The sequence below is a fragment of the Haliotis rubra genome, unplaced genomic scaffold, assembly GCF_003918875.1.
Source record: "Haliotis rubra isolate DU_JTF1 unplaced genomic scaffold, ASM391887v1 Scf1344, whole genome shotgun sequence".
Taxonomy (NCBI): Eukaryota; Metazoa; Mollusca; class Gastropoda; order Lepetellida; family Haliotidae; genus Haliotis; species Haliotis rubra.
The window spans coordinates 1,502-145,680 of record NW_025765275.1 but is presented as its reverse complement, the minus strand read 5'-3'; the positions used below and the strand labels follow the sequence as shown (position 1 = coordinate 145,680).

Sequence of the window (144,179 nt, the reverse complement as noted above, 5' to 3'; positions counted from 1 at the left end):
GGTGCGCCCTGATTAAACAGTGCAAGTGCGCAGGTGAGAACTGTTTGGTTTGGGGCTAAGAAAAATTGGACAATGTTTTTCGTGTTCACCAAAGCATGTTTGAAAATCCCTAGTAGAAAATTCAATATACTGATCTTTCGTTTCCGAAACTGCCACATAATCAGGTGAATTCATAACCTGAGTGACATGTGAACTTGACTGATTAATTGGTAAGCCAAATTAATTAATTCGATATACATCGAGGAGAGTTGAATGAGTTTGGATAGGGACAATGAGCGAAATTAAACTTGAATCTCCAGTTCTAGAAAAAATGAAGAGTGCGTTCCCGATAATAATAGCCTGGATCCTTATGAGCAACGTGAAACAACGGATATTCTGTGTTGAGCCGTTTTTGAATCATATGCAGAGCTTTCTTTACTTCCGTGACTGGGAGCAAAGATGGACTTAAAAGCTGGTTAACTAATTGCTGTATTCCCAGATACATTTAATCAATTTCCTGTCGAATAGTCGTTAAAAATGTCAGACGATCTAGCAGAATTTTCATAGAAATGAAAATACTTTTTTCTACATCTTGTACCTGTTCGGTAACCTGAGAAATGTCCCTATGATTCGTTTCAAAACCTGTAAGAGCGGAAGAAATACGGTCATTGGCTTTAGCTATAAATGACGACATCAGACGAACTTGCACTTGAACACTACGAGACGTATTGGTCACATGCAATGATAATTGTTTGACATACTGCGCCAGTCGTTCTACATCTTCGACTGTAGCAGTACCAAAAAGTGAACGACTAATGGATCCGATAAATGGAAGAATTGCCCGTCTCGTGCGTGAATCCTGTTGAAAAACGTTAATATGCGGAATTAAAATTTAATGTCTTAACTGACATTCGTCCAATACTCGAGCAATTCTTGATATATATATATATTCTTTATATAACCATCTATAGCATTCACAGAATAACAATGTAACGCATGCGATTTACAAAACTGTTGGTTATCTGGTCTATTGCCCATTTCAGACAAATCTGGCAATTTAAACTTGAATACATGGATCCATATATTCTGTGAAATGTCGATACGTGACGTATGGATAAATACAACTCCCCATGGAAGTCGTAATTCTGTATGGACAGAATTGACTTGATTCGGGATGCTGACAAGCGCCATCAGCGTGAACAAGACCCAAACTGGTCGAAGGAGACTCCTGGATTCTAAAATTCAAAGATCATGATTTATGAACATAAATAGAAACTTGAAATGAAATCATATACATCATCAATATTCTAATGAAAGGTTTCCATCACTGTGAAACTGCATTCATATGGAGTCTTCTCCTGTAAGTTGAATCTGACTGTATTAAAATATGATAACAATTGTCACATGTAGGTAATGGCAGTTTCACACTAGTATTCGCGCGAATAAACAACATTCAACAACAGTAGTAAATTCTCATCGACCTGTTTCATCAGAAGGGTTCTCATCACGGAACATATTTGTATCGGTACGGTATAACCATTGAACACTGAATTCTCTTGACTGCCTTTCGAGTCATGTACTTGTAGTTCATTATGCATCATCGTGTCTCACTGAACATCATCGACTTTAACTGTATTCCAATGAACATCACTGTATTTGTAAGTATATCGTATCACCCTGTGATGTATTGTCAGATCCCTTAGATCGTAGATCATTTCATTTTCTCGTATATACACGTGTAGCAAAACGCTTTGTAATGGTCAGCGAAATATGTACAACGTCCCTTATGGACAGCGCGACCTGTAACCCTCCCGTAGAAGTACATGTAGTAGGAATATGTACAACCTGAACCAAACATTTTGGTCAGTAACCCGGAAATGTATTCTTCCAGTTTTAGTACGAAACGTGACCCAAACCTTCGGAGCGTTTGGTCATTAACCAGTGAATATGAATATTGTCTTCAATATCAACAAATACGTGACTGTATGTAGTCGAAGTATTCTGAATATGCACAACTGGAAATTTGACAATACACATTTCAACATATATGCACGATTCTACATTCTTGTAACCTTGTGACAATTGAATCATGTAACATTGTAAAGAATGATCTATAGCATGGGTGATAATGCTGAAATACAACACATGCAAAAATCTATATTAGACGTCTCCAACATGAAATCTGCAGTGCCTGAACTGAAAAGGAAACGAAATATAACAATTAGGATAACCAACTGTAAAACCTAAGTGAAAATAGACTAAGATCATTAACGTTTGCGCCTTTTCTTTTTGTTTAATGACTTCTGAATCATGTAATTTCGAATCAACCCTTGAGAGATATTCGATTCGGGTTCCCATGTAGCTTCTTGTACAGTGAAATTTTCCCAATGAATTTTGTAATATTTCTCTCCATTGACGATTTTATGCGCCAGAATTCGTTGCACTATGAAAACGTCATCATCTTCCAAGTCAAACGTAGGCTGTTGTGCCTGTGAGGGGGTTAACTGCTGGGACGCCTGGGTAGTCTCTAGTTCGTCCGTATCAGACACCTCCTGCTGCGACATAACAACTGGTGTGCCGTCCCGCCAGCTGGACTAGGATCAGTTAAGTTATCATTGGGGTTCACAACTTTTTAAGTCTGTTTTCGTGGACCGGCACTTTAAGTAGTTTGTGAGTATCACAACGACGTAACTGGTAGGTAAAATGGGGCAATTCATCAGTAATGTAAAAAGGTCCTTGGAAAACTTGGCCTAGCTTTTTACATTTACCCACAAGCCAAACCTTTATCTCCGAGTTGAAAGATTGGGTTTGAAGTCTTTTGGTCATAATAATACTTCGCTTTCTCATGCACTTGTTGTAAGTTAGCACGTGCCACCTGTCTGGTTACCTCGATATGATGAATGATTACATCAAGACGTTGCTTTATTGTGTGTGGAAGAGGTTGAAATGACTGTAGTTCAACATCAATGGGTACCGAACATTCTTGTCCAAACAGGAGAAAATAGGGAGAAAATCCAGTACTTTGCGTTGCCGGGCTAGTATTATATGCAAACATAACACTAGGGAGAAGATCATCCCAATTGTCTTGGTTCTCATTGATAAACATACGTAATGTCTACCACATAAATGAATTGAGTCTTTCACAAGCTCCATTGGTTTGTTGGTGATAACTGCTCGTTTTCAGTGCCTTGATCCCCAATATAAAACATACCGCATTAAAAAGTTTGCTGGTAAATGAACTACCGTTATCAGTCAATAACACTCTGGGAATTCCATAAACACATATATACTTGGAGTAAAATGTCTTGGCTACCTCTGCAGCGTCCAACGAAGAAATAGGAATAGCCACAATCCATCGTGAAAATGCACAAGTTAACAAAAACACATACCGATGACCTGCTTTGGTGATTGGCAATGGTCCTAAGAAATCACCATGAACACAGTCAAAAAATTTCCCTGGAACTGGTAATGGTTGCAAAGGGGCTGGTCTCTTGTGAAAATCACGTTTATTGATTTGACAAGCAGTACATGACAGAATATACTGTTTTATGTCAGTCAGCATATGATTCCAATAGTATTTCTGTCGAACAGCATTGAATGTTCTGTCAATACCGACATGCCCTGCTAATAAACTGTCATGGTATGATTGTAACACCTGTTTTACTAATGACTTGGGTATCACTAATTGACGAATAAGCCTGTCTTTCCTGTGCCCAGATCCTGGTGGTGCATACAGATGATACAATATGCCATTGTCAAGAATGAAATCCTGGCTTTGTAACAATAGTAATCTTGTGGTCTTGTCGTCAGTTGCAAATGTTGGGAATTTTAAACAATCAATCAACGGCTGTAGTTCAGGGTCGGCATATTGTTTCTCTGCTATGGAGCAATCTCCTACAGGGTCGGAATTGACACGGAGAGGGTCAACAAGTGAGTCATCCTCATACAAAGTAGGCGTTATCTCAGGGACAGTCACAATCGATGAGTGGCTCTCATCGCCCGATTGAGTGATATCATTGTCTGTACAAGTCACATCAGTAGCGAACAAATAGAGTACATCAGAGAGTGGGTCATCCATCCCTTCTGGGCATTCCGGGTACGGCAATCGTGACAAGAAATCCGCATTACCCAAGTTTTTACCTGGTCGGTACTGAACTTTGAAAGTGAAATCACTCAACAAATCGAGCAGAGCGGTCCTTTTTGTCCTTCAAATATTGTAGAGCTCTGTGATCCGTTTTTACTGTAAACCGAGCGTGCGTCAAATACACTTTGAAATGTTTGATGCCTGACACAACTGCTAAACATTCTTTTTCAGTGATTCCATAGTTTTCTCCGCTTTAGACAGAGCATGACCACTGTAAGCAATTACTACATCTCTGTCATCCTTTTGACCAAGTAAATATCCTAGCGCCTCATCACTAGCATCTGTGTATAATAATAATAATAATAATAATAATATTCTCCATATTCTCCGGAAAGTTCTTGGTGGGTTCGACTAGGCAGCGTTTCCTGGGAGAAGTCCCATTCGCTGTCTGGGCTGCGTGTAGAGGGAGCAAGGGCCCTGAGCTGATGATGAGCCTTACCAGCCTGACTGTGCCAGGATCACCCGAACCCTCTCTGCTGCATACAATTTTTAATCTGTAAAACATAATAATAAAACCTGATCTTGTCCTTTTTGATAAAGCCAATGAATTTATTTATATCATTGAATTTTCTGTCCCTTTTGACACCAATGTGATTGGCAAAATTCAGGAAAAGCATGACAAATATGCGGACCACGCCTTTGAAATGTCTCGCTTGCATCCCAAGTACACTGTCCCCATTGTTCTCGGTGCCCTTGGTTTGGTACCTCCTGATCTCTTGGCGCAGATCAGGAGAGTGCCCGGGTTCTCCACCGGGAGTACAGCCCTTCTGACACTCTGGGTAATGCAGAAGGCTGCAGTGTTGGGGAGCCTTCATATTCTCCGGAAAGTTCTTGGTGGGTTCGACTAGGCAGCGTTTCCTGGGAGAAGTCCCATTCGCTGTCTGGGCTGCGTGTAGAGGGGGCAAGGGCCCTGAGCTGATGATGAGCCTTACCAGCCTGATTGTGCCAGGATCACCCGAACCCTCTCTGCTGCATATTATCTTTAATCTGTAAAACAATAATAATAATATGGGTACTTATATTGCGCAATACTCCAAACCACGAAGGGGCATGCTCAAAGCACGCACAAATGTTTAAAAACAAACACATCAAAAAGTCAAAAAGTATTGTAGTATATATGAGCTTGGAGAGAGTTACTGTGTATATCGACTTAAAAGGTGTGTTTTGAGGTTACGCTTGAACACTTGAAGGGATGGAGCTGTACGTAATTTAAGTGGAAGTGAGTTCCATAGTGCGGTTGCAAAAGAAGCAAAAGAACGGGCACCAAATAGAATAAATGGTTTGTCAAAATCTGGAAATGCTAAAATTGGTGGTTTGAGTAGAGCCGAATTGAGAGTTTGAAATGAATGTTCGTGTGCATCCCTCCAAACAAATTTAGTATCCATTTGCAGCAATGAATGTAAGGGAGATGCTATCTTGGAAAAATCTTGAATGAAGCGGCGGTAAAACCCTGCCATTCCCAAGAAACTTTTAACTTCTTTGGACTTTGTAGGTGTTGGAAAAGATGCTATCACGCTAGTTTTCTCAGGGTCGAGTTGGACACCCTTATTTGAAAAGATGTGCCCCAAATAGGAAACTGACTGTTTAGCAAACTGGCATTTTAATGGTTTTGCTTTCAAGTTTGCTGTGCGTAAACACAGAAATACTTCTTCCAGATCAACTAAATGAGTCTCAAAGTCTGGCACCATTACAACTGGAGAGGCTCACGGGCTATCATGGTCTGGTTCACATATACCTAGGTCCACTTACTCTTGAACTTGACGATCTATCTCTGCACGCATAGCAGGATTAGTACTGTAAAAACGTTGCCTAACCGGGGAAGCATCTCCTGTATCAATATCATGCTGGATAGTATCATTTAGTCCAATTTCTGACAGATCAACAGCGAAACAATCACGATACTCTGTTAACAGGTGCCCTAGCCTAACTAGTTGCTCCTGTGACAGAGTGGTTGCAGATATATCAATATTCAAGTCACGTAATCTCGCGTCTAATTCTGACTGGGAGAGGGGTGATTCTGAATCGTATGAGGGTTGTGACTGCATAATTTCATCTGATAATACAAAAGTGAAATTAGCAACTTCGTGGCCTTTTGGAATGTCCACAGCATGATCGTTAGTGTTAATGATTTGTTACACCGTTTTCCCTGGATTTGCTGACAAAACTTGATGTGTTTTTGCCAATAGGGGATTTGGTTCACAGATGCCTATCTGGTCAGACGGGGAACAACTCATGGAAACGGGGAAAATAATTTCAGACTGTGGGGGAATTGTAATATCTACCAACGAGTGAAGCGGAATATATTCTGGTTGTGTTGACATTATTTGATAAGGGGGTTCGCTGCTATTTGCCCATACAGGAACTACTGTTAACGTGTTCTGAAGGGTTAAAGTGCACGATTGAAAATTCAAGAAAATTCATTTTTTTTGTATAAAAAATCAATTCCTAAAAACATAGGTGATACTAAATCTGCAACTACTTGGAAACATTGTGTCATCAGAAAATCACCAATAGTTATAGGAAGTTCCACTTGTCCTATCACTGGCACTATGGTTGAGCCAATGCCCTGAAGAGATGACACATCGGATTTCTGAATAGGGAACTCTTTCCACAGACCTGAGTCATTGAACACCCCAAGAGTTAAAACACTAATAGCAGCACCCGAATCTACTATTGAAGAAACTACCTGATCTCCCAAAAGGACATGAATTCTATGCCTATTGTCATTGTTAGGAGTGACGTGTAAAACAGGAGCTTGAGGCTGGTTATAACCTGATAAAATAGGAATTGGCGACTCCTGCGAGTGCAAATATGGGAGGTCAAAAATTTGCTGTAGACAGTGAGAATATTGCTTGTGCGGTCGTGAATTTAATTGCTATCCACGCTGTGATATCCCTGCCTGGGCTCGAGCATTACAGACACGTTGGAAATGTCCTACCTTCTGACAATAGTAACACTTTGAATTTCGTGCTGGACACCAATCAGAATGAGATAAGTCATACTCACCTCCACAGAGATAACACTGGCGGGCCCGTGTCATGGTTCTTCCTGGGGTGTAGTCTGGCCGGTTAGACTGGGGTGGACGTCGGTGCTAATTGTGTTGGTCCGGATACTACTGTTGCTGAAGCTGAGGTTGTGGCGGCTGCCACAGACGAGCTGTTTGTCTTATAGGCTGTCTAGGGAATTGAGAGCTGATTCTTGCGATACTGAAAAGTACTGACTGGAAATGTTGGTTGAGCGAGTTTCCCCGCGAGCGAAGCAATTTGCTCTCTCAAAGTATCTATTGACAGCTTCATATTCGTACTTTCTGCAGACTGTGGAATGACTGACCTGGTAGTGTTATGCCAAGGCGGGCCGGATTAGTAAAAATGTTAGAAGTGATGGGACGAGATTGGACCGGACTGTCGTATGACGGAGATGTATCTGAATCGTGTGTACGAGGCATTACAAGTCCAAATAGCTTGAGGGAAAACTACAGATAACATATCCCCGCTGAGAAAAAGGGAACCAACGGTCAAACGTCAACGCAATGGAATACAAGTGTAGGATCGACCATAAGAAAAACAGCGAAAGGGATCGTCTTAAACATTTTGTTCAAGAAAACCCCGCAGACTCCACCATGTCGTAACTGGCGTTTGGGTGTTAGTAAACCCTACCGCAGTTACCTATTGCTTATGGTCGTTCCACATTGTCAGGGGAGATGTAAGCTCCAGCTTGGCACTCGCTTGGTCCATGGGGAATGCTCAGTCAAGGAGTGAGGCGTCGGGTGACCGTGACTCCTAACTAACTACATAACATTCATGTCCTGGCCTGCATACATTCAAGGATAAACGCAACACCAAGTTCTATACTCACATGGGTTTACTGTCTCTCAGTCCATATCTCTCCAAGTACAACTCCAACACAAGACAGAGCAGGCTCGTATCCTACGGGGAACTTAGTAAAGTGAATTGGCTTCTGAAATGTTAAGTTAGTACTCTCTGCACTCTCTGCACTCTCTCTCTCTTAGAGCCCAAACATGCCTTTTTAAATGAGACGAGCCTGACCTGATCTTGATCACCTATTTCAATATATTGTTTTGATTCGTTAATAACTGTATCTGTCCTTTCACTCATTTGTATTATAATTAGAGGGGTCTCGGACAGCAACGTTCAGTGACTCCCCTTTTCAGTGATTTGCTACTTTCGTCTCCGCCCTTTAACTCATGTATTTCGTAACCTTTCGCCTCACGAAAAGTTTTAGCCCCATTTTAATATCTCAATGTTTATCTTTCTCTTATTCCCGACTTTCTGTCTCCACTATGTGTTTAACCGTTCTTAGTCATGAGCCAAAGGTTATCAGTTCTGAGTCATATTGGTAATCGAAATACGGAATCTGCTGTAATTCTCATACTGTTTTAGGGATGCATTTTCACCTTATAACAATAGCGAGAGATTATATCTGAAGTATATAATACATCTCCGTAACAGAGGTATAACAAGGTACATTTCGAGGTGATATACAATATATCTCGAAAACCAAAAATATCTTACGAGTGAAATATTTGTTTTGATTTGGTTGGGTGTTTGTTTTCAAGACATTGTCATTTTATCAATATTAGACATTATTTTTGGTGTATGTGTAATCACAAGTGAGTCAATTATTATGGTACAGAGTGTGCTGAATTTTTCCCATCCTGTCATTTACCTCAAGGAGGACCATTATAACCGCGTTGTCCTTGGCACAGTTAAATCCCAACTAGCCTTGTGGTTCAAGAGTTCGCTCGTCACGTCAAAGACCGATTCCTCACAAGGGAAGAATGTGTGAAGCCCATGTCTTTTGTCTCCCCCGTGATATAGCTGGAATGTTGCTAACAGTGGCGTAAGACCATGTTCACACTTTCACTTACACACGTACGCACTTCTGAAGCAGTTTATTAATAGCATATAACATGCAAAGGGGAAATATATATGGCACATGTTATACTGTCAACAGGAAGAGAAACATACATCATAATTCATGTGTCATACATTTCTTCAGGACAACTGTAGCAGATACGTTTATCGGCCCTTAAAAATCTGTATATTTCCTATATTTGCATGTGGATCAAATAACGCATGTGATTTGGTTGAGAAAAAAACCCACACACCCAAAAAAACAAAAACAAAACAACAAAAAATTAACAGTCAGCAATTTAACAGCTCCTTGTAAATAATCCAGTCCGGACCTGGCTCCTTGTAAATAATCCAGTCTGGACCTGGATCCTTGTAAATAATCCAGTCCGGACCTGACTCCTTGTAAATAATCCAGCCCGGACCTGGCTCTTTGTAAATAATCCAGTCCGGACCTGGCTCCTTGTAAATAATCCAGTCCGGACCTGGCTCCTTGTAAATAATCCAGTCCGGACCTGGCTCCTTGTAAATAATCCAGTCCGGGCCTGGCGCCTTGTAAATATCCAGTCCGGGCCTGGCGCCTTGTAAATAATCCAGTCCGCACCTGGCTCCTTGTAAATAACCCAGTTCGGACCTGGTTCCTTGTAAATAATCAAGTCGGCACCTGGCTCCTTGTAAATAATCCAGTCCGGACCTGGCTCCTTGTAAATAATCCAGTCCGGACCTGGCTCCTTGTAAATAATCCAGTCCGCACCTGGCTCCTTGTAAATAATCCAGTCCGGACCTGGCTCCTTGTAAATAATCCAGTCCGGACCTGGTTCCTTGTAAATAATCCAGTCCGGACCTGGCTCCTTGTAAATATCCAGTCTGGACCGAGCTCCTTGTAAATATCCAGTCTGGACCTGGCTCCTTGTAAATATCCATTCCGGACCTGGCTCCTTGTAAATATCCATTCCGGACCTGGTTCCTTGTAAATAATCCAGTCCGGACCTGGCTCCTTGTAAATAATCCAGTCCGCACCTGGCTCCTTGTAAATAATCCAGTCCGCACCTGGCTCCTTGTAAATAATCCAGTCCGGACCTGGCTCCTTGTAAATAATCCAGTCCGGACCTGGCTCCTTGTAAATAATCCAGTCCGGACCTGGCTCCTTGTAAATATCCAGTCTGGACCTGGTTCTTTGTAAATATCCAGTCCGGACCTGGCTCCTTGTAAATATCCAGTCTGGACCTGGCTCCTTGTAAATAATCCAGTCTGGACCTGGCTCCTTGTAAATAATCCAGTCCGGACCTAGCTCCTTGTAAAATCCAGTCCGGACCTGGCTCCTTGTAAATAACCCAGTCCGGACCTGGCTCCTTACAACTTACAATTATGTTTTAACTTTAATCGTCAAAACGTTTAAATCCACCATTCATCAAACACATTCTGTATTGTGTAATTGACTTTATGTTTAATTTGTGAAAGTTATATTACCTTAATGTTATATTATGGGGCCCATATTGTAAATATTTTAACCTTTTTAAGCATGTAGATATATTCCTTCAGTACTGACTAAGCACCACAACAGTTAAGTTTCTATATATGAAAATGCTAGCTATTTTATATCGAAAATCAAACAATCAAGCTAGATCTGTATTGTTGTTTTTTGTCACTGAATTGATCAACAGATTCAGATTGGATCAAGTGGAACAATATTTGTGCCTGATATGCTGTCACCTTCAGAAAGAACCACGCGGCCATACATAATTAAAATGAATAGAGATTATTAACTGAGTGTGTCTCCGTAGCACTAATATATATCATATATAAGGAATAACATTGTATTATGCAAGCCTTGGATATGATAAAAGATTGAATCGGTTAGCGACCTAAACTGTTGGGCAAATAAAGTATATACGGTTGTTTGACGGTGGTTAGATATGACACAAAGGTCTGTTGTGATAGATTTGAGATACAGTATCACAGCTGTGTTCTGGGCCTTAGGTTTGTATTCTATTATTATTAATAACTAGTGCATGCTCAAGACGCTGGTATTTTTCCCTCGATTAATGGATGTCAATCTCAACTCCCTGGGGAGTATACAAATCTTGCAGCCACCATGCGCACCGAGTACCAGTTCACAGCTGGGTGGACTGGGACACATAGCCACAGTACTTTGTCCACGTTCACTGCACGTTGCTGTACCCGCAATTAGGTGTTTGCACGTATTCATGTGGCCACCATCTGGTCATATACCAACGGATTCGTGGGTTCTTTAAGTGCACAGGGTTGTGTACTGTACACTAGGGGCTGTGACAACACTGAAAGAGTCTGCACAAAGGTTTTTACACCCGGTCACAGGTGGGCTCGATCCCGACACCTCAACCTCGCTGGATCACTAGCCTGGCGTCTTAGCCAGCTCGCCCACCGCGCCCTTCTATCCTAGTAACGTTTTGATAACGTCTATTTCAGGGTTAGTCCAAAATGTAATCCACAATTTAAGTCATCCGAGCCTTCAAAGCTCGGTAGAGAAAGCATATACTCAAGTCATTGTTATCAAGACTTGAGGACAGTGAAAATGTCGGTGAACTGTGCAAGACTGTGACTGTGTTGGATTAATATTGCCTGGCTTGAGACGACACATTCAACAGTTCTAAAGGGCTTTCATGTGCTAAATGTGGATTTCCCACTGCCCAAGAAACTGAAGACGACGATGAAGAAGACGATCTCCCGTTAGCAAAGTTGATCCCTGCAATCACACCCAATGTCAGCGAAAGTGAATTTGTGTCGTTTGACCCTGACATTCCCAAAAGAAAATCCATGTGACAAAGAGTGGGAAAGTGAGCTGCTATCATCTATCAAGAACACAGACACAGATGAAGTATCGGATGAAGAGGTCGAAGTTGAAGGTTAACAAGTTCTATCTGATTTGTCTCATGTGAAAGTCTTGAAATGTTGACATTAGGCAATTTGTAGAGAGTACTGGTTCCGATATCCTCCCCCATGTTCTCAATTTGGAAGACATGACTGAAAACATTTAATTGTATTACATGGAAATTTACTATGGCAGAAGCACGTTAGCAGACGTTTTCCAGTGAAATTATAAATAATATATTGAGTACATGTATAAATAAAACAAAAAGAAATATTCAATTTGTTGGTTGTCCTTAACAAATGGAGGTAACTCATCGTGGTAGTGTCTACGGTAACGGACAAAAGTTTTCTAATCCGGACAAATGAGTCGGTCCCAGGCCAGTCCGTAATAGACAGATTCCACTGTATTTGGGTTTTTTTCCCGGACAAGGAAATATACACAGTAATTATTACTAATTAACATACACTTTGTTTAAATACAAATATGTGGGCCTTGATACTTTGCCAGGCGCGTAGCAAGCCATTTTTTCGTGTAAGTCCGAGAGGTTGCAAAGTTTATTGTTAGATAGTATTGAGGACTTGCCCAAAGTTTTGAACAAAAGTCATGTGTAAGCCCGGGCTCTTTTTAAAAAGGTAGCTACGCCCATGTTTGCACTGATTTATTACATGTTACATGACACAGGGATTGGTTATTTTAGTACATTGATATATAGGAAGGGCACACCTGAATTTCGATAAACTAAAACACACCATTATCCTCGGGGAGTTCATAGATGCAGACACATCAGAGCAACGACCGAACACAGGGATGTGTAGCACCAAGCATCGTTATGGCGGTCAATATGTGTGGGTCCGGGCAATTACGGCATTGTCTGTTTGTTGAGTAAAGTCGCACTATTCCAGCTGTATGTAATTAATCGAATCCGGACCAGACAATCCTGTGATTGATACTGTAAGCGATGACGTAGGCCACCGGGACATGGTCAACACAGCCAACCACGATGCTGACCCCAACGTCATCGTCGTCCCATCTAAATGCAAATATCTGATCTGTTCTAGATTTGTGACCCGAAGTTGTGAAGTGTTGCCCCTTCCCATGATATTTTCAATCTGTAGATGTGGATTTCTTTGTCAACACGCCCTTACAAAGATCGGCTTGATCCAGGTGTTGTTGGTGTTTATACAACCGAGTAACAGTAGGGGCTTGTATTACTGCTACCACACAATGTACCCACCAGTCTTTGTCTGGTGACGGCGAGAGTTGATGTGAAGACATATCCTCTTTCTGTATGTGCTATATCAGTTTAATCAATACCCATTTATCTGCGGACTTAATGTACCACGCTTTTAAAAAAATCGTAAACAAACACACGAATCATTTGTACAGGAATAATAACGTCACGAAATGATGCGAATCACCAGATCAAGTTTAAGTTGGTCTTCAGCATGTCATCCTTGTCGTAAGAGCCATCTGACGAGATAGGGTGGTCAGGTAAGTTTCCAACTGCTTAATCCATGGTTATGATGTCAGTCACAGACATGTCCCAGACCGCGGCGTCGTATAGCTGGAATACTGCTGAGTGCGACGTTAAGCAAGAAACACAATCTTTCAGTCCGAAATAATGAAACATCAAAGCATATCTGAGAGGTCATGAACTTGAATGTCATGTTGTTTGTAAATAACTGTTGTCTAATCTTAGCCGTGTTTGATAGTGGGGATGTATATGCTGAATAAATGGGGTGGCGATTAAAGCGTTCGCTTGTCACACCGAAGACCCGGGTTCGATTCACCACATGTGTGAAGCCCATTTCTGATGTTCCCCGCAATGCTACTGCTGGAATATTGCTAAAAGCGGCGTAAAACCATACTCACTCTTCACTATACTGAATAAATGAAGTTTGTTGTTCAAAGATAGTTGATGACGTGAAAGCCATCGTTTCTATTTCTAGGTATCCTCACCTGTGTAGGAAAGGTTTACAAAACCTTTAACATTTATGACTAGTTGATGCTACAAGTTACACATTTAGTAGCCCCCAAGCGGGGACGAGGGTGGCACCGTCGCCTAAGCCGCTGTCAAGACGTGGAGTTTCGTCCTGCTGTCATGCTAGGATGCTAGGTCGTTAGTTCGAATTCCAGATTCGCCTTAATGGCGACAATGGTAAAACCAGCTGTACATACACTAAACGACAAAAAACCGTTACCCTACAAACTTTATGAATTACTTAATAACTCTAATAGATATGTTAGAACGTATTAGGTTACAAGGAAGCTTAATAACACAGCTTTATGCAAATCACGAAAACAAATTCTCAAACGCATTCATATTTAGGTGAAATGCATTTTTTTCAGAAGAGTTAAATTGTCCTATTTTCGAACATGCCGAAATAAACCAATAACACTGATTTAGATGTCCAAAAGAAAGGTTGAAAAACAATTTTGCTTTGAGACAAAGATAAAACATTGAACTCATCATTTTTCAACTATTAAAACAAGAAACAACTGTTGTAGAGTGTGTAAAATTGTAAAAGAATCATTCCTATGATTTCAGTCTTTTAAAATACATAGCAATATCAGTTCCCAAAACGTAACAATATTCAAGCAGTATTTGCATCAAATTCACCTGTACAATGGGGGTATAAAGAAAGACTAGAATGCATGATATGATACACAAGTACGAGAAATATGTCACGATTATCAGCTGAAGAGAGAGAAAGAGTCATTGGGATGGTGCAGATGGAGTCGACATACAATGCTGTTGCCAACGCCCTCGGATGCCACCGTATCACGGTTATAAGACTACAGCGCTACAGACAGACTGGGGTCACCGTAGACAGACCAAGAAGTGGACGTCCACGCATCACAACGCCAGCTGAAGATGGGTACCTCAGTCATTGAGGGAGGAGGGTAACGTTTCTTTTGGCGTTTAGTGTATGCACGTCACTATACATATAAGGTCAATATTTTCGCCCGCATTCATAACATAAGACAACAAAACGAAACATAAAACACCCATACCGGTTCTTGCGTTGAATATTTATTTATTTGAGATAGTGACACGCAATTTTAGATGTTGACCGTGTTACAGTAATTCGACGTGAGAGTTTTTAGCGAGTATATGTGGTCTTCAAATAATAACGACACATGCTTTCGTTTCGAACAGTGTCTGTTTTCCAGTTGGATTTTATTTTAGTTTCCAGACTTTAACAGAGTCTATCTTAAGGGCGGCGTCCTCCCCTCCCCTCACGTCGGGGTTCCATGTGGGGTACCACAGATCCTTGGCCTGCCAGAACTGTTTAGCAACCGCATCCGTCCATGGCTTTGGGTAGGCGGTGTTGTTGTAGTCGTTGAAGTAGTTGAAACCGCCGACAGCGACGTTCAAGACAATGTAGAACTAAAACAGACAATTGTACAATGTGCTGCACAGGGTCACTTAACATCACGAATGGGTGCAGTGTTGTAGGGCTGAGGTAATGTCAGTTAAGATGTGGAAGTCAAAACCCAATGAAATCCCAGTCAACACTGGTGCTGACTGGTAATATCTACATAATTTCACAGTATGAACGAGTCACTGCCAAAAGATTGAGGTAAAATATTTAAGCTAGTTTTGCGCCAGTTCTAGTATATAGTATGTAGAATTTATGTGATACTTTTCACATGATTTCTAAAGTGTGACATCGAGTAACGTAAAATAGTGACACGTTATGAAAGGGACGCAACTCTTCAAATAAGCGGTTGAGTGGTAGATCACCAATCCGCATTTATCTGGCTGAGATGAGTGTGTATGGTTTTACGCCGCTTTAAGCAATATTCCAGCAATGTCACGGTGGAGACACCAGAAATGGGGTTTACACAATGCATCCATGTGGGAAATCGAACCCGGGTCTTCGGCGTGATGAGTGAACACCTTAACCACTAGACTACCCCACCGTCCCCTGGCGGACATGAAAGTGTGTTGTTAAGATACATTGACGATAGACGTTAGCGTTTAGTCCAGGGTAGTAGAACTGGTTTACAATAGCTCAAGTAAACATGTTTATCTTAATTGAATGTCATTTCATAAAGGTTAAGAAACATTATTTGTGAACGTAAATGTCTATTTTTTCTTACCTCCTTGTCGAAAGGAGCGATCTTAGGGGCGCTTCTCCATGGGTTTTCGAAGACCGTCTGGTTGAATTCCCCGAACCCCCAGAAGCCGCCCTCGCCAGGGTCCACACGCAGCGTCTCTCTCCCGTCAAACGTGAAGCTGAAATATGATGGGGCATCATAAATTATCAGATGTTTTTGAAAGGCTTGAATACATAAGACGTAACGCTGTTATACATATGTTCCTCCAACACTTGATGATGTATTCTGTCTAACCGCAATGTTAATCCCAACTCCTCGGGACAGGAAAATATATTCGATATATCCAGGGTTCGACACGTCATATTACCGTCTGTCAAATGACCATTGTAGTTGTACACTCTCCAGCGTATAAGCCAACATGGTGTAGTATATAACCCAACATGGTGTAGTATATAACCCAACATGGTGTAGTATATAGCACAACATGGTGTAGCATATAACCCAACATGGTATAGTATATAACCCAGCATGGTGTAGTATATAACCTAACATGGTACAGCATATAACCCAACATGGTGTAGTATATAACCCAACATGGTATAGTATATAACCCAACATGGTGTAGTATATAACCTAACATGGCACAGCATATAACCCAACATGGTGTAGTATATAACCCAACATGATGTAGTATATAACCCAACATGGTGTAGCATATAACCCAACATGGTGTAGCATATAACCCAACATGGTGTAGTATATAACCCAACATGGTGTAGTGTATAACCCAACATGGTGTAGTATATAACCCAACATGGTGTAGTATATAACCCAACATGGTGTAGTATATAACCCAACATGGTGTAGTATATAACCAAACATGGTGTAGCATATAACCCAACATGGTGTAGTATATAACCCAACATGGTGTAGTATATAACCCAACATGGTGTAGTATATAACCAAACATGGTGTAGTATATAACCCAACATCATGGTGTAGTATATAACAAACATGGTGTAGTATATAACCCAACATGGTGTAGTATATAACATATAACCCAACATGGTGTAGTATATAACCCAACATGGTGTAGTATATAACCCAACATGGTGTAGTATATAACCCAACATGGTGTAGTATATAACCCAACATGGTGTAGCATATAGCCAAACATGGTGTAGTATCTAACCCAACGTGGTGTAGTATATAACCCAACATGGTGTAGTATATAACCCAACATGGTGTAGTATATAACCCAACATGGTGTAGTATATAACCCAACATGATGTAGTATATAACCCAACATGATGTAGTATATAACCCAACATGGTGTAGTATATAACCCAACATGGTGTAGTATATAACCCAACATGGTGTAGTATATAACCCAACATGATGTAGTATATAACCCAACATGGTGTAGTATCTAACCCAACGTGGTGTAGTATATAACCCAACATGGTGTAGCATATAGCCCAACATGGTGTAGTATATAACCCAACATGGTGTAGCATATAGCCAAACATGGTGTAGTATATAACCCAACGTGGTGTAGTATATAACCCAACATGGTGTAGTATATAACCCAACATGATGTAGTATATAACCCAACATGGTGTAGTATATAACCCAACATGATGTAGTATATAACCCAACATGGTGTAGTATATAACCAAACATGGTGTAGCATATAACCCAACATGGTGTAGTATATAACCCAACATGGTGTAGTATATAACCCAACATGGTGTAGTATATAACCCAACATGGTGTAGTATATAACCCAACATGGTGTAGTATATAACCCAACATGATGTAGTATATAACCCAACATGGTGTAGTATATAACCCAACATGGTGTAGTATATAACATGGTGTAGTATATAACCAACATGATGTAGTATATAACCCAGCATGGTGTAGCATATAACACAACATGGTGTAGTATATAACCCAACATGGTGTAGTATATAACCCAACATGGTGTAGCATATAGCCCAACATGGTGTAGTATATAACCCAACATGGTGTAGTATATAACCCAACATGGTGTTGTATATAACCCAACATGATGTAGTATATAACCCAACATGGTGTAGCATATAACCCAACATGGTGTAGTATATAACCCAACACGGTGTAGTATAAAACACAACATCACACATTGGGCAGATAAAAACAACGTTGAACGCAATCCAATACAACCTGGCCCATTCCAGATGACGTCGATTGACCTCACAATTTTTATGGCTAGCGTCATCTACATGCACGGAAATCTAAACGTTACGTACGTTATGGCGTCTTCATCCCATATGACTCCGTACGTATGGAACTCATCTCCGTAAGTTCCGGTCTCTTTGACCCTGCAAACAAAAACGGATTGTCAACGTAATCGCAGACTGGCTGTCTTAAGATATTGCGCGTCAGGCGGCACTCTGGCGATGAGCTATACATGTAACAGTTACTGCATAGTCAGTGAAGGCAATAACATCAGGTGATAGTTCACATTCACAAATATTCGACACAGCACTGTATCGCAACAGCGTCATCAGTCGTACCGACCAGTACGACAAAATCAAAATAATTTATACAATGTCATTGGCTTATCGGGTATTGTCCTTTAGAATTCATGGAGAAAATATGATTATCCGTCTTACCCCCCAGGTACCTGTTTAGCACTTCAGATAGTAAACTAGCAGAACCTACCAAGACTGGTGGGCACGTGACCAGCCGTTGTTGAAGTAGTCGTGTCCGAAGTGGAGTGTACTGCCGTAGGAGTCAACACCAACAGAACGACCATTGGCGTCGTAGTACTGTCGGTTACCTGTGCAGATGAAAAATTAAACATCCTTGTCCATTTGGGTGCGGAGATTTCATAATTTAATTTGTCAGTATTTGTTTTTAAAATGCAAGAGCAGCCCGTAATGACCCCTATATAGATGGCCGTGAGTATTGTTGTGGGGTTTGTTCGGCGTTATCACGACTAGGGGCACCTGGAGGGGACTGGAACAACATCCCCTTGACACAGCGTGTAGGAACAAATATGGCTATGCCTACCTGGCCGTTTATTTCAGAAGTCCATTAATACACACTAACATTTCAGCGTGTAGGCCTATAGAGACATTTAAGATGTGAGCTCTCAATGTAATGAAACCGATCGCAATGTATTCACTTCACAGCCAATTTACGACCAACACTACATTAAATAAGTATACTTTGTTGTATTTTTTTTTCTTGTTTCATATTTCCTTTATTGTTGTTTTTTTTCCTTATTTTAAAAAAAAGTTAGGTTGGTGGTGTGGCAGAAAGTATTGAATTCAGTATGGTGATATTTGCCTCTGCTCTCCATGATGTCAATCTCGCCGGACGCCGGCCATCGGCCATACTCCGTGTAGGTGGGCAGCATCCATATGGCTGAAACAGGAGAATATCAGGTATGTCGACATCATAGTGTAGAAGGAAGAAATGATAAATTATTTCATTATGTTTTCATTTCGTAGTAGGTTATTATGTTTCAGAAAGATTTGGGTCAGCAAAACCCACACAATCAAATCACCAAATCACACAGTTCACTATTTGTTACGAGGGATGAGTGCAGAGAAAGGGACAGCCAGGTGTTATAGAAGCAAGTGCACAAGTGCCGACAAAGTTAATAATTCCTTAACCTGTCCTGTGCCCTCTCCATCCTTTCTCGCACACCTGGCTGTCCCTTTCTCTGCACTCCTCCCTCGTGCAAAATAGTGAACTGTGTCAATATTTTAGTGATAGTTTGTTAAACAACTTTTTCAATTTTAGGACATAAATTCTGCAAACAAATCACAGAGTTGGTCTGATGTTTTGATTATGATCAGCGTTTCATTGAGTGTTATATGTTTCTTAGTTTTCGAGTTAGATTGCAATTCATCGGTCCGCTTTTGAGCCAAACGCACTATAGTATTACTCAGTACATGGAAGTTGTTTTATTGTTATAAGCAGGGTGAAGATGGTCCACGATGTTGAGCCGCTATCTTCCCATAAGACAGACCTCCCAAAAGACAGACCCTTAAAGCAACACATTTTATGGTTGGTTGCATAAGGCTTAATTAAGCTGTACCCTTGATAATAATGGTAAGTGCCCAGATAAAAAAAGACAACATTAGATAATAACTGTAGTTTTAGCAATTCATGTAATGAGTTCTGATTTTTGAATTAGGACATATTGCATCAACATATATGCACATCAACATATATTCGCCAGATCACATTTACTTGTGAATATTATCAAAAACAATAATTTATATACATGTACCTATCAAACATACGAGACCAAGCACCATATTATTTTACATCACATCATATGACAGGGGTGGACAGCATGGCTCGGCTAATTAGTGTCCTCATTGAGTCTGTCTTATGGGTGGTCTGTCTTTGGGTAGATCTGTCTTTTGGGAGTGAACCGTTGAGCCGGTAATTTAATACAAATATCAGGTAAATGAAGGATCTAAGGAACTCAGTTGATCAAAACCAGTTCCCCACACAAAGGCAGGAGAATGAATTTATTGGAAAATCATGAGCAGAAGTGCACGCCCAACTACATTTTATGCGTGTTGCTGTTGCGTCAGAGGTAACGTTTACTTTGACCAGCAGTGTACAGTCCGTTTGAGTCAGAAACGGACTGATGAATTGCAAATTTGATCATTGTACAAAATTGCCACAGAAATATAAATAGTACACATGTTTATCATTTACTAATACCCAACAGCTTTCTTATATATGAAAATTTTCCGGACTCCACCAAAAAAGTTGTTTAACAAACTATCATTAAAATTTTGACACAGTTCACTATGTGTTACGAGGGAGGAATGCAGAGAAAGGGACAGCCAGGTGTTCGAGAAGCACGTGCACAAGTGCCGACAAAGTTATTGATTAATTAACCTGTGCTGTGCCGTCTCCATCCTTTCTCGCACACCTGGCTGTCCCTTTCTTTGCACTCCTTCCTCGTAACAAATAGTGAACTGTGTCAAAATTTTAATAATAGTTTGTTAAACAACTTTTTTATTTTTAGGACATAAATTCTGCAAATAAATCACATTGTTGGTCTGATGTTTTGATTATGATCAGCGTTTCATTAAGTATTATCTGTTTATTATTTTTCGAGTTAGATTGCAATTCATGGGTCCGTTTTAAGCCAAACGGACTGTACAATCAACAGTGTATTGTAGGTATGTTACTTACCTGGCCACAACCAGTCTCCCTTGGGGAGCTGAGCCCTAATTTCCACCTTGCCATATCTGAAGTTTAGACCCTTGGAACTCCTGAGTCGGGCGGACTGAATGGGGTTGATGATGTAAACATCGTTGCCGACACGTTCACAGCCGTAGAAGGCGTTGCCGGTGCAGGTGTCGTGAGGGCCACCGCCTGGAATGAGCGTTACTCTGATTGTAGCATTGTTCTTATCACCTCATGGTTTGTTTACACGCAGAAACGGCTGAATCGTTTGCCTAAACATGTGTTCGAATCTCTAAATGGTTAGAATGTGTACAGGCTATTTCTGATGTCCCAATCCGGGAAACATTGATTCACCGGATTGTGTACTCTCAGCAGCACGGGGTATGGATGGACCCAGTCGTCTGCGGTGCCGGAAATCGTGCTGCAGAATTCTTGGGCTCGCCCGATATTTGTAGTCATTTATTCGAATCCCGGACAAAATTAACCTCGAGCTTTTCTCCCAAAGTGTATGACTCACTCACTCACTCAACTACCCACCTACTCACTCACTCACTCAACAACCCACTCACTCACTCACTGCCAGGTTTAGCTGCTTGTTTCTTTCAACTACTGGTTTGTCCAGTTCAAAATCCATATGTTCCCGAGGACGGTGTTCAACCACAAACTTACAAATATGCAAGATTAGTTAAACAGACAGTTACCCCACAGTTCAAGTTTCCCGGATGTGAGGAAGGCCTCCCCAAACTGATCCGCCGTCAATGTCTGCAACGAACACAACACATTCTATGTAACACTCAGGAACATTGTGGGAGAAATATTACCCCAAGTTTTAGAAAATCTTTTAACTGGATGTCCAGATCAGATGAATCGTTGATATTAAATTGTGTGTCTCCACGATTCAGAGAAAACATTTTATGTCATAATAAATAAGTAAAAAAGTTGCCCCAAAATATACTACCTCAAATCTCCCCATCACCCACGGAACATTACTGAAGAGAATCTACGTGTCGTCGACTTACGGGTTTTATGTAAAGGACGCCGTCACGGACGTAGCTGTTTGTGCGGTTATTGGTATAGAACTGAAACTCCCAATTCTGAAAAACGAGAAAAATATAATTAACCCTTTAGGCCTACAGTAGACGTGCTGGGTTTCAATGCCGCTTTGAAGAGAGGCTACGGTGCTGTCAAATTTAAACCAGGGTACATAATCGGAGGACCAGATAATTCGAAACCCCGTTCAGCAGATCCTGGCGTGGCTACAATCTCATAAACAAGAGGCCGACCGCTTCACAAAGATCGGGCGACATAACTTTATAGGTTACGTGAGAACGTCATTTCGCGAAACTTTGACCATCCAATGAAGCGACTTACAAGAAGTCAACAGTATCCAATCAGAATGCAGCTACCTCGACCTTCCCAGCAATTGCTCTAAATATTGGACTTCCGTTCAGGACTACACTTCGGAAAATATTTACTCTATGGATATTTTGAAATGTCTAATAACCGGTATTGTATGACAAAAATTATCAATGGCTATCCATTTCAAATGTATTTCCAGTTGAAACGATACAATCAATTTAAGAACTAACGTTTTGCAAGTAGCATGATTGAAAAATAAAACTTTCACGGACTTTCACGTTCTCAAAACTGATTGGTCGGGTATATGATCACTTTAATGTGACAACCACGGGCATGCCAACAGATCTATGGGAAGTGACAGGGAGCACTTAAGCCTGATTTTAAACGAGAGCAGGGGAACACATTCCTATAAAGCGAGATACAGGGTCTACGTGCCACCAGCACAGGTCGCCCGTGAAACAGTTAAAGTTAAAATATTGGAACTCAGATATTCGACCTACCCCGCCACCTCCAGCCGTGAGCTCGTGCTCCCACACTTTAAAGTCGAGTGTATTAAAGTTGTCCTCGAACATGAGACAAGGGAACTGGGTGCACTGCGGTGTTGTAGTTGTTGCTGTCGGCGTTGTCGTCGACGCGCAAGGCTTGTGGCAGATGTCCGTCTTCATCCTGGAATTTTATGAAATCCGGCTGCAGTAATATTGTAGTGCTCTTACTGAGAACAAGCTGTGTGTAAAATCCATGTTATACACTGTCTGCTACAGGGTGGGTACAAATCATACAGTATACAGAACGACTATTGGTTGTCATACACTGTTTGCTTCATGGAATGTAAATATTATGATACACTCTTCACAAAAAGAAACGCATACGTAATTCTGAGAATATTGGACTCATGTAGCTGCGGCAAGAACAATTCAAATGCATTGTATACTATTTCTGTCCAAAACGTCATCTTTGTGTGATTGTAAACATCTTCAGCGCCAATTTTAACTTTTCCCCATATTTCAGAAGCGTTTGAAGAATACATGCAAAGCAAAATGCACGTGCAAGTAAGCGGAAACGCAGGCGATATCAATCACTATGAAAAAGCAAACGTTGTGTTTAATTCTGTTATTCGGTTTGCCTGGAAAAGAGGAAATCATCATACCACGAGTGAGTGCCGTCAATCGATATATCTCCATAGGCCGCCTTAAAGCTGGGGAGTCGCAGTCTGCAGTTGCCCGACATTTCAACCAGCCAGGCCCAGGACGGCTACATTCCGGGCTGCTCACTTGCGTCATCGTCTACTACACAACGCATCCCTGGTTTGGGAAGAATTTCCGACCAAACTGTCAGGAATCGATTGCTTGAAGTGGGGGATTCAACCTAGGAGGCCTGCTTTGAGAGACTTCCATCGGCGCAATCGCTTGCGGTGGGGTCGTAGAATCCGGAACTGGAACCTTAGAAACTGGAGGCGAGTCTGGTTTAGTGATGAATCTCGATTTCTTCTTCTTCTCCGGCGAGATGAAAGACAGCGTGCTTACCGTCGGAGAAATGAACGTTTTGCCCTAATTGCATTCGACAGGTCGTCCGATTCGGTGGGGACAGGGTCATGGTGTGGGTTGCGATATCCAGCGCACGTAAATCTCATTTAGTGGTGGTTCAGGGGAATTTGACAGCAAATCGGTACATCAACGAAGTCCTTACATGTCAAATGCTTCCGATTACGGACCGACAGAGGGTGTTGTTCCAGCATGACAACTCTACTTCACATACAGCACGCGTCACGGTTCGCTACCTCGCCAATTCTAACGTCAACGTCTTGCCATGGCCTTCCCAATCACCAGATCTAAACCCGATAGAACAGCTATCGGGTGAACGCCAAAACACGCATCAGACACTACCACAACTGGTCATCGCATTGCAGGAAGAGTGGGGAAGAATTCCGCAAGACTTATCGTCTGTGCCGAGACGGTGCCGAGACGGTGCCGAGCAGTAATTGCTGCCAATGGTGGTACACAGTACTAACTTTGACGCCATCTTGTGGACTCAAGTAAACAGAAACAAAACAATAAAGACTGCTGTTGTGTTGGCGAATTCTTTGTTTATAGACCTTTTTACCATTGAAAGTACATGAAATACTTGCTCTTTAACTAACGCAATAAATTCTTCTAACATGGCTTATGCGTTTCTTTTTTAAAGAGTGTATACCTACTGATGGGTGTCTTGTAAACGTAATATATGTTCAATACATATGGTATTGGTGTAAAGTACCTTTTACCTTCTATGAACATGTCATACATTATTTGCTACAAGGTATTACATGTCATACGATATCTGCTACATGGTATTACATGTCATACATTATTTGCTACAAGGTATAACATGTCATACGATATCTGCTACATGGTATTACATGTCATACATTATCTGCTACAAGGTATTACATGTCATACGATATCTGCTACATGGTATTACATGTCATACATTATCTGCTACATGGTATTACATGTCATACATTATCTGCAACAAAGTATTACATGTCATACGATATCTGCTACATGGTATTACATGTCATACATTATCTGCTACATGGTATTACATGTCATACGATATCTGCTACATGGTATTACATGTCATACGATATCTGCTACATGGTATTACATGTCATACATTATCTGCTACAAGGTATTACATGTCATACATTATCTGCTACATTGTATTACATGTCATACGGTATCTGCTACATGGTATGAACATGTCATACAGTTTGTGCTACATGGTTCCATGGGTATGTCCCTTTCAGTTATAGTTACCTATACTTGGAGCATCTGGACCAGTTCATCCAACCACATCCCTCGGTATACCCCTCCTTCATCTGGCAGACGTATGGGCAGTCACTGAAGAACAGAGTGAGTGAGTGAGTTGGTGAGCGGGTTGGGTTTGATGCAACTTTAAACACTTTTCCATTAGCTCAGTTTGGGAGTATTAATGTTGTCTCTTATGATACAGTGAATTCAAAAAGGTAATAAATATTCTGTTACAAAGATATCGAAGAACACCCGATACTGTCATATTGTTAATACAGTTAATGTGCCCTGTCATATATTCCATGTATCTATACAATGGTGAAACTAACTCCATGTCAAACCTGATTCAACACACCAATGGCTGAGATACATTTATCAAGGCATATGTGGTCCTGTTCCTCCCGAGAACCATCTTGGCGTCAGGGTGATTATTTCACGACGCCGCGGGATTCCAACAATGTCGTGGCAAAGAAATCAGAAATGTGCGCCACGCATGCTGGAAATCGAAGGCCAATCTTGGTCGCGGTTCAGATGTGTATATGTGTGTATTATAAGTGTACGTAAATCACTGATGTGGATATTGGTGAACTGTGTGTCAAGCCGGCCCTGGAGATATGTATATTTATCTGACTATATATTTTCAAATTCGAATGCGTATTTATGGAAAACATGTACTTTTGACTGGAGGCCTTGGAAAAAAACTTGACTGAAAAGGCACCAAACGCTCTCTTAAAGAAGGACCAGTGTGATGACGGATCCTTAACGCATTTGAATGTTGTTATGGGAAACATTGCCATGTTACGAAACGTTATGGGAAACATTGCCATGTTACGAAACGTTATGGGAAACATTGCCATGTTACGAAACGTTATGGGAAACATTGCCATGCTACGAAACGTTATAGGAAACCTTGCCATGTTACGAAACGTTGTGGGAAACATTGACATGTTACGAAACGTTATGGGAAACATAATACGAAACGAAATACCAGTATCGATTATCCTAGCAAAGGATTCTTGTAACAGATAACTTAACAACGCAAATGAAATTTAAACAATGAATGTTAGTTTAAATTAAACGGAGATTCTGTTAATGTAAAATGTTTAATGTTAGTTTAATGACACATCGCTACTTTAGATACGACGGAAACTCATTAGTGCGGTATATTACTGAATGAATTCGCCCGAATTTACGAATCAATGACAGGCAGTTCGACTATTTGCTATTAAAAGTGTGAGCTTAAATAGCAGTTTTTGGAAAACAAACAATGTGTCCTTAGTTGTAGGCAGTCACACATTTCTAACAGTCTGAAGCATCATTGTCTGTTTGAAGTAATGTTATTTGTTCTGATATTCCAACAGGAGTGTTAATAAGGTTTTCCAGATTAACGATGTCCGCATTAAGAAGGTTTTAACTTACTTTTGTGCTGTGTCGCCGCTCTGTGCCAAGACAGATGTCGCCACACAGATGAAGACAGCAGCTGCCGTCACAAACCCCGCCATGTCTGATGTCCTGCTAGCTGAGACTGTCCTGATAAAGGTTTATTCACGGGTACTGGCAGACTCCCAGATCGTGACGTAGGGTGCACGGGTAGCCACAGGCGAAGGGGGCGAGTCCAAAGGGCGGGGGATATGTTTACTGTAAGAATAAGGTTGCAGTGAGAAGGGGCTGGCGAGGTATGGCGTGTGAGTAATACGTGCAAGACGACGCAGAGCTTTGAGGTTTAATATCACGTTGGTGAGACCAACAAGCACGGGAATGTTTGGACAGACCACGGAAAATTTGTACTGGAACCCATGAGCATAAGACCCTTGTACAGTAAAGGAACGGAACTCAGAGCTCCTTGAGCACCTTACCATCTGAAGCATTCATGCCCCGTTTGGTGGTTTCACGGTTCGATTGGTAAATACAAAAACGTAAATCAAGTATAGTATAATATTTTATTATATACCCGTGTAAGCATAGGATAGTAATACATGAGTGCAACACGGATGACGAGGTCAAATTCCGTATTGCACCACAGATTCCGTATTGAACCCCTGCCGGTTTTACTTTCTTATTATATTAAGTAACAGATTAATGCAAGATAAGAGGGTATATCATAAATATAGAAGATGAAGATGTACAAGATAAACAAGAAGATGTCATGGGAGCAGAGGAACATCTTCGAACTCGTTGACATCTTCTCGTTCAATACAAAACATCCAAATGCACTAGTATGACGTTCTATATATAGATACCATTTGGAGAGAGGCGTCTCATTATATATGCAAGCTGTGTATGTTTTGGTGAAATGGTTAGAGCGCAGAGGGTTGGTGTTTTAATCTGCGGTTGTGTCAAACCGAAAGACTTCACTATGTAATGTGTTCTAACCTTGCCTTGTGCTTGGCATCGTAGGGTTACATTAAGGTCTCGACTCAGACAGTGTTGCTTATTGGCAGTGCGGTTACTATTTATGGACATGAGACATGCATTTGCAAATATCTGGTTGCATAAGTGTTGACCTGGCTACTTTACAAATAAACAGTTTTAGCACACACAGAAGTAGGGTAGTTCATGGCGTCAGCCCCGCCCGTCTCCAGATCTCGGTCATGGCTGTATGTCCCTGACCCCTTGTGTGGAAGCTGTAACACAATACTACCCGTGTTGACATGTCAGCTAAGGTTGCTAGGCATACAAGACGCTTGTTGAGTTCTGTTGACAAATACATCCACATTTCTTGAGATGGAAAAATACTTCGAAGTCACGGGTCAGATTCGAGGGATAAGGTTGGAGTGAACATCCTAGAGGATTCATGTCAATAACCCGTCACACAGGATCCGATATTACGGGTTCAAATCCCATACTCAACCCGATTATGACTTTTGGTATTGTTAGTTTACCCATTTGGCATGGTCTGTGCACGTGACATATCTACGAATACAGACAGCTCTGTCATATTTCTGTTTTACGTATTCCAACGTTTTCTACATCTGCATGTATACACATGAAAAATATTATCGCAACACCCGTGATGTGTAAAGACTTTCGATGATCTAATATCGTTCAATAACCATCGAAAAGCCAATTGCCTTCCATTGATTTACCCACCTGAGCTTGAAATTAAGGAAGCAACTGAGGCCGTCTCAACCGTTTTATATTCAGATCAACGCATAAAGATTCAGAGTGACAAAAAACTCTCCAGTAGTCTACTTTCCAATAGTCAACATCCCTTCCATGTCGAGCAATATTCCAACTTATCCAGCCTTTGGTGTTCACAACGTTTGAGATACAATCGAGCGTGTTCTTGTTACCAAGATTTCAAAGAGCGTCGTACCAATCTTGCTCAGAAGTTCTTTGATCAAGGTTACAACATTCAAGGCCTCAGTAAAGCTTTCAAGAAGAGTTATGGTAGACATGTGAAGGAAATGTCAAAATTTGATGCATCAGTGACAAAAATGATGTCCGATGCAATTCCCTATTTTCACCTATACCGAATTATTTCAGGTGAACAAATGACTAGACTAGATTTTAGATATGCACGTGTTACGATCAAAGATGAGTATCACGTGCAATACATGTACCCAGCATTAAGCAAATATCAAGTTTCAGTAAACTTTTTCTGCTTGATAACTTGGAAAATCTTATATTTTAATAGTTGTTAATAAGCAAGTATGTTACACAAGTGACAACTGCTCAAAGATAGCTAATTATTGGTATGCGTAATTGTGGCATGTTATTAATTGGAAGAGATGTTGGTTATCATCCATCGAATATCCACTGATTGTTCAGAAAACATCAGCAAACTAACGACGTCAATATAGCCCCCAATATACGGATTCTGCAGTAGGGGTTGTCATTGTCGGTAACGTTGTTGTAGATGTTGGAAGTTCTAGGTTTGACAACACAAGTCCACAACGTTTTATTGTGAGGTGTTTACAAGGAACTTAGTGCTCAGTTCCCAGTTTCTAACTGCCTGATCGCGCTGGTTCACGGGGATGTAACCAGGAGACCATGTGGTACTTCGTCCACAACCCACATGCGTCTACAGCTGCAGTCTTGCCTCCTGCACCCATCGCCAGGTCACCGTCCAAACAGCTGACAAGTGCACGTATGACCTGTGACCCCGTTACATCACTCTATGAGGTGTTTGCCAAGGGGAGAGGGGGTGGCTATGTGTGACTTGGCACATGACCACACTGCGCGTGCCAAACTGTATACTGCACGTGATACAATGTTAGGTCACGTCGTGATTTCAAAAGTCAGAATCTTCAAAGTGGCAGCTCTTGTTAACGTCATACGACCATAGTTATTGGCACTACAAAATGAGTTCGGTGGAAAAGTGCCCGAGTGACGTGTTTTTATTATTGTTATAGGATATTTATATAGTGCACAAATCCACGCAGCTAGTGCATGCTTAAGGCGCTGGTAGTTTTTACCTCGATCATTAGATGTCAATCTCAACGGCACATTGCATTATCAATCTCAACTCCCTGGGGACACTAGGCGCACCGAGTTATTGTGGCTTTCACATCCTAACGATGTACCCATTCACAGCTGGGTGGACTGGGACACATAGTCACAGTACTTTGTCCATGCTCACTGCACGTTGCTGTACCCGCAACTAGGTGTTTGCACGTATTCATGTGGCTACAATCTGGTCATATACCAACGGATTCGTGGGTTCTTTTAAGTGCACAGGGTTGTGTACTGTACTCTAGGGGTTGTGACAACACTGAAAGAGTCTGCACACAAAGTTGACTCCAAGGTTTCTACACATAGGTACAACATGGTTCTCCCATCAGCTCCGCTGCAGCATATCAGGCTGGAAATGACGTAGCAGCCCACGTTGTTGCGTCAAAACAACATCTCTGACAGACATCTATGGGACAAAGGTGTGGTCCCACTGTCGTCACTGCTGATGTGAAGGATGATGTTGTACACTGTTGCCTCTGATATTGTAACTCGAAGATATCCTGTATTTGAGCTGGACCTGACCTGGGTCCCACATTATGTCTTGGTTGCGTGGTTACAGGATGATTCCAAGCAATTTATGATTTAAACAAGTGTCACAATATTCATTTCCAGATAAAGTCGAATAACGTCTGTCCTTCCATTTATATGCAAGTCAAAATCATCGATGTGTTTCGTTTGTTGAAGCATAAATCACGAACGTTGGATTTAAAAATTTACTGAAATATTGCTATCTGTCTACACAACGTATATGTATTAATTATGCACGGCTTTTTGTATTACTGATCCGCACACATTTCCAGAAGCAGGTTAATCCGTGAAGTTCGACTTTGCCCAGCAAACAATCCAGTTTCCATGGGACAGCTTGTGTAAGCAGCATGCTATTTATAGGTCATCGACTGGTGCTCCAGTTCGACTGAACTCACTGTTCCAGATAGACCATCGTCCTCCAGAAAGGTCTGAATACCTCATCGGTGGAGAAAACTGACACTGGTCTTGTACAATGATGTATTTTAATGATACTGAGAAAAAAGACAGGACGATGTATAGAATATGGCCGCCTGCTGCATTGTTTCTTTTGTGTTTTGGGTACACTGTGCGAAGCCCATTTCTGGTGACCCCCGCCGTATTATTGCTGGAATATTGCTAAAAGTGGCGTAAAATAAACTCACTCACTCACTCACTCTTTTGTGTTTGATGAAATGATGAGATTGTCAGTCACTTCTATACTATTTAAACTAGTGGTCATCAAGAGAAAGGTGTCCCAATTATTGATATGTTATACCTGTAATGAGATACATTAGTTCAACAATATACCAGGGACATCTGACTGAGGTCTTCATTAGTCGTTGAGCGATAGATGATCATGTCTTTTGTTAGAGGACCGGCCAAAGCCCCCCCACTGTCTATTACGTCATTTACCATGAAAAGCGAAACCCATTAATATCGCATGATGCTCTTAAAGACAATCCCGGATTCGACGTGGCACACTCCTAGTCCAATGTTAGTCTGATCATTCCATCCCATTCTAGATTGTTTTAAGGCACGTGCTGTCCATGATAAGGTAGTAAGATCTCCTGTTGGAGGTACTCAGAAACAACACACACCCTGTGTGGGCCATGATAGAAGGTACTACAGGATACTGTAGAAGGTACATTGTGTGTACTACACAATACTACAACCCAATGGACCTTAACAATATAGTCTGACCCAGGGAGTTTGGGAATCTTCTGGAGTCTGTTTCGTAGGTAAATGTTTACTAGAGGAGCTAACTCTTGCCTCGCATCCTGTGATATAGATCTGCAGGAAGTTACAAGAAGAGTGAGTGAGTGAGTTAAAATTTAAAGTCACATCGGCAATATTTCAGCCATACCGTGACTAAAACTAGTTCTAAATTCATATAATATATAAAACCCTGTCAACGAAGGACAGTAAAATTACTAGATTATCACAAAATGAGTTAAAACTAGCTAGTATATATCTTTAAAAGTAGAAAACTATTTTGGACAATACAACGTAATAATGGGCTAGTAATCGCCAACAACTGAAGGTAGATCACCATACTAGGGACTATGGGGACTTACAGTGCCTTTGCTACCTGCATGGACCCTAGCTGGATTTACACCATCCCTTCAGCCATTGACGTTTATGCTGAGATTTAGCCATACATTAAAATGACAAAAATACTACGATTAAAAATCTGGTATACTTAAATTTACTTGAAATGTTTTGGGACTTACGAACCCTCTCAGGAGGACAGTTACAAGAAGACAATTGTGGCTGGATCACTCTTACTCTGCATAATCAGTCTAATTTGAAAAGTCGACCGTTCTTGCAGTGAGGTTGTATTACTGTAATTACTGCTATTGTGTTATAACGTCTTTGAGTTTGTCATACCACTCTATTTTGTACTGTAACTCTATTTAGTTTGCAATGTTTTATCCTAACTTGTAAACTAAGTTAAGTTTAGAATGCAACTGTTATTCACATCATACCGCTTCGTTCTGTGTTGGTTTCACAAGCAGTTCTTACACGGATTGATTCATGATGAACTAGATGATTCCAAACCCGTGAAGATCCGAGTTAGAATTGATCTTCAGTAACCCATGTTTGTCATAAGATTCGACTAACGGGACCGGGTGGACAGGCTCGCTGACACATGTCATCGTATCACATTTGCATAGATTGATGCTCATGCTGTTGATCACTGCATTGTCTGGTCCAGACTCGATTATTTACAGCCCGCCGCCATATGGCTGGGATATTGCTGGGTGCGGCGTAAAACAACAAACCAACCAACTAAGAAGATTCCAACACATTCGTGATTTCAACAATTGATAATCATATAACAATTGATAATCATAACAATTGATAATCATATAACAATTGATAATCATAACAATTGATAATCATATAACAATTGATAATCATAACAATTGATAATCATATAACAAATGCATGGTACATAAAACAACAAGACAATACCCTACCTCGTCACTGTTCCCATGTATAAAGCATAATTTCTATGTATACACTGCTATTACTTTACATTCTATACATTTATAAATACGCCTCTGTACATTTCTAATTCAATCAACAATTTTGTATAAGTATCTGCACAGTTCTAAATTGATCCATTAATTTTGCAGTAATGACATCTTATATATTCATAATAACATGTATTCTATTAGCCATGTCATCTGTATCTATTGACCACCACATGTATTGCGTCGTCATAGCATTGTGACGTCATAAGCATTGTGACGTCACGGCCAGAGTTAACAGTTACTCTTCAGTTTACCTGATGATGGGGCCAGAACAAGCCCTGAAACGTTGTACTTGAGAATAAAAAGAAGATGTAACCCAGAAAAATCTCTATGTTCATCAAATATCATCTTCTAAAATGCCAATCAAGCATCCATATAACAATTGACTACAGATAAACTCCTTATATGTCTTACCATTAATATACAAATCAATATCACCAATGTTTAAAGTGTGCGTGTTGTATTCCCAACTTGAGCGAGCCTGTATCATGTGTCTACCCAAAGCAGATGGATTCCTTGTACATGTCATTTCACAATACTGATCCGTGCACCTGTCCACAATCAGGTTAACCTATGGAGCGTCCCCAATTTGCAGAGCGTTGTCGGCCTACAAACAATCCAGTTTCTGAGGTGTGGCTTGCATAAGCATCTTGCTGCTTTTATAGGTCACTGGCTGGCGCATGAGTACAACAGAACGGAACGGGTTCACGCAGACTAAAGCGCCAAAGGGCTTGGAAACCCGATCGGCGCAGAAAAAGTACATATTCAGTTCTCATACGATTGTTGGAAACCGAACAAACATTGGTCGTGTCTCTTCATCGTCTATTACGTAGGTTTACCGTAGATACTGCGTAGAAAAGGAAAATATAAACCAAAACTGGCCGATTGAGAACGATAACATCGTAGGTGACGAATCGGCACTAGTCGGGGTAGTCTTGATAGGTCGTAGCCCAGTGAAATGGGGGTCAAGCTTTGGACCCTATCGGGATTACACGAAAAATTGGCTTGCTTCGCGCCTGAAATCGAACCTCGGTTTACGGTCAAGGACCAGATAACCACTGGGTTCATTGCGGGGTTTGACTGGGTATATTTACATTCCATTTACCACACATACCCAACAAAAGGTTAAAAATCATGAACATCTCCATCAGCTATGAAATTGTGTGCTCAGTTTCTACAAAAAAAACATCCCCAATTCATGATGCGTGATTTTTGTTACATTCATGAGCGTCCCTTTTCCTTAAAAAGTCACAACAATTAAACATTCTGCCTCTCTTCACCATCTTTACATCTGTCATTTAACCAACACTATGTGTCATTCAAATTATAAATTTGGGATGCAAATGTTTGTAATTCCGATAAATAGAATGAATCGTGAAATCTCTGCCGAAGACCACCCCATGCCCGTTGCTTCTTGTAAAAGTAAGGTCATCAGTTTCATTACAGAAACGACTATCTCATAATTCCATCAAACTCCCTCATGCTGTTGGTGCCCTCGATGGAAAACACAGCATTCGTAATTTTTAAGCCACTTGGTAGAAGAAGCCTCTACCACAACAACAAGGGTTTCTTCCCCATTGTCCTGTTGACCCTTGTAGATGCTAATTACAAATTTCTATGGGTGGACGTCGGAGGACTGGGTCATATGTCAGATGCACAAGGCCTCAATGCCTCAGAGATGAAGGAGTGTATAGAAGATGGCAACATATGCTTGCCCGAACCTGAACCATTGCCAAATGATGATCTGGATATGCCTTACTTTATGCTTGCAGATGATGCATTTGCCCTTCGTCAATATCTAATGAAACCCTACTCAAGAAGACGTCTGTCAGAAGCTGACCTGATTGCCAACTACAGGATCTCCAGAGTGATGAGAGTCGTGGAGAATGCCTTTGGTATTCTTGCAAACCGATGGCAATGTCTTCTCAAAACTTCACAACAGGGTGGTGGGGTGGGGTGGGGTGGGGTGGGGTGGGTGATCTCAACCTCTTCCTGTTGGCTGTACTCTTGTTCTCAGTTTACAAGTTACAATTCAGATTTGAATTATACACATGCAACAGGCACATCTCCCATGGTACTGGGAAATGAAAGCTAAATAAACAATATTGTCTGGTGAAAGCTAAATGAACAATTTTGTCTGGTGACAGTATGTTAACAACAAATATGGATATATATAGTATATATAGTCTTTATTCATGTGAATGTAAGGATATGTGGTTAGCAACTTGGTTATTTTGCAAAGACTGTTTTGCACTTACGTTTACGAACTATAGCCCTACAAATGTGTATGTAATCGGATGTTGGTACAGATTACAAGTCAACATAATGGCAGCGAATGCAATAATATTATAGGCAATTGTTGCCTGGTGACAGTATATTGAAAACAGGAAATATCTACTTTTTCTTAGCAAACATTTCATAATTATCTCTTTCTTTAAGGATATGATAGACAAACTTAGCTAACTTAAGAATATTATTATCAGACTTACTTTTCACAAATTGTACAAACTTGTACATACTCAGATTTTGGTACAAACTCTTATCTAACTACAACTGTCTATATTTTACATACTTTGGACAAACCATTACAACATGATACTCATCTTCCAGACAACTGGTACAAAAAGGACATACTCTATTCGATATATCTAACTTACTCCACCGTCCTTTTTCTATTAATAACATGTGAGAACTTAATCGAAATCGCGTTAACGCTATTCTATATTTAGCTATTTCTATCTTACTTAGGTAACGTTCAAATTCAAATGTTTCCTTAATTTGTAGATACAATCTAGTGTCACTAAGAGATCAAAGCTGATTTCTCCACATTTGGATTTGGATATCATTTACTCTTTGTCTAAATTCATTTAAAAAGCTAGTCTTACAAGATACAGTTTGCGACAACCAGACATAGCCAAACCCGTATTGACATAATACATCTCTCAGATAGTCACATATTTTTAGAAAAGTTTGTTTATAAGGAGTTAATATTAGCAATTATGAAATTCATCATTCAGATTATTTTGATAAAGAACTCAAAATGAACATGTATATACTTGTGGAGTTTACATACTCCAAATGCCCTCTCAATGGTGTTACAGGCACTAGTGTGAGCCCTGTTATTTGATAAACAAATGCTATATCATCTCGTGGTGGTAATCACCGGAATGTCTGGTCCGGATTCAAATAATTGGAGACCGCTGTCATACAGCTGTAATATTTCTGAGTGTGGATTCAAGCAAACAAACAAACACACAACCACATGGTCATAGCATAGTCTGAATACGAAACACTGACTCTGCTTTTAGTACAGATTTCTTGTAGTCAGTTTTGTCGCTTTTCTTTGCACAGATAATGTTGAACCAATATATAAGGAAAACGATTGCTTGATGAGAAGCGTTTAAGTTTGAAAGTACATGCTAGACTCTTATTTCGATATAGACAATTCATGTTGTAGATGTTTGTTTGTTTTGCAGTTCCTTGTATCACTAAGCACCTAGCACTCTACTTTCTTCCTCAAACACCCTTCAGTATGGAGCCACCATACTTCAGGGCACAAGGCACATTTGTTGTATATGTGGTGTGTGGCTTTGGACCAGGCGGCAAGATTGTTGACACTGGACAAGAATTTAGAGAATTTAACTTCAGATAGTCATACTACGATTGATCAATCCGGCTTTAAAGGCTCACTTATAGCAAAGCATTACAAAGTACACAACACGTGGACGGTGGTAGACAATGAGCGCGATCGCTTAACCAAGAGAACTTTTGTAGCTCTATTATCACATTCTCGACATACTGGAACTCGATATCGTGAAGTCAATATCAGCTGAACTTCTTTCCTTAGTACTTTCGTATGATATCTAAGACGCGCACGTGTCGTTTTGCTGGTTTAAAGTGGGTGGTCGTAACTACTTGTGAAGAGCTGTTCCCAATTTAGGGTGATGTTTCGACGTAACGTACGCTCAGGGAGGTTTATGAAGGCCTTAAAACTTCTGATATGAGTCAATTGCAACAGAAATGTTTGGTCCGAAACATTAAAACCAAGCACCACTGTGTTGTAATTTCCAAATCTATAGTAGCTGTGAGCAGCGGAATCTCTACATTTATACACAGTAGTCGTACCTGGATTGTCAGCTTCATCGATCACTTGATTGTCTGGTTCGTTTACAAATCGCCGTTACAGGAGTATTGATGTGTGGCGTCGAGCAGTAAACACTTACCTGACCTTTTTATTGTGCAATTGGTGCTACCGGCAGGGCAGGACATGCTTACTATTTTCACAAACACCTGATGTTAACATCCATTTTCAGTGGTTCATTCAAATAATATTCACAGCTACCTTGCCCTTTACCCCAAACGGGATGTGGGTGTCCTGTTGAGGTTATCTATATATCTATAGGTCCTAGCAGTAAGAGGCTTTCGTGAACCGGCATTGGGATGGGGACACCGGGGATGGGATGTTCATGATAAGGGCAATATTTTTATTTCTTGTGTTTCTCATGGTCCGACCGACCCTACTAATTTTATTGCCGACACCCCCACCCCCCAAAAGAAACAAAACAACAACAAAAAACAATAAAAAACCCCCAAAAACCAAAACAAAAACAAAAAAACAAAAACAAACCAAAAACAAAATCACTATTAATTTTTTATTATTAATATTATTTTTTTATTTATTTTTTTTCCCGACCGACCGACCCGTGTACAGAATTTGGTGGCTACGTGAAATAAAAAAAATTGATGCCCTAACTTGTAACCGCTGTAATGCTGGAAGAACGACAAGGTGCCCGGGGCTATGTCGATTGAGTACATCGATGATATATGATATGTGGAGTGATCTCCCAGTCTTATATAAACACTCATTTATGAAGCTACAACATACTTTCTCTGTCCTGTTGCAAAAACAAATCTTTGTGCTCAACCTGATAAAATATTTCTACCTACAGCGTCCCCATCCCAACTCTACCACAACCCCACCCCTCCCCTTCTTCACCTCACCTGTCTAGAGACAATCTCTTGTCTTGAAGCGCAGGCAAATTGTAGCGCAAATAGGGTTGCGCAACAAAGAGAAAATGACCAGTCTTCCCATATGTGAGCGAAGCGAGTAAGGTTGGCAACGTGCTTCCCTCGCTTCGGTTCGAAAAATATATTTAATGTCAAAATAAAATATCGCCATCATCAAAGGTTGACACCCATGTCCTCACAGAAGTGCTCTCAGATTTCCAAACTCATATTTAATAATTACTCATGTACAATATATTTAATTCAACATTTTAAGTGCCACTCGTGACATCTCAAATCGTTCTTCGCCTCCATTACCCCTGCCAGCTTCCGGTTCAACGGGGTGAAGGAACAGGGGAGTTCAATTTAAATATGCTTTCATTTAGGAGATAAACGTACTGTGTTTAGAAATTAGATGAATGTTAGACCGAATGTAGACAGTATGTTTATCTCCATTCTACCATAACCGATTTAACATCGAACTTCCTCGTCCTGCGGAAGACACTGCGTAATCCCGGCATGGGACGAGAGGCGAATTGAACTCGTTTGTGAAGGGAGTGGTAGGTTCCGTTCGTATTTTTTTAACATTGCCACATAAAAAAATATTCTGTCCAAACAATACAAACTACTGTTTATTCAATGCAATAATGTAGCACCTAAGAGCTTGGTTTTTAAAATCATAACTCCACACGACCGAAACCAGCCTATTGTTTTGTGTGCCGTACTGTACCCCCCTTGGCCACACTATAATGGAATCGTCTGACCTACTGATTTTCTTGGCTGTAGACAGTTACGCAACAGTTTGAAATGGCGGACGAGCCAGTGTTTACATTTTGCGAAAGGTTGAAATTCGAAGTGACAGTGGAAAATACTTGACTGACTGTCGAACCTAAATCCTGCAGAATCGAAGAATAGATCCTTTTCTGATCGACCTATATATGACCTGTAACTCAGCAAAGACTGTTGATTTTTATGACCGGCGAGTGTCGATCATGATTTCACGTACGTGCCTCCACCCCGGCATGCAACGAAAGAGTGACAGTGCTGCTTTGTATACATGCGACTAACTTGGGATTCCTTGGAACATTGTTTTCATCATTTGGGACTGGATTGTGGCCAAGCATTTCAAAGCGTACGAACATAGCAGTGTCAGCCTTGCGGGGAAGGTGGCAGAGGGCGGAATTCTCATGGTTCAATTTTTGACATTTTGAACCATGCAACGGGACATGATGGAGTATGAGTGGCAAATGTTGTGTTTCGACTGACCGTTTTCTTGGAAATTTCCCATTCTAAACGGAAACAAATATACCATTTACCAGGTAGGTAAATGTTTACGAACGTTTTGCCGCACAAACAGGGATAGGTAGGGATGTATTTTTACAAGGTTTTCTGATTTATATGTTAGATATTGTTTGTTTATGTTTGGGGCTGTGTATATTGTTATTGAGTTTGAACACTTTTATAATAGAAGGTAATAATTATGATAGTGAGGTTCCCTAATAATTGTGGAGGAGAAATCGTATAATTGTATTTTTCGAGTTTTAAGAAATGTTTCATCAGCATTTCCTTCACGTCTGTTGTGTTGATATTAGTCATGTTGGTTGCCAAGCTGAAGTAGTGCGACAGTGTTGTATACGTGCGCAGAGAAGCGCCGTGAAATCAGACGCATTTTCAATCCAAATTGATACCGTCTGATTTTAATTCGAGCATTTCACGTAGCCATGGTAGAATTGTGTTTAATTTCTGCTTATTCTTGTTCCTTCACTCCGTTGAACCGGAAGCTGGCAGTGGTAATTGAGGCGAAGAACGATTTGACAGGCCACAATTTGCGCTTTAAATGTTGAATTAAATATATTGTACGTGGGCAATTATCAAATATGGGATTGGAAATCCGAGAGCACAACTCTGTGAGGAAATGGGTGTCTACCTTTGATGCTGGCGATAATATATTTTGATATTAAAAATATTTTTCGAACCGAAGCGAGGGAAGCACGTTGCCAACCTTTGCTCGTTTCGCTCGCATATGGTAAGACTGGTTATTTTCTCTTTGTTGCGCAACCCTATTTGCGCTACAATTTGCCTGTGCTTGAAGCTTTAACTAAACGATTAATTCAGCGTGAAGCCTATCCCCCTCCCCCCCCTTTAACCCTAACTCACCCCACGACGTTTACTGAACGACCGTAATTAGTCACCGAAGTATAACTGATTACATTGAAACACAGACATGTCTGTTCTGATGAAACTTCCAAGGTCACGCCTGTCTCCCACGGTTTTCTCATACATAACACGGTTTTCCTGTAATCACTGTGATACATCCAGTTAACCTCGACCATCCGTGAGTAGCTGCACAATAACCTTTACTGATTGTTTTCTGGATCAATGTAATACAGTGACACATCAATACAACTAACATACATATTTCATACAGAATCGACACATCGGCACTCATTATCACTATTCAATTTCCAAAGAGAAAATATTGACGTTCTTTCCTGGACACTTCATTCCTCTGTGAAAATATTGTAGATACTTGTTTAGGTACGAATACGTTCCACAAAACGTTTTTACTTCACAAATATCACCTATGTATTTTCGCCTCGGTCCACTGGATCTGGTGTTGGGCTTGGGTTAGCTGTAGTTTGCTGCATGGGTGATGGTTGGGTTTGATGGTGGTACAATTTGCTAAGGGGTGTGGGTTAATGTTGGTGGTTGTCGATGATGGTGGTGGTGAGTGAGTGAGTGGGTGTAGTTTTACGCCGCACTCAGCAATATTCCAGCTATATGGCGGCGGTCTGTAAATAATCTAGTCTGGACCACACAATCCAGTGATCAACAGCCTTAGCATCAATCTATTTAATTGGGATACGGTGACATGTTCAAGCTCGTGCTTTGAACCCTGCCCCTTTGTTTGTTTATGTACAGTAAATTTACAGTTTGCACCATTCTCACGGTTAATCTCAATCTGGATACTTGTCACCAACGTCCTCATACCGGGGTAGAATAGGTCTTCTGCAACCCATGCTTGCCACAAAAGGCGACTATGCTTGTACTAAGAGGCGACTAAAGGGATCGGGTGGTCAGGCTCGCTGACTTGGGTGGCACATGACTGTCATCGGTTCCCAATTGCGCAGATCGATGCTCATGCTGTTGATTACTGGATCGTCTGGTCCAGACTCGATTATTTACAGACTGCCGTCATATAGCTGGAATATTGCTGAGTGCGGCGTGAAACTAAACTCACTCACTCACTCACCTTGTTTGTTGTCAGTAACCTGGACATTCTGTGGCTAGTTCCAAGGCGACAAGATTTTCTGGAGGGTGGAAGGTGTCATACTGATTTTGTGGCTGACACTTTTACTGCTGCTGAGAGATTCTACACGATAGGCCCTGTTATTACTTTGGGCCAAGGATGAAGTTTGTAGCGTGTCCCACTGATGGGGCTGGGTGACCTCAACTTTGTTAATTGCTGAACATTAGAGATAAAAAGACTGTGGCGATTTATTACGGTTCAACCACATGAGCCTCAAGAAAAGCGACACAAACATTACACAAATTGTATGTCTGATGTTTTGGAGTTACATAACCTAGCTCACATGATAAATAGCAAAAGGTTGAGAGGTAGCCAAGGCCGTTTAATATAAGATAGTGATTGTGTAGGTATGTTTACGATACGTGTCATGTTAACCTAGCCGTCTCGGACGTCATAAATGACGAGATAAAATAGACTGCATTTCTAACCGGAACTATTGTGGCGATCCATTACGGTTCAGCCTCATGAGCAACAAGAAAAGCGACACAAACATTACCCAAATTTTTTATGTACATCCCCACCCGGGACCTCTTATTCATACTGACCTGAAAATAATTCATCTGAATGTTAGAAGTTTGAGAGAAAAAGTAGATATATTAGAAATTTAGTTGGGCACCTATGATGTAGTATGTCTGACCGAAACATGGTTACATTCGGAGATAGATAACAAAGAAATTAATATTCCGGGTTTTCATGAGCCATGTCGTAAAGATAGAGAAAGCCGAGGCGGCGGGGTTGCGGTGAATGTTAAAGATAATATATGTGCGATGCAAATGGATGAATTGGATACAGCTGGGCTCGAGGCAATATGGATAAAACTTAAATGTAAGAAACAAACATATCTAATAGGTACATTCTATAGAGCAGACAGAAGTGAAGTAGATTGGGATCTTATTGACAACAGCATTGCAAATGCCGTGGATTTAAATAATGTATACTATCATTGTAGGGATTTAAGTTAGATCTATTGAGCGAAAATACGCAAAATACTAATTACTTATAAGCTGCATACGTACTCAAGCAATTAATATCTGAACCCACGCGGATCACTTCTCATTCTCGTACATTTATTGATTTGATATTTGTCACATGTTTGGATAAAGTACAGAATTCGGGAGTGCTAGATCCGATATGTAGTGACCATTGTCCGGTGTATGTTAACATCGAATCAGATATACAGAAAGAAATGTGCTACAAGCGGAACACCTATGATTACTCTCGAGCGAATATTGAACGCACGAAACAAGACATAACTGCTGTTGGTAATAAGCTAATGGAAACTGAAAAAATCGATCTGATAGCATCCCAACTAACCGACGATTTACTCAACGTTTGCGACGCGAACATACCAAACAAAACCGTGCCGATTAGGCCAAGAGACCCGTTATAATGAAATATGCTCACTTATTAGAAAACGTAATAGGCAACACAAAATCGCTAGGAGAACTAACCGTCCGCTAGAATGGCAGAAATTCAGACCCGTTAGAAATAAGGTAATATCGTCTGTACGTAAAGCTGAAAAGCAGCACACAAGCAAAATTGATATGGCAATAGGTGAATCAACTGGAACAAAAAGTTGGTGGAAACTAGTTAAGAATTATTTGCAAAATACATCGGCAAGAATTATTTGTCATACAATAATTGATGATGATGTTAATACGATGATTTAAACGATATTACAGAAATTATGAATATCTATTTCACCAATTAATCTGAAGTTATAGACCCTGATGACGACCCCCCCTCCTCTTGATGAGCGTTGTGATAGTACTTTGACAGATATAATATTGGAGATTGGGGGAGTTAACAATATATTGCTGTCTGTAGATAACATGTCCACGGGTGTACAAACCTTGGAGTCAACTTTGTGTGCAGACTCTTTCAATGTTGTCACAACCCCTAGTGTACAGCACACAGCCCTGTGCACTTAGAAGAACCCACGAATCCGTTGGTATATGACCAGATGGTGGCCACATGAATACGTGCAAACACCTAGTTGCGGGTACAGCAACGTGCAGTGAACTTGGACAAAGTACTGTGACTATGTGTCCCAGTCAACCCAGCTGTGAATGGGTACCTCGTTAGGATGAGAAAGCCATAATAACTCGGTGCGCCAAGTGGCTGCAAGAGTTTTATACTCCCCAGGGAGTTGAGATTGATAATACGATGTGCCGTTGAGATTGACACCCAATGATCGAGGGAAAATATACCAACGCCTTGAGCATGCACGAGTTGCGTGGATATGTGTGCTATATAAATATCCTAATAATAATAATTAGCAGGCGTCCCTCAAGGATCAGTCTTAGGACCCCTAATGTCCATAATATATATTAATGATATTGTAGATGATATTGCTAGTAATATTAGACTTTTTGCAGAGACGACACGTCTCTATATGTTAAAATTGATGATCCTGGCATAGCTGCAGACTGTTTAAATAATGACTTATTAAGAATTTCAAATTGGGCCAAAGAATGGAAGGTTTCATTCAATCCTAACAAAACAAAATCAATACAGCTCAGTAGAAAACTAAATAGAAGCATTAAATCTGATCTTACAATGAACGATGTGATAATTCAAGACGTAGATAATCATCTAGGCTTGCCCCTTCAAAATAACTGTTACTGGGATATTCACATAAACTTTATGATTAAGAAAGTTAGCACACCGATTTACTGCTTAAGAAGTTTGAAATATCGATTATCGCGTAAAGGTTTAGACATTATCTACAAATCTTTCATCTTACCGAATTTTGATAATTGCGGCCACATTTGAGACAACTGTACCCGGGAACAGTCCATTTTACATGAAAAATTGAATCTAGACGCGTTGCGATCAATAAGTGGCGCAGTTCGAGGAACATGCCACAACATGATATATGAAGAAACCAACCAAAAACCGTTGAAGGAACGTAGACGTACCTCTAAGCTGACAACATTTTATAAAATGAAGAATAATCTCTCGCCTCAATATCTCTGTAACCTCTCACCTACAATATCTAATACTAATGACTATAACCTCAGGGGAAATCTATCAGCGCGACCAGTTAAATGTAGAACGATGACATATGCCAGATCATTTCTACCTGATACAATAAAACTATGGAATTCCCTAAGTTCTGAAATTCAAAATATTGATACTTTATCCCGATTCAAAAACTCGATATAAAAACCAAATAACAAAACTATTATCTTTGACCTAAACTATGGACCAAGAATGTGCCAAATTATCCATTCTCGTCTCACGATCCGTTGTAGTGATTTGAATGCTGTTTGGTTTGATAAACACATCATCGACAGCCCCTCGTGCTCTATGGTCATCCAGTCGAAAATGCTGTGCATTATTTCTTCACATGCAATAAATTCACGGAATTGAGACAAAAATCAGATTTCTATTTAAAGGGGTTTAGTATCAACACTGTACTATGGTGATGTACATCCCTCACTATCAATGATCTACACAAATTATCAAAATCTATTCATGATTACATAATAAGATCTGGGCCCGGTTGTTCAAAACTCGGTTATCTTTTAACCAGCCGTTAACTAATAGTGAGTGAGTGAGTTAATATTTAACGTCACATCGGCAATATTTCAGCCATATCGTGACGAGAACATTTGACATTTAAATAGAATATATATACAGATATTAGAAAAACCTGCCGACGAAGAACAGTAAAACTACTAGTGTATCACAGATATCCATTTAAAACTAGCAATGAAATCTAAAATATTGGAACTAGAAATGACAATACAATATAAAAACAGGCTGTAGATTGCTAACGACTGAAGGTAGATCACCATACTAGGGACCATGGGGACTTACAGTACATTTGCTTCCTGCATGGACCCTAGCTGGATTTACACCATCCCTTCAGCCGTCAGCAAGTTTAGACAAATTAGCCATAAGTTAAAATAACACATATTCTACGATTAAAACTAATGGTATGTTTAAATTTAGTTTGAATGTTTTGGGACTTACGTACCCCCTCAGGAGGACAATACTTTTACAGTGCTTCAACCCCCTGTGAGGATACAGCCACTAACAATCCCAGCTGCTGAATTAAACTACCAATCATAAAATATTTAGCTATTTACAATTCATTCAACAAATCTAATTCTTTTAAAAATGCAATAACTAAATGAGAACTGATATTATTAAAAAGATCCTTCAGAGTTTTGGATTTGAAATAGATATCCCTTGTGATGGAATATTCAATGCAGTCAAGCAAGACATGCTTGACTGTGATCCTTTCATCACAAGGGATACAAAACGGAGGATCTTCGCCTTTCAATAAATATTCATGAGTATATCTGGTATGGCCAATGCGACATCGTCGCATAATGACCTCTTTAAATCTGGACTGACAACCCAAGTAGGTGTAACCAATGTAGGGTTTTATTGCATGTAATTTATTAATACCTACTTGGGTGTCCCACTTCTTTTGCATTAGATCGCGGATATATGTTCTAATGCTGGCTTTATAATCAGAGTATGGGATAAGAAGTGGTGTCACAGATTTGTTGAGGGCTGCCTTAGCAGCAATATCAGCCATTGTGTTCCCAGAAATGCCAACGTGGCTGGGTAACCAACAAAAGACGATGTCGCATTGGCCAGTAGCAAGTTCATTGTACAATTCAAGAATTTCTAATAAAAGTGGATGTTTGCAAGAAAGATTTCTAATCGCCTGAAGGCAAGAAAGAGAGTCAGAAAAGATGATATATTGTTGATATTTACGGTGTGAGTTAATATATTTTAAAGCTGTTAATATGGCGTTAGCTTCCGCCGTGAAAATAGAGCTGTTATCAGGCAATCGAGATGATATTGTTCTGGACCCAATGACAGTGGCACAAGCTACAGCGCCACCATCCTTGGATCCATCTGTATATAAGGATTTATATGTAGTATATTTATTTCTTAACTGACTAAATTCTTGTTTATACTGTAACTCATTAGTTTCTGATTTTTTAAATGTGGTCAAAGTTAGGTCAACTTGGGGCCTAACCAGTTGCCAAGGAGGAGAAGAAAGAAGACGGGAAGGAGCTATCTTTTCAAGCTCAATGCCGGCAGCAGACAGGAAGGGCTTAATTCTGTGCCCAAGAGGCGGAACAAGAGAAGGTTTTTTGTTGTAGAAATCCTCATAGAGGGGGATGAAAGACACAGTTATATGCAGGGTTAGACTCATTAGAAAATAGTTTAGTAATATATTGTAAAGATAATTTGATACGGCGTTGTGCAAGAGATGGCTCATCTGCCTCGACGTAGAGACTGTCAACAGGAGAAGTTCGAAAGGACCCAAGACAAAGTCTCAGACCTTGGTGGTGGACAGAATCTAAAAGTTGTAGGTTGCTTTTGCAGGCTCCACCATATATGATGGAGCCATAATCAAGTTTGGAACGTACCAATGATCGATACAGATGTAAGAGGGTAGCTTGATCCCCTCCCCACTTAGAATTGGAAACGACTTTCATCAAGTCAAGTGCCTTCAGGCATTTAGTTTTTAGGGATTTAATATGCGGCAGAAATGTTAAATGAGAGTCAAAAATTAGACCCAAGAACTTGGCCTCCTTAACAACTTTGATCGGAGTGCCATTTAAAGATAGTTCTGGGTCGTTATGGGGTTTGTATTTACGGCAGAAATGAATACAATTAGTTTTGGATTTAGAGAATTTAAATCCGTTTTCCAGACACCATTTATGTATTTTGTTTAAACACAACTGCAGTTGCCGTTCAATAGTATGCATATTTTTCCCACGACAAGAAATATTAAAATCATCCACAAATAATGATCCATCGATTGAATCAGTTAAAACCTTGGATAAACTGTTGATTTTAATACTAAACAGGGTGACAGACAAAATACTGCCTTGTGGGACACCCTGATCCTGATTATAATGATCAGACAGGGTTGAACCCACTCGGACTTGAAATTGTCTATCATTTAAAAAGTTGGATATAAATAGAGGCAAACGGCCTCGTAATCCCGAATCATGTAAATCTCTTAAAATGCCATATTTCCACGTTGTGTCATATGCCTTCTCAAGATCAAAAAAGATAGACACAGCGTGTTGTTTATTAATTAGAGCGTTTTTAACAAACGATTCCAAACGCACTAAGTGATCGACAGTACTTCTGTTTTTACGGAAACCACATTGTATATCTGTTATGAGGTTATTTGTTTCCAAGTACCAAACAAGTCGATTATTGATCATTCGTTCCATGGTTTTGCAAACACAGCTAGTTAGTGAAATAGGTCGATAATTGGATGGATCAGTATGATCACGTCCAGGTTTAGGTATTGGTACTACTATAGCGTCACGCCATGAGGGAGGAAATTTACCTAATGTCCAAATTTCATCAAAAATATTTAAAAGAGTTTCTAGGCAGGGTTCTGGTAAGTGCTTCAGGAGTTGATAATGTATGTTATCAGCACCTGTAGCAGTATCATGAGCTTGCTCAAGAGCAGTATGGAGTTCATAAATAGAAAATGTTTCATTATAATCTTCCCCATTATCTGAATTGAAGTTAATAGTTTTCTTTTCTTGTTGTTTTTGATATTGTTGGAATTTGGGCACATAATTAGAAGAGGAAGAGTGTTTAGCGAGAGTTTCACCAAGTTTATTCGCAATATCTGATTTATTGGTAAGTAATTGATCTCCATTTTTTAAGATGATGGACACTAGATTTAGTACCTTTACCTTTAATTTTCTGGACCATGTTCCATACTTTGGACATGGGAGTTCGAGAATTTATTTTTGAGACATAATTTTGCCAAGATTGGCGTTTATTCTGTTTAAAGACACGCCGCGCTTTAGCATTTAAAATTTTAAATTTATTCAAATTATGCACCATAGGGTGGCGACGGAAATAATGTTCTGCTTTTTTCCGTGCCTTCCGAGCTTGTTTGCACTCATCATTGAACCATGGTTTTCGAATGTGTGGAATTGCAGAGGACTTTGGAATACACTCCTCAGCTATGGTAGTCAGTTCATCAGAAAAACATGTGATAGCATCAGGAACATCAATAAAACATTCAGGTTTAAGTTTGTCAGCACACAACGTTTCATATAAAGGCCAGTTAGCTTTATTAAAATTCCATCTTGAGGATGGAGGAGCATCAGATGGGGTTACACGTTTGAGTATAATAGGAAAATGGTCACTTCCACAAAGGTCATCGTGGACTGACCATTCAAATTCATTTAGTAAGTTGGAGTCAGTTATTGACAAATCAAGGGCTGAATATGTTCCTGTACCAGGATGTAAATATGTATCTGTACCATCATTATATATACATAAATTATTATTTGAAATAAATTCCTCCAGAATTTTACCTTTAGTGTTTGCGGTCGCACTGCCCCAGAGTGGGTTGTGGCCATTCAAATCACCCATGAGTACACATGGTTTGGGAAGATCATCATAAAGTGTTTGAAGATCAGCCTGCAGAAGAGTTGATGATGGCGGAATGTACAATGAACACAGAGTAAGTGCAACGTTCAAGGTAATTCGCACTGCAACTGCTTGGAGATTTGTTTTGAGTGTCACGGGGCTGTGGATAACACCATGTCTTACAAGAATGGATGATCCTCCAGTGGCCCTATCACCTGTAGGAGAATAATAATGATATGTGTTGAAATGACGAAAATTTAAAGAATCTGTCTGCTTCAAATACGTTTCTTGTAAGCAGATCGCTGACGGTTGAAACTCCTGGTCCAATAGATGTAGTTCATGTAGATTAGTTTTAAGGCCTCTACAATTCCACTGAATAATGTTCGAAGAAACTATTTCTTCGGGGGGTTTATTGGGGATCTACCCCTTGCCTTTCTAGAGGGCGACACGCTGTGTGTCCTATTTGGGATGTTTTCGGACACATCCATGTCCTCCAACGATCCATATTTATTGAAAAGCTGAATTTTGTTTGTAGATCCTTTTGGGGCTCTGCCACTTTGACATTTTTGTGAAGATTCACTTCTTGATTTCACTTTGGGATGTGCGATTTCTTTGACATTTGTTTGAGAATCAGATATGGATTTAGATTGAGTTGACTTACATAAAGATGCATCCTGAACACGGGTTGACTCCGGAAGAACTTCTGCAGTTTGAGTGGATATTTCAGGTGAGAGAGTCTGAGGGGAATCAGTTTTAAGCCATGTCAAATTGGTTTGACAGCTTGCAGATGTTGTAGTTACATTGACTGTATCAGAAGGAGGTCTAGATTTGGAAGCATAAGTTTCAGGTAGTTCAGATGTTTGTACTAGTTTTTTGGCTTCTGCAAAACTAATGTCTTGCGTAAATTTAATTTTATTGATTGCCATTTGCTGTTTCCAAATGGGACAGTCTTTGAGAAAGAGGAGTGATTTCCTTGGCAGTTGGTGCATTTTTTGAAATTGCTATTACAGTCATCTGTCGTGTGAGTTTTCTCACCACAGTGAGCACACGTAACAGATAATTTGCATGTATTGACACCATGGCCGTATCTTTGGCATTTAAAGCATCTTAAAGGATTTGGGATGTAAGTAGCCACACTGATGTTACAGTAGCCAGCCTTTATTGATTTTGGAGCAGTAGGACGGGAAAAGGAAAACAGGTACGTGTTTGTTTGAAGGGTTTCATTGTTTCTACGAGTTGTGAATCGCTTAACATAAGTGACACCTTGATCCTTCATCTCTGACACAATATCGAATTCTGTCATGTCAGCAAACAAGTGATCACGGTCTCGCACTATTCCTTTACTGGTGTTAAGGGTTCTGTGTGCTGAGACCGACACAGGAATGTTAACAAACGAGTCAGTCGCCATCAGGTTCGCGGCTTGGTGTTTTTTACTACATTCAACAAGTAGAGCACCCGAACGCAAGCGTTTGATGTTTTTGACTTCGCCCGCAATTCCTTGTATTCCCTTAGATACCGCAAAAGGGTTTAATTTCAGTGGCGTCTTATCCAGCGTCTCAATGACGACAAAGCGTGGCCAGTAATCAATCGATTTGGTAGATCTGTGGTCTGTTTCATCAGGATCAATGTCAAGTGGACGTTTTGTTTTTTTGTTGGGGGTTTGGTAATCCATGGTTAATGTTTATATGGTTCATCATCCGAGCTCCCCACCCACCATGGAGTATCACAAGGACAATGCTAAAACAAGCGGGTCTCCGACTTGCAGCACCAAGGATACTCGGATGATATACTCCAGCAGAAAAATTAAAAGATTAATAGTTCCACCAGATTGGCCCATGAGCCACCGCCTTCTGGGTATAGTACTCTAGGCAAATTACAAATGTGAAATATTTTCAAATTCAAAAACATAAACATATAAGCCAAGTCATTTCAGAAAACATGTTCCAAAGTGTTTAAAACGTGTGTATTAAAATATACATACACAGGGCTTGGCATGACCAGCCGATTGATAGAACCGGGCCAGTTCTACCACCCGTCTAGGTGAAGTAAGGGCCGAAGTGGTGTGTTGGGCAAAGGAACACTGTTCCTGGACCCAGTGCCCTCAACCACCAGAATCCCGTCCTCCACCGACACAGGGGCGCAACCCACGGCAAACGGGTTGGTGGACCAAATATCCCCCCGGGTCCACAACGGGGGTCGAAGGGCGCTTGGCGTGACCCAGCACCCACCACGAGGAGGTGGCCCTTCATGGGTGCCCCGTTAACTAATAACAGAGGGTTATCTTGTTGTTCAAAACTCTGTTAACTTTAAACAGGTTGTTAACGTGACGTAAAGTTAACACGCCTAAGGACCGCCGCTAACTTTTTAACAGTGTGGTTAACTCGCAAATGACGTTCATGGCTAACTGCTTTTATGAGGCCAGTTCAGCAAAGAAAGGATAGCGTGTATCGTGGACTGGACTTCGATATTGGAAATTATTCTGACGAAGAGTTACATACGAAACTGTAACTATGCACTTCATAGGAACTAAAATACATGTTGTACAAGAACATGATGCCTACGTTTCATCTTTTAACACTTGTGTAAAGCTTTATATGTTTTACTACACTAAATGTGTGAATTTCTTCTGTAAATATTATTCAAACAAACACTTTCAAAGAATCAAACACGTACACCCTATACCCACGTATGATATGATATTGAACAAGACTAAATGTAGATAATTAAATTATAGTTTCATGAAAAAATATCCGAATGATTACATTATAGTGTAATCGGCGGGATATGGTGAATGTGTATACTCTTATTCTACCGACCTTCACCTCAGAGAAATTGCCAAATATGTACAACAATGTTGACGTATGACATCACTACCGTTGAGATTTCTTAAAAAATGGCGGCAGACATGGGTTTTCGGGGACCCTTCCCTTGATTCAGGGATCGTTTGTACATAAATATGAGATGTAAGTAATCAGAATGATTCTGACTATCTGTGTATTGTTACATGATTTATCGTTTTCGTTTTAAGAAAGAGAAGAAGCGGCCAGAAATGCCGATTATTACCGTTGTCGTTCTGCGTGATTTTGCGTCAGTCACTCTGCACAGAAACTTGACAGTTTCGTATAAACACATCACATTCCTGTATTGCATCTATTTTTAATATCCTATTTCTTGCTACTTTGCTCTTTCCATGCAAATGGGTGTCTGAAAATTGAGAAAATGCTACACAGTATAAAGTCTGAAATTTTCTTTGTTTACATTTCAAACAGGTGTTGTCTTTCGAGCACAGCATTTGTTTCCACCTCCAATATCTTTCGTTTCAGTTTATCTAGACACTTGGTATAGGTGACAAAGACCAGTTTTAATTAGATTCTAAAATGTATGAGGAACTCAGTAGGGCTGGGACGAGTAGGAAAAAAGGGAATCGATATCGAGTACCCGGAAATGTAAGAAATACAATATTCGGGTCAACCTCTGAATATTCAATCACGATTTGACAGAGACTATTATAGAAAACTTGAAAAAGTGGTAATAAGACATTAAAACTGACCTCAAGCTATTTAATTTACGTCTGTTTAACCAATATAGACAGTAACACCATTACTTACACTCCTCGTTATAACAACGAACGTTTCGTTCCTGTTGCTACTGTAACTTAACTACTCACTGCTCATGCACAGATAAATTACAGTCATTAAAACCATGCTCCATTAATCGGACAATACCAATGATGTAAAAACCCGTGAATTCCCGGGTTAGAATATTGATCTTCAGTAACCCATGCTTGTCGTAAGAGGCGACTAACGGGATCGGGTGGTCAGACTCGCTGACTTGGTTGACACATGTCATCGTATCCCAATTGCACACATCGATGCTCCAGTGTTGTTGATCACTGGGTTGTCTCGGCCAGACTCGATTATTTACAGAGCGCCGCCATATAGCTGGAATACTGCTGAGTGCGGCGTAAAGCTAAACTCACTCACTCACTCACTCAATGATGTAAATGTGTGTTACGTCAAAAACGAAAAAGACAAGCTATTGTCTGCCCTTGTCATTACAGAGCTCTCTCCTTTTCCGGGTACCCGATTCCTGGAAATAGGACTCGATTCCAGCTGTACCCGACCCGGATTCGAGTACCGTCCCCGTCCCAGCCTTAGAATTCAGTGATGCATTTGTCGCCGCTGAATATGAAATATATGTGATGTAATTGGCGTCTCAATACCGGCCTTCGCGAAACGTTGTGAGCTGTGAGTGATATGCAGGCCTACTTCGTAGTCACTTTGATTAAATTTTATATTTGAATATCGAAACCCTTTTTGTCATAGCGAACACAACACTATCTCTTGCCATTTTACACGATAATGTTTGGAATTTTAAACTTATTTTATAACAATATCTGAATGGTAATGTTATACACTGATGTATTTTATATAAGGAATACAATGGCACAATAGTATTTCTCTGCCGAATCGTTGCAGCGTTCTATAATACACTTATGAAATGTAATACATGTTTTCCGTCCTTGAAGAAATTGAAAAGAACTATCTATGCATTTTCTGTAGTCACTTGTGAATTGAACTAAATGGAGGTTCATCTGATTAATGAGTATCGAGGAAATTATGTTCATCTATAAATTAGACGCAGCTTCATGTTTTTCAAGACATCTTTCCGGAATATGCGTCTGTGAAGGCGTTCAGATAATGACGATATTGCTCAGTTTTATTCATGAGATTCCTGTCAACAGTAAGGTCGAGTAATAGATCGATTAAATTCAGCAGTGTTGGCCCTGAGGCCTATAGTGCAATTACGGTTTGATTACTTGCACGTGGTGCTAGTAACATATTAAGTTTCTATTGGCATTGAATGCATATTTCAGATAAAAGCTAATGTATAATGGTATTATTGTCACAACATCTATATTGTTTGATGTTAAAAGATTTGGCAATGTGTGTTCATACATTACAATTTTTGAAAGACTTGGCAAATAATTAATAAATGATATTAATAGCATATTAATAACTTGGCTATACAGTCATGACAATTTAAGGAGTGAAAAGTGAGCGATAGGTCTTGTGGGAATTCAAAGATTCATTAAGACTGTAGCCGTCTAAGCGTAACTCCTGTTTGTAATATTTCATTGTAAATATTCTATCCACTGAAAATATGCTTCTACTATAAATATTACATGTATTTTCATGGATTCATCATATTTTATCTATAGCTGTGCTATAGTTTCTCATTAAAATGTCTTTTCTGTTGTCGGAATTGAAGTAAGTCCACCACAGAGCTGGGATCATGTCTTTGAAATATATATGCAAACGTCTGGAACCATGTGTTCCAATACAAGCGTTCGTAGCGCTACGACATTCGCATGACTATGATAACCTATAGAGTTGGTCTCAACACTTGACTGGATTACATTCTCATCGTCAGCAGAGAAATTTCGACTTCTCTTTTACCTTGGGATGCAGGCGACATTTCGCGATTCCATTTTTGGTAATCCGGATGTAAACAGAAGACGGAATTCTGGGATATATGGAAGCTAACCAGTTACGTTAACCACACTGTTAAACTTTGACGGCGACGTTAGCTAACGGCATGACTAACCATGTTTTGAACAACGCATATTTAACGTTAAGGATTTAACCGGCCGTTAGGAGTTAACCGGCGGTTAAGATAACCGAGTATTGAACAACCGGGCCCTGATCGATTTGATGTTTCATAAATACTTTGATTTTGACTGCTAAACAAACGAATCGATATTCATGCATTATCCTTATCTTGATTGCTGGAAAGACTTGTAACAATGTGTCATCATACCTGCATTTACTTACATGTATTTGTTTATGGGAGCGGCCTTCAAATAGCTCCTGGGAGCTTGTTGAACAATCCATTCATAATTTCATGAATAAAAATGTTAAAACCAAGAATAAACGTACTTTTCAAAGTGTAAACAAACAATATCCTGTTATTTTTGGATATGCCATGAAGAACTTCAAAATGTAATTAACATTAAAATATTGAAAGCTGTTTAAAAAAATATAAAATATTTCCTTTCGTCAACAGTGAACATAACTCCATAATGAAAAACAATTAACTTTAATATTCAAAATAAACACAAATAATCTCTGGTAGTTTAAAGACGTGTCACAAATAATTTCACAGCTGGTAGAATTAACATGAAATTATAGAAACCAATAGCTAACAAAATTATGAAAATCCGTGATGTAAAGATCTTTGTCACAAACACAGCTATTACTCCGCCACATGTCGATATCTGAATATCGCAGTAATCATCTGCGTGACGCTGCAAATTACCTAAAGGTTACCGAAACTGTCATCGGATGCCTTGATACAAAAAGCGAACAAATTCCATCCATTAGTTTGGGGGATATCGCAAGAATACTCGCTGTGACCTTGAAAATTATCCGAAGATCACTGAATTCGACTGGCGTTAGACACACTTTCCCGACATACATTTAAGCAGAATATATTAATTCTTTCTGGTGTTTTCGCACTAAAAAGTTAGACATGTGCAAACAAAACAATTTTTGCTGTAAACTCAAAATGAGCACAAGTTCCCCAATCAACTGGTGTAGGGGGAATCCCGCCAATACACCTTGATATAAAATTGGATCAAAATCTATTAATTCTTTCTTGATTTATCGCGCTAACAATGTTTATATTGGAAAAACCCTCAGATTTTTGTCATGACCTTACACATTTTCTCAAGGTCACTAAATTCAATTGGTGACGGTGAATCTCTCCACGACACCTTGGTATCAAATTTGAACAAAATCCACCATTTCTTTCTTCAGCTAACGCACCAACAATCTTTATATTGGCAAATCCCTCAGATTTTTGCTGTGACCTTGCAAAATATATCAAGGTCACAAAATTCAACTGCAGTCGGTGAATCTCGCCACGACACCTTGGTACCAAATTTGAACAAAATCCATCACTTCTTTCTTGAGTTAAGGCACTAACAATCTTTATGTTGGCAAATCCCTCAGATTTTTGCTGTGACCTTGCAAATTATCTCAAGGTCACTCAATTCAACTGGTGTCTATGAATCTCGCTACGACACCTTGGTACCAAATTTAAACAAAATCCATCACTTCTTTCTTGAGTTATCGCCCTAACAATCTTTATATTGGCTAATCCCTCAGATTTTTGCTGTGACCTTGCAAATTATCTCGAGGTCACTCAATTCAACTGGTGTCTGTGAATCTCGCTACGACACCTTGGTACCAAATTTAAACAGAATCAATCATTTCTTTCTTGAGTTATCGCCCTAACAAGCTTATACGATGAAATGCAATGAAAAACGAACACACGCGTATTTACGAACGATTAAAACTGTTATTACAATGTACGTAAATATTTATTTCATTTTACCGCAACTAAAATCATTACAATTTACGTCAATTTTTATTACAATTTGCGTATTACAATTTACGTCAATTTTTATTACAATTTACGTCAATTTTTATTACAATTTACGTTTTTATTACAATTTACGTCAAGGGTTATTACAATTTGCTGCAAGTATTACAATTTACGTTTTTATTACAATTTACGTCTTAACAATCTATTTAGCATATACTGCTACCCATAATGTCCAAAACATACTGTGTGGGATTTAGATCTGTAGTCCTGGCAGGCCAAGGTAGAGCACGATATGGCCTAGCATTGTTGTCCATGAAGACAGGCTCTGTGTTCAGAGGTTGGTCATCGATATGTGCTACAGCAATCCTGTCTCAGATGTTAATAATATGCGCATGTATTCAATAGACCGTGGTCTATTCAGTTGACTTTCTGAGTTAGTGAATGAGTGAGTTTAGTTTTACGCCGCACCTAGCAATATTCCAGCTATATGGCGGCGGTCTGTAAATAATCGAGTCTGGACCAGACAATCGTTGACTGTCTGAGGTCAAGTTTACAGTCATGTGACAGACACATTAATCTGGACCAAAATAAATGGACTTTCTTCGGACCAGTGGACCCTTCCCCATGACCCCAAATTCCAGTGACTTCGATTTTGACACCATACTGCTTGGTGCTCTGTCGACAACTGTGGATGTTCGATGTCTGGCTTTATACCCGACCGCTGTACGCGGTTTCGGACCGTTCTGTGGGACAAACGACGATGTGGAAGCCACTCTGTTTTCAGTATGCCACTTGACATGAACAGATGGAGTCTAAGAAGAGCTGTACCCTTGTCACTCGTGGTCGACCTGACGTTTCTTAACGTCATTAGTTTGCTGACGTTTTCTGGCCAGTCGGCTGACAGTCGATGGATAACAATCAGCATCTCGCAATGTCCGTCAATGACATGACATTCAATAACCAGCCATCTTTTAGCAGTTGTTAGTTGCGGAGGCCCCATGCGTGCTTATTAACATCGTAATCAATTGGTGTTCCAAGTTACCGAGCTGGAGGAACAGCTTACTGAAACTTGATACTTGCTTAATAACGGTTACACGTATTGCAAGAGATGATCGCCTTTGATGTATATAGAAACACAAGGTATGGTGTGGTCGAAGGGCCAAAATGGACATACAAACATAAACATGATATTAATATACATGGCTATATAGGGGTTAAAAATCATATGTCAAGCCGAAGACCCGGGTTCGAATCCCCACATGGGTATAATGTGTGAAGCGCATTTCTGGTGTCCCCCGCCGTGATATTGCTGGAATATTGCTATAAAAGCGGCGTAAAACTAAAATCAGTCAGTCAGTCAGTAACAATCATATGTGCCGCGATGTTTTTCCACGTGTTTATATCAGATATATGTTCTCAACGGCATCCATCCGAAAATGCTGTCACTCCACCTTAGGTTTTAGCCTGGTGGCACCTGATCTAAATCAATCATTACCTGTGATCTGGTTAGTTATGTTTCTAGCTGATGTGGGTAAGCAAGTCAAAGGTAATTTACTATTTGACCGTTATTCAATATATCCTCTCTAAGATGTTTTTGAGACGCAACGCGTATGCATGTCATATATACGTGATATAGCAACAACTGACAATCAGTATTCTGCTTCTTTGAAGACAAGCACGTATATATGCATGTATTATCATGGACAATGAATACAGTTATGTACAGTCTTGGGGGCCCTGGCACTTACTAAATGTTTTAGGCGGTAACTTTGAGTTTGTGATACTCGTAGTTTACCAGGCGTACAGTATTGCCTATAAAGATGTTGAGCTAATAATGTTCCCACTTGGAATATCAAAACATAATTGGTTGCAGAAACGGAATAACAGCAGCCCTGACAACATAATGTTCTCCCCGTTTGAGTCAGTGAGTGAGTTTGGTTTTACGCCGCATTTAGCAATATTCCAGCAATATCACGGCTGGGGATACCAGAACTGAGCTTCACACATTGTACCCATGTGGGGAATCGAACCCGGGTCTTCGGCGTGACGAGCGTACGCTTTAACCACTAGGCTACCCCACCGCCCCTCTCCCCGTTTGAAACACTGGTCTTTGCTCACAAACCGGTTTGTCAGATCTGGATTCTCGTTACTAACAGGCTGACGTTATACACCCGGAATATTAATGAACGCTCTCAATGTAAAGAAATCAATTGGGTTGATTGAATGCAGTGCAACACGTCAACTGAACTGTCTGCACAATTCCGCCATCAGTCTGATTGCAAAGTCTGCGTATACCAGTCGACACCATGGTGGCTCTTTGGGCTGTGATAGCATATTTCCTTGGGCTACAAGTGCACAGGTCGTCCGCGTCTGGATGTCAGCATGGAGAGATGAAGCAGGGTTTTAAAGTAACGTCAGCTGTGTACAGGGAGGACCGAGGGGTCTCCCTTTACAGATGCATTGCTCATTGCCAGATGACGAAGACATGCGAGTCCATCAACTACCACACTAGGTCCAAGTCCTGCGGTCTTTTGGACACTGATGTTCCAAGTCTGTCCAGAGATGAAGGCTACATATTTGTTCCAATGAAATCATTTCACAAGGTAAGAAGGCATTCGTTTTTATGTTGCTCTTAATCTCTCTAGTAAGTCAACTGACTCCACTATGAACAGTAGAAGGGTTCTAGGGCACACTAAACGTTTTGTCGTCCAACATCTAACATAACAGACTGTTATGTGATATTAGTTGACCCAGTGCTTCACGTAACCCCTCCTGAGGTATGTTATAGAAGATACGGTGCTCAGTGAGCCCTACTGCTAGTCGTAAGAGGCTACTGAGCTGACACCGTACGTATTGCGGTTTAGAACTGGCCAAAAGATAAATCACTGGATTGTCTGATCCAGTCGTTAGTATTTACGTAGGACTATTGCTTAAGTTGGTATTACCAATAACCTAAGAATATTTGATTAAATATCAGTTTAAAACCTAAATTGTCTCGGTCACATAGAGGTTATCCCATTTGAGTGTTTTGGATGGTAATTATCTGTAGTAGGAATAAGCAGTTATCCAAATATTTTCTTCTCATTCCCGCTGTCGTTGAGCTTCTGTCAGTCTTTTCAGTCCCTTGTCGTCTGTAGTGGCTTAAAGCAATGCATGTGGTGTACCATGGATGTGGCTTTTTAAAATCTACAGCCATAGGCTTCAGCTCAAGGCGATACATAATTTGATGATGCACGTGCATTTCATGTAGGGTGCGTTTTAACGATTCACTGTAGACATGAGTGTAACGTTACGTTTTTGTTCAATGTTTCTTTTTTCAAACTTTTTGTCGTCGGCAACCATTCCCCCACATGTTGGCATTCAGCATGGATTGGTTTGTGTCAAATATGTTCCTAAAATTCAACTTTTTCCTATGTATAGTTTCTTTTTTTTGAAGAGTATATATGATGTTCACAATGAATCCGGATGTACTAACGATGTATACTCTGAAGAGGGATCAGACAGATAGACAGACAAGAATTTTATTGTATTCCCACATACAGTTTACAGAGTTATGCAGAAGTGTTTTTCATCTCTTAGTCCATCTCAAGTCCATTGTTCTCATCCCTTTATGTACTGGCATGTGTTAGAAACAATGACAGATTTCTGATATTTTGTTCAAAGCACGAACATAATAAATTCAAGAGCTACATCGGGGAGGAAGTGTGTGTGTGTGTGGGGGATGCGGTAACAGGTAATAATCTGGTATATATTTCTTTTTATGTATGATATTCACAATGAATAAGAATGTACTAACGATGTATTCTCTGAAGCGGTCGTTTGTTAATTTCATCTTTAGGGTGGGGCACTGAAGGAGTAAGTTTTTGAGTGAAGGTCACGTTTAGTGGCGTTGTCATCCAAGTAGTCCTTCTTTCTTGAAGATCCGGGTTAGAATATTGATCTTCAGTAACTCATACTTGTAAGAGGCGACTAACGGGATCAGTTGGTCAGGCTCACTGACTTGGTTGACACATGTCATCGGTTCCCAATTGCGCAGATCGATTCTCATGCTGTTGATCACTGGATTCTCTGGTCCAGACTCGGTTATTTACAGACCGCCGCCATATAGCTGGAATATTGCTGAGTGCAGCGTAAAACTAAACTCACTCACTCGCTCACTCTTTCTTGGGTGCTGAACCAGCATCTTTGAAGATGCGGGATAGAGCTGTCCTTCAGCAACCTATGCTTGTCGTACGAGGCGCCTAGCGGCATTGACTGCTCTTGCTCGCCGGTTGATGCATGTCATGTTATCATTATATGTAATAGCCCAAATTGACCGGATAGATTGGTGTTCATGATGTCAATCACTGGATTGTCTGGCCCAGGCTCGACTTTTTACATACGGACGTCATCTAGCTGGAATATTGCTGAGTACGTCTTTAAACAGAACAAAACAAACTGAACCAGCCACAATGTTCTTATGACATATTTAACAGTTTTTACCCATGTTAGGGAAAAGCAAGCATGAGATCAGGTTAATTAAAATGGTGATCATATTGATTTCGTACACAGCGATAGAGGTATGATGTTTCTGTTCTGAAATTGCATTAGACATGTGTCTTTCAAAGTTGGATGTCTTGAAGCTGTCTTGTATCTGGCAATTTTCTCAAACCGGAAGTGTCCTTATACTGGAAGCAGCCGCACATACACATACACACGCATGCACGTCGTCATATGAGCGAAATATTCTCAAGCACGACGTTAAACCCAATTTCACCTCACCTCACCTTATACTGGACATGTATATGTTAGGGTATCTAAGGGCGCCTTGTTGTGTTTGTACTACAGTCGATACAACTTGGACCCAATATCGATAATTGTGACACCTGACACGATGGCTTTTCAATGAAACCCACCACTTCAAATATGAAAGCGGTACTCTTCTAGTGTGTTTATGCATGTATTGCTTTGATAATATTATGGACAATATTTCGTGTTGGCGACAAAAATAGGTATCTGCTACGTATTTTCATATAATTTGTCAAAATTCGCAACGCTCCGTTTCAACATGAGGGACTAATATGGAGTGAACTAAGCCATAGTCTTTCAGAGTAAATCCCTCAGCTATCAAGTTCTTACACGAATTTTGCATGCGGTGCGATCCGAAGCGATTAAGATAGGTAGGCCTCCTATTTTTGACGCAACGCAAATGAACTCGCATGAGGAATTCCCCTGATGACGTCATTCGAATAAGGTATTTCCCCAACACGTTGACAATCAGGTAAGGTTATTTCCTCATCTTTCGATAAAAATATGCGATTCCAATTGCAGACAGGGTGTGTTTTGATGAGATATTATTTATAATGTGTTTCTGCGCCTGTCTGTGCATAACATATACAATAATATGACAAACCTTTGATAAAAATCATTCTCAGAACAAGCTTCTTCAAGATGCTTATAAAAGTCTTATGAAAAATGAAATTGCCCAGATATTTCATGAGGCTCAATTTGGTTCACGTCAACAGAACCCTCAGAACTATGTTCCCCAGGGAAGTCAGTACTGCTCAAATTCTATATATGTGGAATTTGTAATGCCAGAGTCTATGAGAGAACAATGTTGGTATGAAAGTAAATATTTTCTACATACTCTTAGTTCAATATTTCGAAAACACATAAAAGATTTATGTTATTTAATTCCCTAATAATTCCCTTATAAGACGATTATATGTTCCTTCAAGTAATCTTTGTTGGTTTAAGGGATGTACCCACCATCTCCGTGTTCTGTTCTCTTCCTCATGCACAGAAACTGCTAGGAATTTTCCTCCATCTGATATTCATCCGTCTTATATCGCAGATGATCGCACCTAGTGTATTGGAAAAGACGCACTCGGTAACGCATGCGTCAAAAAATGCGGACGTAGTGTAAATCCAGCCTAATCAGGGAGAATCTGGGATTTGAACCGAAGATCGTAGGATTCTGACACGCCTGAGAGACGCAACTCCCATTGGCAACTGGGCAACCGGGCAACTCGCGTTTCCAGATTTTAAACACTAGTCTATATTCAAAGAGTCAATTGTAGTTTTTTTATGTTGTAAATGATACATTTTCAAAGATAATCTTTTCACAACTTTCATTTCAGTCTTTGGAAGGTAGATGTTCCAAATTCAACTGTAGTTCTGGTAAGAAATGTATAGTGAACAGACTACACCGGGCGTCATGTGTGGTGGGTAAGTTTCTACAGTCTCAAGGAATATTCTTGGCGACTTCGGTTGCTTACTTGGTTTGGGTTCGACAGATTCTAGTTTTTTTTAGTTATTATTATTGGGTGTCGATAGTGAGTTGAACTCCATGCTACCAATCATGCCATACATAATGGACCACATAAATACTTCATGTCTAGCATTGCATTCTATAAACATGTCACAATAAACCCCGTAATTACTTCGAAACTGTTTAGGTTCGTTAGATTCATGACAAATATCACCAGTTTTTCCAATGTTCAATGGTGGCCACAGAGTACGTCAATTCCGACGAACAGTCATTAGTACGAGATTAGGGTTTCGATTTCTATAGATCAACTGATTACCGACATCGATTGATGTTTCAGTTCAGTTACAGGGGAAAGGGCGTAATTCGATTTCGTCATCACCGCACGTGACAAATATAGGCATAGCGTATATATTTTGTACAACAGAGCGATTCACACAGACACCGATAGTTTGGTCGCTTATGCTTTGCTTTACATTGCTCCCTACCTACAGTCACTAGCAGCTGAAGGGATGGCATAAATCCAGCTAGAGAACCATGCAGGAAGCATAATTAAATTACATTTGTGACGTCATTCCATTGTCTGTTCGCTCCATTACTTTTCAGGAATGGAGCGATGTGTACCAGTTTCAAAATAAAACCTTCATTTTGTCATTTTGACATTTAATTTTGATAACAGAAATATTCCCAATACTTCGAATCCTAACTCTCCATTCCTTAAAAATAATGTGCCTCGGCCCCTTCGGGGCCTCGGCTCCATTATTTTTAAGGAATGGAGAGTTACTCGGACATTACCCTCTACGTATTGTACGTCCCCACGGTCTCCAGTATCGTTGCCCAACTACCGTTGCTGGCGATCTCTTGCCAATCGTTATCTCTTGACGTTAATTGTTAGTGAATTGTTTTAATTCTCCTTGATCTAGTTTTAACAAATACGTGATGACATAGTAATTTTACTGCCCTTCATTGACAGGGTTCTTAAATTATTTCCTTTTTAAGAGTTTGGAACTAGTTTAACTCACGATACGGCTGAAATATTGCCTCACGAACGTACAAAATGCAGTTGAGACACATTCGTGTTACATTACACCCTGGTCTAGAACTGGAGTGAGTGCGTGAACGAGAGAATAAGTGGATGGATGAAATAGTATGAGTGGGTGAATGAGAGAGAATGAGAGAGTGAGTGAGAGAACATGAGTGGTCGAGTATCACCATAGGTGAGTGAATGACAATACAAATACATTCAGCCCAAGATGAATGACTTTACACGTTTGACCAGAACACGAGGTGCTTCCAGCACTCCAGCCGACTACGGGCTGTGGCAATCCTCGAGTGCAGGACAACGCTAGCGTGACTGTGACGGGACGCGACGTGGGTGACGTGGCAACCTACAGCTGCAACCCCGGCAAGATGATGTGCGGAGCTCCAACAGTTGAATGCCAGGCAGCAGGAAGATGGACGACATCGGACTTCCGGTGCCAAAGTGAATATGTGCCCGTGGTATGGTTGATAAAGTAGTCCTATTACATCTATCAAATTATTGTTATCAGACATAAAGTTTAGAAAAATACTTTTGACCAAAAGCTTGAGATTGCACCATTTTGTACTTCAGTTGCACAGATTCCCCCATATTGTATATTTGTTGTCAGAGATAGTGTCAGTTTGGTCGCTCGCATTTGTTTCTCTGTCACATACACCACGCGACGTCGTATTTCTGGTCTTACAATCAGCGTCTCTTGGTAACTATGTCGTGACAAACCTCAAACTAGTATATTTATAATTCGTCATCGACATCCATACTTTGGAGTTAACATTAATAAGCAAATTCAGTGCATTCAATGTATTCACACCATCAAAATTTATCAGTGTGCTAAATAATGTTGATTGTATACTCGTGGAAGACTGTTAATTCGAGGGGAACAATCGCCAAGCGATCTTGTCTGCCGCCATGGTACAGTGTACAGTAAAAAAGGTTCCAACTAAAGCTCGCTCTTCATTTATTTCTCGCTCAATGGCGGGATCCTGGTATCGCTGATACACACAGCAGTATCTTAATCAGCGCATGAGTTAATGAGTGAGTGGGTGAGTGAGTAAGTGAGTGAGTGACTAAACGATCGAGTTAATCCCATAAAATGTGATATGTTTAAAGGCGCTATATCACACCACACTTCTCTGAAAATGAATAATGCATTTATCTCAATAATACTATCAGCCCTCAGTGAAACCAGCACATAATGTATGCAAAAAATATACGTATTTAGAGTACAGTATAAGTTCGAGTGCATTAATACCACGTTGCATTAAATCGACTCTCGTGCCCTCAACTGATCGAAAATCATTTCAATCGAATCCCATAGAGTTACGTCCCTTGGAGCGCTCTTTACGAATATTCTATAACGCAACTTGTGTTTGAAACCAGTTCGGCAAACACCGACAACACCGCGTGCAACAGTTTTCGATGTACGGAGCAAGTGTTCCCTGTTTGGAAGCTGCTCTCCTGGAAGTTTCAATTGTCGATTTCAGACAGGACTTAAAGGATAATAAGTCTTTTACTGCATCAATAGGAAACTAAAGTGAGTGCATATGACCCAGTATGTATATTATAGGCCAAAATATTGTCGAAAATGTGTGAAATTTTGCCTTTAGACAAACAGGTCTAATCATGACAGAACCATATTGTGAGTGATTTGTCTGGATGAGTGAGTATTGTTTTACTACTATTGTATCAGATGCAAGGTGGGGTGACTGAGTGAGTGAGTATTGTTTTACGACAGTAAGGCAATACAGGTGAGGTGAGGTGAAATTGGGTTTAACGTCGTGCTTGAGAATATTTCGTGTGTATGTGTATGTGCGGCTGCTTGTACTAGCCCAGACTTAAGCTGGTTTTATAGTGCTAGCCCACTGGGATACCATGCCGCAGTGAAGCATGGATACCCCACTCAGACACATTATACTGACTCGAGCCGACCAGTCCTTGCCGTACCCATTAACGCCGAGCGCCAGGCAGGGACCAACAAGTACCATATTTTAACGTCTTTTGGTATGACGCGGTCGGGGATCGAACCCGCGACCTTCCGCTCTCCGGGCGGACGCTTTAACCGCTACACCACGGAGGCGGTCGTAAGGCAATACAACCACAGTAACGCCCTCGGTAAATGAGTGAGTTAGTGAGTGATTTCTGTGTTTCCACTCTTCCACAGCTGTAATGCAATACAACCACGGGGACACCCTCGGTGGCTTACGACTAGTGTACCTGTAATGCAAATGAAATCCATTTATGGCGACGAGGAGGCACTTAACCAACGGGGGCAAACAATTTCAAATCACTGGATGATAATATATTTTATGAAATGGGTAATCTTGGTTCACCACAGGTGGAATGGATGGCTGCCTGCTTGTTAACCAAGGAATCCTCGGTAGTGCTGACTGAAATAGAACATGCTATGCAAGTGAGTACCACATCATCATCAGATTGCACCATCACAACATATCGTCATCGTCGTCATCGTCATCATCATCATCATCATCATCATCATCATCATCTTCATCATCATCATCATCATCATCATCATCTTCATCATCATCATCATCATCATCGCCATCGTCGTCGTCGCCGTAGTCATCGTCCTCCTTCTCCATCATCCTTCTCCATCATCTCTGTTCTGTAAAAAAATGGAAACTGAAAAACAAATATTGTTTCCCTCTGTTGTATTATAACTATCCGTTGAACTCTTTTCGCTGTTGACTTTATTGAAAGTTTCTACGTTACTACAACATGCGCGCACGATAATGCTGAACGGGAACTGGGAGGGTGGGTAGTGACAGTGTAGACCGACAAAGCCACCAGCTCGCCTGGTCCACATAATAATCGCATTTACAACATAGCAATACAGAACAAACCGTGGTGTACAAAGCCATTTGAGGAAAACACACTTATTTATGACATGAAAAAACATTACCGTTAGTAGTATACACAATGGTGGAACTGCATCAGGTCCTTCCAAGTCCCTAATGCAGTTCCACCATTGTGTATACTACAACTGAGGTGCATGCAAGATTTGATGAAAATCGGTTTAATTGTTTCTGAAATATTGACTATTAAGTGAGCACGGGGTCGGTCGGGAAAAGGCAAAATGTCCATTTTTTTGGCGTAATTAAGTCTTAGTTAATCGAATGAAGTCATCGAGAGTGTTGCTAGAGCGTAACCATCGAGAATATTCCCAATGCCGTTTTCCTATAGCGTAACCATCTGACGAGATGCATGCACAATTTCCTGAAAATCGGTCTAATAGTTTAGGAAATAATCACTTTTTAGTGAGCATGGGGTCGGTCTGGCGAAAGGTTAACAATCCAACGTATTGTCGTACTTGCAATATATTAGCGACGCGAGGGGTGTTTTCAGCTGAATGAAACGCAGCTCTTGGCAGTTCCGTTCGAGCTGCATTGCTACCATCTCGTTCGGACGTACTTGTAGCGATGTGTGAGCTGTCTGAAGGTGAATGAAACGCAAGTCTCGGCAGTCATCACCTCGCTACCGTCTCGGGGGGTTGCTTTGAGTGAGCGCTGTGGACAAGTATAAGTGTGTGCGTGTGTGTGTGTCTCGGTTCGGCTAAGATGATGCAGGACCGGCTGACTAGCGAGGCTACAGATGTCTGAAGGTGAATGAAACGCATCTCTCGGCAGTTCCCCCAGGTCGCTTCGCTGCCGTCTCGGTAGCACTGAGCGAGCTCTGTGGGTGAGTCGCAGTGTGTGTGTGTGTGTGTGTGTGTGTGTGTGTGTGTGTGTGTGTGTGTGTGTGTGTGTGTGTGTGTGTGTGTGTGTGTGTGTGTGTGTGTGTGTGTGTGTGTGTGTGTGTGTGTGTGTGTGTGTGTGTGTGTGTCTCGGCTGGGCTATTCGCCTACAGCTCGCTGAGCTGGCTGGTCGGCTCGCTACGTTATGTTGATATCTGCGAAACAATTTATTGTGAATCTCCTTCTATGATTTGTTTGGTTTTCGTAATGAAGGTTTATCGGGCCTGTTGCTTCCCTTGTTCTATGAATTTTTTTTCTCGTCTTCGCTGATGATGGCATTTTTACGAGACTTGGTTCGAATCTCTTGTTTCATTCTGTGATATTTTGCGATTTCTGATAGCACCAAATGAAACTCTTCCTCAGAGATTTTAGAGTCGGTGAGTGTGGTGGAAATATGAACCTCTATCGTGTTTAACTTCGCTTCGGCTAGAATTCTAATTTCGTCTTGTTTCAATGCTTTACGTTGCAGTCTGCGAGATACGAACTAGAGGGTTAATCCCATCAACCCTGCCATTCCAGCTGTTATTTCGATGTCTAGCACCACGGGAGCAGCCAGGATGGTGGATAATAACCCGACATCTGCTACGCCTAATACCATGCCGACGGAAACCAGAGCGCTGTCAACACCGTCCACGGAATTGACAGCCCTGTGATTTTTTTCCCGTAATGCCGACCGCGTATCGCGTTCACGTTCTAGTTGTTGTTTGATCTCGCATATCTGTCGCAGTGTTTTTGCTACTTCATCCACGACTGGGTACAGTCCCATCCTATATATAATATTTATTTTTTTATAAAATAATATTTCATTGGTTTTCCGTCAATCATTGATGAATATATTTTAAGCTAATGAAACACAAGTGCTCGGATAAAAAAAATGTTCCAGAGTAAAATGTTAGGTTCTGAAAAAACCATGACCGCGTGTCCCGAGATCGGCTAGCATTAGGTTGGGATAATGGTTCATCTCGTTTATATATAATGTCTTACGAAATGGTTTTCAATTGATTATCGGATAATTGCTCGGACGTGCACTTCAAACCCATGAGATGTATGTTGTTGAGTAGAAAAATTTCGGTGAGCGATATTGTGTCTTCCATGGTCACAGTGACTCCATGCAGACTGGTGTAGGCGTTAACGTTACCCGCACATAACGGAGCAAACTTGGTATTGTTGTCGCTTGGCCCAGCAGAGTCTGATCCCTTCACGATTTCAAAGACGTCACGCGCCGATGGCGGTTCGCGGAGGTAGACTTGGATGTACAGCATGGATTTCGCTGGCAGATTTTCCAGGACGTTTACCACGCTGTCGAATTCCGACACCATCTGCAATCCCACGTTTTGCATCCTGGGTTTGCTCGACAGCATGTGGGCTATTCTTTGCCTCAACATGCTGATGATCGACGCCTGGTCGAAAGTTGACTATGTGTTTTGCGTGGAGTTGTACATGGCTCTGAGCGACATGCAACTGAGGATGCACAACGAGGTGGGTGAAATCGTCATCACAACAAGCGATCAAAAGTTGGGTGTCAACCCTGATATCAACGTGAGTCACGTTGCACCCCCCTCCGGTGAAACGGGGATCATGACTCCATTTCCGGAGCCCAGCGTTCATCCCGCATTACCACACCCATCATCATCCGTACAGGCCATGTTCGAAAATCAGCAACACGTCAATCGTAAAACAGCGCTGGTTGTCAGTGTGATCGCGGTCGGACTGTACCTCATTTGGTTAAAACTGTCTTAGCGGTGACATACACCAGACCCGCCATGGCGACGACAAAAGCTCACAGGTTTTGACCGAGCCACGTGACCATTTTCGGCAAGAAGCCTAACAACCAGGAAACGATGCTGCCCAAGATGCTTGGCAGCGCTTTGGTGGCTTTGACGGCAAGTTTAGCCAGGGGCTCGCCGAGAGATTCCAAATGATTCTTGATCCAGTCTCTGACGTCGCTGCTGCCTGGTGATGATGATGATGATGATGGGCTTGTTGGTGGAGGTGTGCCTCCCGTCAGCGATACGATCAGAGTCTATATGATGAAGCCCAAAGCCGTCAGAAGCTGGCGATGGTTATTCCTTGTTCCCGAAACAGAATTCGGATCCTGTCGGCCAACGTGGTGTCCTCGTTCAAGACTCGGTCGATGGTTTCATGCACGCGGCTGATCTGCGATTTGAGGGCTTCATGGTTGGAGGAAACGGCTTCCAATCGGGTCCTTCTCTCGTCTTCTAGGTCACGCAATCTTTTCTTGATGATGTTTTTGGTGGCTTCGTCATCGTCCACGATCCTGAGTTTTCTTTTCTCATGAGCGATGTGCTCGTCGATTTCGTTCAGTTTACCCATGTTGTTCACGAGTTACCCACGCACGTTTTTCAAGGCTCCATCTAGACCCCGAAGTTCCCTAAGAAAATATTCGAAACCGTTCGAGTATGTGGTCAATATTTTTTCGATTTGGCGTGGTGGGGCATTTCTCTCGGGTTGTCGGCAACGACGGCATCACTGAGTTCGGTCCTTACGTTTTGCAGATCTCGGACGACCTTCGGCGGAAGTTGTTTGGGTCGTGCGCCGCCGTAATCTCGCATGTTTAATTCTTCACGTATCAGTTGACTACCGCCATATCGACTAGCGTTGACAGGGCGAGCGGTTTTCTTGTGTGTTTGTTCACAAGATCGATCTCCAGATGAGCTCTCAATTGCAGCGTCCCTTTGTTGTCGATTTTGAACTTCGGATAGTCATGTCCCAATGGTTCGACCTAATTTTTATCGCTCAATAGGGCATCGTAATTATCGTCCTCGGCCTGCTTTAAAAGCTCGTTGGCCATGGTGTCGCCCATGAACGAGGTATCCATGGCTGCTGCTGCATCATCGTTGTTCAGCTGGTGTACGTCGAAATCGTCCATGAGAATATCGTCCGCCAATTTTCTTATTTTTTATATCAAACTTATAAAATACATAGTTTCAATATCCTGTACGACCGCGTGTTGCGACACCGGACGATCGTCAAGGACAAGAGTGACACGCTGTGGAACATCAACCTGAACGTGCCGGCTGGATCGATGAAAGGCATCTTGATCATTCCCGTGGCGGAATACGAGCAGTTTCGAAGAAACAGCAAACTCACTTGGAATCCCGAGATCACAAAAGTGGAAGTGACAATCGAAGGCGTGCCCAACCAGCTGTTCGGCAAGGCATGCGAGCTTATCAGCAATGAGACGAGAGAAGAAAACTACCAGCCGTCAAGTGACACTCGCCGGAAGTCAACGACATCGTCAAAGACCTGGGTTTACCCTACGTGACGCTCGGTAAGTACTTGGATAAGCATTACGCGCTGTGGCTGGACATGCGATCAACGGACGACGACAGGCTGCACGGCAGCGGACGTCGCATCAACAATGGCAGCAAGGGGATCACCATCCAAATCGCCCAAAAAGCTCAAAATCCGGCCGGCTCACTATTGTTTCGCCAGACCGACCCCATGCTCACTAAAACGTGATTATTTCCTAAACTATTACAACGATTTTCAGGAAATTTTGCATGCATCTCGGCAGATGGTTACGCTCTAGCAACACTCTCGATGACTTCATTTGATTAACTAAGACTTAATTACGACAAAAAGTTGGACATTTTGCCTTTTCCCTACCGACCCCCATTCTCTTCCCACAGAGGTAACTCCTGTCATATTTTCCTACGTAACCTCTGTTCTAATACGGCCATATTTCCCGGTTCTCGTAAAATCCCCTAGCGGCAAAAGATCGCAACACGAATTATCTCCCTTCTTTCTATCCAATCAGAACACCTGTTACATCGACTTAGATTCAACTTGACTAACACAAGCAAATGTGGGGCCACAAATATCCCCCATCTGCCGGGGACTTGTGTTGATGTTACACACAAGACGTTTACTGGCTAGCTTGTCCGTTGTCAACGAGGGCGATGGAGACGCCACTGATCGGCCATAACATGACTGAGTTCTGTCTAGAAGAAACGTTTGCGCATCGCGCAGGGGAAGAAATTTAGTTTTTCTCGAAGCATACGGAAATTACCGAGGCCTTGCGAATGATCACTTTTGAAACAACGTCGCTGATTGCACAACTAAATCTGATTGTCTCCAATCACGAGTCTTGAACGCTCACACCGTGAAAGGGCCGTATTAGAACAGAGGTTACGTAGGAAAATATGACAGGAGTAACCTCTGTGGGAAGAGAATGACCGACCCCGTGCTCACTTAATAGTCAATAGTTCAGAAACTATTCAACCGATTTTCATCAAATTTTGCATGCGGCTCAGTTGTAGTATACACAATGGTGGAACTGCATTAGGGACTTACCAAGGCCTTAATTTGGAAAATTAAGGCCTTGGGAAGGCCGTGATGCAGTTCCACCATTGAGTATACTTCTCCGTTATTTCAGGTTGTCACCATAGAGATTGAAAGTCAAGACACTATAGACAATCATCCTCGATTGGAGATATTACTCGATGCGAAGGAAGCAAAGTGGTTCAAAGGAGGAGGAACTTCGTGGATCCAGCTCGAAACGTACAAGTTTCAGGCGGATGGACGCATCACCTTGAACATCACGTTCACCGCTGACAGGATTGAAGTAAATAGCATTGCAGTACCATCTGACACATCGACAGAGACGGTAGCCAGGCTTAGAGTAACTATAATGTGATGCTAGAACATAGTTCTGTATGGAATAAGTATAATCTGATACAACGAAATAGAGCAAAATTCTGTGTAGAATAAGTATAATGTGATACAACGAAATAGAGCATAGTTCTGTGTAGAATAAGTATAATCTGATGCAACGAAATAGAGCAAAGTTCTCGGTAGAATAGGTTTAATCTGATACAACGAAATAGAGCATATTTCTGTGTGGAATAAATATAATCTGATACAACGAAATAGTGCATAGTTCTGTGTATAATATGTATAATCTGATACAACGAAATAGAGCATAGTTCTGTGCAGAATAAGTATAATCCTATACGACAAAATAGGACATATGTTTATTTAGAATAACTATACTCTGATACCACGAAGTATGACTTTGGTCTATTTAGAATAACTATGCTCTGATACCACGAAGTATGACATAGGTCTATATGGAATACCTATAATATGATACTACGAAATAGAGCATAGATCTGTGCAGAATAGGTATAATCCTATACGACAAAATGGGACATATGTTTATTTAGAATATCTGTACTCTGATACCACGAAGTATGACTTTGGTTTATTTAGAATAACTATACTCTGATACCACGAAGTGTGACATAGGTCTATATGGAATACCTATAATATGATACTACGAAATAGAGCATAGATCTGTGCAGAATAGGTATAATCCTATACGACAAAATGGGACATATGTTTATTTAGAATATCTTTACTCTGATACCACGAAGTATGACTTAGGTCTATATGGAATACCTATAATATGATACTACGAAATGGGACGTGGTTCTCTGTAGAATAGCTGAGAACTGATACGACAAAGTAGGACGTAGATCTGTGTGAAATAAATGCAATATGCAATTGGACATTGTCCTGTGTATAATAGTCACAATCTTATACAACGTAATAGGAAATAGTTATTTGTGAAATAACTATAATCTGAATCAGGACATAGTTTTGTGTACAATAATTATATTCGGATCTAATATACAACATATCTTTACTACAACTTGGCATATCATGTTTGCCGTTTTCATCTTTCAGGTGCGTACCAACGGAATACTGCACCCCAAAGAGCGTGTTGACATGCTCGAAGAAGCTTATAACATTGTCATCAGTTCTTCGAAGGACACGGATGCCATCCGTGTGAGCAACTGCTGCGAATAAGTAAACATATTTGATTTCATCTTGCTGAGAACTTAATTTTCAGTATTCGTAAATGTCATGTCTCCGGATATGACCACCGGATGACGACTCACCGATTTGTCGATGAATAGAGTTGCAGAACAACTTTGTAGAACAGTTATAATCTGATCACAACGAAATAGGACATAGTTCTGTGTCGAATACCTGTAATCTGACATACTGATATCATCTCGCTGGAAACATCAACCCAGCCTTTGTTCGTAAACGTTATGCCAGATCCTCACTGCACCAGCATCTCCGACCGATATGACCACCACATGACGACTCACTGGTTTTTCAATTAATATAGTTACAGAATAACTGGAGAGAATAACTATAACCTGAAACGGACCATAGTTTTGTGTGGAATAAATTGAATCTGTAAAAGGACATATACTGAACCAAAAACGTTCAGCACGTCTGTTGGAAAACTGCTTTACTACTGAACCAAGAATAGGCATGTTATGAAGGATTATGTATCGGTATAGGGGAACCATATGTCCACAAACTGAAAATGTCCGAACTGACCAAGCCATGATGACGTCACAGAATGCAGGGTGGGGTTGCAACCACCAAAATGAAACAGACCACTCAGTATCTTGTGTGGGTTCCTCGTGCGTTCACAACAACGTCGTCACATACTGCCCCTGAGATTGTTGACCTCGGCGACGGTGATATTGTTCCACTCCTGCATCAGGGCATGCTCAAGGTCACGGATGTTCAGCATGTTGGGGTGGTGTTCATGTACCCTTCTTCCAAGGATGTCCCACACATTCTCGCTCGGAACGGTTCTGGTGACCCTGCCGGCCAGGATAGTACTCTGATGTTGGGTACCTGCGATAACTGCATGGTTAGTCTCGCTGTGTGGGCTCTTGCATTGTTCTGTTGGAACAGGAACTGTGGACGATGCTGCATGAATGGAATGACGACTTGGTCTTGAGGGTTCCGTGGATTACCTCCAATTCCGTCTTCCCGTTCCAGTGCATGTCAGTCCACACTATTATACTTTCTCCACCGTAGCGGTTACGTTGAATGACGTTGGCGGCGTCGAATCGTTCACACCTTCGTCGCCACACTCGTTCTCTGTCATCCGCAAACTCAACACAGAATAGAGATTCGTCAGTGAATAATGTCTGGTTCCACCACTGCCGTCGCTAACACTGACGAATTTGCGCCCATCTCAGCCTTTCGTTTAAATGACGTACGTTGTGTCAACGGCACGCCATCTACTGGTCGTTGTGCATGTAAACATGCGGCATGAAGGCAATTTCGGACTGTCTGTCGTAGATCAGTGGCAAGAAGCGCTGCTCTCATCGTCCTGTGACGTCACCATATGACGATCCTCACGTGGGGTGGTTGCACGAGGACTTTCCACGAGGTCGATCTCCAACTTCACCAGCCTGTTGCACCCGTTGTCGAAGACACCGAAATGTGCTTTCATGGACCTTGTAGTGTCTGGCGACGTCCCTTAGACTGTATCCCGCATGTAGTCGTCCCATGGCTTCATGGCGTTGATTTTCATACAATCCGGGCCGACGCCCCATGGTCAGCTGCGTTTTATCACTGTTCGGTTTCTTGCACCAGTGTTGTCAGTGTGTGACATCCACCCTTTTATGCTCCTCAGGATTCACGCAATTGTCGTGAATTCACGACGTGATTTGTACGTGCGACATCCGGGTCGTCAACACGCTTCAACTAGTCAACATTTTTTTTATCAACCTGGACTTTTGGCACAAGCAAATCTTAATTTAAATCTTATTTTAAAAAGATAACTTTGGTTCAGTATAGTTGATAATGCTTATAATCTAAATAGGACATAGTTCTGTGTAGAATAGCCTTAATATGATGCAACGCTCAGAGCATTCCATTCGCCAGCCCAGTATGGTCAACGCTCCCTCTCACCCACGCGCTCATTGATCCACGGACGGTTTGTTACCAGATCATTTGATATGCTGAATAATAGTGATGGTGAAACAAAAATCAAGAATCTGTGTGAAGCAGATTCCAATTCTGTAACGTATTCTTTCTAATTTACAATAAAGTCATACCAGCTAGTAACGGTACATATTTTCCAAAAAGATACCAAACTATAAAATATAGAACTATAACAGTTTCCCCCAATATCGGAATAAATCTTATGCCATTTTAAGGTATGTACGTAATTGTGCTTCTAGGAGCTTGTAAGTTTAATCAAATCCGTCTGTACAACTTTCATGATTTATGAGTACCATCAACAATGCATTGAAAAAAACATAATGTTTTGTTTCCTTCAAATACCTGTGCACATTGTGTCTACCACCACGTTCGTTTAGCTCAATAGACCATGTAATAAAACTCGACTACTGGCGTTGTGTGTTATATTTCTCCTCACCTTTGGTAAGGGGTTAATAGTATTTACACACAATAGAGAATCTCTGAACAATTCTGAATTTGAAGTCGTCTGTTGAGTGTATAGAACCTTTTTAAGCCACAAACACCGTGTGCTCTGTGACTATTCGTCGCCAGAAATGATTTCAAATGTAACAGTTAAACTTATATGTGTCCAAGAGCATATAAAAGGTTTTTTTTCTCTTGTTTATACCGTGTACACTAACAGAAGTAAGGTCTTTACAATGTCTTTGTCAAAGTTCATAGCGACTGAAAACTCGTTGCACTATGTAGTTGTCTGTCAGTAATGAGTAGTTACATCTATGCCATGCAGGTGGAAAGAGCCGACTTAAGAACATCGGATGGTCTTGGTATGTGCTCAGTCATCTCTTGCCATCGTATCCGCGCTGTGGGAGTTCTTGAAGATACCGAAACCACTAGTTGGCCTTTTAATAGTCGATTGTGTACGGATTGTCGTAATACAGCGGGAACGTTGCTGACTGCAACTGACAACAATAAACAAACAAACAATGTCCTACTGAAGAACTCCCGATGAAGGCTCAAAGTCCACAGTCTGATGAAAATTAAGGCTTGGGTACCGTTAAAATCGTTGTGATATTTGTGAGCTTTATTATAACGATCAAGACACACATATATTGGAATGCAATACATTTGCAATAATTATAAAGGGCAAAATAAACAAAACATAGGTAAACGTATAATAACTAATGGTGTAACAAGGTAAGGCTTTCGGCGTCTTCTCTTGTCTCCAACAGGGCCTATCAAACGACTTCAGAGTTAAAACTTCATCACTTCACCAATGTCTTGTCTTCTTGTGCATGTTACTCATCCGCATGTAGTAGTGCGAGAGAAAGGTAGCCATTGAAATCAGTTTCATAACGATAAGCCTATGCCTTGTCACCAAACTGTCACTGTACATGCCTTGATAAAAACGTGATCCGTGTCATAGTGGAAGCAAACAGTGTTCACTAGCATGTTGCTAACACATTATTAATTTATGTAACACAAATACATCGGTTATTTCAAACTTTCAATGACACCATCTTCACCTCAGCGTGGCACTAATGCAACAGGAGACTGTACACAAAACATGAAGGATTCTATGGGCTAAGACAGAGACAATCACAGGTTTTATGTGTTGAATTGCATCTTCGTGGACACCGTGAGTAAGCTAGAAGAGATACATTTGGCAAGTAGAAAACAATTCATACCACTTTGAAGAAGACAGGAAGGAGAAAGTGATTGTTTCTAAAACGGAATTGTCGGACAATAATAGGTGAATATACAAATCTAATGACACATTATTGGCAATCTGGCAGTTCAATAACCGATTTGCACAACCCATTCTGTTGATACCATAAACCAATGAAACATGAAGATGGAACCATTTAGGGCTTAGTGCAGCCTTAATTTAGAAAGCTTTGATACAACAGTCTCCTGGATCACTCCGCAGTGATCGCAATTGTACAACATGTTAAAGTGACCTACTGTGAAGTATCTGTCAGTCTGGATCCTCGATTACATAACATTAGAGCGGAACCTGCCCAAACCAGACATTGAACTTTACGATAAATAATTAACTATGCTAATTTCTTACACGGAACTCAATGTAAACCGAGTTAAACTTTCGAGTTAAACAAAATTCATGTTTGGTCAGATTTCACAGAGCATTCATTTGAACAGCGTTGAGAGATATTCTCAACAATACATTTGCATGGAGACTAGGGTGTCTGAATGACTATACGGCTCTGTGAATACACAAACACGATACATCTGACATATTCTTCCAAACAAAACAAGCCAAGTGAACAAAGGTGTTATAGTTACGTGTGTGTGATAAAACATTCTGATTTTCGACAGGCCAAACAATTAATGCACAGGAAGAAGAACACTTACCCACCAATTTAAAGTGACAGTGACAAAGATTATCTATTACCATAGCGGTATTATTCCTTTGTAAACATCTTCTCGGGGGAATAAGTCCCATAGAACAGTTTTCTAGGAACATTTCCCACCAAACGTGTACCTTCGCAGTATCCATTTCGCATGGAGCTTATTCCATAATCGATACAGTTGATCATTGACAGTTGCACATTTTGTTCTGGGAGATGTTTTTGTGGTCACAGATTCCGATATTTTATAACGAACCGTAAGTGCCAAGGCAGGTTTCATCTACTGTGCATCATTCCGAGGTTAACATTTCTTGGAAAAGATATGTTAGGTAATAATATATTTATTTTTATATGTAATAGAAAGTAGCCCAGAACAACTGAAGAAATGTAGAATGGTAAATGTATTGCAGAATGCCTGATACTCTTCAGTTGTGTCAGGACCTGTATGAACGATAGCTTTGTGGGTCGACTTTGGAAGGACAGAATGGTTCTGTTCAAATCCGCACCAAGCTTTAAAAAGAACAAAACACCCAATCGAACAGTACGGATGTCTCTGTCACGTTAAAGGAAAAGGAATACACCATAAAATGTAACTGCTTATTAATACAGAATTTACCCAATGAGATGAGATGGAGTTTTGGCCTTGTGTCGACCAACCAGCAACAATGCAGTCGCTTTCGTCTTACATCATGAGCATCATTGTTGCTAGGATACCCATGCCAAAAGCAATTGTTGAAGCTCTTCTGAGGTCAGAGTTGTTAACAGGATGAGATTTTATTTCATATATGATACTACCCTGGCCGTCTGTCCCTATAATAGTTTTCAAAGCACCGAACCGTACATCATCGGCAAACCACATCTCAACACTCTCCCCCGCCTGACCCTTGACGTAGACAGTGATGACGTCGCCGACGGTGACATTGACGATCCTGTTGTGAGACATTGGTACCCACTTTTCCAGTTCACCCAGGACGAGAACTTCTCTATTTCTGCAACAAATAGTCAATGCGGGTAAGTGTTTACTGTAGCTTATCACAGTATTTCAGTTACATAACGGCCTGTCAGACTGATGTGGACTGACTGACTGAGTTTAGTTTTACGCCGCTTTTAGCAATATTCCAGCAATATCACGGCGGGGGACACCAGAAATGGGCTTAACACATTGTGCCCATGTGGGGAATCGAACCCGGGTCTTCGGCGTGACGAGCCAACGCTTTAACCACTAGGCTACCCCACCGCCCCCCTGATGTGGAAGGAAAGATGGAAGTGATTCAGATCTTAGACATTTAACACTTGGGTGAAATCAGTGAGCAGAAAGATGGAGCTGAGAAACCCCCCAACACAATGCAAACATGGTACCACCTGTGTCCACTTCACCATATGTTTTCCACGCCTTATTATGCACCGGGGATTTAGGTGTGATTGATGACTGGGGAATGTTCTTACCGAACACTTAAGGAACATAAGAGTGGGTGAGTTGACCCTTTGAGGACCCCGTATAGGGGCGTAGTGGGCGAGCTGTCTAAGACGCCAGGCTCGTGATCCAGCGAGTTTAAGTTGCCGTGATCGAGCCCATCAGTGACCTGGTGTAAAAACCGCCAACGAGTCAACTTTGTGTGCAGACTCTTTAAGTGTTGTCACCAACCCTAGCTAGTGTACAGTACACAACCCTGTGCACTTAAAAGAACCCACGAATCCGTTGGTATATGACCAGATGGTGGTCACATGAATACGTGCAAACACCTAGTTGCGGGTACAGCAACGTGCAGTAAAACTTGGACAAAGTACTGTGACTATGTGTCGCAGTCCACCCAGCTGTGAATGGATACCTCGAAAGGATGGGAAAGCCAGGCCACATTAACATGGTGTGCCTAGTGGCTGCTGGAGTTGTATGATCCCCGGGGAGTTGAGATTGAAAAATACCATGTGCCGTTGAGATTGACATCCAATGATCAAGAGAAAAAAAACAAAGTGCTTTGAGCATGCACATGGGATGGACTAAAGCGCTCTATAAATAACCATATAATAATAATAGTATAATAATAATATTATAATAATAATACTTTACGTAGCCGTCAGAGCAGACTGAATCATTGGACAGCCGTGATTGGATGATTTTGAGTAAGATGTTTCTGTTTCTGTTTTTATATCTACATCCGTCCAGTAACTAAAACTGACTATATGTTCCAATATGTGGGCTTGTCTTTGTTTACATCACGACGTATGTAGAATGTGACCACATATGTTTTCTAGCGGGCGACATTTTGTGCGGGACTGTGGTCTGTTTAGCTTCCTGTACTCGGAAAAGGAACTGGTCTGTTTCATTGTTTCTTTAAGGTTAGACTATGCATACGTGTACATGTAATAGCGGGCTTTGATAATGTTAGCAACAAATACAACGTTTCTATAGAGATCAATGGTAAAAAAATCGATTTTGTGTACATGTGAGCCACTAAAGCAAAACCTGGTTCGAAACAATATACTCCCGGAGATGTACAGGAGGGTATGGTAAGGGAAATTACTCACACATACGTGTATTGAAGCATACCTAAAAGCCTCAAGAAACACCCGAACGTGTACACGGGAAACTGCACTAAGGTTTAAGGTGAGTGAGTGAGTGAGTTATTATGCAACGTCACATCGGCAATATTTCAGCCATATCGTGACGAGATAACTTGACATTGAAATAGAATATATATAGAGATTATAAGATCTGCCGACAAAGGACAGTAAAGCAACTAGAGTATCACAGATATATATGTAAAACTAGTAATTGAATCTAAAACATTTTAACTATAGGGGACAACACAATATTAAAATGGGCTATAGATCTCTAACAACTGAAGGTAGATCACCATACTAGGGACCATGGGGACTTACAGTACATTTGCTTCCTGCATGGGCCCTAGCTGGATTTACATCATCCCCTCAGCTGTTAGCAATTGAGATATATCTAGCCATACAATAAAATTACACATATTCTACGATTAAAAAACGGAAAGTTGAAATTTACTTTGAATGTTTTGGGACTTACGTACCCTCTCAGGAGGACAATAATTTACAGTACTTTAACCCCCCTCGAGGATACAGCCACTGACAATCTGTGTTACTAATTCAAATTTCCAATTATAAAATATTTAGCTATTTACAAATCTGTTAACAAATTTAATTCTTTTAAAAAAGCAATAATTAAATGAGGACTTATATTAGTAAAAAGATCCTTCACAGATCGGGATTTGAAATAGATATCCCTTGTGATGGAGTACTCAACACAGTCAAGCAAGACATGCTTGACCGTGATTCGTTCATCACAATGGATACAAAACGGAGGATCTTCACCTTTTAATAGGTACTCATGTGTATATCTTGTGTGGCCAATACGACATCGTCGTATGATGACCTCTTCAAATCTGGACTGACAACCTAAGTAAGTGTAACCGATATAGGGTTTTATTGCATGTAATTTATTGATACCTACTTGGGTGTCCCACTTCTTTTGCATCAGATCACGGATATAAGATCTTATAGCAGCTTTGTAATCAGAGTATGGGATAAGAAGTGGTGTCACAGATTTGTTGAGTGCTGCCTTAGCAGCAATATCAGCCATTGTGTTCCCAGAAATGCCAACGTGGCTGGGTAACCAACAAAAGACGATGTCGCATTGGCCAGTAGCAAGTTCATTGTACAATTCAATAATTTCTAATAAAAGTGGATGTTTGCAAGAAAGATTTTTAATAGCCTGAAGACACGAAAGAGAATCTGAAAAGATGATATATTATTTATATTTACGGTGTTTATTAATATATTTAAGAGCTGTAAGTATTGCGTTTGCTTCTGCTGTGAAAATTGAACTGTCATTGGGTAATCTGGAAGACATTGTTTTGGACCCAATTACAGTGGCACAAGCAACCGCGCCACCATCCTTGGACCCATCTGTAAATAAGGATTTATATGTATTATATTTACTTTTTAATTGATTATATTCTTGTTTATATTGTAAGTCATTAGTTTCTGATTTTTTTTAATTTAGTGAGTGTTAGGTCGACTTGTGGCCTAACCAATTGCCAAGGAGGAGAAGAAAGAAGATGGGAAGGAGCTATATTTTCCAGCTCAATGCCGGCAGCAGTAATGAATGGCTTAATCCGGAGCCCAAGAGGCGGAACAAGAGAAGATTTCTTGTTGTACAAATCCTCATAAAGAGGTTTAAAGATACAGTGAAATGCAGGATTAGACTCGTTAGAATGTTGTTTGGTAATATATTGTAATGATAATTTTATACGGCGTTGTGCAAGAGAAGGCTCATCGGCCTCGACGTAGAGACTGTCAACAGGAGATGTTCTGAATGACCCAAGACAAAGTCTCAGACCTTGGTGGTGGACAAAATCTAATAGTTTTAAGTTGCTTTTGCAGGCTCCACCATATACGATGGTGCCATAATCAAGCTTCGAGCGGACCAGTGATCTATATAGGTGTAGGAGGGTAGTTTGGTCCCCTCTCCACCTTGAATTAGACACGACTTTCAATAAATCGAGTGCCTTCAGGCATTTAGTTTTTAGAGATTTGATATGCGGAAGAAAAGTTAAATGGGAGTCGAAAATGAGACTCAAGAACTTGGCCTCTTTTACAGCCTTGACGGGAGTGCCATTTAAAATCAGTTCTGGGTCTTTATGTGGTTTATATTTACGGCAGAAATGTATGCAATTAGTTTTTGATTTAGAAAATTTAAAGCCGTTTTCAAGACACCATTTATGTATTTTATTTAAACACAACTGTAGTTGCCGTTCGATAGTATGCATATTCTTACCGCGACAAGAAATGTTAAAATCATCCACAAAAAGTGATCCATCAATTGAATCGTTTAAAACCTTGGATAAGCTGTTGATCTTAATGCTAAATAAAGTGACAGACAAAATACTTCCTTGGGGGACAACTTGATCCTGATTATAATGGTCAGACTGGGTTGAACCCACTCGGACTTGAAATTGCCTGTCTGATAAAAACTGTGATATAAAAAGAGGTAAACGACCCCTTAAACCAAAATCATGTAAATCCTTTAAAATGCCATGCTTCCAGGTGGTATCGTACGCTTTCTCGAGATCAAAGAATATCGATACTGCATGTTGTTTATTTAATATTGCATTTTTAACAAAGGATTCTAAACGTACCAAATGATCAATGGTACTACGATTTTTCCTGAAACCACATTGAATATTTGTTATGAGATTGTTATGACAGTGTGGCCTTCATGTCGAGAGGTCCAAAGGGATTCTCCAAAGGGAGCTCGGAAGGTAAATGGACGGAATGTGTCTCTTTTCTGTTTAATTTTTTACCTTTTGGTTTTCCAGAACTGAGTGAGGCTGGCTGTGTGTGAACTGTTTTGGATTGTACCTCAGGCAGACTCGCAGTCTGGGAAGAAGAAGTAGACTGTGTGACTGGGGACATAGGTTGAGTAGCTGGGGGCTTTAGTGGAGCAGCAGAAACAGGTTTTACTGACATGACCCAAGTCAAATCAGTTTGACAAGCAACAGAGGACATTGATACAGTACGAGTGACTGCAGCAGAGTATGTCACTGGAGTAGAAACCTCATTTTGCAAAAAGGTTCTTAGCCTCAAGGTAAAGGATGTTTTTCTCACATTTTAATCTCATGATTTTTTACTCCTTTTGCCACACAGGGCATGATTTTGATGAGACACCATGAGGGCCATGGCAGTTAGCACATTGAAAAATCTTGTTACAGTCTGTGCTGTCGTGGCTCTCGCCACAGCGATGACAAATCACAGAACCACGACAAGAGTTTGATCCATGACCAAATTTTTGACATTTATAACACCGGAGTGGACTGGGGACATACACGTCCACTCCGATATTAAAATACCCTGCTTTTATAGACTGTGGCAATGAGGCACGCGCAAACGTTAAGAGGTAAGTATTTGTTTGCACAATGTTACCTTCTTTCTTGAACGTGAAACGTTTGACTGCTGTCACACCCTGATCATGTAGTTCTGAAGCAATGTCCTCCTCGGACATGTCTGACAGACAACGAGCTCTGTCGCGAATGATTCCACGACAGGAATTTAAAGTTCTGTGCACAGACACAGCAACCTCAACTTTAGCAAATGTTTCAATCGATAAAAGATTTAGAGATTGCTGTTTCCGTGCACATTCCACCAGAAGTGAACCGCTACGGAGACGGGTGACGTTTTTAACGTCCCCACAAATTCCAGAACAGCCTTGGAAATAGCGAAAGGATTTAATTTGATCGGTAGGAAATCAGTAGCCTCTATCACCAGGAAACGAGCCCAGGAATCAGCATTTGAGGGAACAGTTCTCAAAGATTCATCAACATTGTCGATTCGTCTCTTTGTTTTTATTTCTTGCTGAACCAGATAGTTGTGTAGTCATAATGGAACGAATATGGTTCAGCACCCCTGCTCCCCACCCACCATGGAGTGTCAACAAGGACAGTGTCAATATGCACCGGATCTCCAAGATGCTGACACCAGGGATACAGGGGTGTTATACTCCAAAGAAAACAACACAAATGGCTGCATTTATCTACCAACAAAATGTCAGACTGGTTCGGCCCGTGACAAGAAGTGGAAGACATACATCATTTGGAGGTCATTATCACCAGATTGGCCCATGAGCCACCGCCTTCTGGCATAGGACTGATTCTAGGCAAATAGATATAACAATATATTTGTGAAATACAACATTCAATATCAACATTATATAAATGTACATTGATATAAATTTGAATGATTCAATGCGCAGGGCACGGCGTGACCAGCCGATTGATAGAACCGGGCCAGTTCTACCACCCGTCTAGGTGAAGTAAGGGCCAAAGTGGTGTGTTGGGCAAAGGGAACACGGTTCCAGGATCTTATTGCCCTCAACCACCAGACTCCCGTCCTCCACCGACACAGGGGCGCAACCCACGGCAAACGGGTTGGTGGACCAAATATCCCCCCGGGTCCATAACGGGAGCTCGAAGAACGCTTAGCGTTACCCAGCACCCACCACGAGGAGGTGGCTCTTCAAGGGTGCCTAAGGTTTAAGGGATTTGTAGCATAGGACGTTGGAAGAACCAAGGTGAATAAGATGATACAGTTATGTCCCTTATCCGTAACAGGATCAGCTGGTCATTGGGCTTTATCTCCAGTTTTATCCCCCAACATGGCACAGTTTTCTCAATCCCATATTCTGACATAAACTTAGATGAAGGTCAAGATTCAATACTTGGTGGAAAGCAAATTTGGGAGGCATGTCAAATGTCTTGTATGTGACATAGTCAAAATGTGTTTGATGTAGCATTTTAAACAAAACAAACACTGATTATTAATGTCGACATTATTCCAGCATTATCCCAGTCGGGGACACTAGATGTGAACTTCACATACTGCACCCATGTGGATAACGACACCGCCCACCGCCAACAAACATCTACGGAAATCGACGGAATTTAACGGAATATATTTAAGTCCCATGTTAAAAAAATAGATTCCTACGGCAGATGATACAGATGTTTATTTCCTTTATATTATCCTGTTAACCTCGTGAAACATACATAACTGATAAGAACAGTGAACACGTTACCTTGAAGTTGGTGCTGTAGATAGCTCTTAATGTTTTTGGATGTTCTTAATTTATAAGAGACGTATTTGCATATCAATCTGGAAAGCTGAGTTTTGCGAAATATGAACAATAGGTGCCTTACTTGTATTTTATAACTGGTGACGTATAGTACATGCAGAATTCCAGTTGGCATGGCGGGATGGTGAAGGGTTTGCTGTCGCTGAAGTCGTATTGCTTTGTTGGATCAGCTGCAGAGAAGATCTTGCTCACTGGGTACTGCAACAGTAAATATGTGTAGGTGCTGAAGCCTGAAGATTGAGGCATTGGAAGCACCATTTTCCGATGTACAGACATTAATTGTTGCTTCGGTGAGTTTCCTTCATTCCAGGACCCATGCCACACCACCGAAGGTGAACGTAACAAACCAACGCTTCAGCCACAAGGCTATCCCATCGCTGTCTATCTACATGTACCTGAAATACGTTCAACGTGCTGTTACCCGATCTCATTGATGAAGATTAGGTACCAAGTGTGGATTACTTAACAGATGTAACTCATACCCAACTGATATTTATCCATTTGATGAGCAAGCATTGGAAACACACAATTTCCAGCTTAAGTTTGAAGTATTGAAGTACTGCCACGTGCCAATTTAAGTATCGTTTTGGGTAGGAATTTATTTGCTTGATAGACCAATATGCATATAAAAAAATTGAACCGTCGATACAACATGCATAATCTAAAGTGCAATTCGTCTCACATTCGTAACTTAACGCATTCTTTACAGATATGATACATCACTGATGTCGTACGTGATGTTTAAACTACTTGAATCATATTGGCTGGGATTTGCGCTTTCTTCGCGCCGAATGTCCCTTTAAATACGTACGGCATACTCACTTCAAACCCAATATCGGCTGCCGTCGGGGTGATGTCAAACGTCCTGTTCAATCCGGAAACATAGATAATCCCGTACACCTGTTCCGGGGCTGATCCACCCTTATACGAGCCGGTGAGTGTCGCCCAGATGTCGGCGTTTGGGCCGCTGCCATCTTGAAATGTCATCTGGTACATAGTGGACGTCATTTGCAAGTTTACTTTCTTAAACAGGCAGCAGCATATTTTGATAAACACGTGTTAAAACGTCATCACCTTTGACTGAACCTGCAGACAAGATCAGCGCTCTTCACCTCAACGGGTACATTGTGTGCTACTGATATGACCATGTGATCTTTAAAACATAGCAACTGATGTAAAAGTTTACAGAGTTGAATCGTAGAGACCTGTGAGTTGTACCCTTAGCAAGTAAGTCTCTCAACAGATTGGTGAAGAGTACTGTCCCTTAACCATGGAAGGATCCTCTTGTGGTTTCACTTGGATGGTAGGCATCAATGATATGTGTCATAGATTTACACTCGCATACATTTTATACACCGAGATATTTTCTGATGTTGAAAATAAAGTATACCGAGTTTGAAAGAATTCGGTTTTTTTTAATTTGAGTGTGTCCATTTATCAGACATGTATTCCTGCAGTAGGTTTGAAAAAGTAATATGAGTGGATAACTAGGTGAATAAATGTACTGGTTCTTTGCAAAAAGGTAAGAAATTCGCTAACAGTCACACGACCCCTGGTATGTTCCACTGTTTTAAATGTGCTTAACTTAAAAGGAAATTTATAGATTTTCAAAGATTGGATGTCCCGGAGATGAATCAATCAAGTCTTTCACAAAAGTACCATGGTGAAGTATTCTCTGAGAACTAGCCAAATGTTAGCGCAATCTTGGTTTTGGAAATAATATCGCTTAAGATAATAAACTTAAGATATTTTCAATTAAAAACCATTCGTATGATTAAAGCAACAGAGAAGTATCGAGTATTTTGTCACTTAGTGTTCAAAACGCGGAGCTATGGTCGGTCACAGCTTACTCACCTGCACAACCTGAGCATTTATTTCGAGTGTAGGCCTGTTTGGCTTGAGAACAGTTCCATCAGAGCTACATATCCTGAGAAGAAAATTGCCAGATATCTATTTGTTTGTCATCGACAGTACTTTCCAGGTTGAGTGAAGATTTGTGCCTCCATCACCTGTGGATGCATACCTAGAGTCACCTGGCTCAAGTTAGGGGACAGACCAACGAGCGTTCAAACGCTCAAACATCGCACAAACGACAATATTTGTCGCCGATAACGAATACAAAAGTGGCATGTCCTATTAAGTCCCCTATTAATTCAGGAGCTGACAATGTAATGAATGCATGCTTCTCCAGTTAAGGAAGAAATTTGCTACATGAGCTGAGAGTGGGATGAGAGTCACTAGAGCTGAGATGGTAATAGGCTACTGTAGACCTGAGAGTGTCATAAACACGGCCTACTAGAGGTGAGAGTGGGATGAGAGTCACCAGAGCTGAGAAGACAATGAGTGTAGGCTGGTATTGGTTTGATTTGGTTTGGTTTGGTTGTTCTTCAGCGCCGCACTCAGCAATACATGTATTCCAGCGATATGGTGGCTTTCTGTAGATAATCAAGTCGGGACCAGGAAGCGCTGCTTAGTCGAACCCATCCAATACCTCTCCTAGAATTTGCAGACTGCCCAACGTTGCAACGTTCTACATTACCTAGAGAGTCAGAAGGGTTGCGTTCCTGGCAGCTAACTCGGACACTATACCAACGACAGCCAAGAGACTGGGAGGTACTAAACGTAAGGCACCAAGAGACTGGGGGGTACTAAACCTAAGGCACCAAGAGACTGGGAGGTACTTAACCTAAGGCACGAAGAGACTAGGAGGTACTAAACGTAAGGCACCAAGAGACTGGGAGGTACTAAACCTAAGGCACCAAGAGACTGGGAGGTACTAAACGTACTAAACGTTTGTGTCAAAAGGTACAGAAAAGTTACTTACATATACGGAGAAGAATTAAATTCATTCACGTTGAATGCACCTACTTTTACATCTTGATGCAAAGCTGTACACTGGCGGTTACGAGTGGGAAACTGCAAACAGAGACCCCTTGTTTCACTTTACAGGCCATTTGTGTATAATTATTATCATTGATGGGAGGGGATAGATGAAAAAGTAACTACCGATTGATGATGGAAGTATTGGTATGTCCGATCTGGTCACCTATCCCCACTGCACCCCGCGACAGGACAGCTATCACGCTGCTCTGAGCTGCAGTGATGGTTCCAGTGCCTTGAAAGAAAGCATCGCTTAACACTATACTAGTCCACATCGGACACCTTCAGCCATATAGGTAAAATTGGAACAATTTTAAGATGTCAAAATAATCTTAGCTTTACCTGAGCTGAGTCAATTATCATTTTTTAACGAATTTCGAACATCAAAATGTATATTGCGGATCAAATCCTATTTAAATGTTTCAATAAACGGATTTGCTATCAAATGTCTCGGGTTAGTCAGGCAGCGATCAAAGCTCTATGTCATCGTTGTCGAATCTGATTAGGGAGTTCAAGGAGAGAGATTTTACAGTTGTATGCATTCATGCTGGTTCACCTGGTTTAGACGTGACGTCCATACCACTAGGCTTAATGGCCGCTGCCGATAACAACAACGGGAATGGTTACATCAACAACAACAAAAACGTAAACTAACATTAACCACAATAGCAACCATAAAAAATGTTCCCACCTCCCTTCTGGTCTTGTGTACGGAGCACACCTTTGAAGACCAACACATCTAAAAGTGAGGAGAATACGGACGAAGCAAGAATATTCCTCTGGTCCAATTCTGTGCCATAGCCTCCCAGGACGCGCACCTGGATAAAGGTATTAACATCCAATATAAATTTCTCTATGCGAGTGAGAAGCCTTCGGAGCAGCAAAATCTGATTTGTGTAACTCGAAACGAAGTAAAACGACGCGTTCCGAATGTAACTATTACAACCCAATTATAGTGGTGTCGATGTTTCACTGTCGTTTCATACGTCATGGCATATGACAAAATATATCCTGTTGCGAGTTATTAGATCTTCATACAGAGGATTGTATCGGGGGAAACATCAGACTGGATCATACCTTTCTTATGACTGGATGCATAATTTGTCCTAAAGTGGATGCACAGTAAGCGCATTATGCCACTGTGAATATGCTAAATGTACAGACATCAACATCCACCACTGTTTCTGACCTGGGTGACAGCCGGTAACTGGAGCGCTAAGAGCGCCATCGTTGGGGTGGCGCCACTGTACTGGATGGTGATGTTGTGTCTCAAAGCAGACGTCGCCATTTTAACCAACCAATCTCGCGCAAAGTTAAGGTCCGTCTGCATCCTTGGGAAAGTACGGAATATTTCCGTCATGTTGTCCTGCAGAAAACAATATTCTGTTGACTGATACACATGGATTAAACTTCGCAATCAACGGTATTGTAAAGTATATGTAAACATCACTGAGACCATCAGGCACTTCTGTATCAGTCAGGAAGGAATTTTGTCATCATTGTTTAGAAATTGCGTGAATATAAAGCATGCAGCATATCTTGTTCCGTACAGAACTTTCATTTCACGTGTATAACAATAAGCACCGGGACATACACTTACTACTAACATTCTGCTAATAATACCCTGTTTTGTTCAATATGTACCATAAAACATTTCACGACCGCCTCTTTACAATATCGATTACACTGAAACGTCTGATTGTTTTGTGACGTCATAAGCGTTAAACGTCCCAAGAAAGCCTTCTCCCAGAAATATCGATGAATAATTCATTGCAGAATGTAACTAAGAGCGTATGGTGGCAAATCCTACCTGTATATATGTGGCCAATCCCCACTGCTTGGAATCACTGAAGATTTTGTCCCAGAACGCCTGGAAATATACAAATCATTCACTGACGTCACATGGCTCCGAATCGAAAAAAGTATTTTCACAGCTCCTCCATTGGTAGATTGTTCCATTGTTTGTTGAGGCACACTCAGCATGAGACAAGCTTTAAAACGCAGCGCAAACATCCAGCTCTCTCAATCACTCCACGCTTTCGTAGTATGATGACACGCCATCTACCAAACAACATAGCCTGACCAAAGGATCTTTTAGTCGCCTCTACAACCACCACAGGGCGCTGGTGATTGGTTTAAAGTCAGGGTCAGAGTGGTTAAAAATTGAGTGGATCAGTAGATCACTTCCTTTTACTGACATTGTTTATAGACACATCGTGATACACTTGTCGTATTTCAAATACTAAATCTTCATGGAGCCATATTTTAGTATTAGAAATGATTACATAAATATATCATATTATTATGAAACAAGACCAGTTACTTTGATGAAATATAATAGTTCCACACTCAATGTAAACTAAATGTATAAATCAATAATATTTGTAAATGCCTCATCTGTCGGTATTGCCATGTCTCCTTCCATTTCAAAATTGAACTTTCCGCCATTTTGTGTTGCATATATGTTATCCCTGGACCTGCAATAAATAAATATTGAAATGAGTTCTTGTATTTCTGTTTTGAAAGTGGCAGAGTTTCACGGAATCAACGTAACATAATTAATGTCCTTCTGGACATGTAGTGCTTTTCGCAACAGACCACGAAACAATGTCCTCGGAAGTGTAGCGAAGTCACTGCCTCCAGGACAACTGGAGGGGCCTCTCACCCAACAAAGACACAGACAACCCCATCATGTCCCTATTGAGCCGTCAAAGACTAAAGTATGTTAATGCTTTCACTTAGTTCATTCTGCGAAGCTCCCTTCTCACAACTCACCAGAAATTATTTTTCGCCACAATAGGTACGTTCAAACTCCTGTGGACATACCTGAAAACAAACATAACATTCATTTATCTGTATTACCGTTATCCCAGATCGTTCTGAATGTGGTGTTTTCCGACTAGTTCACAACAAAACAATCCATGTCATCATCTTATTCTCAATGGGCAGGTCAGGTCTTAAAGTGGGATATGTCAAGACAACTACCCTTCCACCAAAAACTCTGTTTTATACTTTTCGCACGCGTGCGTGCGTGTGAGCGTGTGTGAATGACTTGCTACATAAACAAAACCAACGTCACAACATCCAGAAGAACACATGGTCGGGGTTAAGGGTTGCTGGGATTTATCAAGTATATTCAATTTCTTCAGAACTTGTGTAAAACCGAACACAATCTGTACAAAGTTGTAAATCGTATAGAATCTTGTTCAGTCGGGCTACCTATGTATTGATGAACACTAAAAATACTTGGTAGTACAGTGTTACCATTAATATCAATGTGTCAATATGGAAACTGATTTACCACCAGTAATGTTAGATTACTGTAGACGTACTCGATGCCGTTGGGGAAGATGTCTGCTGGTGCTGTCCACTCCTTGACCCCTCCACCTTGACCTTTTGTAAACCACCAGGTGTCCAGCTCCACATACCTGCAGAAGATATGAAACAGGAATAAGCGTATATACGAGGAGTGCATGCATTAGGAATAACAATAGATCATTTGAAGAAAACGAGATCAAGGAATACGGAAGATTTAGGAATAAAGAAAGATAAGCATCGAAAGAGGAGAAAAAGGAATGAGGATATATGTTCCGAACCAAAAGATCAAGGAATAAAGATTATCTGTTGTGCAAAAAGAGATATATCACAGCGTATGGGTAACATGCTATGTTGCGGGATATGTTCACGTTAATCATATATCGCGGCACTTGAACCATTTTTCACTGGAACCATTTTTCATGATTTTGGTCTGAAGTATTCAGTCATCGGAAGGAACATAAATGTCACACAAATCTGCACCTCAGGCGACTCAATCGGCCAAATGTTTCAGTTATCATGATGTATATACTGTAACTTAAACATAAATACATTGCCTCATCGACGCAATACGCCATATTATCAATTGTTGTCCTATTGTACCAAACCTATACAGGTACCTGTATGGTATACTTCTATTGCGGGCATCAGCAAACACTTTGATCAATGTATCTTCATACGTTGATGTTCCATCGGTTTTCTCGAAATAGTAGGACCCTGTAACATTGACATGGAAAAAGTAGGACGTTGACGCCTTGACATGGAAACAATAGGACGTTGACGCCTTGACAAGAAAAAGCAGGACGTTGACGCCTTGACATGGAAAAAGTAGGACGTTGACGCCTTGACATGGAAACAGTAGGACGTTGACGCCTTGACATGGAAACAGTAGGACGTTGACGCCTTGACATGGAAACAATAGGACGTTGACGCCTTGACATGGAAACAGTAGGCACATGAAGGCAGAAGGTCCCAACGAAGGGGTGCAGGTCTGAAGCATTCACCACTCATCGAAAACAAAAGAACATTTGTATGGTGCTACCAAACCTAGACAAATACCAAGTGGGATTCGAATCCTCGATTTAGGTGACTGGAAGTTATCATTGTACACAAGGGGATTTCAGTGTAACATATGTTGGTGATGCTATTATCTTGTGCCTTTGAGTCGTTAGATATCGCTTGATCACTTCTATTCAGACAGGTAGCCTGGAGGGTAAAGCGTCCGCTCGTGACACTGAAGACCCGGGTTCGGTTCCCCACACGGGTACAATGTGTGAAGCCTATATCTCGTTATATTGCCGAAATATTGCAAAAACTGTACTCACGTACTCTATTCAGACAATAAACGTTACAACTGACACGTTTGCGGGGAAACACAAATCTGCCCGGAAACTGTCCCAAAACATTCAAAGCCAAGACCTAAAGCTCACTATTTAACACACTTTATGGATAACAACTGTTGTATTTCGTGGGTGAGACGCGTCTATACGGATTCTTGTACCATTGTCAAACAGCAATGACTTAAAGTAGACATTAATTAAATTGTTTAATGTCACCTTCATCTGTCCAGTACCCCAGTGTGTCCCCAGAGGGATCCGCCGGTTTATCTTCCTTGTATACAAAGCTCCTGATTACGAAACCCCACACAGACAGACTCTGAAAAGTTGAAAATAAAATCACCAGTTTGAAGCAGTTGTACGGAAACATTATCTAACGTCAGGAACACACAATAATCTATTACGAGAGAGAGAGTTTTAGATTCTGCTCACGAATATTGGTTTGTCGACAGTTTCAAAGTGTACTGGGTATACATGTATATTTAGTCGGTATCACAGCCCCAGAGTTATAAACAGGCATATTGTCCAAGCAGAACCCGATGGTAGTCTACTGATGAAACTATGTACCACATAACTGATTACCCTACCATATGGATGTTTTATATGTTGAGGTGGTTTTTGGTATGGAAGGGATGCTTTTCTGTGTTTTCAATGAAAATATATTGAAATATTTCATCTCAGAAATAGAAGCATTCAAATCCCAACACATTGGGATAAGTTAAAAATGTAGATCTTAATCGTAACAAACTAACACATATTCCCATGTATATAGAGGATGATATTCAGAGCAGATGGTTGTCTTTAATATGTTCGACAGAACTGCGTCAATAACACGGTGCCTATTGGTAAGGACGAAGACACGGTGTGCACTGAAACCAACAATAACGACATGCCTACCGACCAACAACACTGAAACTCTGTTCACTCATAAACAACATTAACAATGTGACTTCTGGTCATAGAGAGCAACAGGCTTGCTGCTGATCAACAACAATATCATATGCATAAACATGTCGTTTAAGGACTGTAGCAGTTCCTGGTGTCTGGGAAGAATCCATTCCATAAAACAAGGTCTGTGGTGTAGTGTGATGCTTTGTACGCGGAATTCTGTCTTCGTCAACCCGCGATGGACACATGTTCTGCAACCTTCCGTTCCTGTTGAAGACGACCGCCTCCGTGGTGTAGTGGTTAGAGCGTCCGCCCGGAGAGCGGAAGGTCGCGGGTTCGATCCCCTCATACCAAAAGACGTTAAAATATGGTACTTGTTGGTCCCTGCCTGGCGCTCGGCATTAATGGGTACAACAAGGACTGGTCGGCTCGGAGTCAGTATAATGTGTCTGAGTGGGGTATTCATGCTTCACTGTGGCATGGTATCTCAGTGGGCTAGCACTATAAAACCAGCTTCAGTCTGGGCTACTACATGCAGCCGCACATACACATACACACGCATGCACGTCGTCACATGAGCGAAATATTCTCAAGCACGACGTTAAACCCAATTTCACCTCACCTCCTGTTGAAGACACAAGGACTACCGACGTGTGTGGACTCTTATGTCTGGTTGTGCCTTGTGTGTGACCTACGCGTGCATGTGGCAAGGGTTACGCTTCGTGTCTTTAGTATTTGGATGAAAACGAGGTACGGCAGCCATTTTGTTTATCGACTTGATTCAAACACCCTTTCCTTAGAACCTACTTGAAATTCAGAAATGGACAAAATATAGTCGCTGAATGAATAACCCTTTAAACAGCATTTATTCCTCAAACGAGCCGACGAGATGTTCACTAAGTAGAATATCTACTTACACTTTCAGGTCCCGCCGAGGAATATGCTGCCAAAATGTGGTAGGAGAAATTTGTCGGGATCTGTTCGATTCCTCCCATAATTCCATAGTACAGGAAGTTGTTGGTTTTGTCGTGCCACATTGGTGTCGTCATGACATTATTCAGTTGTCCAAATGCCACAGCATTTCCACTCGAGTCAAACACTGAGAAGGGGCTGGAACCTTCCAAACCATCATGGATGGATGCAGACGGATCCCACCTGAAGAAAAGTCAGTGTTTCGTGAGTGTCAGATACAGTAATATGTTCGTGCATGACCACAGGCAGACCAGAATATTCCAGTAACAGGGAGATATTATGTATGGGAATTTAATTGCAGTTTTTGGGGTCTTGAAATAAGAAATAAACTAATTCGGGTGACGAAATGTACCTCAATATGATTGGGGACAGGAACATATCTTCGTAATACCAAATCACCGATTCCACTGTGTCATAAGGATCATATCAGATGCTCACGGGTGGCAGTCGGAGGCAAGTCAAGTCAAGTGTTCCCGCAAAAGAAGAAAGGACATTTGGGAAATTATGACTGAAGGGTGAACATTAGGAACATCCCAATAAGGTCTAGTACAAACCAATCTCAAAGCTGTCGTGCTGTAACCCCCGACACTACAAAAATCTTTGAAAAGACATTTTTCGATCTATATGTTCTTACTCATCTTTACGATCTTCCATGGGAGTGGGTGGTGGGGTAGCTAGTGTTTAAAGCGTTCGCCCGTCACGCCGAAGACCTGGGAGTGATTCCCCACATGGGTGCAGTGTGTGACGCCCATTTTGGTGTCCCAATATTACTGGAATATTACTCAAAGCAACTCACTCACTCCATGGAAGTAATTCGAGCATTTGATATTATTTCACACACTGAGATTCCGACATATATTGTTTTTCATTAGTTGACATTGAGTCTGTTAATGTATCAATGCAGTAAGCCCAAGAAGCCAAATACGTGCCGTCAGGTAAGAGACAAGAGAATAGATCGTATCCAGTTTTCGTATGTCTCGGGACACGCAGTAAAACCAGCTACAGTGGCCTGTACATAGTCGAGTCTCAACAAGACTATCGGGTGATTGACACCTGGAGCATCTATCAACGTTGCTGGGATACGATAACAAGCATCAACATAACATTGCTCGGTGTCTAAACAAGACATGAAATCAGATCTATCTGACCATATTCGTTAAAACCACAGCATCCAGTACGACAAAATCAGAGCCCTCACTTCAAACTCAGACATCTCCAAGAAGACATCCATATTTAAGACTTCAACTATCTATCAGTCATGACCAAGGCTGATACATACCCCAGCTTACCATCATCTCATCAAAGACTTCAATGAGAGGTAATCCTTCTGTGGTTTCATTTGTAAGGACCTAATGTATCTCAGATTCTCTCCTGTGTATTCAACAGGCGTCTATGCTCTGTTGTAAAACGCTACTTCATATCTGTATATTAGCTTCCTACACCACCCTGTACATCACCTGTTTTATAGCAGTGTTAGAATCGTCACCGAATCGTTTGTCTACATTGTAAACAAAGAAGTTATATCTAATCCTTACTTAGAAAACAAAGTTTTGGATTGACATGAATTCCACTTTATTATCGCCATTGTTACTTGCAGTGCAAATAGCAATTTTTTCTATTATTCACCGAGTAGCTTACCTTCCCACGGACTGTTCTTGAAAGTCAGCTCCCCGAACGACATGTATCCCAGTTTGGACGTGGTGTCCAGTTTGAATCCGGGAAACCACAGATAACACCGTCTATGTTGCTTTGATTTGTGTTTGAGGCTCCGTCGGGGAAGCGCCATATCAAATGAATGGATGAGGATGAAATGAAAGAGTCATCATCAATATCCAAATTATCCTCGTGTTTGTTAAAGTGCTACCTTTGCAGAAACTTCTGACACATATTGTTTACAACTTATACAAAACAAAGCAAGTGGACGGGAACAGAGGAAGTCCGAAACAATCAGATAACGTAACTATTTACAAACACAGCCAAAATTTCCAGCTAGATGTGTGTCGTAGAAAGAACATGTTATAAGTAAAGACTGTTCCCTAACGTAACAATAATTACAATAATGTAAAACGAAATGAGAAGCATCAATGTGGGACGTGTAAATGTATTTACATCCATCTACAATAAAGATTATTTTTTGCGTTCTGAACGTTGAAAAGTTTGAAATGTACATTACCACTATGAATGACATGATTGATGTCCCGTATATGACGATACTCGTGATGACTGGAACGTCACCAGCTCGGTAATGGAAGTTCTTGGAGACCTCGACCCCGAACTGGCCTGTACCGGATATGGTAGTGTTGATACTGTCGAGAACGAGGCTGCCATCATCGGCGGAGAAGCGCGTGTCGTTGATGACGAAGAATGTTGGGGCGCTGCTCAACCACGTGACATTATTGATCTTTATCTCGTAACGTCCGTCTGGGAAGGTAGCTACACTGAAGACATAGGCATCGGCTTATACATATTCGGTTATACACGTGTAAGTGTTTAACTCTGGGGTGGGACTATATAGAACCGAGTGCCACTGTACAAACAACATTAGTCCTACGACTACCTAAGTCTCTGTTAAGGAATGGGGAAAACGACCACCATGCGCTAAGATCATTTGTCCAAGGGCACCCGGGTATCTCAGACAGTAGTTTGTGGTAGTTGAATAGGAACAAATTCTGTGGATAGACAAAATGCTAACACCGAAATGAAGCACCATTAATGTTATTCCTCTTCATCATACCAGATTGTAAATACTACAGAGTTTGAGGTTTCTTGAGTTTCGCTCAGTCCCTGAAAATAAATATTTGTGATAGAACAAACTTCTAGGTTTAGACTGAAATTCCCTGTGAGATTGGAGATTCTGACCTCAGTAAAATCTACACTTGCTTCATATGTGTCGTTTGCATTACATGTGTAGGTGAGTGAGTGAGTGAGTATGGTTTTACGCTGCTTTTAGCAATATTCCAGCAATATCACAGTGGGGCAATTATTCCAGAAATGGGCTTCACACATTGTATATTCATGTGGGGAATCGAAACCGGGTCTTCAGAGTTACTAGCGGAGGTTTTAACCAAAGGGCTACCGGCCCCATTACACAAAGGTCTTCACGGAAGGACAAATAACTGTGAGCCAGATTAACTTTATGCTATCGCCCCGGTAATCATCAACACTAGATACACCAAACAAGCAGGAAATGTTTACCACAATCGTGATACGTGACTTCATTAAGAAGACGATGTTATGAACATCCAAGAAAAATAACAATGTGAACGTTGTCACTGAAAGGAGGCAGGTTCTTTAGCTTTGTAAAACATCACGACTCTCTGAGCAAGTGCGTTGGTTGATGCCAGGAGTCCTTACCATCGGGACATCATGAAATTTTAAGGTAAAGGTTACACATAGAAACCACCCGATGTAGGAGATAAACCTATTGTGGTTCCTACTTGAAACAGTCCCACTGTAGAGTTGGAACTAAACGTTTTAGCACTTCGTTTCTGATAAACCTAGCTGTCAGGAACGCGTTACAATGTAAACCCTGGTTTGGAAGTTACTACATTTTGATGCTTGTGGAATCAAGTGTACGCTGTAATCGTAGCAGATGCAGAGTAATCCAGCAGACATTTCTAGAAGATGCTACACAAGTGGGCAAGCTTGTGCCTCTCTCATCTCACATCAAGTCAAGACCAGAAGTTGTATGAAGATCATCTGTACAAACAGGATATGCGACCGAGTTCTAATTCTAGAGATTTAGAGGGCGGTGGGGTAGCCTAGTAGTTAAAGCGTTCGGTCGTCACGCTGAAGACCCGGAGGCACTACAACAGTACAACAAGGGAAGACGCAAGGGGAGGACAGAGCTGTGCCTCATGAGATCGGATGTCATTAAATAGGAAAATATTGTACACAGTTCTATTATCAGAAGCAAACAACAGAAACAAAAGATCTGAGGGATCAAATCCATAATCGGCCTTGACAAGGGTCAGTGATAAATAAACCATGAACAAATGTACAGCCTGGTATAACCAGAGTATAATCGCTGTTATCCAAGATGGTTGAAACCAATCGCTGTCAAAGACAATCGACAAGATGAATTGTCAACCAATGATTAGTCTGCTCTCTTCCACGAGTAACCTCCGTTTTATTAGTTAGGCAGAAATTTAGACGTGGGGCCTGTCCCTGAAATATGTCTCTTTGGACAATTACGATTAATAAACTATAAACCCATCTACATCTCACTCTTGCCGTCAGTGTAACAATAAACCCATCTACATCTCTACTCTTGCCGTCAGTGTAACAATAAACCCACCTACATCTCACTCTCACCGTCAGTGTAACAATAAAACCCACCTACATCTCACTCTTGCCGTAAGTGTAACAATAAACCCACCTACATCTCACTCTTGCCGTCAGTGTAACAATAAACCCACCTGCATCTCAGTCTTGCCGTCAGTGTAACAATAAACCCACCTACATCTCACTCTTGCCGTCAGTGTAACAATAAACCCACCTACATCTCACTCTTTGCCGTCAGTGTAACAATAAACCCACCTACATCTCAGTCTTGCCTTCAGTGTGTAACAATAAACCCACCTACATCTCAGTCTTGCCGTCAGTGTAACAATAAACCCGCCTAAATCTCACTCTTGCCGTCAGTGTAACAATAAACCCATCTACATCTCACTCTCACCGTCAGTGTAACAATAAACCCACCTACATCTCACTCTCACCGTCAGTGTAACAATAAACCCATCTACATCTCACTCTCACCGTCAGTGTAACAATAAACCCACCTACATCTCACTCTCACCGTCAGTGTAACAATAAACCCACCTACATCTCACTCTCACCGTCAGTGTAACAATAAAGCCACTGATCCTGTTCGAAAATGTTGCTGAGATAAGGAGTGGCAGTGTCCTAGGCAAACACGGATGTCACCATGACACTGGGTCAAACGGGAAATACACCCGCTGATATGGCACGTATTGACTTGCGAAATCGAAGCGAAGGCAGAGATTGTATCTGGGTGACGCTGGTATTTCACCTTGCATACGCCAGCCCCCAAACTTCATATTATAACTAACTTTTGAATGCAACACATGTAGCGGCACTTTTGGAAATATATTTCTAATTTCAGTCGAGCACTCGAAGGCGGCACATTTGAAGCGACCAACATAAATACTTTGAGTATTGCAACATTTGACTAAGCCGAAAATGATGAATAAAGAAAGCATACGAAGGGACCACAATTATATTTCCTGACAGTCATACGTTCGACACAACGGTGTTTTACGGTAACTCGAATGTTAAATAAGTATCATTCTCTAGTCTTCCGTCGTTAGTTTACATGTAAAGATATGTGTATTGACGTGGATCTTCTTATTTGTTACAAGTTAATGATTTCTTTGTGACATTCCAGGGTCTCTTTGACAATCAGTATCATATTCAACACATATTATCTGTCACAGGTGACACTGTGAACATATAGGGCCACAGTTCTAGACCCTATTTCACGGGATTGAGATAACAGTAGTCAACATGACTTGTTTCCGAACACGTAGGAATATATTGATAATATTATCTGTGACACGACAGACATAACGTACCTGTAATTGGGAAGCAGGTGAAACACACACAGAGTAGTACAGCACCGACCAGTAGCCAGCCATGATTTAGTTGCGGGAACCGATGTTGTTTCGATGTAGGCGTTATCTGCCACCTTAGTCACCTCGTATTTCATCTCGTACAGGACAAAGTACAGCTGCACAACGTGTAGTATAGCGGCCCGATAATCACGTGACCCATAACCAAAAGCAGCCCTTATCAAACCGTCATAGTTTCAGTGGTGTTGATAAAGATTGGCTAAGGGGGCTGGTGTATTGAAAATGTGGAATGTGTGTGGTGGAACAGAATATTTTGTGAGGTAATGCGACGTTTTGTGGACATGTTGGTTGGTGTTCTCCTGCGGATCATAAGGAAAATATAAGGTTTCTCACAACTCATAAACAGAAGTTAGTAAATTAGAAGATATATCCTACTCTACTCGGTCATGCCAAAACGTGAAATAGGGCCTGTAAGTCTCGCGAGGCGCTGCTTCCGGTATTTAGCTGGTTCCCGGGGCCCTTTGACGGCGCCAACTTGCGATGTGCGAGACGGAACCCAGCTTACTTACAGTACCAGATTTCTGGTGACAAACGTATATTCAATAGCCAGTTCAATCAATCTTTATTTGCACTTAATATGTCACAGGCCTATAGTACATGTATACAGACACTATTATTTTTAGGCAGTTGAGAGAGTACTTTTTTTCTGTGTAGAAAGGCATGATACTGAAAAAATGACAATGTTTCCAGGTGTTCCTTGCTAGAATAGGTTAATAGAGATATAAATTTATAAATATTCTGATGTACAAAGTAATAATTCTTAATATACTTATTTCTCAAGGTGTGGTAGGCTGCACAGACACAATGAAAATGATATACATCTTCAATTAGATTCAAATCACACATTTTACATATTCCATCTTCTTTTCTTATTCCAATATATATACGTTTCTATTAACAAATATTTCCGAACATTCAAAGATGATAAATAGGTTTTATTGTATATAGATTGCATTCTGTAATAAAACATTTATTTGATACAGATATATCTTGTAACCTTTGTTTAGTGGACATGAGAAAATTTGGATGCAACTCTATGCACTGTTCTAGCAATATATTACCGAAACCGGAAGGAATAGTAAATTTTTAACATCTGTGACCTAATCACGTTTTCCATAATGATTTCTGTCGTACAAAATCATCATATTGTAACATTTTTGGGTAATCTGTAAGATGGCATATTTAAGAGTTTTAACTAATATTTTACTGCTTTCTACCACATTCACCATAACCCATTATGTTTGAAGTAGTTTCTTTCACACCGAGAAATCTTTTAATTGCGTACACATGTTCTTTTTCTAGTGTATGAAATGTTTGGACTCCCCAAATCTCAGAACCATATAGAAGTATGGGACTAATCTTAGCATCAAAAATTCTAAAAAATGATTTGTGTGACAAGTCACCTAAAATATAAATATATCTAATAATACCAATTAGTATTTTCTTTGCTTGCATCGATGCATTTCTGACATGTAAGGACCACGGTAGGTGGTTTGTAAAATAAACTTCTAAGTATTTGTAAGACGTAGTTGTTTCTAGCATGAACCAGTTTGCGACGGCCAAATATGACTTTACTAGACCGAACCAAGTGTACAACCATGCTTGTCTGGTCCCAGCTGTTGATAGTCGTAACAGTTGGCTAATGGGGGATGGTTTGATCGGAAATTTGTTATTCCTGCAATGATTATTGCTTCCTTACTGTCAACTGTCAACCATGGGACCATTCGAAAAGCAAGATTTATGGATGTGAACTCCTTTATTGTTAATAATACGACGTTTTTCGAGCGTTTCGGGTGAAGGAGCAAGCATAAGCTCCGAAACGTGGTGTTATTCACAATAAAGAAGTTGACATCCATAAATCTTGCTTTTCTCATGCATTCTACTTCTACATGTCCTTCAAGGATTTGATGAGACCATTCGAAAAGGTATGAAACGTTGTTTGTCACCGGAAGTACTAAGGTCTCGCGAAGTGCCGTACATTTGTACATGCCCCCAAAAGAGGAGGGAGATTTTATTACGCTACATACATTTGTTTAAGACACATCGGAACATGATCTGTGTGGTTGTACATGTGAAAGGAAGCGTCCATCGACCGAATGAAAAACTAATGTTTATCTCCTCCATGGGATGTAAGATACGCAGAAAGGTTCATAGGCGTAAGGATTTCTTGTCCCATAGGTTGGATACGTTGATCATTGTCAAGTATGTAGACGTGGATTTCCATCGTTGTTTTAGTTAGGTATAAACATATCGTTTACTGACTACTCTGTTGATGAATACATGACATGTTTTATGAAAACAACTTCTTTTTATTCTTGCTCACGATAATTCATTCTTCTGATGAAGGAGCAAGAATTAACTTTGAACGTCGTGTAAAGAATAAAAAGAAGTTATCTATACAACGTGTCCTATATTTATGTTTGTCATAAACTTCTAAATGCCTTTCAAGAACTACTTTGTTGATGACATAATGTATTCAGAGATGACAAAAATAATTAAAGCATGACAGCATTCAAATTGATGTTTTTTGTTTTGTTTTCTTTGCTTCAGAATCTTTTTTCATCGTTCTATGAACATCCTACAGTTTCAATTGACAAGCGGAACACAGTATGTCATGTCTCGTTGGGGAAGGAAGTGATGTGGATCTAAAACGTTAATCACGTAGTAGCATAATATGTTGCTGAAAACATCTAGGAAAACGACATGACAGAATCAGAATTCTAACCTACAAACATGGCGTTATGGTCAGTCCAACGAACCCAACTCTGCACAACATGTTTTAGCACCTGAGACAACTGGGCAATTCCTGCCCAGCATAATTTGAAAGTTGCAGTCTTATTTTATCAACAAAGTCCCAGTAAAGTAATGATAGATGTTTGGATTATATTCTTTTTGACTTCTCATAGATTTGGTAAACGTTTGAGATGCTTGCACAGTATAGCTGCAAAAGTGCTGATGCGGGTCAAAGCATCATTCACTCACTCACTCACTCATTTGATATGGTTTTGAAGTGTAGCATTACAAGGGCTCATTAGGCCAGCAACTTAAAAAAGAGTCAAATGTTCAGAAAATAATTTTGAAATACGAAACAATTAGCATATGAGTTTCTTCAACCTTGCTTGTATCTTACCACAACATCAAATGCAATGTTTGTTGAGGTGTGGAAATTGCTGATCGTAAAGACGTCTAAGAGTATTTCATTTAATAATTCGTTGCCACTTACCCCCACCCCCTGCTATATCCTGCGTGACGCAAGGCATGAACATGATTAAACAAAGACTTGTCTGTCCGGACTCACTACACTGTGTCTGAGAGGAGTATCCATGTGAAACAATTACCATCTCTTGACGTGATTTGGCATAACGCAACCATTCAAACCATTGACCATCAGGTACAATTGTGCCACCACGAGGAGTGAAATGTGTATACTTCTACTGATATATCCATGGCTCATCTATGCCATGCAGGTGGAAAGAGCCGACTTAAGAACATCGGATGGTCTTGGTATGTGCTCAATCATCTCTTGCCATCTTATCCGCACTGTTAGTTGTTAAAGATACCGAAACCACTAGTTAGGCTTTTAATAGTCGATTGTTTACGGGTTGTTGCAATATAATGGAAACGTTGCTGACTGCAACTGACAACAATAAACAAACAATGTTCTACTGAATAATTCCCGATGAAGGCTCAGGTTTCACAGCCCGTATGAAAGGCTAAGGTTTGGGTACCGTTAAACACGTGGTGATATTTGTTAGCTTTATTATAAAGATCAAGACACATATATTTGAATACAACACATTCTAACTGGATGCAATAATTATGAACGGTGATAGAAAATAATCAAAACGAAGGTAAATATATGAGAACCAATGGTGTAACAAGGCTTTGGACATCTCTTATTGCCCACAGTGCCAATCAAACGACTTCAGGGTCAAACCTTCATCACTTCTTCAATGTCATGTCTTCTTACAGTGCATGTTACATACAATGGCATCAAACACATTCAGTATACAGTCGTTATGGTTACACGACCAAACCGCAAGTAGTCGCACGTGACAAAGGTAGACATTGAAATCATTTTCATACATACTCACATCTGAAAGCCCTGGGCGGTGGGTAGCCTAGTGGTTAAAGCGTTGGCTCGTCACGCCGAAGACCCGGGTTCGATTCCCCATACGGGCACAATGTGTTAAGCCCATTCTGGTGTCCCCGCCGTGATATTGCTGGAATATTGCTAAAAGCGGCGTAAAACCAAACTCAGTCAGTCAGTCTGAAAGCCCTTGTCACCAGACTGTTATTGTACAAGCCTCAATATAAAAAGGGATCCTTGTCATGGCAAAGTTTGATCTGACGCCAAACGTACAGTTCATAGCAGTAATATGACATGGGAAGGGTTGATGCTATAAGTTGTATGCTTCTCTCGAGCGTAATATGGTCTCATGTACGCTTCATTGTAGTAGTGTTATCCGAGCCGTTTACAACGTATTTATCCTCCCGCCATGTTAAATGTACAAAATATCATTTTATTTTGAAGATGGATAAGTTCTAAAAGCTGCCATAAAAATGGTTAATTCTGTTACGTTGAGTGTGCAAAACGATCCAATATATAAAATAGTAATTAAATAAAGAAGTGAAAGCCGGTAAAATAAATGTGTACATAGTGAACTCAAAACAGGTAAGCGAACAGGTTTCGAACTCCGTGCACTGTATGCGTCATGTTATATACAATTGTTAGCGATACAGCTTCTCGATGGAGAGCTTGGCGGTTACCGTGGCAGCAGGTAATATTTTTCCAGTTGTCACCCCTGGGATTGGTGACACGGAAACTTGTTAAAGCGTCAGTGACCAATGAAATTAAAGTAGTTTACATGAAGGCAAGATAAAACTAAAATGTTTCACTAACAAGTTGTAAACCCCCATTAATTTTGGAAACACAATACATAGATTATTTCAAACTTTCAATGACACCATCCATACCTCAGCGTGGCACTAACGTAACAGGAGGCTTTATACAAAACATCAACGATGATATGCGCTAAGATGGAGACAGGCTTCGTTAGTACAAGCACATGGCTGTATGTGTTGCATTGCATTTTGTGAAAACCATAAATAAACTACTAAAAGATTGTCAGAAGAGATACATTTGGCAAGTAGAAAGAATCGTAAAACTCATACCACTTTGAAGAAGACAGAAGGGAGAAAGCGATTGTTTCTAAACCGGATTTGTCGGACAATAATAGGTGAATATACAAATCTAATGACACATTATTGGCAATCTGGCACTTCAATAACCGCTTTGCACAACCCATTTTGTTGATACCAGAAAGTAATGAAACATGAAGATGGAACCATTCAGGTCTTAGAACAGCCTATCGCTTAAAAGGCTTTTAATACAACGGCTTTGATCACTCCGCAGTGAGTGAGTGAGTTTAGTCTCCTCGCCGCACTCAGCACTATTCCAGCTATATGGCGGCGGTTTGTAAATAATCGAGTCTGGACCAGACAATCCAGTGATCAATAGCATAGAGCATCGATCTGCGCAATTGGGGAACCGATGACATGTGTCAACCAAGTCAGCGAGCGGATCACCCCGCAGTGATCTCAGCACCACCGGAACTGTAGAACATGTTAAAGTGACCTGCTGTAAAGTATCTGCCAGTCTGGATCCTCGACTAAACGGTCGATCGATTAACATAACATTAGAGCGGAACCTGCCCAAACCAAACATTGATTTAATAACAACTTCACGATAAACAAGTAACTATGTTAATTTCTTACACGGAACTCAATGCAAACCGAGTTAAACTTTCGGTCCCACACACAATTTTATTGGTCAGGGCAGATTTTCGAAGCTCTATAATCGCTAAGATAGTCGTAAAGTGCCTTACATTAACATAAACTTACGACTATCTTAGCGCTAAGAGAACTTCGAAAACCTAGGCCAAGGTACATAGCAAACACCATACATTCTGATACATTCTTCCAAACAAAACAAGCCAAGTGAACAAAGGTGTTATAGTTATGTGTGTGTGACAAAACATTCTGATTTTCGACAGGCCAAACAATTAATGCACAGGAGAGAACACTTACACACCAATTCAAAGTGACAGTGACAAAGAGTATCTGTTCCCTTAGCGGTATTGTTCCTTTGTAAACATCTTCTCGGGGAATTAGTCCCATAGAACAGTTTTCTAGGAACATTTCCCACCATACGTGTTCCTTGGCATTATCCATTTTGCATGGAGCTTATTTCATATGTGATACAGGTGATCATTGACAATTGCACAGTTTGTTCTGGGAGATGTTTTTTGTGGTCACAGATTCCGATATTTATACGAAACGTAAGTACCAAGGCAGGTTTCATCTTGTGCATCATTCACAGGCTAACATTTCTTGAAAAGATATGTTAGGTTATAATATATTTATTTTCATAATGTAACAACTGAAGAAATCTAGAATGGTAAATGTATTGCAGAATGCCTGATACTCTTCAGTTGTGTCAGGACCTGTATGAACGATAGCTGAGTTTGTGGTAAAGAGAAATACTGTTTTCCTGCCGACTTTGGAAGGACAGAATGGTTCAGTTCAAATCCGCACCAAGCTTTAAAAGAACAAAACACCCAATCGAACAGTACGGATATCTCTGTCACGTTTTAAAGGTAAAATGAGTACACCATGAAAATGTAACTGCTTATTAATACAGAATTTACCCAATGAGATGAGATGGAGTTTTGGCCTTGTGTCCACCAACCAGCAACAATGCAGTCACTTTCGTCTTACATCATGAGCATCATTGTTGCTAGGATACCCATGACAAAAGCAATTGTTGAAGCTCTTCTGAGGTCAGAGTTGTTAACAGGATGAGATTTTATTTCATATATGATACTACCCAGGCCGTCTGCCCCTATAATAGTTTTCAAAGCACCGAACCGTACATCATCGGCAAACCACATCTCAACACTCTCTCCCGCCTGACCCTTGACGTAGACAGTGATGACGTCGCCGACGGTGACATTGACGATCCTGTTGCGAGACATTGGTACCCACTTTTCCAGTTCACCCAGGACGAGAACTTCTCTATTTCTGCAACAAATAGTCAATGCGGGTAAGTGTTTACTGCAGCTTACAACAGTATTTCAGTTACATAATGGCCTGTCAGACTGATGTGGAAGGAAAGATGGAAGATATTCAGATCTTAGACATTTATATAACACTTGGGTGAAATCAGTGAGCAGAAAGATGGAGCTGAAAAAAAACCCAACACAATGCAAACATGGTACCACCTGTGTCTACTTCAGCATATGTTTTCCACGCCTTATTGTGTACCGGGAATTGAGGTGCGATTGATGACTGGGGAATGTTCTTACCGAAAACTTAAGGAACATGAGAGTGGGTGAGTTGACCCTTTGAGGACCCCGTATAGGGGTGTAGTGGGCGAGCTGTCTAAGACGCCAGGCTCGTGATCCAGCGAGTTTAAGTTGCCGTGATCGATCCCATCTGTGACCTGGTGTAAAAACCGCCAAGGAGTCAACTTTGTGTGCAGACTCTTTCAGTGTTGTCACAAACCCTAGCTAGTGTACAGTACACAACCCTGTGCACTTAAAAGAACCTACGAATCCGTTAGTATATGACCAGATGGTGGTCACATGAATACGTGCAAACACCTAGTTGCGGGTACAGCAACGTGCAGTAAAACTTGGACAAAGTACTGTGACTATGTGTCGCAGTCCACCCAGCTGTGAATGGATACCTCGAAAGGATGGGAAAGCCACATTAACATCATTGGACAGCCGTGATTGGATGATTTTTAGTAAGATGTCTGTGTATTGTATCTACATCCATCCAGTAACTAAAACTGACTATATGTTCCAATATGTGGTCTTGTCTTTGTTTACATCACGACGTATGTAGAATGTGACCACATATATTTTCTAGCGGGCGACATTTTGTGCGGGACTGTGGTCTGTTTAGCTTCCTGTACTCGGAAAAGGAACTGGTTTGTTTCTTTAAGGTTAGAATATGCATACGTGTACATGTAATAGCGGGCTTTGATAATGTTAGCAACAAATACAACGTTTCTATAGAGATCAATGGTAAAATATTCGATTTTGTGTAAATGTGAGCCACTAAAGCAAAACCTGGTTCGAAACAATATACTCCCGGAGACGTACAGGAGAGTATGGTAACGGAAATTACTCACACATACGTGTATTGAAGCATACCTAAAAGCCTCAAGAAACACCCGAACGTGTACACGGGAAACTGCACTAAGGTTTAAGGATTTGTAGCATAGGACGTTGGAAGAACCAAGGTGCATAAGATGATACAGTTATGTCCCTTATCCGTAACAGGATCAGCTGGTCATGGGCTTTATCTCCAGTTTTATCCCCCAACATGGCACATTTTTCTCAATCCCATATTCTGACATAAACTTAGATGAAGGTCAAGATTCAATACTTGGCGGAAAGCAAATTTGGGAGGCATGTCAAATATCTTGTATGTGACATATTCAAAATGTGTGTGATGTAGCATTTTAAACAAAACAAACACGGATGATTAATGCTGACATTATTCCAGCAATATCCTAGTCGGGGACACTAGATGTGAACTTCACATACTGCACCAATGTGGATAACGACACCGCCCACCGCCAAGAAACATCTACGGAATTCGACGGAATTTAACGGAATATATTTCAGTCCCATGTTAAAAAAACAGATTCCTACGGAAGATGATACAACTGTTTATTTCCTTTATATTTTCCTGTTTACCTCGTAAAACATACATAACTGATAAGTACAGTGAAGAAGTGGCCTTGAAGTTGGTGCTGCAGATAGCTCTTAGTGTTCTTGGATGTTCTTAATTCACAAGAGACGTATTTGCATATCAATCTGGAAAGCTGAGTTTTGCGAAATATGAATAATAGGTGCCTTACTTGTATTTTATAACTGGTGACGTATAGTACATGCAGAATTCCAGTTGGCATGGCGGGATGGTGAAGGGTTTGCTGTCGCTGAAGTCGTACTGCTTTGTTGGATCAGCTGCAGAGAAGATCTTGCTCACTGGGTACTGCAACAGTAAATATGTGTAGGTGCTGAAGCCGGAAGATGGAGGCATTGGAAGTACCATTTTCTGATGTACCGACATTAATTGTTGCTTCGGTGATTTTCCTTCATTCCAGGACCCATGGCACACCACAGAAGGTGAACGTAACAAACCAACGCTTCAGTCACAAAGTTATCCTAAGCTCTCTATGTACATGTACCTGAAATACGTTCAACGTGTTGTTACCCGATCTCATTGATGAGGATTAGGTACCAAGTATCGATTACTTAACAGAGGTAACTCATACCCGACTGATATTTATCCATGTGAAGAGCAAGCATTGGAAACACACAATTTCCAGCTTATGTTTGAAGTATTGAAGAACTGCCACGTGCCATTTTAAGTATCGTTTTGGGTAGGGACTTATTTGCTTGATAGACCAATATGCACATACAACATGCATAATCTAAAGTGCAAGTCGTCTCACATTCGTAACTTAACGCATTCTTTACAGGTATGATACATCACTGACGACGTACGTGATGTTTCAACTACTTGAATCATATTGGCTGGGACTTGCGCTTTCTTCGCGCCGAATGTCCCTTTAAATACGTACGACATACTCACTTCAAACCCAATGTCGGCTGCCGTCGGGGTGATGTCAAACGTCCTGTTCAAGCCGGAAACATAGATAATCCCGTACACCTGTTCCGGGTTTGGTCCACCCCTATACAGGCCGTTGAGTGTCGCCCAAATGTCGCCGTCTGGGCCGCTGCCATCTTGAAACGTCATCTGGAACATAGTGGACGGCACTTGCAATTTTACTTTCTTATACAGGCAGCAGCATATTTTGATAAACACGTGTTGAAACGTCATCACCTTTGACTGAACCTGCAGACAAGACAAGCGCTCTTCACTTCAACGGGTACATTATGTGCTACTGATATGACCATGTGATCTTTAAAACATAGCAACTGATGTTAAAGTTAACAGAGTTGAATCGTAGAGACCTGTGAGTTGTACCCTTAGCAAGTAAGTCTCTCAACAGATTGGTGAAGCTTTTTGTTCCTTAATCATGGACAGATCCACTGATGGTGTCATTTGCATGGTTACACGTCAATGATATGTGTCATAGATTTACACTCGCATACATTTTGCACCACGAGCTAAACAAAAAACAGTCTTTCTTTGATAGATCAAGTCTTAAATGAAATTAAATTTAACACGAAAGTACCATGGTGAGGTATTCTCTGAGAACTAACCACACGTTAGCACAATCTAGGTTTTGGAAATAATATCGCTTAAGATAATAAACTTAAGATATTTGCAATTAAAAACCATACGCATGGTAAAACAATTGAGAGGTATCGATTATTTTGTCAGTTCGTGACATTACATACAAACTGTTCAAAAAGCGGAGTTGGGGTCGCTCACAGCTTACTCACCTGCACAACCTGAGCATTTATTTCGAGTGCAGGGCTGTTTGGTTTGAGGATAGTTCCATCAGAGCTACATATCCTGAGAGCAAAATTGCCAGATATCTATATGTTTGTCATCGACAGTACTTGAGCTGAGGATGGGATGAGAGTCACTAGATGGGAATAGGCTACTACAGATATGAGAGTGTCATAAACATGGCCTACTAGAGGTGAGAGTGGGCTGAGAGTCACTAGATGGGAATAGGCTTCTACAGACATGAGAGTGTCATAAACATGGCCTACTAGAGGTTAGAGTTGGATGAGAGTCACTAGATGGGAATAGGCTTCTACAGAGATGAGAGTGTCATAAACATGGCCTACTAGAGGTGAGAGTGGGCTGAGAGTCACTAGATGGGAATAGGCTTCTACAGAGATGAGAGTGTCATAAACATGGCCTACTAGAGGTTAGAGTGGGCTGAGAGTCACTAGATGGGAATAGGCTTCTACAGAGATGAGAGTGTCATAAACATGGCCTACTAGAGGTGAGAGTAGGCTGAGAGTCACTAGATGGGAATAGGCTTCTACAGAGATGAGAGTGTCATAAACATGGCCTACTAGAGGTGAGAGTGGGCTGAGAGTCACTAGATGGGAATAGGCTTCTACAGAGATGAGAGTGTCATAAACATGGCCTACTAGAGGTTAGAGTTGGATGAGAGTCACTAGATGGGAATAGGCTTCTACAGAGATGAGAGTGTCATAAACATGGCCTACTAGAGGTTAGAGTTGGATGAGAGTCACCAGAGCTGAGAAGGGAATGAGTACAGCCTACTATAGAGAGTGTTGTGCATATAGGCTACTAGAAGTGAGAGCGGGCTGAGTGCCACTAGAGCTGAGAAGGGAATGAGTGTAGACTAATACAGGTTTGATGTCGATTGGTTTGGCTGTTGTTCAACGCCGTACTCAGCAATACTCCAGCGATATGACAGCTGTCTGTAAATAATCGAATACGGACCAGGAAGCGCTGCTTAGTCGAACCCATCAAATACGTTTCCGAGAATTTGCAGACTGCCCAACATTGCAACCTTCTACATTACCTAGAGAGTGAGAAGGGTTGTGCTCCTGGCATCAAACTCGGACACTATACCAACGACAGCCAAGAGACTGGGAGGTACTAAACCCAAGGCACCAAGAACAATGAGCAGTTGGACAACTTGGTTCTGGGGACATTTCGTATGTTTCGGATATTGCTTTATATATGTGTTTTCCTGGTTCACGTTTATGTCAAAAGGTAAAGAAAATTTATTGACATACACGGAGAAGAATTAAATTCAGTCTCGTTGAATTCACATACATTTACATCTTAATGCAAAACAGATGGGAAACAGAAAGCCCCCTGTTTCAGTTTTCAGGCCATTTGTGTATAATTATTATCATTGATGGGAGGGGATAGATGAAAAGGTGACTACCGATTGATGATGGAAGTATTGGTATGTCCGATCTGGTCACCAATCCCCACAGGACCCCGCGACAGGACAGCTATCACGCTGCTCTGGGCTGCAGAGATTGATCCAGTGCCTTGAAAGAAAGTATTGCTAAACTCTGTACTAGTCCACATTTCAGCCATATAGGCAATGCATGCCTTACACATTCACAGGTTGGAACAATTTTAAGATGTCAAAATAATCTTCGCTGTACCTGAGCTGAGTCAATTATCATGTCGCCGTTTTTTAACGAATTTCGAACATCAAAATGTATATTGCGGTCCAAATCCTATTCAAAAGTTTCAATAAAATGATTTGCTATCAAATGTCTCGGGGTCGTCAGGCAGCGATCAAAGACCTATGTCACCGTTGTCGGAGCTGATTAGGGAGTTGAAGGAGAGAGATTTTACACAGTTGTCTACATTCATGCTGGTTCACCTGGTTTAGACGTGCCGTCAATACCACTAGGCTTAATGGCCGCTGCCGATAACAACAACGGGAATGGTTATATCAACAACAACAAAAATGTAAACTAACATTAACCACAATAGCAACCATAAGAAATGTTCCCACCTCCCTTCTGGTTTTGTGTACGGACCACACCTTTGAAGACCAACACATCTAAAAGTGAGGAGAATACGGACGAAGCAAGAATATTCCTCTGGTCCAACTCTGTGCCATAGCCTCCCAGGACGCGCACCTGGATAAAGGTATTAATATCTAATGTAAATTCTCGGTGCGAGTGAGAAGCATTCGGAGCAGCAAATCTGATTTGTGTAACTCGAAACGAAGTACAACGCCGCATTCCGAATGTAACTATTATAGCCCAACTATATATATGTCGATGTTTCACTGTCGTTTCATACGTCATGGCATATGACAAAATATACTACAAACAAAAAGTATGGGAACACCCTCAAATTTGATCGCCATGCACAAACCTGACAGCGGTGGCTTCATTAATTCATAAAAGTGAAATGTATCTGTGACATGTGCTTAGTGGACACTTTAAAGACATGTTAAAAAAACAGTTGAAGCAATTGCTTCAATATTTGTGAAGTTTTGATGAAATTAAAATGTGTCCAAAACAGCAAAAAACGAAGGTGTCAAAACAAACCTGCACTGTGTCTGATTCAAACGCCCAAACACAGCAACCTCGTGCACGTGAAAGACAGACTTCCCATGCATGTTGTGGCAACTTTTCCTTAGAAGAAGCTGCAGACAGTGTTGAAGCCTCACAATTACCCCAATATGCCTAAGCTTAGACCATTAAACGACAACAACAGAAGCAGGGCCATTGCCTTGCTCCTTAAGAAGCGTTGGTCGTCGTCTTCAGGTGTCCCCTTCCGTCATTCATAGGCTGAGGGAACGGTTCCAAACCACCGGCCGAGTACAAGACAGAGCTCGGTCAGGAAGGCCACGAAAAACGACAAGGGCAGACGATCGATATGTCGTACTCCACGCCCTTAGGAACCGCTTCACAACTGCCAGTGCTATACGGCTGCAGCTCAGACATGCAACCAACACAAACGTCAGCATCTCAACCATCAGGAACCGTCTCAGAGCTGCTAATGTACGGTCACGTCGTCCAGCGGTACGTCCTCATCGCCGCCCACATCATAGAGCTGCAAGACTGGCCTGGGCCAGAGCACATTTGAGATGGAATCAGCAACAGTGATCCGGGGTACTCTTCACTGACGAGTCACGATTCTGTCTTGAGCACAACGATGGAAGGATTAGGGTTTTCAGGAGGCGTGGAGAACGTTACCACGATGCTACTGTGAGGGAGAGGAACAGATTTGGTGGTGTCTCTGTGATGGTTTGGGGAGGCTTCAGCTTACATCACCGTACTCCTCTGTACCATGTACAGGGCAATTTGACTGGATTGAGGTACCGGGATGAGATTCTGCGTCCTCTGGTTCTTCCAGCTTTGAACACCATTGGTGCCGGAGCACAGCTGCAAGATGACAATGCAGACCACATCGAGCTCGAGTCGTTAGAGACTTCTTGTGACAAAGTAATGTGAATGTGATGCAGTGGCCAGCTTATTCACCGGATCTGGCTCCAATTGAACATCTATGGGACATTCTTGAAAGACGTGCTAGAGACAATCATGGAATGGCACCGACTCTTCAGGTTCTTGTACAGTGGCTCCAGATTGAATGGCAGTTGATTCCCCAAGCTACCCTCCGACCCTTGTCAGGTCCATGAGGCGCAGATGTACAGAATGCATCAATCAACGTGGAGGACACACCCACTATTGATACTGTGACTTTCCGTTTTGACCCCTATCCTCTTCCGCTGCTTGTACTGGCATTGCAGTCAATGATATCTGCCCATAAATCCATTACATTTTAAGAACAAATAATGTTTTCTGTACCCTTGTAATAAACCGACCCTGCCACTTTAAATTTTCTTTGTTATACTTTGATCTTTGGGTGTTCCCATACTTATTGTCGGTAGTATATATCCTGTTGCGAGTTGTTAGATCTTCATACAGAGGATTGTATCGGGGGAAACATCAGACTGGACCATACCTTTCTTATGACTGGATGCATAATTTGTCCTAAAGTGGATGCACAGTAAGCGTATTATGCCACTGTGAATATGCTAAATGTACCGACATCAACATCCACGACTGTTTCTGACCTGGGTGACAGCCGGTAACTGGAGTGCCAAGAGCGCCATCGTTGGGGTGGCTCCACTGTACTGGATGGTGATGTTGTGTTTCAAAGCAGACGCCGCCATTTTAACCAACCAATCTCGCGCAAAGTTAAGGTCCGTCTGCATCCGTGGGAAAGTACGGAATATTTCCGTCATGTTGTCCTGCAGGAGACAATATTCTGTTGACTGATACACATAGATTAAACTTCGCAATAAGCGGTATTGTAAAGTATTTGCAACATCACTGAGACCCTCGGGCACTTCTGTATCAGTCAGGAAGGATTTTTGTCATCATTGTTTAGAAATTGCGCGAATATAAAGCATGCAGCATATATTGTTCCGTACAGAACTTTCATTTCACGTGTATAACAATAAGAACCGGGACATACACTTACTACTAACATTCTGCTAATACCCTGTTTGTTCAATATGTACCATAAAACAATTCACGACCGCCTCTTTAGAATATCGATTACACTGAAACGTCTGATTGTTTTGTGACGTCATCAGCGTTAACGTTCTAAGAAAGCCTTTTTGAAGAAATATCGATGCATAATTCAGTGCAGAATATAATCGAGAGCGCATGGTGGCAAATCCTACCTGTATATATGTGGCCAATCCCCACTGCTTGGAATCACTGAAGATTTTGTCCCAGAACGCCTGGAAATATACAAATCATTCACTGACGTCACATGGTTCCGAATCGAAAAGTATTTTCACTGCTCCTTCATTGGTAGATTGTTGCATTGTTTGTTGAGGTAGACTCAGCATGAGACAAGCTTTAAAACGCGGCGTAAAAATCCAGCTCTCTCAGTCACTCCACGCTTTCGTAGTATGATGACACGCCATCTACCAAACACCATAGCCTGACCAAAGGATCTTTTTAGTCGCCTCTTACAACCACCACAGGGCGCTGGTGATTGGTTTAAAGTCAGGGTCAGAGTGGTTAAAAATTGAGTGGATCAGTAGATCACTTCCTTTAAGTGACATTGTTTGTGGACACATCATGATACACTTGTCGTATTTCAAATACTAAATCTTCATGGTTCCATATTTCAGTATTAAAAATGATTACCTAAATATATCATATTATTATGAAACAAGACCAGTTACTTTGATGAAATAAACCGTTCCACACTCAATGTAAACTATATGTATAAATCAATAATATTTGTAAATGCCTCATCTGTCGGTATTGCCATGTCTCCTTCCATTTCAAAATTGAACTGTCCGCCATTTTGTGTTGCGTATAGGTTATCACTGGACCTGCAATAAATAAATATTGAAATTAGTTCTTTTGAACGTGCCACAGTTTCACGGAATCAACGTAACATAATTAATGTCCTTCTGGACATCGTAGTGCTTTTCACAACAGACCACGAAACAATGTCCTCGGAAGTGTAGCGAAGTCACTGCCTCCAGGACAACTGGCCGAGCCCCTCACCCAACTAAGACACAGACAACCCGATCATGTCCCTACTGAGCCGTCAAAGACTAAAGTATGTTAATGCTTTCACTTAGTTCATTCTGCGAAGCTCCCTTCTCACAACTCACCAGAAATTATTTTTCGCCACAATAGGTACGTTCAAACTCCTGTGGACATACCTGAAAACAAACATAACATTCATTATATCTGTATTACCGTTTTCCCAGATCGTTCTGAAGGTGGTGTTGTCCGACTAGTCCACAACAAAACAATGCATGTCATCATCTTATTCTCAATGGGCAGGTCAGGTCTTAAAGCGGGATATGTCAAGACAACTACCCTTCCACCAAAAACTCTGTTTTCTATTTTTCGCACGCGTGCGTGCGTGCGTGCGTGTGTGAATGACTTGCTACATAAGGGTTGAGGGTTGCTGGGATTTATCATTACGTTCAATTTCTCCTTCAGAACTTGTGCAAAACCGAACACAATCTGTACAAAGTTGTAAATCGTATAGAATGTTGTTTAGTCGGGCTACCTATGTATTGATGAACACTAAAAATATTTGGTAGTACAGTGTTACCATTAATATCAATGTGTCAATAGGGAAACTGATTTACCACCAGTAATGTTAGATTACTGTAGACGTACTCGATGCCGTTGGGGAAGATGTCTGCTGGTGCTGTCCACTCCTTGACCCCTCCACCTTGACCTTTTGTAAACCACCAGGTGTCCAGTTCTACATACCTGCAGAAGATATGAAACAGAAATAAGCGTATATACGAGGAGTGCATGCATTAGGAATAACAATAGATCATTTGCAGAATACGTGACCAAGGAATACGGAAGATTTAGGAATAAAAGAAAGATAAGCATCGAAAGAGGAGAAAAAGGAATGAGGATATATGTTCCGAACCAAAAGATGAATGAATAAAAATTATCTGTTGTGCAAATAGAGATATATCACAGCGTATGGGTAACATGCTACGTTGCAGGATATGTTCACGTTAATCACATATCGCGGCACTGGAACCATTTTTCATGATTTTGGTCTAAAATATTCAGTCATCGGAAATACATAAATGTCACACAAATCTGCACCTCAGGCGACTCAATCGGCCAGATGTTTCAGTTATCAAGATATATATACTGTAAATTAATCATAAATACATTGCCTCATCGACGCAATACGCCATCTTATCAATTGTTGTCCTATTGTACCAAAACTATACAGGTACCTGTATTGTATACTTCTATTGCGGGCATCAGCAAACACTTTGATCAATGTATCTTCATACGTTGATGTTCCATCGGTTTTATCGAAATAGTAGGACCCTGTAACATTGACATGGAAATAGTAGGACGTTGACGCCTTGACATAGAAACAGTAGGCACATGAAGGCAGAAGGTCCCACCGAAGGGATGCAGGTCTGAGGCATTCACCACTCTTCGAAAACAAAAGAACATTTGTATGGTGCTACCAAACCTAGACAAATACCAAGTGGGATTCAAACCCTCGATTTAGGTGACTGGAAGTTATCATTGTACACAAGGGGATTTCAATGTGACATATGTTGGTGATACTATTATCTTGTGCCTTTGAGTCGTTAGATATTGCTTGATGACTTCTATTGAGACAGGTAGCCTGGAGGTTAAAGCGTCCGCTCGTGACACTGAAGACCCGGGTTCGGTTCCCAACATGGATACAATGTGGGAAGCCTGTATCTCATGATATTGCCGAAATATTGCTAAAACTATACTCACGTACTCTATTCAGACAATAAACATTACAACTGACACGTTTGTGGAGAAACAAAAATCTGCCCTGAAACTGTCTCAAAACATTCAAAGCCAAGACCTCAAGCTCACTATTTAACATACTTTATGGATAACAACTGTTGTATTTCGTGGGTGAGACGCGTCTATACGGATTCTTGTACCAGCAATGACCTAAAGTAGACATTAATTAAATTGTTTAAGGTCACCTTCATCTGTCCAGTACCCCAGTGTGTCCCCAGAGGGATCCGCCGGTTTATCTTCCTTCTATACAAAGCTCCTGATTACGAAACCCCACACAGACAGACTCTGAAAAGTTGAAAATAAAATCACCACTTTGAAGAAGTTGTACGGAAACATTATCTAACGTCAGGAACACAAAATAATCTATTAAGAGAGAGAGAGTTTTAGTTTCTGCTAACGAATATTGGTTTGTCGACAGTTTCAAAGTGTGCTGGGTATACATGTATATTTAGTCGGTATCACAGAGCTATACTCCAGAGCTATACACAGGCATATTGTCCTGGCAGAACCCGATGATAGTCCGCTGATGAAACTATGTACAACATAACTGATTATCCTACCAGATGGATGTTTTATATGTTGAGGTTGTTTTTGGTATGGAAGGGATGCCTTTCTGTGTTTTCAATGAAAGTATATTGAAATATTTCATCTCAGAAATAGAAGCATTCAAATCCCAACACATTTGGATAAGTTAAAAATGTAGATCTTAATCGTAACAGACTAACACATATTCCCATGTATATAGAGGATGATATTCAGAGCAGATGGTTGTCTTTAATATGTTCGACAGAACTGCGTCAATAACACGGTGCCTATTGGTAAGGACGAAGACACGGTGTGCACCGAAACCAACAATAACGACATGCCTACAGACCAACGACACTGAAACTCTGTTTACTCATAAACAACATTAACCTTCAATACCTGTTGAAGACACAAGGACTACCGACATGTCTGGTTGTACCTTGTGTGTGCTTTACTCGTGCATGTGGCAAGGATTACGCTTGGTGTCTTTAGTATTTGGATGAAAACGAGGTACGGCAGCCATTTTGTTTATCGACTTGATCCAAACTCCCTTTTCTTAGAACCTACTTGAAATTCAGAAATGGACAAAATATAGTCGCTGAATGAATAACCCTTTAAACACCATTTATTCCTCAAACGAGCCGACGAGATGTTCACTAAATAGAATATCTAATTACACTTTCAGGTCCCCCTGAGGAATATGCTGCCAAAATGTGGTAGGAGAAATTTGTCGGGATCTGTTCGATTCCTCCCATAATTCCATAGTACAGGAAGTTGTTGGTTTTGTCGTGCCACATTGGTGTCGTCATGACATTATTCAGTTGTCCAAATGCCACAGCATTTCCTCTTGTGTCAAACACTGAGAAGGGGCTGGAACCTTCCAAACCATCATGGATGGATGCGGACGGATCCCATCTGAAGAAAAGTCAGTGTTTCGTGAGTGTCAGATACAGTAATATGTTCGTGCATGACCACAGGCAGCCCAGAATATTCCAGTAACAGGGAGATATTATGTATGGGAATTTATTTGCATTTTTTTTGGATCTTGAAATAAGAAATAAACTTATTCAGGTGACGAAATGTACTCAATATGATTGGGGACAGGAACTATATTCGTAATAACAAATCACCGATTCCACTGTGTCATAAGGATCATATCAGATGCTCACGGGTGGCAGTCGGAGGCAAGTCAAGTGTTCCCGCAAAAGAAGAAAGGACATTTGGGAAATTATGACTGAAGGGTGAACATTAGAAACATCCCAATAAGGTCTGGTACAAACCAATCTCAAAGCTGTCGTGCTGTAACCCCGACACTGCACAAATCTTTGAAGAGACATTTTTCGATCTGTATGTTCTTACTCATCTTTACGATCTTCCATGGGAGTGGGGCGGTGGGGTAGCCTAGTGTTTAAAGCGTTCGCCCGTCACGCCGAAGACCTGGGTTCGATTCCCCACATGGGTGCAGTGTGACGCCCATTTTTGGTGTCCCAATATTGCTGGAATATTACTCAAAGCAACTCACTCACTCCATGGAAGTAATTCCAGCATTTGATATTATTTCACACACTGAGATTCCGACATATATTGTTTTTCATTAGTTGACATTGAGTCTGTTAATGTATCAATGCAGTAAGCCCAAGAAGCCAAATACGTGCCGTCAGGTAAGAGACAAGAGAATAGATCGTATCCAGTTTTCGTATGTCTCGGGACACGCAGTAAACCAGCTACAGTGGCCTGTACATAGTCGAGTCTCAACAAGACTATCGGGTGATTGACACCTGGAGCATCTATCTACGTTGCTGGGATACGATAACAAGCATCAACATAACATTGCTCGGTGTCTAAACAAGACATGAAATCAGATCCATCTGACCATATTCGTTAAAACCACAGCATCCAGTAGGACAAAATCAGAGCCCTCACTTCAAACTCAGACATCTCCAAGAAGACATCCATATTAAAGATTTCAACTATCTATCAGTCATGACCAAGGCTGATACATACCCCAGCTTACCATCATCTCATCAAAGACTTCAATCAGAGGTAATCCTTCTGTGGTAATTCGACTGGTTTCATTTGTAAGGACCTAATGTATCTCAGATTCTCTCCTATGTATTCAACAGGCGTCTCTGCTCCATTGTAAAACGCTACTTCATATCTGTATATTAGCTTCCCTACACCACCCTGTACATCACCTGTTTTATAGCAGTGTTAGAATCTACACCGAATCGTTGCTCTACATTGTAAATATAGAGGTTATATCTAATCCTTACTTAGAAAACAAAGTTTTGGATTGTTACTTGCAGTGCAAATAGCAATTGTCCTAGTATTCACCGAGTAGCTTACCTTCCGACGGACTGTTGAAAGTCAGCTCCCCCGAACGACATGTATCCCAGTTTGGACGTGGTGTCCAGTTTGAATCCGGGGTAACCACAGATAACACCGTCTATGTTGCTTTGATTTGTGTTTGAGGCTCCGTCGGGGAAGCGCTTCATCAAAATGAAATGAAAGAGTCATCATGAATATCCAAATTATCCTCGTGTTTGTTAAAGTGCTTCCTTGCAGAAACTCCAAACACATATTGTTTACAACTTATACAAAACAAAGCAAGTGGACGGGAACAGAGGAAGTCCGAAACAATCAGATAACGTAACTATTTACAAACGCAGCCGAAATTTCCAGCTAGATGTGTATCGTAGAAAGAACATGTTATAAGTAAAGACTGTTCCCTAACGTAACAATAATTACAATAATGTAAAACGAAATGAGAAGCATCAATGTAAATGTATTTACATCCATCTACAATAAAGATTATTTTTTGCGTTCTGCACGTTGAAAAGTTTGAAAGGTACATTACCACTATGAATGACATGATTGATGTCCCGTATATGACGATACTCGTGATGACTGGAACGTCACCAGCTCGGTAATGGAAGTTCTTGGAGACCTCGACCCCGAACTGGCCTGTACCGGATATGGTAGTGTTGATACTGTCGAGAACGAGGCTGCCATCATCGGCGGAGAAGCGCGTGTCGTTGATGACGAAGAATGTTGGGGCGCTGCTCAACCACGTGACATTATTGATCTTTATCTCGTAACGTCCGTCTGGGAAGGTAGCTACACTGAAGACATCGGCATCGGCTGAAACATATCCGGTTATACACGTGTAAGTGTTTAACTCTGGGGTGGGACTATATAGAACCGAGTGCCACTGTACAAACAACATTAGTCCTACGACTGCTCTAAGTCTCTGTTAAGGAATGGGGAAAACGACCACCATGCGCTAAGATTATTTGTCCAAGGGCACCCGGGTATCTCAGACAGTAGTTTGTGGTAGTTGAATAGGAACAAATTCTATGGATAGACAAAATGCTAACACCGAAATGAAGCACCATTAATGTTATTCCTCTTCATCATACCAGATTCTAAATACTACAAAGTTTGAGGTTTCTTAAGTTTCGGTAGATATTCCTTTGACGCTCAGTCCCTGAAAATAAGTATTTGTGATAGAACAAAAACTTCTCCATTAAGACTGAAATGCCCTGTGAGATTGGAGATTCTGAACCTCAGTAAAATCTACACTTGCTTCATATGTGTCGTTTGCATTACACGTGTAGGTGAGTGAGTGAGTATGGTTTTACGCCGCTTTTAGCAATATTCCAGCAATATCACAGTGGGGCACACCAGAAATGGGCTTCACACATTGTATATCCATGTGGGGAATAGAAACCGGGTCTTCAGAGTTACTAGCGGAGGCTTTAACCAAAGGGCTATCGGCCCCATTACACAAAGGACTTCACGGAAGGACAAATAACTGTGAGCCAGACTAACTTCATGCTATCGCCCCGGTAATCATCAACACTGGATAAACCAAACAAGTAGGAAATGTTTACCACAATCTGAAAAGGAGGCAGGTTATTTAGCTTTGTAATAAATCACGACTCTCTGAGCAAGTGCGTTGGTTGATGCAAGAAGTCCTTACCATCGGGACATCATGAAATGTTAAGGTAAAGGTTACACACAGTAAACACCCGATGTAGGAGATATACCTATTGTGGTTCCTACTTGAAACAGTCCCACTGTAGAGTTGGAACCAAACGTTTTAGCACTTCGTTTCTGATAAACCTAGCTGTCAGGAACGCGTTACAATGTAAACACTGGTTTGGAAGTTACTACATGTTGATGTTTGTGGAATCAAGTGTACCTGTAATCGTAGCAGATGCAGAGTAATCCAGAAGACGCTACACAAGTGGGAAGGTTGTGCCTCTCTCATCTCACATCAAGTCAACACCAGAAGTTGTATGAAGATCATCTTTACAAACAGGATATGCGACCGAGTTCTAATTTAGAGGGCGGTGGGGTAGCCTAGTAGTTAAAGTGTTTGGTCGTCACGCTGAAGAGCCGGAGGCACTACAACAGTACAACAAGGGAAGACGCGAGGTGTCACAGAGCTGTGCTCCTGAGATCGGATGTCATTAACTAAGAAAATATTGTACACAGTTCTATTATCAGAAGCAAACAGAAACAAAAGATCTGAGGGATCAAAGCCATAATCGGCCTTGACAAGGGTCAGTGATAAACAAACCATGAACAAATGTACAGCCTGGTATAACCAGAGTATAACCGCTGTTATCCAAGATGGCTGAAACCAACCGCTGTCAAAGACAATCGACAAGATGAATTGTCAACCAATGATTAGTCTGATCTCTTCCACGAGTAACCTCCGTTTTATTAGTTAGGGAGAAATGTGGACGTCCCTGTCCCTGAAATATGTCTCTTGGATAATTACGATTAATAAACTATAAACCCACCTACATCTCACTCTCACCGTCAGTGTAACAATAAACCCACCTACATCTCACTCTCACCGTCAGTGTAACAATAAACCCACCTACATCTCACTCTTGCCGTCAGTGTAACAATAAACCGACCTGCATCTCACTCTCACCGTCAGTGTAACAATAAAGCCACCTACATCTCACTCTTGCCGTCAGTGCAACAATAAACCCACCTACATCTCACTGTCACCCTCAGTGTTACAATAAACCCACCTACATCTCACTCTTGCCGTCAGTGTAACAATAAAGCCACCTACATCTCACTCTTGCCGTCAGTCTTACAATAAACCCAGCTACATCTCACTCTTGCCGTCAGTGCAACAATAAGCCCACCTACATCTCACTCTTGCCGTCAGTGTAACAATAAACCCACCTACATCTCACTCTTGCCGTCAGTGTAACAATAAACCCACCTACATCTCACTCTTGCCGTCAGTGTAACAATAAACCCACCTACATCTCACTCTCACCCTCAGTGTTACAATAAACCCACCTACATCTCACTCTTGCCGTCAGTGTAACAATATACCCACCTACATCTCACTCTTGCCGTCAGTGTAACAATAAACCCATCTACATCTCAGTCTTGCCGTCAGTGTAACAATAAACCCACCTACATCTCACTCTTGTCGTCAGTGTAACAATAAACCCACCTACATCTCAGTCTTGCCGTCAGTGTAACAATAAACCCACTTACATCTCACTCTTGCCGTCAGTGTAACAATAAACCCACCTACATCTCACTCTTGCCGTCAGTGTAACAATATACCCACCTACATCTCACTCTTGCCGTCAGTGTAACAATAAACCCATCTACATCTCAGTCTTGCCGTCAGTGTAACAATGAACCCACCTACATCTCACTCTTGTCGTCAGTGTAACAATAAACCCACCTACATCTCAGTCTTGCCGTCAGTGTAACAATAAACCCACTTACATCTCACTTGTATCTGGGTGACGCTGGTATTTCACCTTTGCATACGCCAGCCCCAAAACCTCATATTATAACTAGCTTTTGAATCCAACACATGTAGCGGCACTGTTTGGAAATATATTTCTAATTTCAGTCGAGCACTCGAAGGCGGCACATTTGAAGCGACCAACATAAATACTTTGAGTATTGCAACATTTGACTAAGCCGAAAATGATGAATAAAGAAAGCATACGAAGGGACCACAATTATATTTCCTGACAGTAATAAGTTCGACACAACGGTGTTTTACGGTAACTCGAATGTTAAATAAGTATCATTCTCTAGTCTTCCGTCGTTAGTTTACATGTAAAGATATGTGTATTGACGTGGATCTTCTTATTTGTTACAAGTTAATGATTTCTTTGTGACATTCCAGGGTCTCTTTGACAATCAGTATCATATTCAACACATATTATCTGTCACAGGTGACACTGTGAACATATAGGCCACAGTTCTAGACCCTATTTCACGGGATTGAGATAACAGTAATCAACATGACTTGTTTCAGAACACGTAGGAATATATTGATAATATTATCTGTGACACGACAGACATAACGTACCTGTAATTGGGAAGCAGGTAAAACACACACAGAGTAGTACAGCACCGGACCAGTAGCCAGCCATGATTTAGTTGCGGGAACCGATGTTGTTTCGATGTAGGCGTTATCTGCCACCTTAGTCACCTCGTATTTCATCTCGTACAGGACAAAGTACAGCTGCACAACGTGTAGTATAGCGGTCCGATAATCACGTGACCCATAACCAAAAGCAGCCCTTATCAAACCGTCATAGTTTCAGTGGTGTTGATAAAGATTGGTTAAGGGGGCTGGTGTATTGAAAATGTGGAATGTGTATGGTGGAACAGAATATTTTGTGAGGTAATGCGACGTTTTGTGGACATGTTGGTTGGTGTTCTCCTGCGGATCATAAGGAAAGTATAAGGTTTGTCACAACTCATAAACAGAAGTTAGTAAATTAGAAGATATATCCTACTCTACTTGGTCATGCCCAAAAGTGAAATAGGGCCTGTAAGTCTCGCGAGGCGCTACTTCCGGTATTTAGCTGGTTCCCGGGGCCCTTTGACGGCGCCAACTTGCGATGTGCGAGACGGGACCCAGCTTACTGCCAGTACCAGATTTCTGGTCACAAACGTATATTCAATAGCCAGTTCAATCAATCTTTATTTGCACTTAATATGTCACAGGCCTATAGTACATGTATACAGACACTATTATTATTAGGCAGTTGAGAGAGTACTTTTTTTCTGTGTAGAAAGGCATGATACTGAAAAATTGACAATGTTTCAAGGTGTTCCTTGCTAGAATAGGTTAATAGAGATATAAATTTATAAATATTCTGATGTACAAAGTAATAGTTCTTAATATTCTTATTTCTCAAAGTGTGGTAGGCTGCACAGACACAATGAAAATGATATACATCTTCAATTAGATTCAAATCACACATTTTACATATTCCATCTTCTTTTCTTATTCCAATATATATACGTTTCTATTATCAAATATTTCCGAACATGTAAAGATGATAAATAGGTTTTATTGTATATCGATTGCTTAAACATTCTGTAATAAAAACATTTATTTGATACAGATATATATTGTAACCTTTGTTTAGTGGACATGAGAAAATTTGGATGCAACTCTATACACTGTTCTAGCAATATATTATCGAAACCGGAAGGAATAGTAAATTTTTAACATCTGTGACCTAATCACGTTTTCCATAATGATTTCTATCGTACAAAATCATCATATTGTAACATTTTTGGGTAATCTGTAAGATGGCATATTTAAGAGTTTTAACTAATATTTTACTGCTTTCTACCACATTCACCATAACCCATTATGTTTGAAGTAGTAACTTTCACACCGAGAAATATTTTAATTGCGTACAAATGTTCTTTTTCTAGTGTATGAAATGTTTGGACTCCCCAAATCTCAGAACCATATAGAAGTATGGGACTAATCTTAGCATCAAACATTCTAAAAAATGATTTGTGTGACAAGTCACCTAAAATATAAATATATCTAATAATACCAATTAGTATTTTCTTTGCTTGCATCGATGCATTTCTGACATGTAAGGACCACGGTAGGTGGTTTGTAAAATAAACTCCTAAGTATTTGTAAGACGTAGTTGTTTCTAGCATGAACCAGTTTGCGACGGCCAAATATGACTTTACTAGACCGAACCACGTGTACAACCATACTTGTCTGGTCCCAGCTGTTGATAGTCGTAACAGTTGGCTAATGTGGGGATGGTTAGATCGGAAATTTGTTATTCCTGCAATGATTATCGCTTCCTTACTGTCAACTGAGAACCATGGGACCATTCGAAAAGCAAGATTTATGGATGTAAACTTCTTTATTGTTAATAATACGACGTTTTTCGAGCGTTTCGGGTGAAGGAGCAAGCATAAGCTCCGAAACGTGGTGTTATTCACAATAAAGAAGTTGACATCCATAAATCTTGCTTTTCTCATGCATTCTACTTCTAAATGCCCTTCAAGGATTTGATGTGACCATTCGAAAAGGTATGAAACGTTGTTTGTCACCGGAAGTACTAAGGTCTCGCGAAGTGCCGTACATTTGTACATGCTCCCAAAAGAGGAGGGAGATTTTATTACGCTGCATACATTTGTTTAAGACACAGTGGAACATGATCTGTGTGGTTGTACATGTGAAAGGAAGCGTCCATCGACCGAATGAAAAACTAATGTTTATCTCCTCCATGGGATGTAAGATACGCAGAAAGGTTCATAGGCGTAAGGATTTCTTGTCCCATAGGTTGGATACGTTGATCATTGTCAAATATGTAGACGTGGATTTCCATCGTTGTTTTAGTTAGGTATAAACATATCGTTTACTGACTACTCTGTTGATGAATACATGACATGTTTTATGAAAACAACTTCTTTTTATTCTTTCTCACGATAATTCATTCTTCTGATGAAGGAGCAAGAATTAACTTTGAACGTCGTGTAAAGAATAAAAAGACGTTATCTATACAACGTGTCCTATATTTATGTTTGTCATAAACTTCTAAATGCCTTTCAAGAACTACTTTGTTGATGACATAATGTATTCAGAGATGACAAAAATAATTTAAGCATGACAGCATTCAAATTGATGTTTTTTGTTTTGTTTTCTTTGCTTCAGAATCTTTTTTCATCGTTCTATGAACATCCTACAGTTTCAATTGACAAGCGGAACACAGTATGTCATGTCTCGTTGGGGAAGGAAGTGATGTGGATCTAAAACGTTAATCACGTAGTAGCATGATATGTTGCTGAAAACATCTAGGAAAAGGACATGACATGACAGAATGTAAGCTACAAACATGGCGTTCTGGTCAGTCCAAGGAACCCAACTCTGCACAACATGTTTTAGCGCCTGAGACAACTGGGCAATTCCTGCCCAGCATAATTTGAAAGTTGCAGTTTTATTTTATCAACAAAGTCCCAGTAAAGTAATGATAGATGTTTGGATTATATTCTTTTTTACTTCTCATAGATTTGGTAAACGTTTGAGACGCTTGCACAGTATAGCTGCAAAAGTGCTGATGCGGGTCAAAGCATCATTCACTCACTCACTCTCTCATTTGGCCAGCAACTTAAAAAAGAGTCAAATGTTCAGAAAATAACTTTGAAATATGAAACAATTTATAGCATGTGAGTTTCTTCAACCTTGCTTGTAGCTTACCACAACATCAAATGCGGTGTTTGTTGAGTTGTGGAAATTGCTGATCGTAAAGACGTCTAAAGGTATTTCAGTTAATAATTCGTTGCCAGCAACTGCCTGTCCTGTACTTACCCCCACCCCCTGCTATATCCTGCGTGACGCAAGGCATGAACATGACTTGTCTGTCCGGACTCACTACACTGTGTCTGAGAGGAGTATCCATGTGAAACAATTACCAACTCTTGACGTGATTTGGGATAACGCAACCATTCAAACGATTGACCATCAGGTACAATTGTGCCACCACAAGGTGTGAAATGTGTATACATCTACTGAGTGAGTGAGTGAGTTATTATTTAACGTCACATCGGCAATATTGCAGCCATAGTATACATCTACTGATATATCCATGGCTCGTCGTTGCCATGCAGGTGGAAAGAGCCGACTTAAGAACATCGGATGGTCTTGGTATGTGCTCAGTCATCTCTTGCCATCGTATCCGCGATGTGGGAGTTGTTAAAGATACCGAAACCACTAGTTGGCTTTTAATAGTCGATTGTGTACGGAGCGTCGTAATACAGCGGGAACCTTGCTGACAGCAACTGACAACAATAAGCAAACAAACAATGTTCTACTGAATAATTCCCGATGGAGGCTCAACTTTCACAGCCCGCGTGAAAGGCTAAGGTTTGGGTACCGTTAAACACGTGGTGATATTTGTTAGCTTTATTATAAAGATCAAGACACATATATTTGAATACAACGCATTCTAACTGGATGCAATAATTATGAAAGGTGATAGAAAATAATCAAAACGAAGGTAAATATATGATAACCAATGGTTTAAGAAAGCTTTTGACGTCTTCTCTTATTGCCCACAGTGCATATCAAACCCCTTAAGGGTCAAACCTTCATCGCTTCTTCAATGTCATGTCTTCTTACAGTGCATGTTACATACAATAGCATCAAACACATTCAGTATACAGTCTGTATGGTTACCCGACCAAACCGCAAGTCGTCGCACGTGACAAAGGTACACATTGAAATCATTTTCATACATACTCACATCTTAAAGCCCTTGTCACCAGATTGTTATTGTACAAGCCTTAATATAAAAAGAGATCCTTGTCATGGCAAGGTTTGATCTGACGCCAAACGTACATTTCATAGCAGTAATATGACATGGGAAGGGTTGATGCTATAAGTTGTATGCTTCTCTCGAGCGTAATACGGTCTGATGTACGCTTCATTGTAGTAGTGTCATCCGAGCCGTTTACAACGTATTTATCTTACCGCCATGTTAAATGTACAAAATATCATTTTATTTTGAAGATCGATAAGTTCTAAAAATTGCCATAAAAATGGTTAATTATGTTTACGTTGAGTGTGCAAAACGATCCAATATATAAAATAGTAATTAAATAAAGAACTGAAAGCCGGTAAAATAAATGTGTACATAGTGGACTCAAAAACATGACGCAAACAGGTTTCGAACTCCGTGCACTGTATGCGTCATGTTATGACGTCATACGATTGTTAGCGATACAGCTTCTCGATGGAGAGATTAGCGGTAACCGTGGCAGCGGGTAATATTTTTTCCAGTTGTCACCCTCCTGGGATTGGTGACACGGAAACTTGTTAAAGCGTCATTGACCAATGAAATTAAAGTATTTTACATGAAGGCAAGATAAAAACTAAAATGTTTCACTATCAAGTTGTAAACCCCCCATTAATTCTGGAAACACAATACATACATTATTTCAAACTTTCAATGACACCATCCATACCTCAGCGTGGCACTAACGTAACAGGAGGCTTTATACAAAACATGAACGATAATATGCGCTAAGATGGAGACAGGCTTCGTTAGTGCAAGCACATGGCTGTATGTGTTGCTTTGCATTTTTGTGAACACCATAAGTAAATTACCAAAAGATTGTCAGAAGAGATACATTTGGCAAGTAGGAAGAATCGTAAAAACTCATACCACTTTGAAGAAGAAAGAAAGGAGAAAGTGATTGTTTCTGAAGCGGATTTGTCGGACAATAATATGTGAATATACAAATCTAATGACACATTATTGGCAATCTGGCAGTTCAATAACCGATTTGAACAACCCATTTTGTTGATACCATAAAGTAATGAAACATGAAGATGGAACCATTCAGGGCTTAGAACAGCCTATCGCTTACAAGGCTTTGATACAACGGTTTCCTGGATCACCCCGCAGTGATCTCACCACCGGAACTGTACAACATGTTAAAGTGACCTGCTGTAAAGTATCTGCCAGTCTGGATCCTCGACTAAACGGTCGATCGATTAGCATAACATTAGAGCGGAACCTTCCCAAACCAAACATTGATTTAATAAAAACTTTACCATAAAAAAGTAACCATGTTAATTTCTTACACGGAACTCAATGTAAACCGAGTTAAACTTTCGGTCCCACACACAATTCTTGTTTGGTCAGGGCCCAGATTTTCGAAGCTCTCTAAGCGCTGAGATAGTCGTAAGTGCCTTACATTAACATAAACTTACGACTATCTTACGGCCCAGGTACATAGCAAACACCATACATTCTGATACATTCTTCCAAACAAAACAAGCCAAGTGAACAAAGGTGTTATAGTTATGTGTGTGTGACAAAACTTTCTGATTTTCGACAGGCCAAACAATTAATGCATAGGAGAGGAACACTTACGCACCAATTCAAAGGGACGGTGCCAAAGAGTATCTGTTACCATAGCGGTAAACATCCTTTGTAAACATCTTCTCGGGGGAATTAGTCCCATAGAAAACATTTCCCACCAAACATATACCTTGGCATTATGCATTTCGCATGGAGCTGATTCCGTGTGATACAGGTGATCATTGACAGTTGCACATTTTGTTTTGGGAGATGTTTTTGTGGTCACAGATTCCGATAGTTTATTACGAAAAATTAGTACCAAAGCAGGTACTAATTGTGCATCATTCACAGGCTTGGAAAAGATATGTTAGGTCATAATATGTTAACTTTTGTATGTAATAGAAAGTAGCCCAGAACAAGTGAAGAAATCTAGAATGGTAAATGTATTGCACAATGCCTGATACTCTTCAGTTGTGTCAGGACCTGTATGAACGAGAGCTTTGTTTGTGCCGACTTTGGAAGGACAGAATGGTTCAGTTCAAATCCGCACCAAGCTTTAAAAGAACAAAAACACCCAATCGAACGGTACGGATATCTCTGTCACATTAAAGGAAAAAGTAGTATACCATCAAAATGTAACTGCTTATTAATACAGAATTAACCCAATGAGATGAGATGGAGTTTTGGCCTTGTGTCGACCAACCAGCAACAATGCAGTCAGTTTCGTCTTACATCATGAGCATCATTGTTGCTAGGATACCCATGACAACAGCAACCGTTGAAGCTCTTCTGAGGTCAGAGTTGTTAACAGGATGAGATTTTATTTCATATATGATACTACCCAGGCCGTCTGTCCCTATAATAGTTTTCAAAGCACCGAACCGTACATCATCGGCAAACCACATCTCAACACTCTCTCCCGCCTGACCCTTGACGTGGACAGTGATGACGTCGCCGACGGTGACATTAACGATCCTGTTGTGAGACATTGGTACCCACTTTTCCAATTCACCCAGGACGAGAACTTCTCTATTTCTGCAACAAATAGTCAATGCGGGTAAGTGTTTACTGCAGCGTACAACAGTATTTCAGTTACATAACGGCCTGTCAGACTGATGTGGAAGGAAAGATGGGAGTGATTCAGATCTTAGACATTTAACACTTGGGTGAAATCAGTGAGCAGAAAGATGGAGCTGAGACCATTATCGCTGTCGGGGACACTAGATGTGAACTTCACATACTGCACCCATGTGGATAACACCGCCCACCGCCAACAAACATCTACGGAATTTGGTGGAATTTAACGGAATATATTTAAGTCCCATGTTCAAAAAACAGATTTCTACGGAAGATGATACAAATGTATATTTCCTTTATATTTTCCTGTTTACCTCGTGAAACATACATAACTGATAAGAACAGTTAACACGTTACCTTGAAGTTGGTGCTGTAGATAGCTCTTAATGTTCTTGGATGTTCTTAATTCACAAGAGACGTATTTGCATATCAATCTGGAAAGCTGACTTTTGCGAAATATGAACAATAGGTGCCTTACTTATATTTTATAACTGGTGACGTATAGTACATGCAGAATTCCAGTTGGCATGGCGGGATGGTGAAGGGTTTGCTGTCGCTGAAGTCGTACTGCTTTGTTGGATCAGCTGCAGAGAAGATCTTGCTCACTGGGTACTGCAACAGTAAATATGTGTAGGTGCTGAAGCCTGAAGATTGAGGCATTGGAAGCACCATTTTCTGATGTACCGACATTAATTGTTGCTTCGGTGATTTTCCTTCATTCCAGGACCCATGGCACACCACAGAAGGTGAACGTAACAAACCAACGCTTCAGTCACAAGGCTATCCCATCGCTCTGTATCTACATGTACCTGAAATACGTTCAACGTGCTGTTACCCGATCTCATTGATGAGGATTAAGTACCAAGTGTGGAATACTTAACAGAGGTAACTCATACCCAACTGATATTAATCCATTTGAAGAGCAATCATTGGAAACACACAATTTCCAGCTAATGTTTGAGGTATTGAAGTACTGCCACGTGCCAATTTAAGTATCGTTTTGGGTAGGAATTTATTTGCTTGATAGACCAATATGCATATAAAATTGAACCGTCGATACAACATGCATAATCTAAAGTGCAAGTCGTCTCACATTCGTAACTTAACGCATTCTTTACAGGTATGATACATCACTGATGACGTACGTGATGTTTAAACTACTTGAATCATACTGGCTGGGACTTGCGCTTTCTTCGCGCCGAATGTCCCTTTAAATACGTACGGCATACTCACTTCAAACCCAATATTGGCTGCCGTCGGGGTGATGTTAAAGGTCCTGTTCAAGCCGGAAACATAGATAATCCCGTACACCTGTTCCGGGGCTGACCCACCCTTATACACGCCGGTGAGTGTCGCCCAGATGTCGGCGTTTCGGCCGCTGCCATCTTGAAATGTCATCTGGTACATAGTGGACGGCATTTGCAATTTTACTTTCTTAAACAGGCAGCAGCATATTTTGATAAACACGTGTTAAAACGTCATCACCTTTGACTGAACCTGCAGACAAGACAAGCGCTCTTCACCTCAACGGGTACATTATGTGCTACTGATATGACCATGTGATCTTTAAAACATAGCAACTGATGTAAAAGTTAACAGAGTTGAATCGTAGAGACCTGTGAGTTGCACCCTTAGCAAGTAAGTCTCTCAACAGATTGGTGAAGCTTTGTGTTCCTTAATTTACTAGAGGTGAGATCGCTTAAGATGAGATGAGAGTCACTAGATGGAAATAGGCTTCTACAAACATGTTCAGAGTGTCATAAACATGGCCTACTAGAGGTGAGAGTGAGATGAGAGTCACTAGATGGAAATAGGGCTTCTACAGACATGAGAGTGTCATAAACATGGCCTACATGAGAGATGAACATGGAGTGAGATGAGAGTCACTAGATGGAAATAGGCTTCTACAGACATGAGAGTGTCATAAACATGGCCTAATGGACTAGAGATGAGAGTCACTAGATGGAAATAGGTTTCTACAGACATGAGAGTCACTAGATGGAAATAGGCTTCTAGATGACAAATAGGCTTCTACAGTGATAGTGTCATGGGCCTACTAGAGATGAGAGTGAGATGAGAGTCACTAGATGGAAATAGGCTTCTACAGACATGAGAGTGTCATAAACATGGCCTACTAGAGATGAGAGTGAGATGAGAGTCACTAGATGGAAATAGGCTTCTACAGACATGAGAGTGTCATAAACATGGCCTACTAGAGGTGAGAGTGAGATGAGAGTCACTAGATGGAAATAGGCTTCTACAGACATGAGAGTGTCATAAACATGGCCTACTAGAGATGAGAGTGAGATGAGAGTCACTAGATGGAAATAGGCTTCTACAGACATGAGAGTGTCATAAACATGGCCTACTAGAGATGAGAGTGAGATGAGAGTCACTAGATGGAAATAGGCTTCTACAGACATGAGAGTGTCATAAACATGGCCTACTAGAGGTGAGAGTGAGATGAGAGTCACTAGATGGAAATAGGCTTCTACAGACATGAGAGTGTCATAAACATGGCCTACTAGAGGTGAGAGAGTGAGATGAGAGTCACTAGATGGAAATACAGGCATTCTACTAGACAACGTGAGAGAGTCAGTCATAAACATGGCCTGGGAGGTACTAAACCCAAGGCACCAAGAGACTGGGAGGTACTAAACCCAAGGCACCAAGAGACTGGGAGGTACTAAACCTAAGGCACCAAGAGACTGGGAGGTACTAAACCTAAGGCACCAAGAACAGTTGGACAACTTGGTGCTGGGGACATTCATATGTTCCGGATATTGCTTTATATATGTGTTTTTCCTGGTTCAGGTTGTCAAAAGGGACAGAAAATTTACTTACATATACGGAGAAGAATTAAATTCAGTCTCGTTGAAGACACCTACATTTACATCTTGATGGGAAACAGAAACCCCTTGTTTCACTTTTCAGGCCATTTGTGCATAATTATTATCATTGATGGGAGGCGATAGATGAAACAGTAACTACCTATTGATGATGGAAGAATTGGTATGTCCGATCTGGTCACCAATCCCAACTGGACCCCGCGACAAGACAGCTATCACGCTGCTCTGAGCTGCAGAGATTGTTCCAGTGCCTTGAAAGAAAGCATTGCTAAACTCTGTACTAGTCCACATCGGATAATTTCAGACATATAGGTAAGGCATGCCTTACACATTCACAGGTTGGAACAATTTTAAGATGTCAAAATAATTTTCGCTGTACCTGAGCTGAGTCAATTATCATGTCGCCGTTTTTTAACGAATTTCGAACATCAAAATGTATATTGCGGATCAAATCCTATTTAAATGTTTCAATAAAAGGATTTGCTATCAAATGTCTCGGGTTAGTTAGGCAGCGATCAAAGCTCAATGTCATCGTTGTCGAAGCTGATTAGGGAGTTGAAGGAGAGAGATTTTACAGTTGTATGCATTTATGCTGGTTCACCTGGTTTAGACGTGACGTCCATACCACTAGGCTTAATGGCCGCTGCCGATAACAACGGGAATGGTTATATCATCAACAACAAAAACGTAAACTAACATAACCACAATAGCAACCATAAAAAATGTTCCCACCTCCCTTCTGGTCTTGTGTACGGAGCACACCTTTGAAGACCAACACATCTAAAAGTGCGGAGAATACGGACGAAGCAAGAATATTCCTCTGGTCCAATTCTGTGCCATAGCCTCCCAGGACGCGCACCTGGATAAAGGTATTAATATCCGACATATATTCTCGGTACGAGTGAGAATCATTCGGAGCAGCAAATCTGATTTGTGTAACTCGAAACGAAGTAAAACGACGCGTTCCGAATGTAACTATTATAGCCCAATTATAGTGTTGTCGATGTTTCATTGTCGTTTCATACGTCATGGCATATGACAAAATATGTCCTGTTGCGACAGAGGATTGTATCGGGGGAAACATCAGACTGGATCATACCTTTCTTATGACTGGATGCATAATTTGTCCTAAAGTGGATGCACAGTAAGCGTATTATGTCACTGTGAATATGCTAAAATGTACCGACATCAACATCCACGACTGTTTCTGACCTTGGTGACAGCCGGTAACTGGAGTGCCAGGAGCGCCATCGTTGGGGTGGCGCCACAGTACTGGATGGTGATGTTGTGTCTCAAAGCAGACGCCGCCATTTTAACCAACCAATCTCGCGCAAAGTTAAGGTCCGTCTGCATCCGTGGGAAAGTACGGAATATTTCAGTCATGTTGTCCTGCAGAAGACAATATTCTGTTGACTGATACACATGGATTAAACTTCGTAATCAGCGGTATTGTAAAGTATATGTAAACATCACTGGAGCCAACAGGCACTAATATGTATCAGTCAGGAAGGATTTTTTATCATCATTGTTTAGAAATTGCGTGAATATAAAGCATGCGGCATATCTTGTTCCGTATAGAACTTTCACTTAACGTGTATAACAATAAGCACCGTGACATACACTTACTACTAACATTCTGCTAATACCCTGTTTTGTTCAATATGTACCATAAAACATTTCACGACCGCCTCTTTACAATGGCTATTAGTCTGAAACGTCTGATTGTTTTGTGACGTCATCAGCGTTAAACGTCCTAAGAAAGCCTTCTCCCAGAAATATCGATGAATAATTCATTGCAGAATATAACTGAGAGCGTATGGTGGCAAATCCTACTTGTATATATGTGGCTAATCCCCACTGCTTGGAATCACTGAAGATTTTGTCCCAGAAGGCCTGGAAGTAAACAAATCATTCTCTGACGTCACATGGCTCCGAATCGAAAAGTATTTTCACAGCTCCTTCATTGGTAGATTGTTCCATTGTTTGTTGAGGCAGACTCAGCATGAGACAAGCTTTAAAACGCGGCGTAAAAATCAAGCTCTCTCAATCAATCCACGCTTTCGCAGTATGATGACAGGCCATCTACTAAACAACCTAGTCTGACCAAAGGATCTTTTTAGTCGCCTCTTACAACCACCACAGGGCGTTGGTGAGTGGTTTAAAGTCAGGGTCAGAGTGGTTAAAAATTGAGTGGATCAGTAGATCACTTCCTTTAACTGACATTGTTTGTAGACACATCGTGATACACTTGTCGTATTTCAAATACTAAATCTTCATGGTTCCATATTTCAGTATTAGAAATGATTACATAAATATATCATATTATTATGAAACAAGACCAGTTACTTTGATGAAATATAACCGTTCCACACTCAATGTAAACTATATGTATAAATCAATAATATTTGTAAATGCCTCATCTGTCGGTATTGCCATGTCTCCTTCAAATTCAAAATTGAACTTTCCGCCATTTTGTGTTGCATATATGTTATCACTGGACCTGCAATAAATAAATATTGAAATGAGTTCTTTTGAAAGTGCCACAGTTTCACGGAATCAACGTAACATAATTAATGTCCTTCTGGACATCGTAGTGCTTTTCGCAACAGACCACGAAACAATGTCCTCGGAAGTGTAGCGAAGCCACTGCCTTCAGGACAACTGGAGGGGCCTCTCACCCAACAAAGACACAGACAACCCGATCATTTCCCTACTGAGCCGTCAAAGACTCAAGTATGTTAATGCTTTCACTTAGTTCATTCTGCGAAGCTCCCTTCTCACAACTCACCAGAAATTATTTTTCGCCACAATGGGTACGTTCAAGCTCCTGTGGACATACCTGAAAACAAACATAACATAAATTATATCTGTATTACCGTTTTCCCAGATCGTTCTGAAGGTGGTGTTGGCCGACTAGTCCACAACAAAACAATCCATGTCATCATCTTATTCTCAATGGGCAGGTCAGGTCTTAAAGCGGGATATGTCAAGACAACTACCCTTCCACCAAAAACTCTGTTTTCTATTTTTCGCACCCGTGCGTGCGTGCGTGTGCGAATGACTTGCTACATAAGGGTTGAGGGTTGCTGGGATTTATCATTACGTTCAATTTCTCCTTCAGAACTTGTGTAAAACCGAACACAATCTGTACAAAGTTGTAAATCGTATAGAATCTTGTTCAGTCGGGCTACCTATGTATTGATGAACACTAAAAATATTTGGTAGTACAGTGTTACCATTAATATCAATGTGCCATATGGAAACTGATTTACCACCAGTAATGTTAGATTATTGTAGACGTACTCGATGCCGTTGGGGAAGATGTCTGCTGGTGCTGTCCACTCCTTGACCCCTCCACCTTGACCTTTTGTAAACCACCAGGTGTCCAGTTCTACATACCTGCAGAAGATATGAAACAGGAATAAACGTATATACGAGGAGTGCATGCATTAGGAATAACAATAGCTCATTTGAAGAAAACGAGACCAAGGAATACGGAAGATTTAGGAAGAAAGAAAGATAAGCACCGAAAGAGGAGAAACAGGAATGAGGATATATGTTCCGAACGAAAAGATCAAGGAATAAAGATTATCTGTTGTGCAAATAGAGATATACCACAGCGTATGGGTAACATGCTAAGTTGCAGGATATGTTCACGTTAATCACATATCGCGGCACTGGAACCATTATTCACTGGAACCATTATTCATGATTTTGGTCTGAAATATTCAGTCATCGGAAGGAACATAAATGTCACACAAATCTGCTCCTCAGGCGACTCAGTCGGCCAGATGTTTCAGTTATCAAGATGTATATACTGTAAACTAAACATAAATACATTGCCTCAACGACGCAATACGCCATCTTATCAATTGTTGTCCTATTGTACCAAAACTATACAGGTACCTGTATGGTATACTTCTATTGCGGGCATCAGCAAACACTTTGATCAATGTATCTTCAAACGTTGATGTTCCATCGGTTTTCTCGAAATAGTAGGACCCTGTAACAGACAACGAAGTAATAGGCCCCTGTAACATTAACATGGAAACAGTAGGACGTTGACGCCATGACATGGAAACAATAGGACGTTGACGCCTTGACATGGAAACAGTAGGACGTTGACGTTGACGCCTTGACATGGAAACAGTTGGACGTTGACGCCTTGACATGGAAACAGTAGGCACATGAAGGCAAAAGGTCCCACCGAAGGGATGCAGGTCTGAAGCATCACCACTCTTCGAAAACAAAAGAACATTTGTATGGTGCTACCAAACCTAGACAAATACCAAGTGCAAAGTGGGATTCGAACCCTCGATTTAGGTGACTGGAAGTTATCATTGTACACAAGGGGATTTCAGTGTGACATATGTTGGTAGTACTATTATCTTCTGCCTTTGAGTCGTTAGATATCGCTTGATGACTCCTATTGAGACAGGTAGCCTGGAGGGTAAAGCGTCCGCGGTTCCCCACATGGGTACAATGTGTGAAGCCTATATCTCGTTATATTGCCGAAATATTGCTAAAACTATACTCACGTACTCTATTCAGACAATAAACATTACAACTGACACGTTTGCGGAGAAACACAAATCTGCCCGGAAACTGTCCTAAAACGTTCAAAGCCAAGACCTAATTAAAGCTCACTATTTAACACACTTTATGGATAACAACTGCTGTATATCGTGGGTGAGACGCGTCTATACGGATTCTTGTACCATTGTCAAACAGCAATGACTTGAAGTAGTCATTAATTAAAGTGTTTAAGGTCACCTTCATCTGTCCAGTACCCCAGTGTGTCCCCAGAGGGATCCGCCGGTTTATCTTCCTTGTATACAAAGCTCCTGATTACGAAACCCCACACAGAAAGACTCTGAAAAGTTGAAAATAAAATCACCAGTTTGAAACAGTTGTACGGAAACATTATCTAACGTCAGGAACACACAATAATCTATTACGAGAGAGAGAGTTTTAGTTTCTGCTAACGAATATTGGTTTGTCGACAGTTTCAAAGTGTGCTGGGTATACATGTATATTTAGTCGGTATCACAGCCCCAGAGTTATAAACAGGCATATTGTCCAAGCAGAACCCGATGGTAGTCTACTGATGAAACTATGTACCACATAACTGATTACCCTACCATATGGATGTTTTATATGTTGAGGTTGTTTTTGGTATGGAAGGGATGCTTTTCTGTGCTTTCAATAAAAATATATTGAAATATTTCATCTCAAATTCAAATCCCAACACATTGGGATAAGTTAAAAATGTAGATCTTAATCGTAACAAACTAACACATATTCCCATGTATATAGAGGATGATATTCAGAGCAGATGGTTGTCTTTAATATGTTCGACAGAACTGCGTCCATAACACGGTGCCTATTGGTAAGGACGAAGACACGATGTGCACTGAAACCAACAATAACGACATGCCTACCGACCAACAACACTGAAACTCTGTTTACTCATAAACAACATTAACAATGTGACTACTGGTAACAGAGAGCAACAGGCTTGCTGCTGATCAACAACAATATCATATGCTTAAACATGTCGTTTTAGGACAGTAGCAGTTCCTGGTGTCTGTCAAGAATCCATTCCATAAAACAAGGTCTGTGGTGTAGTGTGATGCTTTGTACGCGGAATTCGTCTTCGTCAACCCGCGATGGACACATGTTCTGCAACCTTCCGTTCCTGTTGAAGACGACCGCCTCCGTGGTGTAGTGGTTAGAGCGTCCGCCCGGATAGCGGAAGGTCGCGGGTTCGATCCCCTTATACCAAAAGACGTTAAAATATGGTACTTGTTGGTCCCTGCATGGCGCTCGGCATTAATGGGTACAACAAGGACTGGTCGGCTCGGAGTCAGTATAATGTGTCTGAGTGGGGTATTCATGCTTCACTGTGGCATGGTATCTCAGTGGGCTAGCACTTTGAAACCAGCTTCAGTCTGGGCTACTACAAGCAGCCGCACATACACATACACACGCATGCACGTCGTCATATGAGCGAAATATTCTCAAGCACGACGTTAAACCCAATTTCACCTCACCTCCTGTTGAAGACACAAGGACTACCGACGTGTGTGGACTCTTATGTCTGGTTGTGCCTTGTGTGTGCTTTACTCGTGCATGTGGCAAGGGTTACGCTTGGTGTCTTTAGTATTTGGATGAAAACGAGGTACGGCAGCCATTTTGTTTATCGACTTGATTCAAACACCCTTTTCTTAGAACCTACTTGAAATTCAGAAATGGACAAAATATAGTCGCTGAATGAATAACCCCTTAAACAGCATTTATTCCTCAAACGAGCCGACGAGATGTTCACTAAGTAGAATATCTACTTACACTTTCAGGTCCCGCCGAGGAATATGCTGCCAAAATGTGGTAGGAGAAATTTGTCGGGATCTGTTCGATTCCTCCCATAATTCCATAGTACAGGAAGTTGTTGGTTTTGTCGTGCCACATTGGTGTCGTCATGACATTATTCAGTTGTCCAAATGCCACAGCATTTCCACTCGAGTCAAACACTGAGAAAGGGCTGGAACCTTCCAAACCATCATGGATGGATGCGGACGGATCCCATCTGAAGAAAAGTCAGTGTTTCGTGAGTGTCAGATACAGTAATATGCTCGTGCATGACCACAGGCAGACCAGAATATTCCAGTAACAGGGAGATATTATGTATGGGAATTTAATTGCAGTTTTTTTGGGTCTTGAAATAAGAAATAAACTAATTCGGGTGACGAAATGTACTCAATATGATTGGGGACAGGAACATATCTTCGTAATACCAAATCACCGATTCCACTGTGTCATAAGGATCATATCAGATGCTCACGGGTGGCAGTCGGAGGCAAGTCAAGTGTTCCCGCAAAAGAAGAAAAGACATTTGGGAAATTATGACTGAAGGGTGAACATTAGAAACATCCCAATAAGGTCTAGTACAAACCAATCTCAAAGCTGTAGTGCTGTAACCCCGACACTGCACAAATCTTTGAAAAGACATTTTTCGATCTATATGTTCTTACTCATCTTTACGATCTTCCATGGGAGTGGGGCGGTGGGTACCCTAGTGTTTAAAGGTCACATAAACCCTAGGGGGTACAAATACATAAATCACTAACTGGCATCGTTATAAATGAAACCCCGTCATTAAAACTACTCATTTCGACCTTTAATTGACTTAAATCGACCTTTTTGACAACAGTGCACAATTCTCACCCGCGAACGAAATTTTAACCAATCAGAGCGGCGCGCCTCTGTGACGTCATATGAGGAATAGCTTTGAGAGCCGATGCAGAATTCATCTACATTTTAGGGGGTAAATTATCGTGTTTACAGGCTTGTATAAACCTGAAATCGTGACAATTGTTGTGGAAAATGAAAGCTATATGTTCTCACAATCTACTGTCATTTAATTTTGTCTCCTGCTTTGCCTAGTTTCCGAGTTACAACTTGTTTTCATAGACGATTCTGTCAAAATCGATTGGTGTCGTTAGGCCCTATTTGTATAATGACTGATCCAAACTGATCCCATTTCTGTGTTGTTTTACCTTGATATTTAATCATGTCATGTAAACATCTGTTTGTATTCTCAAAACAGTGTCGGCCCATAAGTTTTCACATGCAATACAGCAATTAATACTCCTTCGTTGTAACCCGTGTTAGGTGGTATAAACCTACACATGTTATTTGTCATCATTCACTTGATGGTCAGTTAATGAATTTATAACAGGTATAATTAGTGGTAACACACTTAGATTACCCGACAAAGGTTCCCATTTGGCATTTCTTGTGTCTGGAGTAAATATTCAACATTATAAACATCGATCAAAGGATTAACCGATAACACGCTGATTGATTAATTACTTTTATCTTACACAGCGGAATTGTTAAAAGGTAGTGTTTATGTATGTAGATTTACTAATCTATACTGAATACACTCTGTCGTGTCGGTGTCTGCGTAAAAACAACGTCCTTCTTTCAAAGGATTAACCGGCAATACATTTATTGATTGCCCATTATTGGCTAACTAAATTACTGTTTTTAAAGAAAGGCGGACATTATGCAATTAGTTGCCAGGTGTGCTATCTTGGGTGACCAATGAGACTATACACCAATACCTGAAAGGATTTATCACTTTTTCGTATATTAAACTGTTAAAAGACACATCCAAAGCAAAAATAACTTGGTGGAAAGTGGACTGAAACTTAAGTTTCCACCTAGCATCCAGTGAGTTTCCGTTCTTTTACATTGAGTTTCCGCAATAACAGAAACTTACAATTACCCACTTTCTAAGGGTTTCCGCACGGTTTCCGTTACCCACACTCCGACAAGTTTCCGTTGAGTTTCAGTTGTTAACTTTGAATCCATCAGGTTTCCGCAAGGTTTCAGTTATTAATAAGACTCCAACAGGTTTCCGCAGAGTTTCAGTTACCAACAATCCGACATAGTTTCCGCATAGTTTCAGTTACCAACAATCCGACATAGTTTCAGCATAGTTTCAGTTACTGGTTTCAATTTCAGGTTCACAGGTTTTCATATGCGCTTCAAAGAGCCAAATGTAACCATTCTTCTTTATTCATATCATAAACTCTTGTTAAAAACAATAGAAGAAATTTGTTATTGTCATGATATTTACTTAAAGAAAAACAGAATATATAATAAGATTCATTGTTTTATTTTCTCAACATGAATATGAATTAGCATTTAAGGCAAATAAAGATCATACATATAACTAGTAATATAGCACTAAAAAACAGAGCAAAACATTTTGGCATAACTCAATCCAGTTTAAGAAATCATATATCATTTATAGCAAAGTAGGAATTTTTCATCAGTTAAACTTTCATTCACTTATTATCTTGAAATAGCATGTTAGATATGAAATTTATTTCAAAAATCATGCTAATGGTGAAAAATAACACTAAGATACAACTTAACACAGTAATAAAACATAGCTGCATCGGACATTTATTTGCACGCCTTGGCATTCAGCCACACACTCTATGTCACAACTATCGCCAAACATCCACTATGATATACATCATACAATAACACAACATACAGCTTACAATACAAAATAAAATAAAATAAAAATTACATTATGAAATTGAAAATAAATTCAATTATATTGCAAGAGTTGGTCAGTTAGCCCAATAAGGCATCCCTGGGCGGAGATCCCTCCGGTGGGTTGGATGCCTCATCCTCGTCCTCACGTTGGCCATGACGAGAGCAGTGGAGGTGTAGATTCTTTCCAAGTTCAGTGTCGTCGTGTATGCCCTAAGCTTGCTGGACTCCCAGACAAAGGAGACGGAATGCAACTAATTGACGTCATCTTCGTCACTCACGACTGGTGATGTCATGTCTATGGTGAGTGTTGTCGCTACCTTTTCTTTCGTCTATCTGGCCAATCGATAGATGCAAGTCTGTTTAGGCGTTGTGCAAGTTTCTGAAAATGGCAGGTAATAACGAATTACTAGGTTATTTTGATAAATTACACAAACATCAATCAACAAGAAACTGAAAATGTCAAGGATGATTTAAAATGAGTAATCCAAAAGGAAGTTTGAATAAAAGAGAATTGAACAATCACACTTTGCACTAGTTTTCTCAAAACTCAAATTATGCAATTCATCACACTTCATTGACTGAATGAAATATCTTATTTTCTAAAGAGGACACACAATCTATACAAAATTTGCTCTGGAGTTACATGCTTCCCAGACCAGAGGTAGTAATACGTTATATATATCTGAACATTTATTGCATTTTCTATATAGTAATAATGGTACTAGTAATAGATTTTCATCAAATTGCTATATTCAATCTCTTACAGTTCGTATTGAGCCCATTTCTGGTGTCCCCCGCCGTGATGTTGCTGGAATATTGCTAAAAGCGGCGTAAAACCAAACTCAGTCAGTCAGTCGTATTGTTGAAGGCACAAGTATATTCACCCAGTAGTGACTGTATGTTTACACCATCTAGTCTTTCAAGACATGACATGTTTACGGATGTCAACGTCTTTTAT

The 144,179-nt window shown here is 40.8% G+C and overlaps 7 protein-coding genes and 1 long non-coding RNA gene across 8 annotated transcripts; 1 reads left to right on the top strand and 7 right to left on the bottom strand.

Moving 5' to 3' along the window:
- Positions 1-14,866: 14,866 nt before the first annotated feature.
- LOC124267886 (beta-1,3-glucan-binding protein-like) lies at positions 14,867-26,818 on the bottom strand. The gene is made up of 11 exons (XM_046702875.1): positions 26,689-26,818; positions 25,276-25,359; positions 22,981-23,146; positions 22,141-22,215; positions 21,823-21,883; positions 21,128-21,310; positions 19,250-19,327; positions 18,620-18,737; positions 18,205-18,276; positions 15,953-16,088; positions 14,867-15,236 (listed from the first exon to the last, which is right to left on the bottom strand). The coding sequence occupies exons 1-11, from the start codon at positions 26,769-26,771 to the stop codon at positions 15,027-15,029; spliced, it is 1,266 nt and encodes a 421-aa protein (XP_046558831.1). The 5' UTR covers positions 26,772-26,818; the 3' UTR covers positions 14,867-15,026.
- Positions 26,819-62,945: 36,127 nt separating this feature from the next.
- LOC124267880 lies at positions 62,946-75,086 on the top strand. Its single transcript, XM_046702867.1, has 4 exons — positions 62,946-63,604; positions 65,479-65,553; positions 71,294-71,482; positions 72,607-75,086. The coding sequence occupies exons 1-4, from the start codon at positions 63,515-63,517 to the stop codon at positions 72,727-72,729; spliced, it is 477 nt and encodes a 158-aa protein (XP_046558823.1). The 5' UTR covers positions 62,946-63,514; the 3' UTR covers positions 72,730-75,086.
- Positions 75,087-75,727: 641 nt separating this feature from the next.
- LOC124267877 lies at positions 75,728-95,739 on the bottom strand. The gene is made up of 15 exons (XM_046702864.1): positions 95,712-95,739; positions 94,019-94,256; positions 92,433-92,532; positions 91,497-91,593; positions 90,894-90,989; positions 90,337-90,387; positions 89,954-90,038; positions 89,372-89,431; positions 88,751-88,927; positions 88,253-88,379; positions 87,688-87,796; positions 86,536-86,608; positions 85,504-85,668; positions 84,746-84,879; positions 75,728-78,016 (listed from the first exon to the last, which is right to left on the bottom strand). Exons 2-15 carry the CDS (start codon positions 94,148-94,150, stop codon positions 77,710-77,712), a joined length of 1,713 nt encoding a protein of 570 aa, XP_046558820.1. The 5' UTR covers positions 94,151-94,256; positions 95,712-95,739; the 3' UTR covers positions 75,728-77,709.
- Positions 95,740-106,500: 10,761 nt separating this feature from the next.
- On the bottom strand, positions 106,501-115,562 carry LOC124267888. Its single transcript, XM_046702878.1, has 9 exons — positions 115,514-115,562; positions 114,933-114,992; positions 114,318-114,494; positions 112,242-112,368; positions 111,654-111,741; positions 110,215-110,287; positions 109,397-109,561; positions 108,660-108,793; positions 106,501-106,807 (listed from the first exon to the last, which is right to left on the bottom strand). Exons 1-9 carry the CDS (start codon positions 115,544-115,546, stop codon positions 106,501-106,503), a joined length of 1,164 nt encoding a protein of 387 aa, XP_046558834.1. The 5' UTR covers positions 115,547-115,562.
- Positions 115,563-115,586: 24 nt separating this feature from the next.
- LOC124267879 lies at positions 115,587-116,505 on the bottom strand. The gene is made up of 3 exons (XR_006896146.1): positions 116,407-116,505; positions 115,887-115,937; positions 115,587-115,598 (listed from the first exon to the last, which is right to left on the bottom strand). It is a non-coding gene; the product is annotated as an uncharacterized LOC124267879 (long non-coding RNA).
- Positions 116,506-118,736: 2,231 nt separating this feature from the next.
- Positions 118,737-124,556, bottom strand: LOC124267887. Its single transcript, XM_046702876.1, has 4 exons — positions 124,454-124,556; positions 120,938-121,221; positions 120,427-120,569; positions 118,737-118,995 (listed from the first exon to the last, which is right to left on the bottom strand). Exons 1-4 carry the CDS (start codon positions 124,515-124,517, stop codon positions 118,737-118,739), a joined length of 750 nt encoding a protein of 249 aa, XP_046558832.1. The 5' UTR covers positions 124,518-124,556.
- Positions 124,557-130,733: 6,177 nt separating this feature from the next.
- Positions 130,734-134,354, bottom strand: LOC124267878. The gene is made up of 4 exons (XM_046702865.1): positions 134,289-134,354; positions 132,531-132,695; positions 131,776-131,909; positions 130,734-131,255 (listed from the first exon to the last, which is right to left on the bottom strand). Exons 2-4 carry the CDS (start codon positions 132,693-132,695, stop codon positions 130,949-130,951), a joined length of 606 nt encoding a protein of 201 aa, XP_046558821.1. The 5' UTR covers positions 134,289-134,354; the 3' UTR covers positions 130,734-130,948.
- A 379-nt stretch (positions 134,355-134,733) lies between these two features.
- Positions 134,734-140,732, bottom strand: LOC124267885 (the record flags this gene model as incomplete). The annotated part of the gene is made up of 9 exons (XM_046702874.1): positions 134,734-134,789; positions 134,879-135,005; positions 135,359-135,535; positions 136,562-136,646; positions 136,935-136,985; positions 137,450-137,545; positions 138,053-138,149; positions 138,920-139,019; positions 140,495-140,732. Coding segments are annotated over 9 exons (1,027 nt in total), but the record flags the coding sequence as incomplete, so codon positions are not given.
- Positions 140,733-144,179: the final 3,447 nt, after the last annotated feature.

What these genes read in the sequence shown, in the direction of transcription:
- LOC124267886 (XM_046702875.1), bottom strand. Translation starts at nt 26,771, where the DNA reads ATGGCGGGGTTTGTGACGGCAGCTGCTGTCTTCATCTGTGTGGCGACA. An exon ending in AGCGGCGACACAGCACAAAA is followed by an intron (nt 25,360 to 26,688) that starts GTAAGTTAAAAC and finishes TCTGTTCTTCAG; the next exon opens with TGACTGCCCATACGTCTGCC. An exon ending in TGACATCATGGAGAGCAGAG is followed by an intron (nt 18,738 to 19,249) that starts GCAAATATCACC and finishes TCATCTGCACAG; the next exon opens with GTAACCGACAGTACTACGAC.
- LOC124267880 (XM_046702867.1), top strand. Translation starts at nt 63,515, where the DNA reads ATGATGTGCGGAGCTCCAACAGTTGAATGCCAGGCAGCAGGAAGATGG. An exon ending in AAAGTGAATATGTGCCCGTG is followed by an intron (nt 63,605 to 65,478) that starts GTATGGTTGATA and finishes GGTTCACCACAG; the next exon opens with GTGGAATGGATGGCTGCCTG. An exon ending in AAATAGAACATGCTATGCAA is followed by an intron (nt 65,554 to 71,293) that starts GTGAGTACCACA and finishes CCGTTATTTCAG; the next exon opens with GTTGTCACCATAGAGATTGA.
- LOC124267877 (XM_046702864.1), bottom strand. Translation starts at nt 94,150, where the DNA reads ATGACGACACCAATGTGGCACGACAAAACCAACAACTTCCTGTACTAT. An exon ending in GGGGTACTGGACAGATGAAG is followed by an intron (nt 91,594 to 92,432) that starts GTGACATTAAAC and finishes TCAATGTTACAG; the next exon opens with GGTCCTACTATTTCGAGAAA. An exon ending in ATCTTCCCCAACGGCATCGA is followed by an intron (nt 90,388 to 90,893) that starts GTACGTCTACAG and finishes GTTTGTTTTCAG; the next exon opens with GTATGTCCACAGGAGTTTGA.
- LOC124267888 (XM_046702878.1), bottom strand. Translation starts at nt 115,546, where the DNA reads ATGGAAGGAGACATGGCAATACCGACAGATGAG. An exon ending in TACACAAAACCAGAAGGGAG is followed by an intron (nt 111,742 to 112,241) that starts GTGGGAACATTT and finishes CAATCTCTGCAG; the next exon opens with CCCAGAGCAGCGTGATAGCT. An exon ending in AATACTTCCATCATCAATCG is followed by an intron (nt 110,288 to 111,653) that starts GTAGTCACCTTT and finishes TTTTGCTCTCAG; the next exon opens with GATATGTAGCTCTGATGGAA.
- LOC124267887 (XM_046702876.1), bottom strand. Translation starts at nt 124,517, where the DNA reads ATGGCTGGCTACTGGTCCGGTGCTGTACTACTCTGTGTGTGTTTTACC. An exon ending in TACCTGCTTCCCAATTACAG is followed by an intron (nt 121,222 to 124,453) that starts GTACGTTATGTC and finishes GATATGTTTCAG; the next exon opens with CCGATGCCGATGTCTTCAGT. An exon ending in CAATCATGTCATTCATAGTG is followed by an intron (nt 120,570 to 120,937) that starts GTAATGTACCTT and finishes ATTTTGATGAAG; the next exon opens with CGCTTCCCCGACGGAGCCTC.
- LOC124267878 (XM_046702865.1), bottom strand. Translation starts at nt 132,695, where the DNA reads ATGACATTTCAAGATGGCAGCGGCCGAAACGCCGACATCTGGGCGACA. An exon ending in CAGCCAATATTGGGTTTGAA is followed by an intron (nt 131,910 to 132,530) that starts GTGAGTATGCCG and finishes TTACTGTTGCAG; the next exon opens with TACCCAGTGAGCAAGATCTT. An exon ending in TCACCAGTTATAAAATATAA is followed by an intron (nt 131,256 to 131,775) that starts GTAAGGCACCTA and finishes TATTTGTTGCAG; the next exon opens with AAATAGAGAAGTTCTCGTCC.